The sequence below is a fragment of the Medicago sativa genome, chromosome 1 (genome assembly GCF_051527215.1).
Source record: "Medicago sativa cultivar Bolivia chromosome 1, Bolivia_mono, whole genome shotgun sequence".
Taxonomy (NCBI): domain Eukaryota; kingdom Viridiplantae; phylum Streptophyta; class Magnoliopsida; order Fabales; family Fabaceae; genus Medicago; species Medicago sativa.
Window position 1 is genome coordinate 4,076,183 of NC_140749.1, and position 122,353 is coordinate 4,198,535.

The 122,353-nt window shown below is 34.1% G+C and overlaps 14 protein-coding genes, 1 long non-coding RNA gene, 1 other non-coding gene and 4 pseudogenes across 21 annotated transcripts; 13 read left to right on the forward strand and 7 right to left on the reverse strand.

The window, feature by feature from the left end:
- The first annotated feature begins 4,321 nt into the window (after positions 1 to 4,321).
- Positions 4,322 to 8,694, forward strand: LOC146951845 (ornithine carbamoyltransferase, chloroplastic-like). Its single transcript, XM_085755551.1, has 5 exons — positions 4,322 to 4,577; positions 6,912 to 7,246; positions 7,607 to 7,738; positions 7,869 to 8,144; positions 8,235 to 8,694. The coding sequence occupies exons 1-5, from the start codon at positions 4,394 to 4,396 to the stop codon at positions 8,415 to 8,417; spliced, it is 1,110 nt and encodes a 369-aa protein (XP_085611677.1). The 5' UTR covers positions 4,322 to 4,393; the 3' UTR covers positions 8,418 to 8,694.
- On the forward strand, positions 4,976 to 5,060 carry TRNAM-CAU (transfer RNA methionine (anticodon CAU)). The gene is given in 2 exon segments: positions 4,976 to 5,013; positions 5,025 to 5,060. It is a non-coding gene; the product is annotated as a tRNA-Met (tRNA).
- Positions 8,695 to 8,975: 281 nt separating the features above from the next.
- AUL1 (auxin-like 1 protein) lies at positions 8,976 to 15,261 on the reverse strand. 2 transcript variants are annotated; one of them, XM_085755538.1, is made up of 8 exons: positions 14,810 to 15,261; positions 11,721 to 14,074; positions 10,770 to 11,636; positions 10,558 to 10,655; positions 10,405 to 10,470; positions 10,246 to 10,335; positions 9,531 to 9,707; positions 8,976 to 9,189 (listed from the first exon to the last, which is right to left on the reverse strand). In XM_085755538.1, exons 1-8 carry the CDS (start codon positions 15,142 to 15,144, stop codon positions 9,154 to 9,156), a joined length of 4,023 nt encoding a protein of 1,340 aa, XP_085611664.1. In that variant the 5' UTR covers positions 15,145 to 15,261; the 3' UTR covers positions 8,976 to 9,153. The 2 variants fall into 2 exon arrangements, with proteins under 2 accessions (XP_085611664.1, XP_085611657.1); XM_085755531.1 differs by having other exon boundaries at positions 10,770 to 14,074.
- Positions 15,262 to 17,045: 1,784 nt separating this feature from the next.
- Positions 17,046 to 20,777, forward strand: LOC146951848 (proteasome subunit alpha type-1-B-like). The gene is made up of 2 exons (XM_085755564.1): positions 17,046 to 17,445; positions 19,990 to 20,777. The coding sequence occupies exons 1-2, from the start codon at positions 17,095 to 17,097 to the stop codon at positions 20,482 to 20,484; spliced, it is 846 nt and encodes a 281-aa protein (XP_085611690.1). The 5' UTR covers positions 17,046 to 17,094; the 3' UTR covers positions 20,485 to 20,777.
- A 1,937-nt stretch (positions 20,778 to 22,714) lies between these two features.
- LOC146951849 (gamma carbonic anhydrase 1) lies at positions 22,715 to 28,007 on the reverse strand. The gene is made up of 5 exons (XM_085755575.1): positions 27,778 to 28,007; positions 26,168 to 26,311; positions 25,740 to 25,865; positions 25,504 to 25,655; positions 22,715 to 23,375 (listed from the first exon to the last, which is right to left on the reverse strand). Exons 1-5 carry the CDS (start codon positions 27,890 to 27,892, stop codon positions 23,094 to 23,096), a joined length of 819 nt encoding a protein of 272 aa, XP_085611701.1. The 5' UTR covers positions 27,893 to 28,007; the 3' UTR covers positions 22,715 to 23,093.
- A 2,314-nt stretch (positions 28,008 to 30,321) lies between these two features.
- Positions 30,322 to 33,324, forward strand: LOC146951850 (Tetratricopeptide repeat (TPR)-like superfamily protein). Its single transcript, XM_085755586.1, has 3 exons — positions 30,322 to 30,457; positions 30,544 to 30,826; positions 32,239 to 33,324. The coding sequence occupies exons 1-3, from the start codon at positions 30,417 to 30,419 to the stop codon at positions 33,130 to 33,132; spliced, it is 1,218 nt and encodes a 405-aa protein (XP_085611712.1). The 5' UTR covers positions 30,322 to 30,416; the 3' UTR covers positions 33,133 to 33,324.
- A 1,137-nt stretch (positions 33,325 to 34,461) lies between these two features.
- On the reverse strand, positions 34,462 to 36,695 carry LOC146951851 (uncharacterized). The gene is made up of 4 exons (XM_085755598.1): positions 36,540 to 36,695; positions 36,283 to 36,401; positions 34,964 to 35,082; positions 34,462 to 34,843 (listed from the first exon to the last, which is right to left on the reverse strand). Exons 1-4 carry the CDS (start codon positions 36,589 to 36,591, stop codon positions 34,708 to 34,710), a joined length of 426 nt encoding a protein of 141 aa, XP_085611724.1. The 5' UTR covers positions 36,592 to 36,695; the 3' UTR covers positions 34,462 to 34,707.
- A 4,773-nt stretch (positions 36,696 to 41,468) lies between these two features.
- LOC146951852 (glutathione S-transferase T3-like) lies at positions 41,469 to 42,459 on the forward strand (annotated as a pseudogene).
- A 3,428-nt stretch (positions 42,460 to 45,887) lies between these two features.
- LOC146951853 (large ribosomal subunit protein uL30w) lies at positions 45,888 to 49,637 on the forward strand. The gene is made up of 6 exons (XM_085755423.1): positions 45,888 to 45,938; positions 46,098 to 46,278; positions 46,907 to 47,004; positions 47,114 to 47,171; positions 48,848 to 49,030; positions 49,243 to 49,637. The coding sequence occupies exons 2-6, from the start codon at positions 46,099 to 46,101 to the stop codon at positions 49,456 to 49,458; spliced, it is 735 nt and encodes a 244-aa protein (XP_085611549.1). The 5' UTR covers positions 45,888 to 45,938; position 46,098; the 3' UTR covers positions 49,459 to 49,637.
- A 2,059-nt stretch (positions 49,638 to 51,696) lies between these two features.
- On the forward strand, positions 51,697 to 56,249 carry LOC146951854 (putative disease resistance protein RGA4; annotated as a pseudogene). Its single transcript, XR_015032452.1, has 3 exons — positions 51,697 to 54,451; positions 54,664 to 55,464; positions 56,169 to 56,249. The product of XR_015032452.1 is annotated as a putative disease resistance protein RGA4 (transcript).
- A 4,989-nt stretch (positions 56,250 to 61,238) lies between these two features.
- LOC146951855 (uncharacterized) lies at positions 61,239 to 63,241 on the forward strand. Its single transcript, XR_015032454.1, has 6 exons — positions 61,239 to 61,364; positions 61,476 to 61,571; positions 61,756 to 61,995; positions 62,296 to 62,374; positions 62,473 to 62,636; positions 62,803 to 63,241. It is a non-coding gene; the product is annotated as an uncharacterized LOC146951855 (long non-coding RNA).
- Positions 63,242 to 67,602: 4,361 nt separating this feature from the next.
- TLP6 (tubby like protein 6) lies at positions 67,603 to 70,682 on the forward strand. Of its 3 annotated transcripts, none has more exons than XM_085755459.1 (5): positions 67,603 to 68,011; positions 68,691 to 69,103; positions 69,220 to 69,307; positions 69,658 to 69,790; positions 69,875 to 70,682. In XM_085755459.1, exons 2-5 carry the CDS (start codon positions 68,726 to 68,728, stop codon positions 70,515 to 70,517), a joined length of 1,242 nt encoding a protein of 413 aa, XP_085611585.1. In that variant the 5' UTR covers positions 67,603 to 68,011; positions 68,691 to 68,725; the 3' UTR covers positions 70,518 to 70,682. The 3 variants fall into 3 exon arrangements, with proteins under 3 accessions (XP_085611585.1, XP_085611569.1, XP_085611577.1); XM_085755443.1 differs by having other exon boundaries at positions 67,650 to 68,092; XM_085755451.1 differs by having other exon boundaries at positions 67,695 to 68,525.
- Positions 70,683 to 70,735: 53 nt separating this feature from the next.
- Positions 70,736 to 73,377, reverse strand: LOC146951857 (uncharacterized). Its single transcript, XM_085755433.1, has one exon. The coding sequence runs from the start codon at positions 72,677 to 72,679 to the stop codon at positions 70,904 to 70,906; it is 1,776 nt and encodes a 591-aa protein (XP_085611559.1). The 5' UTR covers positions 72,680 to 73,377; the 3' UTR covers positions 70,736 to 70,903.
- A 440-nt stretch (positions 73,378 to 73,817) lies between these two features.
- Positions 73,818 to 79,037, reverse strand: NFD5 (pentatricopeptide (PPR) repeat-containing protein). Its single transcript, XM_085755486.1, has 2 exons — positions 77,872 to 79,037; positions 73,818 to 75,089 (listed from the first exon to the last, which is right to left on the reverse strand). The coding sequence occupies exons 1-2, from the start codon at positions 78,955 to 78,957 to the stop codon at positions 74,049 to 74,051; spliced, it is 2,127 nt and encodes a 708-aa protein (XP_085611612.1). The 5' UTR covers positions 78,958 to 79,037; the 3' UTR covers positions 73,818 to 74,048.
- On the forward strand, positions 76,588 to 77,223 carry LOC146951859 (heat shock factor-binding protein pseudogene; annotated as a pseudogene).
- A 1,578-nt stretch (positions 79,038 to 80,615) lies between the features above and the next one.
- Positions 80,616 to 82,315, reverse strand: LOC146951860 (U-box domain-containing protein 5-like; annotated as a pseudogene). The gene is made up of 4 exons (XR_015032488.1): positions 81,920 to 82,315; positions 81,637 to 81,822; positions 81,117 to 81,224; positions 80,616 to 81,032 (listed from the first exon to the last, which is right to left on the reverse strand). The product of XR_015032488.1 is annotated as a U-box domain-containing protein 5-like (transcript).
- Positions 82,316 to 83,781: 1,466 nt separating this feature from the next.
- On the reverse strand, positions 83,782 to 89,825 carry LOC146951861 (FACT complex subunit SSRP1). The gene is made up of 16 exons (XM_085755611.1): positions 89,726 to 89,825; positions 88,396 to 88,581; positions 88,085 to 88,190; positions 87,326 to 87,462; positions 87,058 to 87,141; positions 86,880 to 86,974; positions 86,646 to 86,754; positions 86,424 to 86,510; positions 86,234 to 86,326; positions 85,848 to 86,045; positions 85,587 to 85,732; positions 85,358 to 85,505; positions 84,846 to 84,944; positions 84,574 to 84,753; positions 84,411 to 84,489; positions 83,782 to 84,286 (listed from the first exon to the last, which is right to left on the reverse strand). Exons 1-16 carry the CDS (start codon positions 89,777 to 89,779, stop codon positions 84,156 to 84,158), a joined length of 1,932 nt encoding a protein of 643 aa, XP_085611737.1. The 5' UTR covers positions 89,780 to 89,825; the 3' UTR covers positions 83,782 to 84,155.
- Positions 89,826 to 97,707: 7,882 nt separating this feature from the next.
- Positions 97,708 to 99,586, forward strand: LOC146951862 (uncharacterized). Its single transcript, XM_085755631.1, has 2 exons — positions 97,708 to 98,043; positions 99,193 to 99,586. Exons 1-2 carry the CDS (start codon positions 97,811 to 97,813, stop codon positions 99,440 to 99,442), a joined length of 483 nt encoding a protein of 160 aa, XP_085611757.1. The 5' UTR covers positions 97,708 to 97,810; the 3' UTR covers positions 99,443 to 99,586.
- A 3,247-nt stretch (positions 99,587 to 102,833) lies between these two features.
- On the forward strand, positions 102,834 to 104,962 carry LOC146951863 (4-hydroxyphenylpyruvate dioxygenase-like). The gene is made up of 2 exons (XM_085755640.1): positions 102,834 to 104,073; positions 104,254 to 104,962. The coding sequence occupies exons 1-2, from the start codon at positions 102,962 to 102,964 to the stop codon at positions 104,423 to 104,425; spliced, it is 1,284 nt and encodes a 427-aa protein (XP_085611766.1). The 5' UTR covers positions 102,834 to 102,961; the 3' UTR covers positions 104,426 to 104,962.
- A 4,880-nt stretch (positions 104,963 to 109,842) lies between these two features.
- Positions 109,843 to 115,260, forward strand: LOC146951864 (uncharacterized). The gene has a single exon (XM_085755651.1). It carries the CDS (start codon positions 112,707 to 112,709, stop codon positions 114,279 to 114,281), a length of 1,575 nt encoding a protein of 524 aa, XP_085611777.1. The 5' UTR covers positions 109,843 to 112,706; the 3' UTR covers positions 114,282 to 115,260.
- Positions 115,261 to 122,353: the final 7,093 nt, after the last annotated feature.

Genomic DNA, 122,353 nt, shown 5'->3' on the forward strand with positions numbered 1-122,353 from the left:
GGTAGCCATAGAGGCATAGCTCCCACCACAATCCGTGGCGACATCGTGATGAAAAGGTTTAGATTTTGTTGGTTGAAGTGGCAGTTAAAGGGCGACAATTGTTAGGTTTGGGGAATTTGAGTTATAAATTATCTAAATTTCTCGTATATCAACCTTTTTTTTTTGTCCTCCGGTTCCTACGAGAATGGAGCTCTACTAATATGAAGTTCGATTAGAAGATAAGTAAAGTTTGGCAATAATCAACCTAATTAATACAATAAGACATACAATGAAGAAATTTCATATTTATCTCATATTGAATGTCATGTTATTAAAAGAAATGTATCTTTTGTTGAAATTTGGTCAAATTTATCCTTACAAAACCGGTTTGTAAGGTTAGAAATGTCTTCTCTTTATAAAGTCTTAAGAGTCATATTTATCCGATGTGGAGCTTGGATTTTTTTCCAATACACCTCTCACACTCAACATTATTGGACTTGATGTGTGTGTATAAATGATGGATGACCCGAATTGATAGGCTCTAATATCATGTTGAAATTGGACATAACTCATATTTGCAAAACCGACTTATAAGATGATGAATGTCCCATATTTATAAATTAGGCTTAATTGAATCTTTGGTCCCTCAACTTATTTGTCGTTTTCAATTTGGTCCCATAACTCTAAAATTTTCCTGTTTGGTCCCTCATGTACACCTTCGTTAGTAATAGTGGTCCTCGCCGTTAGTCTGTTAATGTCTAATATTCATGATGTAATTCTAACCACTTGATTGCATGTCTATTGTTTCTAATAGTGAACCATCAACACCTAAGTTTTTTACTTTTATTCATCTCCTTCAATCTTCTTATTCTTGATCTTCATCATCTTCAACATTATATTCACATAAACCCAGAATTTTTTAACAAACAAACCCATAAAATGCTAAAATTGATTGAATCCTTCACTTAAATCTTAAATTTTCATCCATAAACATCGATTTTTATCCCTAAAAAAATTAGAAATGAATTAATTTTCATCCGTAAAACAATCATAATCATCATCGCTGCAATTTCAGGACAGCAAAGATCCAACATAACAATAATTTCATCCAAAGAACAATTTCAGGAAACAAAAACCTCAAAAGAGCAGTAATTTTCCAATTCAAACCACTGCCACTAATTTTCACACCATAGCCACTAATTTTCCCCTTTCTCTCTCTTTCACCAAACCCTAACCTTAATTTCGAATCAATCATTGCCATGGCCAAGAAACGAAAGCTTCGATCTTCTAAACCTGAACCCACCGTGTCGGAGTAGGCTGTGACGACGGAAGCTAACGGTGGTGGGGAAAACAATGACAACGAAGAAGAGGAAGATGATATTTGTTTATTGTGAGCACTTCTTTCACTTTCTCTTCCTCTTGAAAGCTTGTTCCATTGTTTTGTGAAGGTTTTGGTGGTTGAATAGTTGGTACAGATTGGGTTGGGGCTTTATTACAGCTCACACGCCCAGAATAAAAATTAAGAGAAGGAACACGGATCTGGAGCAGAGTGACTCAAGTTTCACTATTTGAGATCTTTGGGTGATTTGAGAGCTTGAGAAGGATTGCAGCTTATAAGCTTTCCAATTTGAGTGTTTCATGTTTCAGCAATTTGGGAGATTTTAAGAGTTTCAAATATTAAGAAGATGGGTTTAATTAGAGAGTGAACATAATGTCAAGGTGATTGAAAAGAAAGAAGCAAAACAAATTAAGTTTTTTGTGATTCTGGAATTTTCTGTGTTTGTTTTTATGAAGATAGATGAAGATAATAAGAAGATTAAGGGGGATGTATTGGATTAAGATTCTATGGGATTTTAAAAGACTTTTTAATTATGAAAAAATCTTGTGGTATTCAATCAAGACTTTTTGCAACTTAAAAAAAGTCTTGTGGTATTCAATCAAGACTCTTTGTCATTTTAAAAAAGTCTTAAGGTATTCAATCAAGACTTTTCATCACTTAAAAAAAGTCTCATGGTATTCAAAATCATTCAAATTTCGAAGGATTGTTTAATAAATTGGATTTTGATGGATTTTGTGGGATTTTGTAGTGTAATTTTAACAAGAAAAAGTCTTTCATAAAAAGATGAGATTTCTTGGGATTGTTTTTCATTTAAAAGTTACTATCTCTTTCTTCTCCCTTCTCTCTCCCCCCTCCCCCCTCTCTCCTTTCTCTCTTCGTCTCTCTATCTCTCCATTCTCTCTCTCTCTCTCTCTCTCTCTCTCTCTCTCTCTCTCTCTCTCTCTCCCTCCTCTCTTCTGTCTCTCACACCTCTCTTAGAAAAACTCAAACGACTTCTCTAATTTCAAACACAAAATGAGTGCTGACACTATTTTTTTTTTTGAAAGATTTGTAAGGGCTGTCATAATTTTAAATATGTACAATTGAATTTTGTGGGAATAACTTTTTTAACAAATAAAAAATGTGTATGGAGAATAATGTGTTAAGAGTGTTTTTTAGGCCCTTAAAATCTTATAAAATCCATAAAATCCTTAAAATTTTAAAATCAATAGTAAAAGACTTTTTTTTTTGTTTTATTTTTCTTTATTCAAACGCTAGAATTTATTTGTTCATTATTTTTATCATTCACGCTTGTAAGTTTGTTCTTTTTTCCCCTAAAATTCATTGAATCCTTTAAACTTTTAAAATCTCATAAAATCCTTTGAAATCCTTAAAAGTCAGTGTGATAAATCCATTAAAATCTTGAGTGTATAAAGTCTTTTACATAAAAAGTCTTTTAAAATCTCACAGAATCAATACAATCTCACACAGTCTTTTAAAATCTTAAAGACTTTTTTTTATTAAAATAGTCTTTTAAAATCCTAATCCAATACACCCCCCTAAGAAGAAGATGTGGGAAGAAGAAGAAGAAGAAAACCAAAAACAATTAGTTGTAGGTGATGCACCGATAGATATAATAGACCTCTATAATCTAGCCGTCCCCTTTTTGAAAAAAAGATCAAAGGGCTGAAATTAAAAAATTAATAAGGTCTACGGTGGACCATCTACATTGTTGGTCCACCTACTACATTTGGGGTTAAAGTTAACTGATGTGGATCAAACTGACTGACGGAACAAATTTGAAGGACCAAAAAGGAAATTTTTAGAGTTATGAGACCAAAATGAAAACAACAAATAAGTTAAGGGACTAAAGATTCAATTAAGCCTATAAATTATTATCAAGAGTCATATCTATCCAATTCAAAACTTGAGTTTTTCCCAATATCTTTAAATAAGAGTGGTTTTATATATTTTCAATATGACATCAACTATTTTATTTTATGTGTTACTTTTAGTACTATTTTTTAAGCAAGTTAATTACTAATTTATTATCCATTTTTGACAAAAAACAAATAACATACGATAGTTAATAAATGTATAATTTATAAATTTTCCTAAAAAAAATTATAAGTTTGTTACACTCTTTTATTTATACACTATTTTTTTTAGTCCTCAAATTTTCTTTTAAGTTTTTAAACTTGTCAATTCCAATCATAGTGGAGCCTCGTGGGAACCAACAATTACGTAAGATACATAATTTGACAAATAAAGCGTAACAAATAGTATGAATATATGACACCATAGTCTTTTTTGCTATAAAAATTATTATAATAAATCATTAATTTAGTCTCTAAAGTATTAATACATGAACTCCAATTTAATCCTTATTTAAAAATAATAAGGTTAAATATATTTTTGTTCTCTATACAATTTTCAAATTTCAAGTTTTAGTCCCTATAAAAAATTTTGTCAAAATTTTTTCCCCTAAAATCTATCGCCACTTTTGATCTCTATTTTGAAATCAAATCATGTGTATATTTCGTATTTTAAATGAATTTTTATAGAGATGTTTATAATATTATAAAAATATTTCCTACATCCTTCAAAAAAAAATTATTTTTTAGTCATATATGAATTAATATGAATTTTTAAGCTCTAAAAAGTTAAAAATTCATATTTGATTCATTAGCTGTTAAAAAAAAAATTGAGAGATTTTTATTACGTACTAAACACAACCACAAAAAAATAATACAAAATTTCGAAGGATGGACATGATTTTACTTAATTGCAGGGACCAACAATTGTGACGAAAAATTTTTTGAAACCAAAAATTGATGAAAAAATTTATAGGATTTAAAAACATATTTAACCCAAAATAATAATGAATATGTATACATATGAAATTCCTCAATTTAATTTCTAAAACATTTCCATCAATTTTAGAGTGATAGTTTAGATACAATATTTATGTTTATGCAAATTCAAATCATTATATATACTAATAGGCACATCATCAAAGAAACTAAAGAAAGAATAAAAGGTGACGAGGAATTAAAGAAACGAGTGTTAAAGTGACTTAGAAGAAAAACATAGAAAATGGCAACACTTTCTTTCAACTTTTCAGTGCAATCAGAGAGATCAAGCTTCTTCCCAGCTGTGTTACCATCATCATCATCTTCTTCTTCTTTATCTCAAATTTTCTGCCCTAGAATTTCAACGTCCCATTTTCCCCTCAAAATATCGTGCCATGCCACGTCCATTGAATCAGCTTCTGTCGTGGGTAAATTCTTCATCTCTTTGATCACTTTATATTAAAACATTGTTTTTATCAATTGAAATTTTATTTTGAACCATAAACTCCTAAGATGCTTGTCAAAACTAACTACGTTGCAGCATTTGTGTTGTGTGTGTGTCTATATATATATATATATATATATATATATATATATATATATATATATATATATATATATATATATTGGTTTTTATTTACAAGCTTTGTTGGCTCGATGGTTTTGACTTTTGAACGTAACGGAATCAAAAGTACTACTCTCACTCTGTCTCTTGCTATAAATTATGTATATGTCTTCTTCTTTTTTTGGCAATTTTCTAATGTACAAGAAAAATATATTAAACCAATTTTAACATCTGCATTCACAACCAAAAATGACACAAGATGGGGTGGTGGCGCAGTTGGCTAGCGCGTAGGTCTCATAGCTACTGAGTGATCCTGAGGTCGAGAGTTCGAGCCTCTCTCACCCCATTAAACATTTTTGCATTTTGCATTACTCTCACCCCATTAAACATTTTTGCATTTTGCATATAATATTAACATCTTAAAATGGAGAAAATAATTAAAGAAATAGTGCATCTTAACTTAAATTTGTATTTTTTTTTTTTTTGTAATAGTTAAGAGAACAAAATTATTTCATTTTTTGTAAAAAAAAAAATTGTTAAAATTTGCTCAAGAAAAGATTAGGACTCAATGGAACGTTTGATCCGCTAAAAGATAAGGGACATTATAAATATAATTGTACTTTGTTTGATTGTAAAATTGTCCAAAAGATGTAACAAAATGAAAGGACAAGGGACAAGACAAAAACTGAAATTATTATCTCTCACTAAACTGAAACACAACTTTTTATCACAAATATAAGTTGTTTAAAATACCATATTAACCTTTTGTCAGTTGATCATTGTATAAAACAAAACAATTGTTCGACCATGAAAGTTTGTTCTGTGCTGCCCAATACTTACCTTTCAAAAGATCAACCACTCACTTAATGTCCTTCAAACAAAAACAAAAAATTTTAGAGTGTGTTTGATCTACTAAAAATTGAAGGACAAAACACGACAACTTCAGTTGTACAATGTTTGATTTGTAAAACTGTTTTAGGGACAAGATAAACTAGAGATAAGGGACATCACAAAAATCGATATTTTTGTTCCTCACTAAGCCACATCACAATTTTTTGTCCCACGTACAAGTTATCGAAAATACAAAAGTAGCTTTTTGTCCACAAAAAATCGTATAAGATCAAAAATTATTCAATATTATAAAAATTTATCATATGTTGTTTTACCTTGTGTTGTGTTATTCTGTCGAGTAAATACCGCTTAGCAAATCAAACGCACCATTATTAATTGTTTGTCGTTGATTTAATGGATAGGCATCAATTTGTTATACAAGTTCTGCCAATGTTATACAAGTCCTGTCAAAAAAAGTTCTGCCATTTTTTTCACCAAAAAATGTTACCATGAGATTTACGACACACACTATATGCATTAACCACTTAGGCTAGATTTTAGTTTTTTTTTTTACAACCAGTAAAAGCTAAACATAAGTTATATAATATACTCTCTTTTTTATTTTTGATAAGAAATATATATTCTTAATTAACTTAAACTTGCTGATCAAAAAATTAACTTCAAGGTATACTGGTATAGTGAACAAAATTTCTTAAATATATCATGTATTCTAGAACAATCAAAATTTTAGCACAATCGTAAAATATGGAAAAAACCTAAGTGGGTGGAGAAATCTTTTTTTTTTTTTATATGAGAGAATAGATAGCTGAAAGACTTCATACTTTCTCCATCTATCGATGGATTATGACATAATAAAATTAAACAAAATCACATTTAATTATTGCTTTTCAAATCCTTGTTTATTTTGAAAATTCACATAACATTTACTACTATTATCTTCATCTATAAATATGACCTCTTGTCAAAAAAATCTATAAATATATGACTTTCTTGATACTTTTTCCCGTCTCTTTGTTTAGAATCATTTTAAACTTTTAATTATATTATTTATTTTTTTACCAAAATGCCTAGTTATTTTATATTTCTTTGCTAACCCAGTGTAATTAGAGTCTTTGACCCCTAATAAAAACTCCTATTGTATATCTTCTTTTTTTATAACAAGTGTAAAATAATGTGAGGGTAAAATTAATTAATTACTCTCCTAAAGTATAAAGTTCCCCCACAAAATGCTGGTTTCAAATGGAGCGAAAGCTTTGTTTGACGATGTATGATTTTCATTGTAGGGTCATTGAAGGTGATTATGTCTTCTGACTTTAATTCTTACTCTTTCCTTGATCCTCTGCAGAGAAAACCAAGGTGAAGGATTTTATTCATATAAATGATTTTGACAAGGAGACTATTAAGAAGATCTTGGACAGGGCCATTGAGGTTAAAGAATTAATAAAATCAGGGGAAAGGACATTTCAACCATTTAAAGGGAAAACATTAGCAATGGTGTTTGCAAAGCCATCATTGAGAACACACGTCTCATTTGAAACTGGCTTTTCATTGTTGGGTGGACATGCTGTGTACTTAGCACCTGAGGATATCCAAATGGGGTCAAGAGAGGAGACTCGTGATGTTGCTCGTATCTTGTCTCGCTTTACTGACATTGTTATGGCTCGTGTTTTTACTCACAAGGTATGTTGATGAACCGTGGGTCATATAATCTTAATACATGTTTGGAGTGATTCTGAGATTGATGAAGTCATGATAAGTATTTCAATTTTGAGAAGAAAAAAACTACATTTTAGAGCTTCAACATATACACGGTGACAATGTGATTTCGACAAATACATTGTCAATCCAAATATGTACTTTGTGGGCTGTGAGACAAATTGTTTTATGTAAGAAACCAATTTTACCTACCACTAAGAAAGCAACTTTACCTTCGAGACACGTTTCGAAAAAAATCATAGATGATTCCGAAAATATATATTGATATTTTTGTCATTTGAAATTATTGTTATAATATTTGTTGCATTACCTGTTTTATTGCAGGACATACTGACTCTTTCAAAGTATGCAACTGTACCAATCATCAATGGATTGACAGATTACAATCACCCCTGCCAGATAATGGCTGATGCCATCACTCTAATTGAGCACCTTGGCCGACTTGAAGGCTCCAAGGTTAGGTTATGTTGCTTTGCTATTTTTAAATAGTTTGATCCTTCCTTCTCGTTTTTGATGCCATGCATTGCTTAAGGAAAATGTATATATGTTTGTTGTAAGAACATATTCCACAATATACATACATCAGGTTGCGTATGTTGGAGATGGAAATAATGTTGTCCATTCATGGTTGGAGCTGGCAAGTTTATTTCCGATTCACTTCACCTGTGCTACTCCAAAGGGCTTTGAACCAGATGCAAAAACAGTTGAGAAGGCACTCCAAGCTGGAATCAGCAAGATTGTGATAACTAATGATCCTAAAGAGGCAGTGAAAGGAGCTGATATTGTTTATACAGATGTTTGGGCAAGCATGGGGCAAAAGGAAGAGGCTCAAAAGCGCCGTTTGATGTTCAAAGGATTTCAGGTACACAGTCTACATAATTGATATTTCATGCAGAAAAGATGAGGTTTTCAGGGTTTATTGTTTACATGAAATAATAATTGTGTTCTGCAGGTGGACCAAAGTCTCATGGATTTAGCTGGTTCAAATGCATTATTCATGCATTGCTTGCCAGCAGAAAAAGGAGTGGAGGTGACTGAGGAAGTTATTGAAGGTCCAAAGTCAATTATCTTTGCACAAGCTGAGAATCGATTACATGCACAGAATGCCATAATGCTACATGTGCTTGGCGAGTAACTAGTTAGCATGGTGAATGATGATCATCTTGGCAGAATAAAATAAAACTCGATTAACTTCAATAATTGACACTTTGAGCCGAGTCTATATCACATCCAATGAAGAAATATCGAGTCATCTGTAATTTCAAGTGTTTGGTTTCAGTTTTCTATTATATATGTTTTCTTCGTGGGTATTATGGTCTGTCGAACATGCATTGGGATCATGTATTTGGCTTGTACTGTATCATTTGGAGTTCTGGAAAAAAATTGTGCAAGTTTGTGGGCATTGACTGAAATGTGATAGTAGAAGTTGCCTTTATAGCCAAACCATACATATATTATATCAAGTAATTCGTCTCATGAAAAAATTATCGCACCTAATTACATAAGTTGGGCATGTTCTAAATGAGTAATGATTGCTTCACATATTACTTTTTACACGGTATTCACATCTCTATCTTTTCAGCCAAAACCCGAAGTAGGTTACTTTGCAAGTTAGATATCTTCTGGGTTAATTATTCCTTGATTAATAAAGGCTTATTTTAAATAGACAACAACTTTTTTTTTGGAAAAAATGTGGAACATAACAATTGAGCTATATATTATATATATTGAATTGATTGTTTTCACCTACAGGCCTTCTAAATTTGCCTACTTCATACAAACATGAGCTTACTTTTCATTGAACGGCTCAATTGAAAGAATCGTTGCCACAGAGTGCATGACCATCAGGAAGCACAATTAACATGCACTGTTCACCTTTCTTCCATGTTGAATCTGTTCCATGCTTCCTGAAGACATCAATTAAAATAATAAGAAAGTCTGAAATATAACTTCAACAGAAATCTGAAACTTACCCTGTATTTTTCAAAAGGTCACTTTCAAACATAAGGATGCCATGTTAGTCAAATTGATCCCAATCCCGAATACAACATATATTAACCCGTTTAAGTTTAGAGAGAAAAAGTTTAAGAGAACCATTGTGATTGAGGTTGAAATTAACAAATCAATAGCATAACTCGTTAAGGAGAACATGATAAATGTTTTCCATTTTTGGAGAAAGAACGGTCAATGGGAGTAAACATCAAGAACCAATTTTCATGTTGTTTAATGATGGATGAAGACCACAAACCTTTAGAAGATCAAAAACCTTCTCACAAGTGTACTTTTGCTGAATGCTAGCCCCTCGCTGCTGCAGCTTATCGGGATGCACACAAAGAGTGGCTTTACGGTAAGCTTTCTTTACATCAGGTGTGGTTACTATTGCTGTTAAAGGAATTGGTTGCCAACCACTATCGGGCCCAAGGATCTGCGAAATTCAAGTGTTATCAAGAAATTCCCAAGTAAAATAGATCTACCAAGAAATGCTATTGACAAAACTAAAAAGGCAAGGTAGTAGTATAAAGTAAAGGTGTTTTAAAATTTTAAAGCAAACCCAGTATTTGGCGTATTTAATGAAAGTGACTTCTTCACAATACAAAGACACAATATTGATTCTTATCAATCAATTCACACGTGTTTTCTTAATATTTCAATCAAAACAAGTATTCAAATCTTTAAATGTAAAAGTAAAATGAACACTTCGTCCATATCAGCCAAGTTATAGACTCCACAGATAAGCAAGGGTACTCTTCCCCCCATTGTTCATTCGAGTCTCGAATAATAGAAAGCTTTTTAAATTTCTTGTTTTACTCCCCTGAAGTTTACAAGGAAAGCTTCATTAACAATAAAGGAAAAATCCATGGCCAGTTCATATGCAATATATCAAGAAATAACAATCTAAAAGGAGGTATATTCATCAGAGGTTATATTCTAAAAGGAGGTATATTTAGAATGTTCATTCGTACATATTGTAATGTCGAAAGCAATGCTCTCAAGTTTCCTGCCTTCCCACTTGACCACCTTTTAACATCGGCATCGAGAGCTTCAGCTACCCTCTGCAGGAACGAATATTGTGTTAGACAAAATGGAGAACATGTGAAATGCAAAATATGATAGATAATTACATGTCTCTCCTCTTGCTCTTTCTGCACGAGTCGATCACGCATACTCTTTTCGGCAAGAGCCTTTGCCTGCATAACGTAGAACAGTGATTGTTGGAACAATTTGACATATAAACCAATATGTACAAAAAACATGGGCAAAACAAGGAACCATACCACACGTTCTCCTATTCTCTGATGCCTCTCGGACCTAGCTTTACATCTCTGAGCAGAGTCAGCATTAGCTCCATCAAAGACCCCAGTAGAATCACGAACTTCAGAAAATGCAATTTGTACAGAATCAATAAATATTCAAAGAAATAAAAAAAAAAGAAAAAAAAAAGAAGGTACCGATATCAGGTAAAGTGGAACTATTTAACTTCACATACCACCATAGCTGAAAGATTTTGAATGGCCGTTTTGCTTTGTTCCATTGCTTCTGGATGCACCAACATACTTCTCTGGACCAGACTTGTCATATTTATTTTTTGCATCAGAAGCAGCCTTCTCAGACAGTGCCCTCTCCAGGGCACGTGCTCTTGCCTCTGCAGTTGCTCTCTCCACAGCAGCGCGTTCAGCTTTAAGTTTTGCTTCCATTGCAGTCTTCTCAGCCGGTGTTTTCTCATTTGCTTGACAAGTGGTTTTTAGCCTTTCTCGCCCATTCAAAATGTTCTTTTGACGTGCTTCAGCTGCAACCCTCTCCAGAGCTGCCCTCTCTCTTGCATCAGCAAATGCCCTTTCACGAGCTTCACGAATTGCTCTTTCTACAGCTAATTTCTCCTTTTCTCTTTCTCTATTCTTTACTTCATCGATTTTCTTGAGAAGTTCCCTATCCACCTCTACCTTCTGTGACTTACCATTGGCTTCCTTCACTTCCTTTGTCACGGATGTTTGATGACTCTCCTTTATTTTGCTGGGAATTGATTTCACCTCCTCTTCTTTGAAGGGTATCTGAGATGCTTCACAAGAAGAGGTAGATCTATTATCCTCGATCTCTTCATCTGACACAACTCTATCCTCCTTTGCATCCATACATATTTCTATAGACTCAGGAGTTGTTTCTTCAAGAAGCATAACTAGATCGCAGTCAGATTCTGCCTTTTCCAAACACTGATCTTGGTTTTGCCTAACCTTCATGTCAGTTTCACCAACATTTGTGGAATCATTGTCAATGGCAACTGTTTCAAATGTACTGTTCATTTGATACACTGTTTCACTGAGTACAGGGGCACCTTCATCAAAGTCAGAAGTCTGGCCTGCATGTTTCTCGCAGAAATCATTAGTAACTTGAACAGATTCTGGCTCTTCATATTTCTCTTGATGTTGTACTGAAGCATTACCTGTGACCATTATATCATCCTGCAGATCACATGAATAAAACTCTGGAGTTACTTCAAGAGTTTCATCATTTTCATTTACTGTATTAGAAACCTGTGTTTTGTTCAACTTCTCAGTTTCATCTGGTTCATAGCTAGAACTGGATTCTGAGGTGTTGCCCGGTTCTTCTTCTCTTATCTCCTCATAAATTAGATCAGTTTGAGTCTCTATAATTACTTCAAGCACCACCTTGTTGTCTTTCCTTTCACTCGCATTTTCTTCCATAGGGTGTGTGGCTCCCTCGAGGTCATTTTCACAAGCATGGGCATCTTGAAGCCTCACATTTCCATTTAAATCACTAGCCTTTGCATTTCTTTCATAAATCTCTTCATCGTGGTGAATATGGTCAACTATGTCCTCCAGTGTTTCCTTGACATTGATATTGCTAAACGTACTATCAGTGGCTTCTCTCCAATAGGAATGTTCTACCTCTTGATTTACATCCCAAGAACCAGATGCATTCCTTCTCTTTTTGTCTTCTAAACACACTGAATTATATATTTCTTTGTCCATGCTTATTAATTCTGAATGATGAGGACTGCACGGCCCCTCATTGTCTAATAGCTCCGGAGACTCTGTCAATTCACATTCTTCAAACTCACTGACCACTTCAACTTTATTCTCACTTTCTTTTTGCTCTTGAGAAATTTCTTTGTCACCATTTCCAAGTTCCTGAATAGCTCTCAATATTTTTTGGCATTCTTCCTGATCAATGGACCATTTAGTCTTTTTACCATCTTCTGGCTTATAGCCAATACTTTTTTTCTTTCCCATCATCGACGATTTCCCACCTAGGTTAATTACAGAGCCTTTTGGTTCATTAAACGGTGTAACCTTGTTCTCAACTTCTTCAACTTCTTTAACCTTCAACCTCTTGTCTGTCACTCCACTGTCAAGTGTCGCCTGAATCAGGTTTGTTTCACCAGCAACTTCTTGACACTTTTGTTTAGTTTCATGGACAAGTTCTTCACCATAACTTGCTTCATTAACTGCACGAACCTTTTCTTCACCATTCTCCTGCTCCCAATATTCCTTAACCATTTCAATTGTATGATCAGATTCTTCAGGTTTTTCAGTGGCATTCCTACCAGTGTTTTTAATATAAGGGTCTTTCTTAGCATTTCCTGCCTCTTTAAGCTCAAAATTTTTTCCTTCATGATCTGCTTCTTTCAGTTCAACCTCTTCCTTATGTTTGTCTGGAGACAATTTCAATTTGTTCGGTGCTTCTTGTACGGCTTCATTTGCAGTACACATTTCTTTATCCCCGATATCTGATCTTACTTTCTCTGTTCTCATTGGTAGCTTTCCTACATCAGAAGAAACTTGCAGCAAGGCATCCATTTCTCCAAATGTTTGCCTTGTATTAATCTCGTTAACTTTCGATGTTTTGCATGCAAGTTTAGCTTCCTTTTTTTCCCTGACTTTCAAATTGATACTAGACTTCTGTTTGACATGATCAGGAAAGCCTTCTTTCTTTCTTCTCATTGATTCTTTTGCAACCTTTATTTTCATTTGAGCCTCTTCTATTGCCTTCCTTAAAGCAGCTACAGAAGCTGCTGCCGCTGAATTTGAGTCAACCGTGTCTTCTAGGTACGTCGGTGAATCGGCACCAGCAGCACTTTCATATGTGCCACTTTGAGATGCTTGGCATTTGGTTGCCGTTGATCTCGAAGTATCAATGTCATTATTATTATCCAAATTATCTGTTACAGGCTGTGAAGGAGGAACTTTGACTTCATGAACTGCGTCACTTCCGTTGCTAGTCTCGCATGCATCATAAAACATATCAACAGAGTCGGATCTATTTATAGCTTTCCCTCCATTGTTGAAAGACTGTTTCTTGACATTATTAGGTGAAGCATGGACAGATGATTTATCACAACGTCCACCTTCTTCATCATAAAACATATCAACAGAGTCAGATCTATTTATAGCTTTCCCTCCATTGTTGGTAGACTGTTTCTTGACATTATTAGATGAAGCATCGACAGATGATTTATCACAACGTCCACCTTCTTTTATCCCCTCGTCACAATGAATACCAGAAAAAGCATCCTTTGCTGCTGGTATAGACCATTTAGCTCTGCTCGTCTTTACTGAACTGACTTCTTCAATTAAACAAGTGTAAGCAGGGACAGCATGGAGTTGAGCTATATGTTTTGTCCCATTTGTTCCATTTTCACTTCCTTGGTTAACTTTATGATATGACATATTGATCGTTTTGGCTCCATTGAATGAAGGTGATATCACCGGGATTTCCTTTGAAGAATTAACACGATCTTCTCTGCAAGATTGTTCTCCACTTTTGACTTTGCTCCTATAGAATAACACATGTCAGGAACACCATTAAGGTCACCGTCTGTATTCTAAGCATCTCACAAGTTATGGATAAAAAAAACTTTAATTTGCAGCTTATAGCATAGGTGCTTATTATGATAAGCACTTATATATAAGCTATTTCTATAACAAAAGTTAAAATAAAGTTAGACTATTTTTGTATAAGCTATAAGCTATAAGCTGTTTTCATAAGCTATCTTGGAGAACTTATGAAAATAAGTTGAAAACATCTTATTAACATGTCATAAGCGGTTTTCATAAGTCCTCTCAAACTCTTTAACAAGTGTTTATGTCAATAGATAAACTCAAATAAGTTAATCCAAACTGACCCTCAGATAATAATACTACAAAATTGGTCAGTAGAATAAAGTAACCCCCTTTTGAAGAGCTTTTGCTTAATTTGTATAGAAAAGTGTGCAATTATAGCAGTGGATTCTCATTGATTCAAGATTTACTTTTGAAACAAAAAAAAAAAAGGCGAAAGAAAAAAATATGTACATAAAATAATAAAGAAAAAAGCACTTAACTAGTTATCTTCTCATTGAAGAAAATTCACATGACCGACAAATCAGAAAAGACAACAAAATCAAAGAACAAACATTCTCAATTTCAAGCAAAACACCAACACACGTGCAAATAAACGATTCAAATTCCACAATAAAATGAACAAAACCCTAAAATACAAAGAACGATTACATTAACAAGTAAAACTCACCGTTTCGATGCTTTAGGCTTCGGAATCAGTTCCTCAAAAGGTACAGCAGTGTCTAGATTGTCGAAACCGCTGAAGACTTTCGAATAATCGAGGTTTGAACGCTGAAAATCTTCAACCATTCTCCTTTCCTTGAGCTCTGGAAGTTCGAGAATCGGAATCGAAGAAGAAGCATCTGAGCAACCGAAAACCTCGTTGTAATCGTCGAATTGAGAGAAGCTTGGAGTTCTTAGCTTGATTGGAGTAGCGAAAACGCCGTCGTAAGCAGATCTTCCGGTGACGGAGTAGCTGTTGGAGTGCTTCTTTGTTAGTGTTGAGGTGGTGGCTCTGAACTCCATGACGACGGCGACGGCGAGAATCTTCTCTTTCTTCTTCTTCGTTCGTGTTTTTTTTTACTCTGTGAAAGTACGAAATGATTTTACAGAGTGAGAAACGAAGAAGAACGAAACGTGATTGAGACACGAAACGTGATTGAGAGAAGAAAAAAGAGTGAAAGAGACTTTTCCAACGGAATGAGAGGGAAAAAAATAATAAAAATCGCGGTATTAACCGTCAGAAAAAGAAAACGCTATCAATGCATGTTGTGTGAGTTTGGAAACCGGCTATCCTGGTTATTTATTAGTAGCCGTTGGTTGCTCTTAAAAGGTGTGGTAACCGGCAGAAGTACTGATGACCGGCTGAATCGGTGATTCTCACAAAATAATAAGACAACAATTATAATCTTTATGTACATGTGTAAAGATTAATCTCTCGAGTTAGTAGAAGTTAGATGTGCGACAAATTTCTTAGTGACAACTGGTTTTGACTCTAATATCTTTGTTAAACAACAAAGACTAATATCATCAAGGTAAAGTGTAAACTAACTTAGATAAAAGCTTCATTTTGATCAGCTTAGTACATCAGAGTGTGACTCTTTCGATGTATCATGTTCATGTTCGGCTTTAAATTAGACTTCACAAATGGACAGTAGAAATTGAACTATTCAAATCAATCGATCATGAAGTTAAATAAAAACAAACTTGGATAAAAATTATATACTAAATAATAGGGATAATACTTTTTTCAACAAGATTCTCAAAAATATTTTTAAAAATAGAGAGGGGTGCTTTGTTTTCCTTTTTGCTGTCGTTTTGCTAAGGGAAAAGTACCATATTATAACGTCATTATTAGGGGGTAGTTTGGGTATGACACTTTCGGGTTGTGATTAAAAATGTTAAAGTTTGCGTGGTTTATTGTGTTGATGATGCATACAGCTGTCTAATGCCTACTGCTTTGGTCATCACCAACCAGTGCATGCATACAAACAAAACAAGGACATGTTGATACTTTTACTCGTTTCTTTTGTTGGTATCATCTTACCTGGCCCTCTTCAAATCAAATGGACTGTTGCATATTTCTTTATCCAATTTTCCAATTTAATATCTTTCAATTTCAATGTATATTACCTAGTTATGTTATGATAAACACCCTACAAAACTCTATAAAATACGTTATGGTAAGAAAATAAATTGTTCAAGGTAAAAGATCGGATCATAAAAACAAAAACAAAACAAAAAAACCAAACTATTTTTTCTCTCAGACTAGTTGCTATTCAGATTATATAATTCGAAAGTATTAAGTGTTTTCGGATTGTATGATCTAAAACCTTCTAGACTAGGTGGAATGTGGTGTTTCACCCAAAAGGTTTAAACGATTTGTGGTGTTTCATGTACTTTTGGTCGGTTGGAGCAATAAAAACGTTTTATTTGACTGTAGTTATGATCTAGGAATGTATCAAAGTTATAAATAGCATTGCATGCTTCAACAATTTCATTCATTCTTCACTTCCCATCTTTTCTTACTTTTTCTTAAACATTTTTTTTAGTTTTTTTAGGAGTGTTTATGGTGTCATGGTCAACCGTTCATAGAATCTCTGCAACTGCTTTGCAATTTATGCGGAGATTTTACGACTGTCAGCAGAGACCTTTGACATCAAATACAACATAAAAAATGTAGTTCTTGGAGTTTCGAATTTTAGAATTTGAAAATACCTAACAATCTTTTTCGTATTTTAGAATCCAGACAAATGGTATTTTCGAAAATTTTATAGGGTGCGTGAATAGTATAGGGTGGGAAAAGTAAAAAAAACCAAAGATCTGAGCCCACTAGATTAGCCAGAGCCTAAAAGCCCATAATGTCTAAAGTGTCTTGTTCATAAAGAAAAGAGTAAACAAAAGGAAAAGGAAAAGGAAGCTTGAGTAGTTTTCGTGAGTAACAAAACTTCGCCGATCACAAAATCAAAATCGGAGATGTTTAGAAATCAATACGATACCGACGTAACAACATGGTCACCGGCGGGAAGACTCTTCCAGGTGGAATACGCCATGGAAGCAGTTAAGCAAGGTTCAGCAGCAATAGGTCTCCGATCCAAAACTCACGTGGTTCTCGCGTGTGTTAACAAAGCCAATTCTGAACTATCTTCTCATCAGAAGAAGATCTTCAAGGTTGATGATCATATCGGCGTTGCCATCGCCGGTCTCACCGCCGATGGCCGTGTTCTTTCCCGTTACATGAGATCTGAATGCATTAACTATAATTACACTTATGAATCTCCGCTTCCCGTTGGTAGACTCGTCGTTCAGCTCGCCGATAAGGCTCAGGTTAGGTTACTCTCCGTTTTCCGTTTTTACCTCTGTTTGTTCGGATTATTCTAATTAGGGTTTTGAAATTGTAGCTAGGGTTTTTTAGGGTTTAACTCAGTAATTCAATTAGGTTAAATTAAGTAATTTTAATGGATTTTATTTGAACAAATCGATGATTTGATTTGTTATGCTTGTGGATGTTAATATTGTCAGCAATAGTCGAGATTATTTACTTTAGGATCTTAACTGAGTGGCTCACTTTGGAAAAGCCAAACCCTTTTTGTTAACACTGTATTTGACAGTGATTAGAATGAAATGGGACTGTAAGATTCAGTGTCCATTTGGATTGGCTTATTTTTGAACTTATTCAAATAAATAAGCTTTTAACTATTATTCATAAGCTTGTCAAGGTAGTTTATGAAAAAACAACTTATGAAGACACGATTTTTGTTTGTGAGAACTTGTGAATTAGCATAAAAGCTTATTTATTTGCATAAGCTAAAAAATAAGCCAATCCAAACGGGTCCTTAGTGTCTGTTTCAGTTTTCAACTTTTGTTGGCTGGAATGACAATCGATTATGTTTTTTCTTTTTTAATTGTGATTGAGAGAAGATGGAAGCAATCTAGAGGGAGTATATTTTCGGAAACGTTTGAAACTATGTTTAGGAATTTATCTGAATTTCCGAAATGTATTCTCTAATGTTTACTATATAGGTGAAAATAGAAATAAGAAAACCAAAAGTAGAACGTGTCATTAGTTTCCTCTCCTTTTGGTCTTTTTTGCGGGGGAGGTACAGAAGTTGTCCAACCTGGGTAGGCAAAATACTATGATGCTTCTATGGTGTTTGGATATGTTTCTTCCTGTTTGATTTTGTTATTATTTGAATGTCTTGAGAATTTGAGGTTTTTAGTTGGTTGAGTGTCTCTGTTAGTGACTGTGGTGGTGTGTTTGATGTGTTTGCTGACTCTTGTTTTCTGGAAATGACTTGTTGCTTGTGTGAAATGGCGGTAAGTTTGACAAAATCACGGGTGATACTATGATTTTGTTGAAGCTCCAAACTTAGTTTTTGCCAACCGTGATTTTGCCAAAATCATACTCTTTTTGATGTTTGGTTGTTTGGATTAGCATATGAGAGATTCTCAATTAAAATACGTTTATGACTTTCACCTGTGAAATAATTTTTGTACCTCCGTCGTGTTTGTCAAGAAGACAAGCAAGAGAATTTTCTAAAAAATTGAGATGCAGAAGCTAATTCCAACCTATACCCAGAAGTATATAAATGTGTGTGGAGAAGTCTGTTCAAACATAAAGACATCACTTTTGAGCTGTTATTTGGCATTAACTATTTTGTATACTTAATATGGAAGTAGGGAGACTGGTGTGCGGCATCTTTTCTTTCTTCACTTAGTTTCATGCTTTCTATTTTCTAAATTTTGCTCAAGTGTAAATGTTGTTTTGATAGTGGAACTGTTTGTTGATTAAGATATTTTATAATTCATATGATAGAGATTAGAGACGGAGTTAGACTACGGTGTAGTTATTCAAATTGGGACTAATTTATGCACCCTAATGAATGTCAACGGAACTGTGTACTGTTTTGTTACGATCCATTATGGATGTTCTAGGGGTAGACCTCATAGTAATGGGAAAGTGAACTTTGATATCTTACTTTCATTCTCTGTGGAGGCTTTCTAAATGAGTCCTTAAATACAAAATGACTGTCATTGAGTATATAATGTCATTCTTTGATGCATCTGGAACGTCTTCTCTTTCAAGGTTTTGAGGAGGGAAACAGTGGCATATGATTTACTTAGCATTGTAGTGGTCTATCGACTCGATAGGTATTCAATAAATTGCTGTGATTATTGTCTAAACTGTCGTGAGAGGCTATTGGTTCAATTTCTTATTGAAACTTCAACAGCTCATAAGACAATTAATGCATGCATAGAGAAATCCTGAAGGGGGCTAATACTTTTGTTCAAAACTTAATGTTATGCAACTCATTGTTGTTTTAGTTGTTATCTCAGGTAAATATACGCTGTTGTGTTGTCTTATGGTGTGAAGTGGAACACAAATTATTGTTCTTGAGTCAATATAACTTGCTTGTAGAATAACTGGCTGAACAGGTTTCAGTCAATCTTGTGATTTGAAGTAATCAAATAAACAAGAAATCTGATTTGACTTAACTCTTATTGGGTTTGATGATATTTCAGTTGATAGAGTTGCAACATAAAGTGTTAACAACACTTTTGGAAGTACCCCCTCCCCTATTTATGCTGTTTCTATATATAGTTACTATATGTGAACCTGGTCTATTTAATTCATTCAATAAACTAAAACATTTGGTTAGTTAATCAACATGGTCTGCATTAATTTTATGATATATGTTTGAAATTGTGTTTTATTAATAGAAAGTTGGACAGGGTGGGTATGGGGGGGAAGTTTGTGTTTCAATCTTGTCTTGCATATTACATGGAAAAGAATAAGGATTATCTGCAAAATTTATTAGAACTGAAATCTCTCTTGCTCACCAGTATTTATGATGTAATTTTGAGTGGCAGGTTTGCACTCAGCGATCATGGAAGCGTCCTTATGGCGTTGGACTTCTAGTAGCTGGATTAGATGAATCAGGGGCTCACCTCTATTACAACTGCCCAAGCGGAAACTATTTTGAATATCAGGCATTTGCAATCGGTTCACGCTCACAAGCTGCAAAGACATATTTGGAACGCAAATTTAACAACTTCACAGCCTCCTCCCGGGAAGATCTGATCAAAGATGCACTCATTGCAACTAGGGAGTCCTTGCAAGGTGAAAAGCTCAGGAGCTCCGTATGCACCATTGCTGTGGTTGGAGTTGGTGAGCCTTTCCACATTTTGGATCAGGAAACTGTTCAACAGTTAATTGATACTTTTGAGATTGTGAGGGAGGAAGAAGCTGCACCTGCTGAACCTGAGGCTGCAGCTGAGCAGGATGCTGCCACAGATCAGGCTTCTGGTGCAGATCAAAGTGGTGCTGGTGGGGCTGACCAAGGTGGTTCTCCAATGGAGATTTGATAATTTAAGATCCAGTACTTGAGGTGTTAAAAACTGTTATTTGAAAATGAATAGGTTTCAAGTTGAGTGTGTCATGGGAGAAGATATCTCTTTGATATATTTTCTTTGCTTAATCGTGTTTGTTTCTGAAATTCATCCATGGCTGATCACTGTGAACTTTTTAGTTGATAGACCTGAACCTACTATTTACAATTTTATCTATGATACTATTTACTGAAATTCTGGATAAAATGTTGATTGAAGGGGTTGTGCTGAAAATATTTCTTAATATCAACAATCGGGTCCCTTTGGTACATTGTTTCGATTTTTTCATATATTGTTATATTGGCACTGTTTATTTGAATTGATTTGAGGTATGGTGCACTAGCTATTCGAGGTGAGTATTTATGAAGGGGATTAGAGAACAAAACTATGGGTGTTTGAGTTGTGAATATTCAATGCATGTCTGTTAGCTTTTGTGCATGGTCTTCAAGAGCCACTAAGATTAAGTTTGTGGTTAGGAGTTTCAGCGGTCTGTATTAGGACATGTAAAATGAAACTGAAGAAAAATTAGGTCATGAAAAATCCCATGTAATTCGTATCCGTAAGTAAATCGAGTTAGCTCATGAAAAAAATTAAAACTCATGAGATGATTATATTAACAATGTTAAATTAAAACTGAACTTGTATGACAAGCTAAAGAAAATTGAAGCAGCCATGAACTTAGCGGTGTTTTACTTTTAGCAGTAATTGCAAATTCTACTGTAATCAAACTCAAATATATTGCAAATCTATGAGGTGTATTGTAAAGATCTTATGATTTAATATAATGAAGTCTTATATTCAAAAAAAAAAAAAAAACTCAAATATATTGTGTACGTAAGTTTCCATGAAAATATGTCTAAACTTCCAAGATTGGCTTGGAACAACAACCGGCATGATTTAATGGTAAAGAGATGGCTTGTAAAGGAAGAATGCAAAGGAGGAACAAATTTCCATGAAGTAGACTTATTAATTTCTACATCCACTGCCAATTATCTAATGTCACTTTACCAAGAGAACGAATAACAGACCCACCACTGCATTGCAGCATTCTTCAAGTGATAAACCTTTGACTGCTACATACAAAAATCAGTCCCCTGCTCCTGTAGCATCAATTGCCTTCGCTTCTCCTATCACCAGAACGCGTACAATCTGACATTTAAAATAAGCGTGTAAACCATTTAATCACTACAAACATGCTAGTACATTATGGACTCGGATTTGCTGCAGCCATAAGAGAATGCAATCAAAGTCAAGAAGTCTCGAACGTTCAATGAAGATCAGACAACTCATATTTTATCTTCATCAGATTAGTTTTGATATACACACAGCTCGAAATATGAGTTTTCGTCCAATTATTATACAAAAACTGAGATTTGTGGCTGTAGTGATCCAATAAACACGGATCATCAATTCATGGTAGGGCTTTATATTTGAGAAAGTTCTCTAGTATGATCAACAATCTACTCATATTAGGAGGCAAGATCTTCAAAACAAAGTCTTAGGAGCTTACTTGTCAAAAAAACAAAGTCCTATGAGCTTAAATCAAACCTATTATTTGGTCTAGTCAATCGAGGTTTCCATCTTGAACAATGATACAAAGATTAGAAACTTCAAATGGTACCACTTGGCTAATGTACGGTACACCAAACTAATTATACACCTTACAGGAAAAATTGAATATCGAGTGTGATATAATCTTTGTGATGTTGCCACATTTCTGTTGTTTACATGCACCGGTGCTAATTTTCATTGTCAATGATTCGAATATTTCAGAGTATTTAGCCAACATCAACTTCCCTGCTTTAAGTTTTTGTTACTGCAGCCTGTTGACTGTATTTGGCCAGAAAATCAGTATTCACACGTTAAAAAAAAATGTATGAATGAGAGAACATTTTTACAAAGTACACTTATCACGTGTTAGTCTATTAATCCTTACCATATAAATGCATAGTAGAAATGTTAAATTGATAATTATGCAAGTAATATTTTTTTTTGTCAAATTATGCAAGTAATATTAATTAGAGGGTAGAGTTGAAAAAAAATAATTAATGTTGTATTGAAAATTAAAAAAATCAATTATTTGGCACAACTTTTTTATTCAAATAGATCAATTATTTTGGGATAGAGTATATTATTTGATTACTTAATCCATTGTTTAAGCATATTATTTGACACATTATATATTAAAATCAATCAACACAAAATATTCTTAAACATACTGATTTATTTGTTGTGAATTGATTTGGGTCAGTTCCCACCTTTCATCTTATTATAAAGCAATCATTCAAGTAACTGATGACCAAAATAATATCTGGAACGTAAATATCATGATTAAACAAACATTCATGTGAAACTCACATGCATTGGATACATCAAAACTAAAGATCCACATACACGATCCTTCAGGGAACTTTCCTTTTCCAGAGTAGATAGCAACTACAAATATTGTGGAGCTATTGATCTGGGACATGTTTGTTATTATTGGGAAGAAAAAACAATCCCTCTTCCATGAATTTGAACAAAACAAGTATATTGCTTGATGTCATTTCAAGATTTGAATTGAAAGACGCTTTTCTTTAAAGATCTCATTGTGTGGAAACCTTTGTTTGTTTAGGTAGGACATTATCTGGAAGAATGAGCTCTGGAGGGATCTCACGAACAACGCCCAGCATTGAGTCATACTCCTCGTCTTTACGCGCAAACTTCTTTCGGAGCACCTTCTCAAACTCAATTTCATCAAAAGGCTTGGCATTTTCAGCTGCATGGACCTGTGCAAGGTTACTGTAATTGATGGCTGACTGGGAGATAAATGATATCTCTTCAGCAGTGAGCTTCCTCAAGAACTTTGCCGGATTGCCTGCCCAAACCTGCAAATATAGGCAATTTTGTGGTTACACTTACATATCATTGATGATATACATTATAAGTATAAACAGCATTCAAGAATAGTTGCATAGTTTTTGTGCAACTATCACAATACACCACGAATGGTCTACTTTTGTTGTTTCATACACCCACAAACAACAATCACATACCCTTTTCATCACCAGAGGCAGTCACCAACATGGATCGATCAACACCATAACTTCATATCATGTACTCAATGATTAGATCTATAGTTTTAATAGTCTCCCTCTGCCTTTAGCTATAGGACTATTTGTTAGGAACTATGAGAAGAATCTCATCTTATTTCAGTTCGGATAATTGAGGAATTTGACCAGTGCGAGGAATTAAAGAATAGAATACAAAAGAAACCCACCTCTTCCTAAGCTTTTCCCAAACATAATGGACTCCTTTATCTTCCCAGTTCTCACATGTTCTGTTAAGATAATAATAATCCCCATCGTTACTCCCTCAACCATCAACATTCGGTTATATTAATTTACAATACAATCATACCCTATTCTTTATTGTTCCCACTCTCTAGTTGACTTCTTCCTATTGTATACTTGGGTAACTGGTGGTCTAACATTTTCCTCCTTACGGGCGCTTCAAGACATCTTTATACATATCCAAATCGAATAAGATTCAACCATATTTTCTACAGTGATAACGACCTCAGATTTTTATCGAATTGGTGTATTTTTAAATCTAAGCCTGTTTTGTCTCGCATACAATTTTGCAAAGATGGGTTCTTGACATCAAGCATTTTTCATTGAAACAAAAACCATTCCCACTTAATAAGGATAACATCTTCAGATCATAAATTAGTTCCAGTCTTGCAAACTGCTCTAAATTTTACATCTATGGCCAGTTATATGTTTTCGATGTAATTAACCATAGTATGATAATTTCTAGATATATTCTTACAAACATAGAAGTCTTTCACAAACAGATAATCCCACTGTATTCTTGCTCGACACTGTTCCCACTCTCCCTCTCATTGCTTGTGCTCTTTTATCTCCTATTGTATACTTGGCCAACTGATGGCCCAACACTATCTTGTACTAGTGCTTCAACATGTCTTTTCCATTAAAACCAAAGTCACATAAGATGACATTCAGCCATCTTCTCTACAGTTAAAACTACCTCAATTCTCTCTCGAATGTTTATTATTCTAATCCTATTTTGTTTCACATACCATTTTTCAAAGACGGTTTTTTGACATCAAGCCTTTTCAATGAAGAACACTAATTTATGCCCGCATATTAAGGATAACATCTTAAGCCTTGCAATCCGTCCACGAAGCTCTAAATTTACAAGAGTCCATTTAAAGGTTTTCAATCTAATTTAACCATAATATGGTAATTTCCAAATATACTTAGAAACTTTAAGAATTTTAGAAGGGTAAATTAAAACTAAAAATATATATTTTATTGAGTATGAATCTTATAAGGAAACACACATATATACATACGTGATATACTTACTATGGGACAAAGTCATCGCCTGTTTATATCTTTATTGTAGATTATGAATTTGATAAATCTAACCATTGATTTGTATCATGTGATATTAACAAGATGACCATGTATGCCAAAATTCAAATAAATCGATTTCAGTTTTTGTAAAATAAATCAAAACATTCATATGAAAGTAATCTTATAAAATATAATATATTATACATCCAAAATAAAGGTTTCTAAAAGTATTAATTGGGTTTTAAATCTTATGAAATTGAATACACTTAATCTACTAAATAAACTTTATTAAACAACCGAGTATTGTTGAAATTATATTGAATAGATAAATTAAAGTAAATTTGGGAATACTTTTTTATGGAGTATTTGGATTCACACACACAAAAGCAAAATAAAATTTATCAATAAAAGAAGCCAAAATATAATACTGGAAAGATAAATATCTAGTAGAATATTCCTAACTCATATTATATTGTATGGTTATAATTCCAACAAAATTATCCTAAAGCTATGTAAATAAATCAATAAAAACCAATTATATTTCACTCCTTTACCTAGATCTTTGAAATTGTAATTTGTTAGTCCCAACCGAACACACATAATCGCATATACCTGAACATGTACACACACATACCTCTCCGGATGGAATCCGTGAATTCTGTCTCACAAGGGCACCAGCAGCAACCATGGCATGTTTCTCAACAACAACACCATCCAGTAGTGTTGCACCCATACCAACAAATGCCTCATCCTCAACAGTGCAACCATGTAAGACCGCACTGTGACCTGCCCAGTGCAAATTTTAACACCCGTTAAAGGAAAAATGTGATATCACCATGATCAATGCCAAAATATTACTCACAGACTCACCTACAGTAACATTATCCCCAATAATAGTAGGCAACACCTTCCCACTTAAATTTGACTTCGCAACGTGCACCAAGGAGTTATCCTGAATGTTCGTTCCACTTCCAACACTGATGTTGTTCACATCACCTAAGCATAAAGTGAAGTTTGAACATGATTATGATTCATATCTACAAAATAGAGACTGTGATAAAAAAAAAAAAAAAAAAAAGTCACAATTAAGTTACATGAGACGATCAGAGAAATAAACTTTGTATTGGACAGTTTTTTATTTTTTTTGAATGTTTTTGGAATCAGGGTGACCCCAGTAGTTAAAGAAAATGTCTTTAAAAAGTATTCCATGAATAAATCTGGTTACTCACTTAACTAAAGCACCAAATGATAAACCAACCAAAAGTTTAATGCCTAATTGGTAAAGTGAAAGAGCGTACCTCTCATGACACATCCATACCAAATGGATGATCCTCTGCCAATGTGAACATCACCGATGACGGAGGCACTTGGGGCAATAAATGCATCTTTATCAACAACGGGAACCTTATCAAATATGTTCATCAAAGTTCGATGCCTAGACACTAAAAACAATAACAAAGAGGATTACTTGATATGTTTTAATTTTCATGGCATAAATGAAAATCAAGTAAAGACAGCCCATTAAACCATTTTTCCACCAGTTAAATGATATAGAGTTATTAGCAAAAATACTACTTCTATGAATTATAGAAGATTTCATAACATCGACAAATGAGAAGAAACAAACAAACTATAAACACGAAGAAGTCCTAGCAAGATAATGACCAAACAATTTCATACATGACTATTGACATACCATTTCAATTCCAAATGCATCAATCAACACTACTTAAAAGTAAACCCAACAAAAACATCCTCAACAAAGAAGGAACTACTTACTGCATTGCTGAATTTAAGCACTGCAAGCCTGTGAGAAAAAAGATTGAAGAGTGTGTGTAATTCTCATACAGTTGAAACACTTGAGGATAAAAATCATGATGTTTAATGTGACTTTGACCCTTTCATTCAAACATTCAACTCCTTACTTTCTACACAAGAATAACGACACTTTCATCTTCTGTTTTCTTCCCAAGTTTCAATACCAACAAATCATTTTCTCTATTCGACCTGAAGTCCATATGAAAGCATGACTTTTTCATCTTTCAAGTTGTTAATATTGGAAGCTTTAAAAGTTCATAGCATAGCATATTTTTCTACATCCAATCAGACCTAAACCTACAAACTATTTTTAAAAGAAATATCTAAGATGTGTATAGTTAGTTTGAATTTTTAGAATTGCAATCATATTTAATGTGTATAGTTAGTTTGAATTTTTAGAATTGCAATCATATTTACTATGTTCTATGATGTATTCAAGCATGTCTATATACAATTTATCCTATGTTTTTGAAGAAAAGCCATTTCATATCACAATTGTATCTTATACTCACATCGTATCTCTACATCATTACTCCACTCTCCAACCATAAATCTTTTTGTCAAACATGGTTCACCAATACCAAGCTCAACAACACAGTTTTTCTACCATAAAGAGAATGGAAACTCAACATTACCCCCAAAAAAAATAAAAAATGATTTAACATTATACAAAACAGGGCCTGCAGTAATTTTCCCTAGGAGTTTCAACTATACCACGATCTTACATAAATTCTCCAGAATCTTAATATGTTGTTTCACATGTAATCCACTATATGCTTCTACTAATTCCCATTTATTTCAATCATTTTCCCACTACACTGCAATCATAAACTATGAAACACGACACGCTTTGAATCAGAAGTGCTACAAAGATCAAAAATTTACTATTTTTCTTAGTGCCCATTATTTCGCTGAGCTTCCAATACATAAAACACAAGTACTAATTCATAAAAATCTAAAATTTATAGAAGAAACCAACATTTTAATATGATTATCATAAATAAAAACAGATTAGAGGATTGATCTTAAGACATAGAGAAACGGTAATTACGGAAAATAGATCTAAGAAGAGAATAGAAAAGTGACTAACGCTGTTCTTGGAAGTAGTAGTTTCCTTGAAGGCGAGAACCGAGGCGATCAATGGCTTGTCCAGTTTCTCGAATCCAAAATCCAACGCTGTATATTGCTCTTCCTAGGGTTCCCATTTTCGATGGAGAATTCGAATTTGGATTTCTTTAAGCGATTCAGAAGAATTTCTCTGTGGTGTGATGGAATAGGTGAAGAAGGAAAATGGTGGTGAGTGGAAGAAGGTAACACTGTAAGCTTCTGTGTTGCTGTAGTAGCCTAGTACTTTCCGCTTATTCATTCGGGAGGTCAATTTCGGGATTTGCTATTTAATGAAGATTTAATTTAAGTCAATGGTCGAGATTAATTAATATCTGTAAATCTATCATTTTAGAAAGAGAGCGTTAGATTACTCAAAAAAAAAAAAAAAAGTGTGTTAGAGATTAGAGTCTATTTGTATTGACATATTTTTTGAACTTACAAAAAAAAAAAAAACTTATAGAGACAAATAAATTTTTAGGTTTTTTTTTAAGTTATACTTGTGTTTGTCGTGTGATTTGAATTGATTTTGAGATAAAATGTCATCCGATTAAAAATAAAAATCACATGCGGTTGAAATGATAATATCCACCACTTGCTCGACAATATAAAGATGCAGTCTTTTGGCTGGTTGAAAGCAAAGTACAACAATCTTGCTTTTGATTACTACATGCGGTGGTTAAATCTGTTTAATTTCATGTAAATATTCGGTTTGATGTACCGTAGTTGTTTTTTATATAAGTTTACTTTTCTCTGACACTTCTTGTGCGGATAAAGTAAAGAAGGTTGTTTAATATAATTTCATTTTAGCTTTTTAAAAAAAATCATATGCGGTTCTTTTCGATTTGGATAACTATTCAAACAAAAATCCAAACCGATATGATTCAAACATACGCCGTTTAATTTTTGGATATCCAAAGTATATATTTATTTATTCAACTTTTTGTTGAAGAATATAAATTTTTTATTAATATTACACAAACACGGTAAAATAATAGGTTTGATGCAAAATATATTAAAAAATTAAAATTACAGTATAAAAAATATTAATTATTTTTTAAACATATGAAATAATAAGAATAATATAGATTAAATTAGTGTAATATATAAAATTAAAAACTAGCAAAAACAAAATAATGGAACATGTAATACAATATATAAAATTAAAAACTAGCAAAAACAAAATAATGGAACATGCAATACTAATGAAAAAATAAATAAGTATTAGTATTTACTTTTGCAGTTCGGTTCAGTTTGGTCCGATTTTGAAAATGTGATTTGAAATTAAATCCTAACGGTTTTTACAAAATATATATTTTTTTTTTGTGGTAACCAGACTTTAAATCATATACTACAAAATTATTCGGGTATTTTGAGGTTTCCTGTTTTAGTAGATCAATTTACTATTTTATTTTAAATTGATTTGTGGTTTTATCTTAATGAGTTGTTTTTCATAATCAATTTTGAAGTTCATGAATAATACCTTTATTTGGTGGCTTTTAAGGTACACAAATTGTTAAATTTGTGCACCCATACACAAGTCATTTGCAACCATTGATATGTGAATTTAAAATTTAATGGATAGAATTTTGTAAGGACAACATAGGATATGATACATTTTTGTTGGTTATGAAATATCAATTTACACTATGTGCAATTATAAATAACTAAACTATAAAAAAGTGATAGTGACTTTTTTTTACACTATGATACATTTTTTTTTTCTTTTTTTTTTTTTTTTTGCTCAAAAAAAAGTGATAGTGACTTTTTCATGCAAATAAAATTAAATAATAATTTTAAAGAATTAGTGATTTATTTTACTGTAATAATTGAAGTTTTTATTATGAAGATGCTGTTAATAACTTTCATATGATTTTTTTTTATAAAGGATGTCTTTTTAAGGCTTTTTTTTGTATCATTGGCTAAATAAAAATTACAATACCCGTGTGTTTTTTTTAAAAAGAAATGAAAAACTTTTTTTTTGAAAAAAAATATATTATATCCTTAACTATATTTTATTATTACATATTTTTTTGACAAAAAATAAATTTATTATTATACATATTCGTTTATAAAAAATTTATTAGTACTTTTTTTTTTAGGGAAAATTTATTAGTACTTTGACGTCATACATATATAAACAGCATTGTAATACCAAAATTATATAAAAAAGAAGAAGACGAAAGTTATAAGTTTTTTCTTAAAGGAGGAAAGATATAAGTTATTAACGTCGTCTTCAGTATTGAACTTTTTTCTATGTAAAGAATTCTTGGTTAAAATAAAATAAAAACGTTTTATTCTGATTTATTTATAATTTTAGGTACATAGTGTAAATCGATATTCCATAACCAGCAAATCTACACTATATCCTATGTTGTTCTAGTAAAATCCTGTCCATTAAATTTTTTAACTCATAAATCTATGGTTGATGATGAACTTGTGTATGGGTACACAAATTTAACAATTTGTGTACCTTAAAAGCCACCTTATTTCATAAACTTAAATACTATGCCAAATTCGTAAGTTAAGGGTTTTTTCTTTTCTTGTAAAAAAACTTCCTCGTTCAGTGTCTCTGGAACAAAACATCTCCGAATCACTGTGTCCAGTGAAACGCCATCAATCTCAATGTCGTACCGCTCTCTATTTCTCTCTCTCATCAAACGAAGGTAACACAATTTTTCAAGTTCCCAATTTTCTCAACACCCAATCAGATTCAAATTATTGGGTATTTATAAATTCTTCCATTTTGCAGAAACACCAGTTTTATCAGCAATGATTATTATCACCACCATCATCGTTCAGCAAGATTTTTCTCTTCAGATGCTGTGACCAGTGATTACGTGGAAGAGACTCCGAACTCTTCGGAGGGTGATGATGATCTAAGGAGTAGAATCTTGAGGCTCAGACTCCCCAAAAGAAGTGCTACTAATGTTCTTCAAAAATGGGTTCTTCAAGGGAATTCTATTCCTGTTTCTGAGCTTCGTGATATTTCTAAAGAGCTTAGAAGTTCTCTGCGTTATAAACACGCTTTAGAGGTTTTTTACTTGTCTTTTCTTTGTTTGGATCGACTTATTTGAATTTATCTATTGATATTAGCTAGCACTTGTAAGAATGTTTGAGAGAGCTTGTAGAAAACACTTGTGACATGTCCATTACTCATTAGCTTATTTATTTCAGTTAGCTCTCTAGGATACCTTATGCAAACAGCTTATAATTTATATGAAAATAGTTAGATTAGACTTTATTTGACTTTTGTTATATAAGCATTTATATCATAAGCACTTATGCTCGTTTGGATAAAAAGCTTATAGCATAAACACTGATCATATATAAGCTCTATAACACCGACACATCTAATCGAAGGCGTGCCCAGTGTCTGGCATCGTCACGAAACCGACATATTTGATAATTTTGATTGAATTATGTCATTTTCTTAAATATTATCGTTGTTAACATGCCAACGTTCGTGTCGTGTGTCCAATGTTTGTGTCTGACTGTCTGTGCTTCATAGTATATAAGCGCTGGTTATAAGCTATTTCTATAACAAAAGATAAAATAAAGTCGATTTGTTTTCATATAATCTATAAGTTGTTTTCATATCCTAGAGGGCATATGAAACTAAGCTGAAAATGGCTTAGGAACACGTCATAAGCTGTTTTCATAAGTTCCTGCAAACAGTCTCACTAAACTTATGCCGTAGTTAAGCTCAAATAAGCCAATACAGACATGTCCATATTCCATAAGTGCTTAATTGAGCTGTTTATTATTCAAACATGGTCTTTTCATTAGTTCTCTGATTATAAACGAGTTCTGAAGTTTATTTTTGGGGTGTTATAGTTCTCTGATTGTGAATTAGGGATAATTTCTGGAAATGGTTAAAATAAAGTAAAAAAAGAATATCCTTAGAAGACATGAATTAGTAGCAGATCATTTAAGTTCTTGAATCTTTTTTGCTTTTAAGATGATGTTCTTATCCTTGTATTAGTAATCAAGACAATTACTAAATCTTCATCAATGATTATTAATAGCTAATGAGGCACGGACACAGACACCAGACACGACACTGAAACGTTGACACCAAATATTATTTGAGAAAATGACATAATTGAATGTAATGTCATGAATCGTTGTCTTGTCAGTGTTGGACACTGCAACAGAGATTAATAGTTCTGTAAGGTTCACAAATGAATAGTTTACTTAGTTTTGTAATACTTGTAACTGTTGCAATAAAAGGTCCTCTGGTGTTGTTCAGTGCTAACTAAGGGTCTATGTTAAATCTGAGCGCATGTTAGGCCATTGCAACGCCAAAGAAGTTTCCAGAAGTGAATATTATTTTGAATTAATATTGTTCGGCTATTCATGAGTGTTATTCTGATTCATTGTAGTTTCATGTATTAGTTTTGCTCTATAAAACGGCGTCACAACTTTTTACTGTTGATGATTTCAGATATCAGAATGGATGGTTAGTCATGAAGAATATGAGTTATCGGACTCTGATTATGCAGACCGCATAGATTTGATGAACAAGGTTTTTGGCATTGATGCTGCAGAGCGCTACTTTGAAGCGTTACCACCTTCTGCAAAGACTTGCGAGACTTACACGGCCCTCCTCCATTCTTATGCAGGAGCAAAAATGACCGAAAAGGCCGAGGAACTATATGAAAGGATAAAAGATTCAAACCTCCCCTTTGATGCCGTTACGTACAATGAAATGATGACTCTTTACATGTCAGTTGGGCAGGTAGAAAAGATCCCATCGGTTGTTGAAGACCTCAAACAACAAAAGGTTGTCCCTGATATCTTTACTTTTAATCTATGGATAAGTTCATGTGCTGCTTCTCTTAATATTGATGAAGTTAGAAGGATTCTTGAAGAAATGCGTAATGGTGCTGGTTCTGATGAAAGTTGGATTAGATATTTGAACCTGGCCAACGTATATTTCACTGCGGGCCATCTTGATAGTGCAAGTTCCAACTCACTCGTCGAGACTGAGAAAGGGATCACACAAAGTCAATGGATAACATATGACTTACTGGTCATTCTTTATGCTGGGTTGGGAAATAAGGATAAACTTGATCAAATATGGAATTCATTGAGAATGACTAAACAGAAAATGATTAGCAGGAATTATATCTGCATTATTTCTGCATATCTGATTCTTGATCATGCAAAAGAAGCAGGTGAAGTTATTGATCAGTGGAAGCAATCGACTACCACAGATTTTGATGTGCTCGATTGTAAAAGGATTATGGATGCTTTTACGGAAATTGGATTGGATGAAGTAGCCAACAACTTGAATATGATTCTCATTGAGAAGAACCTCAATCCGGAAAATAACTAACTAGGAGTTGTTTGGGCGTAAATCTGATTTAGAGTATACAGATTTGAAGTCAACATTGCAACCTTCAGCAGGAAATCATGTATATTTCATTTTCAATTTGATAATACATCCCGAATGAATAACCTGCAATGTAAGATGCTATTGCTTTTTTGGATGTGCTCTTCATTGCTTATAACTTTGTTTTATGTTTCACTTGGCTAGCATCTTTGCTTATTGCCCATTATTCATAACTTCTGCTTCAATTTTAGAACTATAGCATTCCTAAGTCACCAAAGCATCATCTTTTTACTTTTGCAGTTTTTTTGCTTGGTGGTAACTGAGACAACTTCTGCTTCCATGGCTTTAAAGTTTAGGTTACTTGACTGTGGTGTTTCGTGCTTCTGTTCATCTGTTGAAATTTAAGTGTTTTTTGGTTTCCTTCACCATCTTCTTTCTATGCACAGTTCAAAATTGGTCTTGAACCTTTTAACAGTCAAATGTTAGTAAGATTGTGATTATGTTATATTTTAGGCTTCAAATTTTGGACATTCTGCATAAACTTATTCAGCCTTCTTTAGCTCAGCGACCGAGCTACCTAAGTGGGACGTAGCTTTTGTTTCTTATTATTTTTTTAAAAGAAATATTGTTTCTCATTACATCTTTGACACTGTTAGCCCATCATCAAAGAACAAAAACTCTGAATATTGTGATATTTTCCTCATAAAGAATTGTTTAACAATAAAATGGAGTGAAAATGTAATCAATGGGGAAGTGGTAAGGCGAAGTAGATAAGGGAAGAGGAGATGTCTTGTTTTGATATACTATGCTATGCAGTTTCCATATCATGTCGCGATGAATACTGTTGACTTCGGAGATTGGGTGGAAGAGAGGAAACCATTATCACATAATGGTTTAGAACCGGTTCTCTTATTCTTCTTCTCCGACAACTCTTATTATTCCTCTTTCAATCCCTCATCCTCTTCCCATATCAGTTTAAATCAATTTACAAGTTCATCTCTATTTACAAAAACACAAACCACAACCTCACTTCCTGCGACGACAATGATGGCAACAAAATATTCAGTCGCGGAGGAAAATTTTGCGATATTTTTATGGCCTAAAGCCTTAAATTTCTTCTCTCAATGCTTAGATTCTCTGTTCCATGTTTTTTTTTTGGGATCAATGAATGACCATGCTTCTTGTTGTGCTGCTCAACGCAGATATGCAAATCTTAATTTTTTTTATAGCGAAGTATTATGGTATTGAGTTCCTATTGATAATAAAAACAAAATATTCTACATGTAGTTGACAAGGAACCGTTAATTGTAACGATGTAAAAGCTCTATCAAATTCTTCAACAAACAAAAAAAAAAAAACTCTATTAAATTATTGATTCATTACATTACACACTCTTCAAACAAATTAACCAAGAAACACACGTTGATTTGCATACATCAAACTTCATAAATAGCAACATGAGTGAGTGAGACTCCAAAAACGAACAACGCTATTGGTTCAACACTAGTCATACTACATTATATTGATGTGACATAAATATATACATACAAGGTTTAGTGCTTAGTTAGATTTATATGATCAATCACTAACTTCATCTACGGGGTTCAATTTTGTCGATCCCAAACTGGCAACGTGAAACTGTGCTGCATACTTGTTGGATGCAGCTTCCATCATTGGTGGCTCATTCAGAAATGCCCAGTTACTCTTAGTCCACCTGCACTCAAATTAAATTAATATATGATCCATATGCATAATTCATATATAGGAGTACTTTCTCTAGCAAAAATAGCAATAAAAGTATAACTATAATAATTGGAAGAGTAGGTTAATTTACCAGCCATTTTTGTTGATAAGTTGCTCCAAATTTGTGTCAAGTACGTTCATATTAAAGGGGTCCCTTACGTGGGCCACGGGCATGGTCATTGACTTCTGAAACTTCTTTTCAGGATCAGGCTGCATCATCATCCTAAACATTAATTTCAAACTTGGAATTGTCTGTTACTCCATCATGAAATAAAAACATTAAAATTGGTTTTTTTTCACACACAATATTAAAATTGGAAATTAATGAGTTAAATATATTTTTTATCTTTATAAATATATTGAATTTGTTTTTTAGTCTTGTACTCCCTCCGTCCCGGTTTAATTGACCTACTTTGGTTTTTCACACAGATTAAGAAAAGTGTATAAATAAAGGGGAAAGTGGAATATATTGTATTGGGAATGATAAAAGTAGTATTATTTAGTGTTATATTGTATTGGGAATGATGAAAGTTGTATTGAAAATTGAAATGAGTCAGTTATTTTGGGACACTTTTTTTTAGAAAATAGGTCAGTTGTTCCGGGACGGAGGGAGTATTCATCTTTTAATTACTAGAAATTACAAAATCATATATATTTTCGGATTTCACTTAGGTGGCATAACTATATTTTATAGTCACTTAGTTTTCTAATATGCAAGAAGGACTAAAAGGTTGATATAGAAATTAATAGAGATTGAATCTAGTAAAAGAAGTTGTAATTTCACAATCAATCAAACCAATAATTAATGTTTGTCGCGTCTCAAATAGGATTACTCTAGTAGAAGAATACTGGAAAAATGAAGAAAAAAATTGATACAAAGACTTATAATAAAAAAAAATAGAGATTAAAAATTCACAATCACGATCCAAATTGTAGTGCTCTTAGTCATATTATAGTATTATATATAGTGTTGGTGGGGTGTGCTACTATTTTCTTTTTCTTTTGGTCTTATCCCTTGTTGATTTTTTCAAGTGTAAAAAAATCTTTAATTCATTTCTATAATTTAGTAGTGACCATTACTCAAACACACAAGAAAAATGGTAAAAGAAGAAGCAGACAGAGTTGGTGGGGTGTCCAATGAAATTAAAGATGTATTTATTTCACTTAAAATAACAATTTTTATAGTTTTTTTTTTTTAGTTTTATTAGCTCAAATGCATTTGAACCCTAATAATTGTTAATTGGAGCAAAATGATTTGCCAACTTTCTCTAACATTTCATTTTTATAGAAATCCTTCGTATGTATTTTATTTATTTTTTTGGAAAAATTTGGTGTGGCGGTAGCCACACCAAACCATAAGTTGGATCTGCCCATGCCGGAAGGTGGCAAGTAGAGGTTTGAATATCAAACCTGAATAGTCTCTGACAAATTGGAAATTGCTGTAAGGTGTTCTTCCTCTATCTTCTTCTTTGATTTCCAATAAGCATCAATTTCATCTTTTGTAAGTGACTGGTTCCTTTTAAGTATGGCTGAAACAGTGAAAAAAGTTCCCTCATAAATATAAGTACCGTCTAAGTTCTAATATGATTAATTGCTCCGCAACATAAAATACTAAGCACAAAGCATATATGTGTATAATATAAGTATCGTTATTAATCATATGGTACCTGATTTAGGATCAATTGAAGAAGAGCCCCATCCTGCCATAAGAGAACCCATTTTTTCTGTATAGAATCAAATTAACTATCGAAACCACAATGCAATTTCTAAATGGATAGATCACAACTACGACCCAATTTGTAGTACTCTTAGTCTTATTATATAATATATAGCGCTCTCATTATGTTTTATATAGTGTTGGTGGGGTGTGCTACTATTTTCTTTTTTTGGTCTTATCCCTCGTTGATTTTTTCATGCGTAATATTTGGCAGGGCCGGCCTTATAAAATTGGAGGCTCGGCTCTCATAGTAAAAATAGGCCCCTAATAAAAAAACCTACAATTTTTTTAAAAGATTAATCTTCTATTTAAATTGAAAATAACAATCGTATAATGATTATTAGCCACAAAAATCAAACTTAGCAATTATTTTTACTAAAGACGTGTTTTTTTAACTTAGAAATAGAAACATGGAACATGATTTTTTACTTCGAAATTGAAACATGTTCATTTTTCTTTTTTGAGTGGGGGTGGGGATATTGAGCAATAATTTTTTTTCTTGAAGCCCATCACTTTGGGAGGCCCAGCTCGATTGAGCTCTTTGCACTCCCAAAAAAACGGCCCTGATGAATGGAATATGTCCCACTTTTAAATAATGACATTGATCCTCTTACTCCGATGAAGTATAAGTATATATTATAATTGTTGTGTGCAAATGTAAGTTAGAAGTACTCTTAGATAAAGTCGTTAAAATTTCATTTCTTTAGTATATGTTTGATTACAAATTGAATCGTCTCTATCGACATGAAACCCTTAAAGAATCTTATCTTCAAGAAAATATCTCCACCTAATATAACTTTTGTCATATCACTACGAGCAATTACCTTTTCTATTTTGTTGCTATTATGTAAGTAATGACTTTGTACGTCCCTAATTAATAGATTTTCTATCATGCGTAAAATTTTATATGCTAAAGTAGTATTTTTTTTATTTTTTGTAAAGAAGAGGACAGGTCCTAAGAAAACAAAACTAGATTAAATAGAAATTCTTAGACATACAAGTCCCAGAAGCATCATCGAATAAGAGTTTTTGAAGCTCACTATGAGGAGTTTCCAAAACAAGCAAATCAAATGATCCTTACTAATATCAATATTTGCAAGTCAATTAACACTTGTATTTACTTCACGTCAAATATGGTTGATTTGCACACGTCATTTCATCTTCAGAAGTTTCTCGATACGCTGGACTAAATAGAGATATTTATGTTGAAATGAAAAATTGTCAGAAATCATGTCAATAAAATCTTTAAGTCTTTCTCCACTATTAGATTGGAAAAATACTCTCTCCAATTCATGTCCAATTTCAAATACAACCCCAGTCTCAGCATATAGGACATAATTATGTAATAAATAATGCCGCTTTCGATAAAAAAATTTACCATGTTTAATTGTCTTAACCTATTCAATATTTCAACTCCAAAGGCTTGGTCTAGTGGTAAATGAACGGTAAACTCTCCTTAAGAATTTTAGCATTGCGGCATATTTAAAGTTGAATTCGAACCCAAGACTAGAAAAGACTTGTGTCATCTCATCTAAATACTCTCGTATATATTTGAGTTTCTATAGCAACGTGAAAAGAAGCTTGAAAAAAAATGGAATTGAGGAGGATCATTTGTAAATTCTAAAACATATGTTTATTTTAGAGAAAAAACGTATAATTAGTTACGTATCGTTTTCATCGATGATTTTTTTTTTTTGTCACGTATATCTAGTGGTCAGTGGCGACTTGAGCATGTTAAGGGGCATAAAAAATGATACATAGAAGCATGGGGTTCAAACTAGTAAAAAGATACTCCATGTTTAAGTACTTGAAGAAAATTGTAGAGAATTTGAATATTTACTAGTAAAAACTGGCAATGCATGCGTAATTCATAGCATAATATTAACCAAAGATGTTGTAGCCCCACATGTGATGCATTGTTGGCTTGGTTGCTTGTTATCCAAAAAAGTCTTGACTGTTGTCATAACAAAGGCTTCATCAATACTATTTGTTGGAGTGATTGTTTGTAATCGGTTGAGCTGTTTCTTGATGGTCTTATCAGCATACTTGTGCTACATACTAGAGATGCTTAACATAAAAATGGTAACACTACATAAGTGCATGTTCTTAGAAAATAAAATATGTGCGCGAATTTTACGACTAAGCATACGTTGTATTCAAGGTGTTCCGTTCATTGAAATTGTCTTCGTCTGACATGAAATCTCTCATATAGAGAGAGATAAGTTTCGAACTTAAATTCTTCTTTACTTTTTCCTTTTTGTTTTGTTTCGTTACTTTATAACACCACAAATAAAAACTAATCGTGCATTTCTTTTAGTAAAAAAAAATGATATCTCTCTTGAAAATAGTTTTTATAAATTGAAATTGTTAATTTGTACGTATCTACAATTTACTATGTCACGAGATAACCTAAATTGATTATAATTATAAATGTTTAAAGAATCTTGATCGTGGACATATTAACGATAATAATATTTAAATAATCAAAGACTTCATTTTTAAAGTTCCCACAGTGGCATAACCTTGCTAGTGGCCATTTTGAAATTAGATTGATAAACAATATAAAGGGGTTGCAGCTTGCTTATCTCTATGACTTGATAAATCCACGATTCAAAAAAATGATTAATAATATATGTGGGCAAATTTTTTTATTAAAGTCGTCACAAATATACTCAATAGTAAATGCATTTTTATATTTGTAGATGGACTATAGTTATCTTTCAATGCAAGAATAATAATTTATTATGTTTACGTGTTAGCAATAAAAATCGACACACTGTATTTTTCTTATGCAGAAATGAAAAAGGAGAAACACTTGTGTGGACCAGGACCAAGAATTTTGGTTTTGGTCACACACACAAGTTTTTTCCTTCTCTCTCTTCTCTTCTCTCTTCTCCATTTTCTCTCTCTTCTCTTTTCTCCCTCTTCTCTTTTTTCTCTTTGTGTGACCAAAGACCACTTGTGTGGACCAGGACCACACAAGATTTTCTCATGAAAAAGCTCGCATGATGAGAAAAGGAAAATAAGATGAATATTGGTAATCATTCACTTAACATGGCAGTGGTTATAGTTGTGCATGCAATCATGCATGGCGGTGGTTCGGCTGCCCAATCATGCCAAATATGTTAGCCAGTGAAATTCATATGACATTTAAGTTATATCAACATTCAATTCACTGGATGGGCACAAGATACTTCATTGTTTCAACATGCAATATCCTTTTTAAGGATTTGAAAACTTGCTTCTTGCTTTTCAATGAAAAATAAGGTGCTTGGCACATACACCCCTTCTCTCCTTCTCAGCCGCATAGTCTCTCATAACCATAGTCGTGTCTCCCTCTTCCTCCTTCCCTCTCTCATAATCTTTTTATTTATTTTTAAAAAAAAATCTCATTTATCTCCCCTCTCAAACTAACTACCCAATTTTCTTTAATTTTTTTTAGTTTGATCCTCCCTCTCCAACAAAAAAAGTTAGTGAAATGAGAAAGAGAAGATGGAGAAGTTAGGAGGTGGTTTATAGAAACAAAGAGAGAAAATAAGTAAGAGAGAGAGATAAAATGGGATGTTGTAGAGAAATGTATAAATTTTTTGCGAGAGCATCAAAATATTTTTTCTGTAAATGATGATTGAATCCTTAACTTAAGGGGTTGTGTTTCAAAAACTTAAGGAGTAGTTTATATTTTTATAATTACGCCCTTCAGTCATGGGAATATGGGATCCAATTGAAGACCATTTTTTTTTTACCCCAATGTCATTAGAGCAACTCCAATTGCTTTTTTCATAGCATTGTGTCAGCTGTTGTCGCCAAAGAATGGAATTTGGCTTGAATTTTGGCTGGAGTAGCATGTCATTACTGTCACTCGACGAAGTAACGGTTATTTGATTAAAAATGCTTAAACATGTTACATATAATTTTTTTTATGCAATCACAAGAGAACTCAATGCATTTACAATCACAAAAGAACATTCTTTATTTACAACATATCAGTATTTACAACAGATCAATATTTTTAGTAAGAAGCATTTACAATCACAGAGAACTCTATGCATTTACAATCAAAGGTTGTTTAAGATGTCTATAATCATTGCAACGTTACCCATCATATATGATTCATGTGGCCGTTCACCTGATCAACAAAGTTGAAGTACTCATCCTCATTTTGGGTAAATGTAAGCAACTGATTGATATCCACATTATAAGGGCTATGTAAAACCCCCCGTTAGATAGCGCTTATTTGTGAAAGCGCTATATAAGGCCACCTTTAGATAGCGCTTTTTGCTTATTTTAAAGCGCCATTTAACCTTTACCAGCGCCAGATTACGTAGCGCTTCAAAAGCGCTGGCTAAAGCCCAAAAAAAGCGCTATATAAGCCCTTTTTTTGTAGTAGTGATTCTGCCCCTGCACTCCATGAACAACATGGAGGCCACCCAACCCATTCTCTTGATTATATCTCTTGTAAAATTGACTCCAAAGATTTTCCCTATCACGGCGTAAGCCCGCACGTCTTTCAAACCTAAGAAATGAGCAAGATTGAAAGAATCTGAATGAGATTGTAAATTGTAAATTGTTATTGTGTTCATTCATAAATACTTCACTCAACTTTTTTCTCTCACAATTTTATCTCTTTGCTCTTATTTTTACACACAAATTCACCCTCATAATTTTAACTTCATAATTTCATCTATTTGGTCTTCATTATTCATTGTTTATATCCTCCAATGGATCCCAATCAATACAATTATCAACAATCTTTGTTGTCTTTAATGCAAAATTACCAACACTGAAGTTCTCAAAATTCTAAATTTTCGTCATCGCCGACAAACCCAACCATTTTCCCGTTGCCACCAACTAACCCCCAACATATTTTTATATACCTCAAATGGATACACAAAGTGGAGAGTTTACTCGTTATGATCCCACTAATTGGTTCTATGGCTGAATGTCATATTTCACAATTTTCAACTCAAGTTGGTCTTGAAAATATTACGCTTGAGGAGAAAAAAAATGTTTTGCTCCCAAAAAGACTCGTGAACTATTCACAAGGGATGAAGATATACTTCTTATTCAAACATGGCTCAATATTTCAAAGGATCCTACTGTGGATGATCAAAAAGAAGACAACTTTTGGTCACGAATCGCTACAAATTATAATTAGTATTGTGGGCAGTTGCGAGAGAAGGAGCCTAGTCAATTAAAATCTCGATGGAGTCGAATAAGTGGTCCCGTTCAAAAATTTGTAAGGTCTTACACTTCGGCTGTTGATGGAATGAAAAGTGGAACCTCATTGAATGACATCATGGATAATGCACTTTTTTTTTCTCTCAAGATGATGGTGCACCATTCACTATTGAGTATGCATGGTGATTGTTAAAAGATGAACCTAAATGGGTGGGAGCATCAACTGCAACTTCTCCAAAAAAGAACAAAGACTTCTACTAGTGGGGCATACTCATCATCGCTGAATCTAGAAACAACTTCAAGTTATGAATTTAATTCAACATCTCCAATGGAATGTCCAATGGGGCAAAAGGCGGCAAAAAGGAAGGCAAAGGTGAGTGTATAATGCAACTGAAACGTCTTCTAAGGTCGTCCATGACACAATGGCTAAAAGAGTAGCAGCAATGGATAAACTCACACAACTTAAGGAGGAAGAAAACATCTTAACGAAGGATGAGATGGAGTTTAAGGCAATGCATGTCATCATGTCAGACAAATCCTCGATGAATGAGAGTCACGTCCTCAATGAATGAGAGTCGACGTCAAGTTCGTGAAAAATATTGTAATAAGCTCAAAGAAAAGTATGGATTTTAGTTAAGATCAAATGTTGTAGTACTATTAAAATTTAATCTTATGTAGTATGAATTTTAGTCAAACTAACCGTTATTCAAATTAACCGTTAGTAGCATCACACTATTTTTAATCGTTTTTTTGTATGTCATGAATTTAATATTAATTATCAATTATTATTATAAAAATTGACGTTCAACTTTATTTTATTTTTCATTTTAATATTAATTTAAAATAATTAAATAAAATTAATATTTTCAGTTGTAATAAAATTAAATATGAATATAATATATTAACGTGTAAGGTAAAGTTGTGGGGTCCAATATGAATTCTTTAAAATTCACCATTGAAGTTAAAAATGAGTGAGTTCCTTCAAGATGTCGTGTCACAATCGAGTCCACAAAATAACCAAAGAAAAAGATCGCCATTGGAGTTGCTCTTGTGTCATCATTTTTTGTAGGTCTAGATAAGGGAGCTTCAATCCCTCCAATTTTTTTCTTAATTATTTTTTTAAATTTATTTGGAATGACTTTTTATCAATAAAATTGGTATTTTATTTTTTTAATAACTCTTAATTGGAAAAAAAATTGTTTAAGAAATTTTTTCTAGACAAAACCTACAGGATTTAGGCATACAACGATGGAATCAATTGTTGATGACTGGAAAATGCAATTGAAATGTTTAAATACGGTGGATTCTTGTCATAAGTATCATACGCTAGTTTATAATTGGCTAAAACTTAATATCATCTCCTTCCCTCCTCTTTTTTTTTCATCATCTTCATAAACTTTATCATCTTAATCAAACAAACCCATAAAAAATTTAAAAATTAATCACTCAACTCAATGTTCATTCATCTCTAATCTAAAAATCCAGAATTTCATCGACCCAACAAGAACACATAATCTCATCATTACACCATCACCAACAATTCTAATTCCTCCCTAATATTACCTCTTTCGTTAACTTCATCCAAGCTTTTGTTTAGTTAAAATATCTAGAACAATGCTTCATCTTTCTCTCATCGTCATTAGCCGTCGCCCTTCTTACTCCATGGGCCGCCCACCGCCACATTTTAGCTATGGGAAATTTTTTAGCACGAACAACATCATGTTACATTCATTCCAAAGCAATGAATTTCTTTTAGCAGACTAGACAAACTATAAATTTTTTTGGAGATTTTTTCCACGAAGACATCTGAGTATAATGTATTAACAATTGGAATTGTAATGTAAATTGATATATTAGTCATATACGTAAACCACTATGCTTTTCATTCAAACTCATTATTGCGGTGGAAGCAATCATTTTAGTTGTAAATAGATGAACTAATTAAACTATTACCTTCAGGAATTTTCATTTTAGTTGTAAGTAGATCAATTAATTAAACTACTACTTTGAGTAATTTTCAGAATTCATATTTTACCGACACAACAACACAGTTCTCTTGAATTTATACTTGATTCTAAGATATTTCTATATGTTTGAGGAAGTATTCAATTCCTAAAGCCAATGAAATAATTTGTTAAGATAGTTATTAATCATCCTTAAAATAAATATAGTTATTAATCAATTAAAAACATTTCAATAAAACCATATTTTCCAATTTTTATAATAATATTAATGAAATTTACATCTACATTTTGACATGTTGTGGGATTTTGGGAAAATCCCTTGTAAATTCAAATCCATTGCTAAGTTCTATTCATGAACTTGAGCCATAGTAATCCAGAGTTCGATTATGACGTAAGGATAACTTAACTACCAATTGTTCTATCCAAGAATGAAATTTAGGAAAACTTAAAAGATTTGTCCTTAGTAAAGTTCATTAACCATTTAATTTCAATTACATGGCATGATAATTTTTTATTTCGAACATCTAAATTGTAAAGGTAATGAGTTATTTAATTAATGTAACTTAAAATTTTCCTTTTAACATCAATAAACACTCAAACAAACCACTATAACATATGCAAGTATAGTAGTAGTATACAGATTATAGAAATCATTACCACGTCATTTCATCAAAATCCTCCTTCTATTTGAAAATATAAATTCCTTTCCGAAAACCCCCAAAGTTTAATTTTCTCAACATCAAAGGAAGTACGCGGGAAGAAAAATAAAATGCAAGTGAAGAAATTAAAGACACTCACCTTAAGGTGGTGAAACGCTAAAGGAAAATAAGAAGACAAGGTCTTATACTTTTACTCTCTCTTCTTGATCATATCTTAAACTTATGGCTTGTTCTCCTAACTCTTATTCTTCGTCTTTACATTAGGACAAACCAAGTTTCACTCTTCTCCTCTCCAAACACGTTCCCTCCCTCCCTCCCTTTAACATATGATGATGATGATATGATTTTTTTAGAGTTAAGTGGTATTTTGTCCCCCATCAAGTTTTAGTTTATCCACCTGAATCTCCTCTGACCATGCCAACAAGCTTACGTGCACCCTATGTGTATATCACCTTATTTTTTAACTTTTTTTTTTTTGTTACACATGTGTAATTACATTAGATTAGATGTCATTCTTTTTTAAAAGAAAAAAACTTTTGCTTTCCCTCATCGTCTCTAAAGTTTATGAGTTTAAACACACTATATATAGAATCTCGTACAAGCCACTAGACATTTGCAAGATGAAATCCGAACACATTCTAAGCCTCCATATAATTATCAAATGGGAGTAATGATTAGATCAAACTTTACACACAAAAATAACTGATCGAAAATTACAACTCAATCATAAACGAAATTGAGGTGCCTATTGACCAACCATCCAAAGGTCCACCAATGAGATTAGGACGTTGGAGGTTAGTAATTCTTTGCTAACAAAATCAACATTCATTGGATAAGTACGAATTAGATGGTAAAATATTAAAAAAAACATTTGATACATGTTAATTTTCTATTAAACTTTTTATATTAACTTATTTAAGTTGAACAACAACAAAAGGTCATACATGTTTTATTGTTTGAACCGTGAATTTGTGCCCCCACCCCCAATTGTTCTCTAGCCCCTAACATACATGTTTTGTCCATGAACATTATGTTGGGTTTTAGGAGTTACTGTCTGAATCGTCCCTGATGCATATACGATATGCCTATACTAACTCTATTTTGAGAGCTTGAGAATGCAACAACATCTACATTACATTTGCAACACCTTGCGTTTGGTTTCCTCCAACTTGTGTTGTCAATTTGCTTCTGGTGTACAACCATTCTACTCCGGGTTTCTTGTGCATTTTGCCAACTCGATAGAAGGAACCATTCGGGAGATAACTCATGAAATCCAAGAAACGGGAGATAACTCCCGAACTGTTCGGTTTCTATCTCCCAAACGTTATGTTTAGGGGCAAAAACGGTATTTTGGGGGCCTGGGAGCAAACAGGGGAGTCAGAATAGCAACATTTATATTATTTTGGTGCTTAGCCCAGCCCATAACATGTCAGTCCATAAAGCCCATTGATATTTCAAGGGCAGAGAAATACGAAGAAAGCATAAAATCAGAAGCTCAGTCCCAAACCCTAGTTTCATTTTCTCTCCATCTCCATCTACTGCGGCAAGGTAAAATTTTCAATCTTCTTCTTCTCCTCCATTCATACATCTGTTACTTTTCACACTATATTCCTTAATTATTCATTATTATTATTCTTCATCCCCAACGTGATTTAGGGTTTTGTGTTTTTGTGCTCTGATTCGATTTAATTTCTTCATTGTTTGAAGGATGTCGAAAGAGGAAGTGAAAACGGTGGTTCCTGAATCCGTTTTGAAGAAGCAGAAAAGGAACGAAGAATGGGCATTGGTGAAGAAGCAGGAACAGGAATCAGCTAAGAAGAAGAGAGCTGAAACAAGGAAACTCATTTGGAGTAGAGCCAAACAATACGCCAAGGAATATGATGATCAGGTATTGTTAATAATAATTTTGATTATGTAATTTTAGGCCTTGTTTGGATTAACAGCTTATAGCATAATAGCTTATCATAATAATCACTTATGAACTATTTCTATAGCTAAATATAAAATAAAATTAAACTGTTTTAGTACAAGCTAGCTATATTGGAGAACTTTGTAAATGGCGTTTTGTGGATAAACAAGTTAATTGCAACTTATAGCACAAGCCACAAGTGCTTATCTTGATGTGTATAAGCTTACATAAGCTATTTTTACAGCAATAGATAAAATAAAATTATTTTTGTATATGCTATAAACTGTTTTCATTAACTATCTTGTAGAACTTATGACAATAAGCTGAAAAAGCGTATGAAAAATGTCATTAGTTGTATTGATAAGTTCTCCCAAATAGCATCACAAAACTTGTGTCAGTAGATAAGCTCAATTAGGCCAATCAAATCAGGCCCTACTTAAGCTGAAAACAACTTATGAACAATGGCATAAGCTTTTTTAATTAGTTCTCTCAAATAGTCTCACAACTTATTCCTGTAGATAAGCTCAAATAAGCCAATCCAAACAATTCCTTAATCCATATACCTTTTTAATTTATACAATTATTTATTGATTTAATTTGTGTGCAGCAAAAGGAGTTGATCAGGTTGAAGCGTGAAGCTAAACTCAAGGGTGGATTTTATGTTGACCCTGAAGCTAAGCTCCTGTTCATTATTAGGATCAGAGGGTAATTTTTCCTACAGTATTGATTTATTATTTTATAGTATAATAGTTATTTCCAGGTGGTTTTCTTGTTATTGTTGTTTTAATTAATGGGAATTTTATTATAATTTTAGTATCAACGCTATGGACCCAAAATCAAGGAAGATTTTGCAGCTTTTGCGTTTGAGACAGGTAACATTCAGATTGTTTTTTTTTTTTTTTGTCACTCGATTAAAATTGCTTTGCTGTTTAATTGTTTTGTTCTTGTTGCTGTCTGCGTAACTTTTTAGTGTATAATTGGTTATCTGTTTCGAGTAAAATATATGTATTTATTGTGACTGTGAAGTATATAAATGAGTGCTAGAACTCGCCTCATTGTGATACACTTGTGTTTTTTGGATGCGCTACTTCAGATATCATGCAATGCACCTCTGATTAAAGGTTTGTTCAGTGAGTTATTCTAGGAATATTATAAGAATTTATTATTAAATTTATGTATGTTGAGCTTGTTGAACTGATCTTTCATCCCACTGTTAAGTGTACCTATGACAATGTATAGTTATTTCCTTGAGATATAGTTACACCTGAAGCACTTTGATGTGATTTCTGTGTGTACAGTCTTTCTATGTTTAATACAGGGGAGTTAAGTTAATATTTTTTTGACGAAAAAAAACTTAACTCCCTTGTATTAAGCATAGAAAGACTATTCCAAGGGATTGTATTAAGCATAGAAAGACTATTCCAAGGGAGGTTGTTTTGCTAGTTTGTGTTATATATATTGAATTATTGAATTGAATGAATATTAATTTAATACAATGTGTAAGATATGAAGTATTGATTTATGATCTCTTGTTTTTGCATCTATACTCTCTACTTGTTACTAGTTAGGATTTCCATGTTTGATAACATCACAACTTACAACTAAAACTCTTAGGGTGTGTTTGGTTGTGAGAAGAAAATGAGAAGAGAGAAATAGGTGAGAGAGAGTAAGAGAAGAGAGAAAGATGTGAGAAATAGAGTAGATTTGAGGTATTGTTTGGTATAAGAGAAAGAAAGAAGAAATAGAAATGAAAGAAGTGTGTAATTATTTATGAAAAGACAATAGTATCCTTCAATTGAAAAACGACCAATGCATAATATTTTGTTATTCCTCTTCTAAATAAAATTATTTGAAAAATGCAATGTAATTAATTAAATGTATTATTCTGTATACTTATTAATAATTTAACTTATTTTATACTTAAAAAAAAACTTATTTTATGTTACATACGGTTGAATTCACTATCACTATACTTTTGTATTTTTTACGACAAAATAATTTTGTATTGTGTACAATAATAACTCACTTTTTTATCAATAAAAAATGTTACGTTTGTCAAAAAAACTCATTTTTTTTATCAATAAAAATGGTATGTTTCGTTGAATTTATGTGCTGCTGATACTTCTTTTTATTTTCTTACGGCAATCATGTGTGTTGGCATAATCAGTTTCAAGAAAAAAAAACAAAAACTAAACAAGTATGAAAGAGGAAAAAGAAAAGGGTAATTGTGGAATATGACAACATAAGTCAGTCTTTCTTCCCCTTTTCTCTCCAGATTTGCGAAGACTCCAAAAAGCAGTAGGTCCCACGTCTGTCTGTCTCTTTTCCCTAATTCTCTGCTGAACCAAACTGAAGAAATGTTACATTTCTCTTGTATCTCTCTCTCAGCTATTTCTCTCTCTCATAAATCACCTCTACCAAACACAGTGTTAGAGTCCATCCTTGATAGACCCATTATAGCAGAGGTTTTGATCTCCTCTAATACTGTGTTGAAGAATCCATGCAATATTACAATGTAGCCTTATTCTTCCATTTCTTTTGACTGCAGATCTTTAATGGTGTCTTTCTCAAAGTTAACAAAGCTACCGTGAACATGCTCCACAGGGTTGAGCCTTATGTTACATACGGGTACCCTAATCTGAAGAGCGTCAGGGAATTGATCTACAAGAGGGGCTACGGCAAAGTTGACAGGCAGAGAATTGCTTTGACAGACAACTCAATCATTGAACAGGTTTGTCTGATTTGGATACCCTGCAATCACTAAATGTTGTAGTCGGCAATCTTTACTGTCAGACCTAGATGGAATGGATCTTCATTCCGACTTTGTTGTATGGTTCCTATTTGCTCAAGCTAGAACAGTCCAGATTCTGTGTATGGTGTTGTTGAACATTTACGCTGTGTTTATTTTATTATATTCTTCGACTGACATTATCCAATGGGCAGGTTCTTGGGAAGCACGGTATCATCTGTATTGAAGATCTGATTCACGAGATACTAACAGTTGGTCCTCACTTCAGAGAGGCAAACAACTTCCTGTGGCCTTTCAAGCTCAAAGCTCCCCTAGGTGGTATGAAGAAGAAAAGAAATCATTATGTGGAAGGTGGTGATGCTGGAAACAGGGAAGACTACATCAACGAACTCATCAGAAGGATGAATTAGTTTTTGGCATATCATGTTGTGTGAGATTAATTATCAAGGTTGAGATATTGTTTTCCTTAATCCCAGTTTTGCTTTAAAATATTATCATCTCTTATTTTAACATATGCGAACGGATCTTTAATATTTAGTTCATGGCCTTGCCTGGAATGCAGTGAAAAATTCTACCTTTTACTTATTCATCCTTGACTTTGCCAATTCAGTTTTAAAGCTTACTGATTAATCATGCGAGGTTCTTAGATCTATACTCGTATTATCTTTATAGAGGGGAAGAATTTATGGTGGAATATATGGTGTCCCTCTGAAACCTCCATTCATCATTATGATAAATTAGATTAGATATAGTGCAGTAATCCATCGGTTTTTGTATGCTTAGTTATAATTTTGTTAAGGTTATGGTTAGGACTTTTTGTTTTAGTCTCTCTAAAATTTTCCTTCAATTTTTAGTCTCTATAAAATTTTTAATCTTCACTTTTGGTCCCTTTTTAAAGTAAACTCATATGTAGAATTCATATTATTTAATGAAATTTTTCAGAAAAATTTAAAATATTATAAAAATCACATAAAAAAAATTCAGAATTTTTTTAACAAAACATGAATTTAATATGAATTTTTATATTTTTTATGGTTAAAAATTCATATTTAATTTGTGTTTTGTTAAAAAATTCTAATTTTTTTTAGGAATTTTTTTAAGAATATGCAAAAATTAAATTAAAAATAGGGACCAAAAGTAGTGATTGAAAATTTCATAGGGACTAAAAGTTGAAGAAAAATTTTAGAGGGACTAAAACGAATAGTTGACATATTTATAGGGACCAAAAACATATTTAAAAGAGCGTTAGGGAAATTCTTTGTGGCTACTTCAACAACACAATTGCCAATTGCCAATGCCTCCTCTTCCAGCAAACAACCGCCCTTTCATCCCTTTTTGCAGAAGTCCTGCATAATACGATATTCATCCGAGTCAAATAGCAAAATTGTATTAAGAATTGAGAAATGCTAACCGGTGCCCCCGAATGCTAACCGGTGCCTCCGGAGCACTGGTTAAGGATATGAAAAAGGAAATATATAGCAGTTAATGCATTGAAATTGTGTAATTAATTTATAATAAAGTCAAAAGCAGTTTTCTTTTATGATAATAATTCCCTTTTATGGTATGCTTAACTAGTGCCCCGGGGTACCGGTTAGCAGGACCCGAAAGAATTTATGGCCGAATTACATTGCCATCAATAATGGATGATTTATTGATGATATCGCTAGGGAAGAGTTTCTTTGAATTCCATTTTGTGTTAGTCGATGGTCTTCAGAGAATATGGTCTGTAGGAGCTTGAAATATCAAGTTTGTCTCCATAGACAACATATTTTGATCCCAACAACCAAAGGCAAACACATGTGCAAATATCAATAACAGAAATTCAGAAGGATGGAGAAGAAGTCCCAAACTAGGAAAAAAAATGATGCATTACGTGTTAATAATGCAGAACAAACCGCTTGTGAATATCAAATTACAATATTAGAAAGTGTTCATTGTCAATTCTCCTCATCAAAATGATAGTGGAATGATATATAGTGCAAAATACTTCAGAAACATTCTGAGCTTCACAACGACAATGGAGATAAGAATCACAACAAGTACATTGATATTATTAAGAATGATCTATGCATTTTGAGCAAGCATTGAGGTGATGAAATTGAGGGCGATACACATAGTCAATCTAGTGGGAAATGGTTAAACAATAAAAAACTCTAATAAAAAATTATAGTGTAGTTAACGTGCGATTTTATACGTAAATTATTCTTTGTTTATATGTACATAATTTGACTCTTAATATTTTAAGATAAGTTAATAGTATTAATCAAATGTATTTTTAGAAAAATAGTAAATACATCTAATAATTTGTATAAGGGTTATATTTAGATATATAACTATTTTTAAAGGGTAATTATAATTAGGGATAGATAGGGTAATTTTGCGGGTGAGGTCTAAGTTACCCTTCGATGAATTGGGGGTAGTAGTATGATTCAATTCTGGACCGAAGGAAATGTAGATCACATGTCGAATGAAAAAGATTAAGAAGTTTGATGTTCTTGAGATTAAAATTGTAATTGATTGTAAGAAAAACATATCGGTGAGACCTACATCATGAATTGGGGATAACTTACCTCTAATGACAAGTATGATTCGAGTCTAAAACGAAAGAGATGAAGATTACATGTTGAATGAAGGAGATGAAGAAATTTGATGTTCTTGATAAGAAAATCATAATTGATTGTAAGAATAAAGATGAAGAAATATATATTTTCCTATGATAGTGCCCCCAATTCATGAAGAATATAACGTAGAAAATACAATAATTTTGAGCTAGAATAGTAAACTTCCCATGTGACATGTCCCACCGGAAATTTATTAAAACTACTGGTACATCTATCTAACGGTGAATAACAGTGGTGCAAGACCTACCACAAATTTGCTGCACATTGACCAACTACTTTGCCAACTTTCTAGCATTACATTTCACTCATATTTCATCCTCAACCTGTAGACCACGTATCACCTACATACTTCCACATTGACCAACAGCCACTTGCTTGCGCAATTCATATTTCGTCCTCAACTCATAATCTTATCACCTACATACTTTCCCAATTCCCATTCACAAACAGCTACTTGCTTGCTCTTCAATTTCCATTCTGAAAAAATGACTGACGCCTTACTTGGTGTTGTGTTTGAGAACCTGACATCTCTTCTTAAAAACGAATTTGCAACTCTATCTGGAATCAAGTCAAAGGCTGAAAAACTATCAACTACCTTAGAACTTATTAAGGCTGTTCTTGAAGACGCTGAAAAGAAGCAATTAACAGACCGCTCTATTCAAATATGGCTGCAGCAACTCAAAGATGCTATGTATGTCCTTGATGATATCCTTGATGAATGTTCAATCAATCAAATCCAAACGACTTAAGGGCTTATCCTCTTTCAAACCAAAGAATGTCATGTTTCGCCATGACATAGGCAGTAGGTTGAATGGAATTACTAGCAGACTCAGTCATATTACTGAAGGTAAGAAGAATTTTATGCTACAAGAAGGTGTTACTGTTACGCAACAACCAACTGAAGTGGCTGAATGGCGCCAAACCAGCTCCTTTATTGCCAAACCAAAACTGTTTGGACGAGAAGATGATAAAGAGAAGATTGTTGAGTTTCTTCTCACCTAAGCGAAGGACTCTGACTTCCTATCCGTCTATCCCATTGTCGGTTTAGGTGGTGTTGGAAAAACAACTCTTTCTCAATTGGTTTACAATGATGATAGGGTGAGTGACAATTTCAAAACAAAAATTTGTGTTTGTGTTTCAGAGGTTTTCTCAGTCAAGAGGATTTTGTGTTCCATTATAGAATCCATGACAAAAGAGAAGTGTGATTCAATGGAGTTAGATGTAATACAAAGAAAAGTGCAAGAAATGATGCAAGGTAAAAGATGTTTGTTGGTTATGGATGATGTGTGGAACAAAAACAAAGAATTTGAATTCGGACTAAACCAAGAGAAATGGAATAAGTTGAAATCGGTGTTGTCCCTGTGGATCCAAAGGTACTTCCGTTTTAGTGTCTACTCGGGACATGGATGTTGCTTCAATCATGGGAACATGCCCAACCCGTCCTTTGTCGGTTCTCTCTGATCATGCGTGTTGGTTGTTGTTCAAACAATCTGCATTTGGACATGATAGAGAAGTGCCTGTTGAGCTTGTGGAAATAGGCAAGGAGATAGTAAAAAAGTGTGGAGGATTGCCTCTTGCAGCACAAGCATTAGGGTGTCTAATGCATTCAAGAAGTGAAGAAAAGGAATGGTTAGAAATTAAAGAGAGCGAGATCTGGGCTTTACCGCACGAGAATTCTATTTTGCCAGCTTTGAGGTTGAGCTACTTCCATTTATCGCCAACCTTAAAACAATGTTTCTCTTTTTGTGCTATATTTCGCAAAGATACAGAAATCGTGAAGGAAGAATTGATTCATCTTTGGATGGCTAATGAATTTATTTCATCTAGAAAAAATTTGGAGGTTGAAGATGTTGGCAACATGATTTGGAATGAATTGTACCAAAAATCTTTCTTTCAAGACATCCAAATGGATGAATATTCAAGAGTGAATTCTTTCAAAATGCATGATCTCGTCCATGATCTTGCTCAATCAGTAGGGGGCAAGAATGTATGGTTTTAGATAATGCATATGTGACTAACTTGTCAAAAAGCACACATCATATTAGTTTCAACTATCCGCGTCCGGTATTATCAAAAGAGGATTCCTTCACAAAAGCAGAATCATTGCGAACATTGTATCAACTAGATTATTTTCAATTTCGCTCTGGAAGTTTCATACCAATAAATCACACTCTTCGGGTTTTAGGAACAAACACTTTTGAGTTATCATTACTTGGTAGTCTAATTCATCTGAGGTATTTAGAGCTTCACAAATCTAACATAAAAACCTTCCCCGGCTCAATTTATAGCTTACAAAAATTGGAAATCTTGAAATTGAAAGATTTATCCAACCTGAGTTGTCTTCCGGAACGCTTGTCTTGCTTACAAAATCTTAGACATTTAGTCATTGAAGATTATGATTCATTGTCTCGCATGTGTCCTCACATTGGAAAATTATCTTGCTTAAGAACCTTAAGTGTTTATATTGTTAATTCAGAGAATGGACATAGGTTATCAGAGTTACGTGATCTAAACTTAGGAGGAAAGCTGGATATCAGAGGCTTACGACATGTCATGTCGGTAGTTTATCTGAAGTTCAAGAAGCCAATTTAATGGGTAAAAAAGACCTCGATGAATTATGCTTGTCATGGAAGGGTGGTGGTGATACACCTGTCAAGACCCCTGTTATCAGTGATGATCAAGTAATTGAAGTGCTTCGACCTCACACAAATCTCAAGAGCTTGAAAATAGATTTTTACAAAGGATTATGCTTCCCAAGTTGGATCAGAACTCTTAGTAATATAGGAGGGGAAGGGAGGGGAGGACTTACATTTCTTTTTTAATTTAAAGACATTATAAAATGATTTAAAAAAAATTGAATTAACAACATGATAAATGATCATATAATACTTCAAAAACACTTAATTTATCTTAAAAAGACATTTTACATTGTTCGTAATTTAAAAAATAAAAGTGAGCCCTCCCCTCCCCTCCCTTCCTAAACCCTCTTCCCAAACACACCCTTAAAGTTAGTTGTTGCAAGCAGCATTGTGTACGGTTTTCATCACTTGGTAAACTACCATCTCTAAAAGAACTCACATTATTCAGTTTGTCTGTGAAATACTTGGATGATGATGAATTTCACAATGGTATGGAGATGAGGATTTTCCCATCTCTAGAGACAATCTTGTTACGTAGGATGCCAAACTTAGAGGGACTGTTGAAAGTGGAAAGAGATGGGATGTTTCCTTGTCTTTCTAATTTGAAAATCAAAAGTTGCCCTAAACTTGAACTTCAGTGTCTTCCATCTGTTAGACACCTCTAGAATGTAATAATCAGATACTGAAGTCAATCTCTAGCTTTTATGGTCTTACCAAACTTACCCTTAATGGAGGTGAAGGAATAACATCCTTCCCAAAGGAGATGTTTGGAAGCCTTACTTGTCTTCAAACTCTACAAGTATGGTATTTCCGCAATTTGAAGGAGTTACCAAATGAATATGATTCGAATCCTTCAACCTGGCTTTGGAGCATCTGGATATACGTTATTGCAATGAGCTTGAGTATTTACCAAAGAAAATATGAGGATGTCTGCAATCACTTCAATCTATGGATATTAATGGATGTGAAAGATTAAAATGCTTGCCAGAAGGTATTAGACACCTCACTGCACTTGATTCGTTGACTATTCGTAGATGCCCAACATTGACAGAGCGATGCAAGGAGGGAACAGGGGAAGACTGGGACAAGATAGCTCATATTCCAAAACTAAAGTTTGATTGACTAATGGTTTTTTGTCACATTTCCACCTAAACAGGTAGGCTCTTTATTCTCCATCCATTTCATTGTGTTTATTTTAGGGTCTATTTGCTAAGACACGTATTTGAGTTATGGTTTATAGTTTATAGCTTATAAGCTTGTATCATTATAAAATATTCATTTGGTAACTATCATTTTCTCACAAGTGAGTTCTTTATCTTTTTCAGGGATTTTGTTTCTTATTTTGAATTAATTGACTCACACGGTACTGTTGAAAATGGTTTTAATCGTCTAGATTTTAGTTTATTTTGAATGTTTTTCAATTCGGAAAGACATATTTTGATTCTGAAATAATAAATGAAGGTCTTAGTTTTGAGTGATATGGATATACATGGTTGATCCAAGGTTTCAAATACTGGTAGCAATCATTTATATTGTGGAGAACTGCTGTCAAATGTGGCTGATGTGACCGTATTACGGTTGCAGAAACTCAGAAAACTTGATGCTGCAGCCAAGATTCAATTACCGAAATTTTAAAAAAAAATCTTGTTTGCTTGTGAATGCTTAGTAGAACTAGTAAAAAAATTATTGATTTAGTAGAACAACAAAATTTTCAAAACAAAGTAGAGAGATAGCTTTTCACAACCACTAGGAGTTGTTGGGTCACGAGGGGAGCCCGAGAATGATTGTGTTAGATTAAGCCTGATTTTTCTTACAGTTCTTCTCAAATGTTGACTTACAGTTTTCAACATTTACTGATAGTGTAAGGGGGAGTTCAAGGTGCAGCGGAATATTTACATCGTGCTACTCAATATTATTCTAATGATGGTGAAACCTTGTATTACACCATGAGCAAAAGCTATCAAAAGAGAGTGAAACATAGAGTTACTTGGAGTACAAGTAACTAGCTTTAGTACAAGTAGCTTGAGTGTAGTACAATTAGCTTAAGTGTAGTACAGTTTCTAGCTTGTATAAATACTCTTGTACTTACTTCATTCTCAAGTAATAAGAATCATTTTCCATTTTCTTCAGTTTCATAATATGGTATCAAGAGCTCTCTTTAAAGAGAGTTTATTACGATCCATAACTACCTTTTCCGCTGCATTTTCGCGCGTTTTTCTTGAGTTTTTCACGCATTTTTCTTCTCTTTCTTGTTGAATTCGTTGTGAATTCATAGTTTCTTCGTTGAATTCATTGTGAATTCATCATCTTTTCTTTGAATTCGTTGTGAATTCATTGATTTTCGTTCAGTTTTGGTGCAATTTTCTGGAATTTTTCCAGATTCTTCAACATCTCTGTTTTTCTCGTTCTTCCTTGATTCATCATGGTTCGTCAACAACAAGCTGATGCCGAATCAATTTTCTACGTTCATCCTAGTGAAGGTCCTAATACAGTAACAGTTACGCCTCTTCTCACCGGTTCCAATTATCTTGCTTGGAGCAGATCCATGCAACGAGCACTTGGCGCCAAAAACAAGCTTGCTTTCATTAATGGATCCACTCCTGAACCTGATGCAGATGATTTGAATAGGAATGCGTGGGAAAGGTGTAATCATTTGATCCACTCTTGGATCCTTAATTCGGTTTCTCCACAAATTGCTCAAACTATTATTTTTCATGTGCGTGCAATTGATGTTTGGGACGAACTCAAGGATAGATTCTCCAAAGCTGATAGAATTCGTGTTTCTATGTTGCGTTCTTCTATCAACAATCTCAAACAAGGTTCCAGATCAGTTCTTGATTACTTTACAGAGATGAAAACTCTATGGGAAGAGCTTAATTCGCATAGGCCTATGCCTCAATGTACTTGCATTCATCAATGCATATGTGAAGCTATGCGTTCTGCACGTAATTTTCGTTTGGAGGATCAAATCATTCAGTTTTTAACTGGATTGAATGAACAATTTGCAGTGGTTAAAACTCAAGTGTTATTGCTGGATCCTCTTCCTTCTATCAATAAAGTCTACTCTCTAGTAGTTCAGGAAGAAAGTAACAATACTCAGGTTACTTCTCTTGCTTCTGTTGATGAATCCAATATCTTGGTGAATGCTACTGATACTTCCAGAAGCTATGGGTGTGGCAAGAATAATTTTGGTGGCAAAGGTTCAAGGTATTGCACTTTCTGCAACCGTACCAATCACACTGTAGAGACTTGTTACCAAAAACATGGATTTCCTCCATTTAACAAGCCCAAGCCTTCTGCAAATGCTTCCATTCATGAAGCTTCTGATGTTAAGCCTGTGAACAATGGTGCTGAGGCTTCTTCATCTTCTCCAAGTGCTGGTATAACTCAAGAGCAATATACTCATCTTGTGTCCCTGCTTCAGCAATCAAGTTTAACTGCCTCAGCATCCCCTCCTGTTAGTTCCAATCATGTTACCTCTCAACCTTCCACTTCAGCAGGTATAAACACTATCTCTTCCAATTCTTTACAAGTCATTAACCCTATTTGGCTTATTGATTCTGGTGCCAATGAACATATTTGTTCATCTCTTCACTTTTTCAGTACCATTCATGATATTACACCTATGTATGTTAATCTTCCTAATGGTCAAACTGTTAGTGTCAATAAAGCTGGTTCTGTTCATTTTTCTTCTGATTTTCACATTTCAAATGTATTGTTTTCTTCTCAATTCAAAGTTAACCTCATTTCTGTTTCTAAACTTCTCAAAACCTTAACTTGCATTGTTCAATTTCACAATAATGGATGTGTTATACATGATTTGACATCCAAGAAGATGATTGGTTTGGGTGAACCTCATGATGGCCTTTACAAGTTGAAGCTACCATCTATCTTTCCTCCTTCTGCTTCTTTAGTTTCTAAGTCTATCCATTGTAACAAATTCATCAATAAAGTTTCTGTTTCTAGCCTAGAATCTACTACTTCTATTCCTTTGTCTGCTTTATGGCATTTCAAACTTGGCCATTTATCTCATCAGAGATTGTATCATATGCACAAGTTGTATCCAGATATTGTTGTTGATAATAAAGCTGCATGTGACATTTGTCACTTTGCAAAACATAAGAAATTACCCTTTTCTAATAGTTCATTTCATGCTTCTTCTAAGTTTGAACTGTTACATCTTGATATATGAGGGCCACTTTCAATTCAATCCCTTCATGGCCACAAGTATTTTTTAACCATTGTTGATGACTATAGTAGATTTGTTTGGATTGTTTTACTCAAATCTAAATCTGAAGTATCCTTACATGTCCAAAACTTTATCATTCTCATTGAAAATCAACATCACATCACCCCTAAGATCATTAGATCTGACAATGGTCCTAAATTTAATCTCCCAGCCTTTTATGCCTCTAAAGGTATCCTCCACCAGAAATCTTGTGTTGAGACTCCACAGCAAAATGCTAGAGTTGAAAGAAAGCACCAACACATTCTTAATGTAGGGAGAGCATTACTTTTTCAATCCAAATTACCCAAAACATATTGGTCATATGCTGTCCTTCATGCAGTTTTCCTTATCAACAGAGTTACCACACCCCTTTTACACAACAAATCTCCTTTTCAAATGTTATATGATACTATACCTGAACCTAATGTCTTCAAAGTTTTTGGAAGTTTATGTTATGCTTCCACCTTCAATCTAACAGAACAAAATTGCAATCTAAAGCCAGGAAATCTGTTTTCTTGGGTTACAAGTCAGGTTACAAAGGCTATGTTTTACTTGATTTACATGATCATTCCATTTTTATTTCCAGAAATGTCATCTTTCATGAACAAATCCTACCTTACACCACTACTACTCCCTCTCCTCAAACCTCAAGGAACTATTTTCCATCTGTTTCCACACCTGTTATATCCTCTTTTGATGACCCTCCCATTTTAACTTCACCTGACACAAATGAATCCATTTCTCCAACTACCAGTCCCAATATTCCTCCACCTCCTCCTCCACCTATTATCCCTATCAGGACTTCATCCAGAACTAAACATACTCCTTCATATCTTAAGGATTTTGTTTGTTCATCTCTCCCTCCTGATCAAACTATTACACCATCTACTAACTACTCTATCTCTAATTACCTGTCTTATGCTAATTTGTCTCATTCTCACTCTGCTTTTGCTTTGTCTCTTTTGCATCATGTTGAACCAAAAACCTATGCTGAGGTAAGTAAACTTGATTGTTGGAAGGAGGCTATGCAAAATGAGTTAAATGCTCTTGAAAAGACTGGCACTTGGGAGATTGTAGATCTTCCAGATAACATCAAACCTATTGGTTGTAGATGGATCTACAAAATCAAACATCATGCTGATGGTTCAATTGAGAGATACAAAGCTAGATTGGTGGCTAAAGGCTATACACAGATTGAAGGATTAGATTACTTTGACACCTATTCTCCAGTAGCAAAACTCACCACAGTCAGAGTTGTTATTGCTTTGGCATCAATCAACAACTGGCATTTACATCAACTTGATGTAAATAATGCTTTTCTGCATGGAGAACTTCAGGAGGATGTTTATATGATCATTCCACCAGGTGTTCCTCAATCAAAACCTAATCAGGTCTGTAAACTTCATAAATCTCTCTATGGACTCAAGCAAGCTAGCAGGAAATGGTATGAGAAGCTCACCTCAGTTTTGCTTCAGCTAGATTATACTCAAGCTTCATCTGACCATTCTTTATTCATCAAACAAAAAGATACCAGTTTCACTATCATTCTTGTCTATGTTGATGATGTTATCCTTGCTGGTAATTCAATTTCTGAATTCACTACTATCAAGTCCATTTTGCATGATTTATTCAAAATTAAAGATTTGGGCCAGCTTAAATACTTCCTTGGACTTGAAGTTGCTCATTCTTCTAAGGGTATCTCTTTATGTCAGAGAAACTACTGCCTTGACCTTATTGATGATTCAGGCTTACTTAGTGCTAAACCTGTTTCTACTCCATCTGATGCCAATGTCAAATTACACCATGATTCTAGTCCTCCTTACACTGACATTCCATCATATAGGAGACTCATAGGCAGACTATTATACTTGAATACAACTAGACCTGACATAACCTTTATCACACAGCAACTCTCTCAATTTCTCACCAATCCATCACAAACTCATTACAATGCTGGCATGAGAGTTCTCAAATATCTCAAGGGTCGTCCAGGTTCTGGTATATTCTTCCCCAGAGACTCAGATTTACACATCCAGGGGTTTTCAGATGCTGATTGGGCAGGATGCAAGGAGACCAGAAGATCCATATCTGGTCAGTGTTTCTTCATAGGCACGTCTCTTGTCTCATGGAGAACCAAGAAGCAGCTTACAGTGTCAAAATCTTCCTCAGAGGCTGAGTATAGAGCCCTAGCTTCAGCATCATGTGAAATGCAATGGCTTCTATATTTGATGAAGGATTTGAAGATTCAATGCACAAAGAAACCAGTTATATACTGTGACAATCTCAGTGCAATTCACATAGCTGCCAACCCTGTGTTTCATGAACGCACCAAACACTTAGAGATTGATTGCCATATTGTTAGAGAGAAAGTCCAAGCAGGCATTCTGAAATTGTTGCCAGTTCCTTCAAAGGACCAAGTGGCAGATTTCTTCACTAAGTCTCTACTTCCTCAACCATTCAACAATCTTCTATCCAAGTTGGGGATGGTCAACATATACCAACCTCCAACTTGTGGGGGGCTATTACACCATGAGCAAAAGCTATCAAAAGAGAGTGAAACATAGAGTTACTTGGAGTACAAGTAACTAGCTTTAGTACAAGTAGCTTGAGTGTAGTACAATTAGCTTAAGTGTAGTACAGTTTCTAGCTTGTATAAATACTCTTGTACTTACTTCATTCTCAAGTAATAAGAATCATTTTCCATTTTCTTCAGTTTCATAATACCTTGTTTTGACTCACTATGTGAAGCCCGAGTGGGAGAACCATCACGACTGAGATAGAGCATCAGTCAATTTTGAACGCGCAGCTCAAGCTACGCCCCAAGACAGGTAACAACGCATCCATGCTATATAGACAAACTGGAGTGCTCTTTAAATTTGCAAAATGTTGAGTTTTCCATGAATAAAAGATAACAGTAAACATGTAACATTCTTTTTCAGCGATGTTCTTGCAGCATATGCTTGTTCGATGATGAATGCCATAAGGATTTCAGTAATTATTCCAGTTGAACCTTTATTTGAAGAATGTGAAAAGAGGTATGATAGTTTCTAATCACCAAATTAGTTTCTAATTTAAATTTCTATCTGCATGAATCACTTGCTTAATGTTACCAACAAAATTCTTTGTTCAAGCTACAAGCTAAGTGTGAATACATCTATTCTTTAGGATTAGGAATGTGCCTATGTATTACATAATGCTGTTTCATTATGCTTGTGTCAGATATGTTGTGGAATGAATGGATGTTTCTGACCTCTGCGAGAAGGTCCCACATTCGGATTATGAGTTCAAGTTAAGTCGACTGTTTTGCCAGAAAGCAAAAGCCCTATGAAAGTTTTTATGATTGCTGATTGAGCCCTATGCAAAGTTTTTATGAATGGAAGTTGCTGATTCTGCTAGTTGAAACTTCAATCTGCCATGTTTGGTGAAGGTCCTCTTGACTCCATGTCTCCAAATATTCAGGTGTCATTTGTGGTTGATATTTGTAATTTTTTTCATCTATTTAAAAACAAAAACTATTGAACATTGGCATATCATAATTAAGAAATATTTAAATTTAAACGGTTTATCATTTGCCATTAACAATAGTGCATTAATGTCATTGGATTATAATATAGCCAATCTAACTTATTGTAAAAAAGGCCTTTGTTGTTTTGTAAACTTATAATAGCTTCAAGACACACACAAGCACACAATATCATTGAACATGCTTGTAACTTGGTTTTCTTTTCTTTTCATAATGTTATTTGTGACAATGATTAGGAGGGAACTTATCCCTTGGAGAACAAGTTTGCAGTCAGGAAGAACAAAAGTTAGCTGATAAATCTTTGCTGGTTTGAAGGTAAGCAAAGTTCAAATCTCAGTTATTTTATCTATCAAGTGCTTAAGCATTTGAATATTTTAACCATTAATAGGCTTTCTTTGTGTTGCTTGCTTTAGTAAAGTAATCCTCTTTCCATGAACAATGAATCTCCAAAGAAGGAAGTGAAATAAAGGAAAGGAATTGCTTATGTTACATACGGGTACCCTAATCTGAAGAGCGTCAGGGAATTGATCTACAAGAGGGGATACGGCAAAGTTGACAAGCAGATTTCATCGAACAGGTTTGTCTGATTTGGATTCCCTACAATCACTAAATGTTGTAGTCGGTGATCTTTCTATTTGCTCAAGTTGGAACAAGGGTTGTTTGATCTTGATTCGACAGTCCAGATTGCGTGTACGCTGACTGTTTATTTATTCTATTCTTGCACTGACATTATTCAATGACAGGTTCTTGGGAAGCACGGTATCATTTGCATTGAAGATCTGATTCACGAGATACTAACAGTTGGTCCTCACTTCAGAGAGGCAAACAACTTCCTATAGCCTTTCAAGCTCAAAGCTCCCCTAGGTGGTATGCAGAAGAAAAGAAATCATTATGTTGAAGGCGGTGATGCGGGCAACAGGGAAGATTACATCAATGAACTCATTAGAAGGATGAATTAGTTTTTGGCATATCATGTTGTGTAAGATTAATTATCAAGGTTGAGATATTGTTTTCCTTAAGCAATAAGCATTGTGTTCTTATGTTTTACAACAACACAAATAAAGTAGTTTTCTTTCCCCCTCCTCATCCCCAAAACCTTACCTTCCCTATTCCTCCTAATTTCCAAACAGAACCCAAGAAAATGAAGGGTGTCTGATTTCTTTCTTGCGGTTTACGCAAATATATCACCTATATTGTGTTTAATAATGCTAACCTTTTTTTGGATGGAATACCAACTTTTGGTTTTTGACTAAAGAACAATACCAACGTTAACTTTATTTAAGATATTGTATTCAAGTTTTATATCTTTTTTAAATTTCATGGGACAATAATTTCTTTGTGGCTACTTCAACAAAACCATTGCTCTTCCAGCAAACAACTTCTCTTATATCGCGTTTTGCAGAAGTCGCGCCTAATACGATATACATCTAAGTCAAATGTCAAAAATATGTTGTATTAAGAATTCATGGCCAGAGTTACATTGCCATCAACAATGAATGATGATATCGCTAGGGAGGAGTTTCTTTGAAATTTGAATTCAATTGTGTTAGTTGATGGTTGTCGGAGAATATGGTCCGGTGGAGCTTGAAATATCAAACGTGGTATTCTACGTCTATCAAGAAGTAGTAAAAATTGAAACATCTCAAGCTACTCCTCAGCGTCATGTAGACAATAACAAAGAAACTCAGGAGGATGAAGATTGAAGAAGAATCACATGTGTCCTCACATTGGAAAAAAAATGATGCATCAAGTTTAAATAATGTAGAACAAAGAGCTTGTGAATATCAAATTGGCAATGTTAGAAAATGTTCATTGTCAATCTCCCCCTGCTTCAACGTAGTGGTTGACCAGTTTTCTTCTATAGCTGAATTCCTACATTTTAATTCTCCTCATCTAAATGATAGTTCAAGAAAGTCCAAAATCATAGATAAATTTTGAGCTTCAGAGCATATGTTTGTTTTAGCAGTACAATTGCACGAGACACACGTTTGGACAAACTTTACAATTAGCAACTTCTCAAAAACAACGACAAATGTACATAGGGACATGATATTTCCCTTGTTGCTGCTAAACCAAACACGCTCAGAATGACAATGGCGATAAAAACACAACAAGCACATTGATATTGTTAAAAATGATCTATGCATTTTGAGCAAGCATTGAGGTGATGAAATTGAGGGTAATTCGGTTGTTAAATTGTTGAAGACTTTCCTATCACACCACTAGGTAATGACACCAATTTTAAAATAAACGGTGATAATAAATTCACACCAATAAGATTTAAAACTCCAAAATATCGCTCGAAGTTACATAAAAAATGTAAGACTTTATATATGTTTTACTTTTGCATGAGTTTTGTTTCTTGTCCACCAAAATTTTGTATTCTTTTACAATAATTCAATTTTAGGTTAAATAAAAAATATAGTACTCCAAGCAATTAAATTAATCTAACAATCAAAGATTTGATGAGTAATCCATAGATGATCCAAACACATAGCTGCCTTGCCTCAAGGGAAAAAGAAAACTAGAAGGCCATTTTGCGTGATTGGTTGCAGAGGCTTAGAGATGGTTCACCATTTGTCTCTCTCATGTCCTTGTTTCGTCCCCCTTTGGAGATTAGTTAGGTCTTGGACGAGCATCTCATCAGCCGATCCAGCCTCTCTTCAGGATCATATTGTTCAGTTTGTTAACTCCTCTAGTGCCTCGCGAACATGTCGTTTTTTCATGCAGATTATTTGGTTATGTTGTGTTTGGATTTTGTGGAATGAGCGAAATAATAGAGTTTTCAAGAATAAGGAAAATACAATTCATCAGCCGCTAGAAAAGTCAAGTTACATTATTTTTGGTGGCTGAAAGCTTATAATGTCAATCTTGGTTCAAACTTTCATATGTGATGGTCGAACCCTTTTGTTTGTATGAACATCGACTAACTTATTTATGTTTCCTTTGGTTACTATTGTTTAGTTGTAACCTTTTGAGGTTTTTATTGGCATACCTTATGCTACTATTACTACGAACTCTCTGTTGTTGTTAATATAATCCCTTTTTGCTTGTTAGAAAAAAAACTTGAAGGCCATAATTGATTGCACTTCCTATCTGTTTAAGAAACAAGGTACAATATTCACAAAATATAGACATCAAATAAATGACAATGAATGAATAACATGTTTGTGCTGGGCCATAGTGATACTTGTGATCGTGAATGAATATGAGTTGTATAATTGTAGTGAATAAGTTGGAGAGTGGACCATGCGGTACATTTACGTTATCTCATCTATATGTCTGCTACCCGTGCAAATTTTTCGATAAAATAGTTTTGGCCATTACACAAATTTGAAATATAATATTTGTTCATTTTGAAGTGTCCATTGCAATGCATTGAGTTTCCACCAAATCCCAACCTAGAAAATAACAATAATGAAGTGGTGGGGATAGAGATAAGGCATGGCACGTGTGCTAGGGTTGTTAATTGCTTCAAACATTATATTAGGAATCATGACTTTGACACACAACTATCACATTATCTTCTAAATTAAGCTAAACATATTTGGCTTATGAATCCCCTAAAAAAATTATTTGCCTCATGAACGAAATCAAAACACATACCATTACTTTATATTTTACTTTATCCCGAATTCAAGTGTATGTCTAGATTAATTAAGAGTTTGATGAAATCATTCTCGGCCACCGTAATTAAAACAAAAGTTACACTTTAAAGTTACAACAAAATCAGTGTCATAACGGTTTCGTGAATCTCACCGTTATTACAAACATACATTAATATACCTTAGAATAGTTAAATCGGATGAGATAAATTTTACTTGAATAAAAGATAAGTAAACACACCATATTAAAGCACTATTATATGTTTAGTTTTTCAAATAAAAAACGATACATAAACTAATAAATCACTTTTTTCTTCACGAGAGACGTACATAATTGTGTCCCCTCCATACAGTAGTGGAATCATGTATTCATAGCACTTGGGTGACATAATGTCACAGTGACATTAAATCTGGGCCACACAACACACATTGCCACATAACATCTGGGCCACACAACACATACAACACATCTGGGCCACACAACACAACACCTTTGTGTGGCCCAGATTTAATGTCACGGTGACATTATGTCACCCAAGTATTTTCCAAATAATTTCCTGTATATTATATCCTACCATCCTTTTCAACACCTAACTTTTTCATATCCAAACATTTTAGTAGTCAAATCTTTACTTTTGACAATATAAAAGGAAGGAGGGTGGGGGGGAGGGTGGGGGTGTTGTAAGCTTATATGATATTCCATTCGGAAAATAACAACATGAAACAATATTAATGATATGACTTGAAGGCCTAAAAGTAAAATACATTTGAATTGAGTAGTTTTTTTTATTAGGATAAAGTACTACATTGAATTGAAAGGTTGAGTTTGTCACTTGGTTTATTTTGATAGAACAATATACTACTTTCACATAAAGTCTCTATTATGGTGAATGAATGCCAATCAATCTAACCTTCAAAATTGGTGTCACTTTAGGACACTAGTGCATAGATTAACTAACCACTTTTTTTTCCCCTATGCTATGGGAAAAATGCTTGTTTAAATTGAATATTTCCGTATATAACAAATGTCTAATTCTCATTGATTACTGATCATACTTTTTCATATGAATTCTCAGATTCACCAAAAAACAATATTCACAAAAAAAAAACATACTTTTTCATTTGACCTAACCATTTCATCTAGCACTCAATATTGAAAAAAATTTAAAATTAAATGCAGTTTTAACGTCCATATTTTGTCTCGTTCATAATTTTAGTCTATATTTCTAAATCTATGGTTTTGATCCCTACGTTTCCAAATATCTAACTCTAGCTCCACCTATGTATTTGAGGTTGATTTTTTTATGATTTGGCAGCTGAGATATTTTTGTGAGAACTAAGTTGATGAAATGGAAATTAGCCGTTAAGTTATAATGTAGATCTATAGTGTTCTATATTAAATTTAGTTGCTTTGTGATATTAATTTATGTATATTTTGGTGAAATAAAAATTAGTTGTTCGGTAAAAACTCACTCATAGTGTCATATTATCAAGTGAGTTGTCACATAAATCTCTCATTTTTCACATCATCAAAATTCTATCTCAAAGAGTATAGATATAGAAAATGTTAATCGATTTATGTGACAACGAAGTTGATGAAATGAAAATGAATCAAGTTATAATAATACATTTATAATTTTTTATATTAAATTTAGTTGCTTTTGTGATATTAATTTATGTATATTCGATCAAATAAAAATTACTTAGATAAAAATTCACCTAAACAGTGTCACATCATCAACTGAGTTGTCACGTAAACATCTTACATCATCAAAATTCAACCTCAAAATTAACAAAAAAAAAGTCAAACTCAAAAAACAGAGATGGGAAAAAAGTTAATCAATTTAAAAGTTGGAGGACTAAAACCGTGGAACTAAAATCCAAGGGATATGAAATGCATTTTATATTAAAAATTTAAAACCAATAACACAAGATCATGAAGATCTTTCTATATGGGTCTGATGACCATTGACCCCGTTAAAGTGGACCACACTTAAATACCATGCAAGATATTGTGTTGGATTATAGCTTAAGGCAAGTGATAAAAGTGCAAGGAGTGAGTGATGCAGATGAAAACTAAACTGCTAGCATATACAATTTGAGTTGTGTTCATGCAAAGACCAAATTAAGTTTTGTTCTGTCCATGTGGTTTGGTTGTAAAGAAGGGATGCTTTACTTGATGCTTTGAAAAACAAAAAACAAAAGTGCATGAGTATGTGATGCTCCACAAGCTTTGTTTTGAAAGTTTAAAACTTTGTTGTAGTAACCTATAATCTTCACAAACCTCAACCTCCATCCACTCTCACCTTTTTGTTTTGTCCAAGACATTGCCTTTGGAGTATTTGAGGTACTTTCCACAGTCCCTCCCCTCTTTGTGCTTTCCAAGTTCTCTCCAAGATTTCCTCATTTTCTAGACTCTTGTCTCACGGTACATGCATCTTCCTCTCAATTTTTGAGCTTTTCTTTCACTTCTTTTTTTGGTTTCTCAATATGTAAATTCATATTAGATTAAGGACTTAAATTAGTTTAAACTTCCATCACAATATTTATTACAAAAGGGATATATCAGTAAAAAAATAAGGAAAATGTTAACGAGTGCCTCCGGGGCACTGGTTAAGGAAGCTAAAAGAAGACAGTGAAAGTCAAAAAAGACACTTTTTAATCTTTTAATGCATTGATTACACAGCTTTCAAGGTAAATATTACTATATTTGCTTCTTAACTAGTGCCCCGGGGCACTGGTTAACAAGACCCAAAAAATAATTAAGGCAGTTTTTTTTTTTTGAGGGAAATAATTAAGGCAGTTGAAAATTTTGAAAGAGGTCCTATAAAAAGGAACAAGAAAAATCTCAAGAGAAGCAGGTAGAGTTATTTTTCTATAGTTTTCTCTGCAATATATGTTCTCATTCTATCATTGTTAATACACTAACTACATTGAACTTAGGCAAAAATGTTATATTGTTTTGTATGCTTTTATAAAAAATATGAAGCCTAATTTCTCTCTTTCAAACACAATGGCTATGCTAGATTTCTAGTCCTACAAATATACACAACTTATCATTATGCCTTTCAAGAGTATTGTGAGAGAGATGAAGGAGATGAAAGAGGGAATTGGCAACATGTATAGAAGAGGTGTAGAAACTAAGCATATGCATAGACATGGAAAATCTCACATAGCACCAGAATGTTCCTCACCAATATCACTATCAGCACCAACAACACCATCATCATCATCATCAGAGAGTCAATGGGCTAATTTACCTCCTGAGTTACTATTAGACATAATTCAAAGGGTGGAAGCTAGTGAAACCACTTGGCCATCTCGCCGAGCACTTGTAGCTTGTGCCTCAGTTTGTAGATTATGGAGAGACATAACAAAGGGTGTTGTTAAGACACTTGAACAGTGTGGCTGGATCACTTTCCCTATATCACTGAAGCAGGTAATTTTTTTCACTTTCTTTATGTATTTGATTTGATGTAATTTTTGTTTTAAGCTTGGAAGAACATGGTGTATAGTACTAAATGTGTGATTACTGTCTTTTATTTTGTTTTTCAGCCTGCTCCAAGAGACAATCCAATTCAGTGTTTTATTAAGAGAGAAAGGGATACTTCCACATATAGTTTATATCTTGGTCTAAGCCCTGGTAAGATTGTTGTGCTCACATGAAATTATTCTCTATTTGGTAACAAAATTTTGTTTGGATTTTTGTAAAATAATACTAAGACTTCTCTTTGAATCAAAAGAAGTATGTAGTTGTTAAAACTTGAATTACCTTCTTTTAGGCTTTTTTTTTTTTTTTGTAGTATTCTTTTTCATCTTCTGTTTTCCAGAGTAAACTTACAAATCAATCGCTAAACTATCACATTCTTTTTCATCCTTCTTTTTTTAGTCTTTGAACTATGGAAATGTAATAAATAGTCCGTTAACTATTCTTGATTTGTGAAGGTAGTCTCTAAATTACCATATTTGTGAATTGTGTTATTGTATTTGCAGCTCTTTCTGGTGATATGAGCAAACTTCTCTTGGCAGCAAAGAAGATTAGAAGAGCAACATGCACAGAATTTTTAATATCATTGGTTTCTGATGATTTCTCTAGAGCTAACAATACTTACATTGGAAAGTTAAGGTTAGTGTCCTCAATCAATCCACATCTTTTCATGGTTAATGCATTATAATCTACTGCTTAGTTAATCATTAAGCAAAATAACAGGTCTAATTTTCTCGGCACCAAGTTCACGATCTTAGATGGTCATCCTCCACATGTTTCTTCGCTTCCATCAAGTTGCAAGTTGCAGCAAAAGGTCCATATGAAGCAAGTACTTCCAAGGGCTGCTCCTGCTAACTATAAAGTAGCAACTGTATCTTACGAACTCAATGTTCTTCGTACGAGAGGTCCAAGGCGAATGCGGAGTACAATGCACTTAATCCCCATATCTTCAGTCCAAGAAGGAGGAACTGCTCCTACTCCTATGGAATTTACCAATTGCCACAATGAGCATGAATCTGCAAAAGAAAAGAAGCCAGAAGTTGTTGAATTTGGCTCAACTTGCACTGATTTTGCAAGAGAGCCTCTGATTTTGAAAAACAAAGCACCAAGATGGCATGAACAACTGCAATGTTGGTGTTTGAATTTCAAGGGACGGGTTACAGTGGCTTCGGTGAAGAATTTTCAGCTTGTAGCAGTTGCAGAACCTAGCCAAAATGTTTCAGCTGCAGAACAAGAAAAAGTTATACTACAATTTGGAAAAATCGGGAAGGACATATTCACCATGGATTATCGATATCCTCTCTCTGCTTTTCAAGCCTTTGCAATCTGTTTGAGCAGCTTTGACACAAAACCAGCTTGTGAATGATAACTCCTTTGAAATCTTCTTTGATATCAAAATGTAAATATTTCATTAAGAAAATGTTGCACAAAATAACTCTCATTTTTCACCCTGCAGGCCCAAGTTTGTGTAATGCTAGCTGTTTAGGATTAATGTTTAATGTGTAATGAAGTTTGTTAATTTCCTCAAGCATATATTTTCTTGTAATGTAAATGAACAATTAAAAATAAAAATGACATTGCACATAATAAAAAGGAAAAAATTTATATTATATATTGTTGATGTTGTCAACACTTTCTTGGTGGAAAGTGGCTAAATACTATAAATCTTATTTTCTTTAAATTAAAAGTTGCAATATTTCTGTACAAGGTGTATTTTTATGGTGTACAAGGGAAGCTATGTTTGTTTTTCTTTCACATTATCTCAATGTCTTCATTTCCACAACTGAACTTGCGACCATAACGGCGAACTGTTGGCTGGAACGTTGACTTCTGAGACCGACTAATGTTAAACTCAGTCCTGCGATTGTGAGTGTCTTTATCGTCGTGGTTGATGGTTTCTACAGGCTTTTGTGGAAGTGTAACTTGAACTCCAGGGTCTCTTTCATTGATTGAACCATGAAACATGAGTGAATTATTGATACTTTGTATGTTGCTGTTAACATAAGCCTGCCCGACCTCACCATGTTCCATTGAGTCTTCTTCCTCATTGTTAGTGTTTCCTTCTCCATCTGTTGTCACATCAATGCTCTCTTCGGACTCAGTCTTGTAGGCCCTATGAATGTGGATTGACCCTTCTTTCTTATCTGATTCAGAACCAACATGCATTGTTGCTCCTCTATTGTCACCAGTCAGTGTTATGACACTGAATTTTTTGTCCTCCATAGGTTGTGTTGGTTGCACTGAGGCTGATATTTTATGAACAAACTTTGTAATATCATCTTTGATACCTTTTTGCATTGGTGCCTTTCCCTTTTCATTTTCCTTTTCCCTTTCCTCGCTCGATGGGACAATTCTTTCGTGTGATATGTCTTTCCCACTAGAGTTTGATGTGGAAAACATTATCTTTCTCTCTACAGTTTCTCTTACACCATGATGCTTCTTATCCTTTGTGCCTGAAGAAGATGCTTTGGCATGTTGATTCGGTTGGCTAGTACTTTTATCTTTGTCTTTTGTGTTTCTTACTTTTTTGGTTTCATGCATAGCTTTCTCTTTCTCTTTAGTTTGAAGGAACTTCCTTTGAGTTTCCAAAGGGGACTTTGGTGTTATTTTTGAGATTGATAATTCCTCATCTAATTTTGTTTTTGTGTGCTTAGAAAGATTCTCTGGTTGTGACACGGGGATGATTTTCAATGGGGACTTCATCTTTGGTTCTGCTTCACTTGGAACCGGATCAGACATTGACATCTTCCCTTTTTCTTCTTGCGAGGTAGATGATGTATGCCGAGTGTTTTCTTCATGGTTAGCCTTTAACACCTCATTTTTTTGCTCCGGGGTCCAGGTCCAAGGAGATGGTGGACGATGCTCATTTTTTCGCTCTAGGGCCGAAGGATATGGTGGATGATGCTCATTTTTTCGCTCTAGGGCCGAAGGAGATGGTGGATAATGCTCATTTTTTCGCTCTATATCCAAAGGAGATGGTAGATGATGCTCATTTTTTTGCTCTGGGGCCAAAGTCGACGGTGGATGATGCTGAGAAGCTGGCTCAATTTTAGAAACTCGGGGTGATGTAGGATGAGTGCTTTCTTCAGCAGAAGAATTTGGCTTTGGCACCTTCATGGTGTCATGATGAGAGGGAGACTGAGGTTGAGTTGAGACAACAGGAACCTGAGATGCTGCATGAGATGATGGTGGTGGAGAGTTGACATGGTTTGGCGATGTTGATGGAGAAGGTGGTTTTGAGTGAGTGGTTTCAACAAACACTGACGATGATAATGGTGTTGGCTTAGTTGGGTGAGGCGGTGAATGGTTTTGAGGTTCAATTGTAGCGGCTTCTTGAGTTTTGGTAGGACTAGGAGAAAATTCTGCAGGGGTTATGAGAGAGGGCCTAGATGGTCTTTGAATGGGAACATTTGTGTCTGAACGTGTAATTGGTTTTGATGCGTCTTTCGGACGACGAGACATTGATTCAGGTGTTCCTGATAGCCAAGAAGGGATTTTAAAACGAAATGATGGCTTTCTTTGTGCCATGGATGGTTTGGTTGATATTTGAATACACAAGAGGATGTTGTTTTTCTTTTTTCCTGATGTTCTTATTTTCCTACTAATCAAATTTCTTTTCCTAGTTTTCTGTTTAAATGTAATGTTGCATAATGTGATTCTTTTTATATATACATAATTGAAATTTTATGCCTTGCATGCATGATGAGGCTTTCATTATATATGTTTTACTTTGAGCTCACAATTTCTTATTGCTTCCTTTGGAACATTTCACACTGATTCCCTTAAAGTTTTCTTTTAGGTTCTTTTCTTACTTATATTAATTAATATTCTAATAATCAAACGTTTGCCACCTATTATTGTTTCTTGACTCTTAGGAAAGGATATGCCTTACCCTTACCTCGTTATTATTTCTTTCTTTTAGTTATTCATCCATTTATTGAAACCTAATTTCAGTTTGGAAAGTGTATGACATTTTCATTTTTTGCTTGGTAAGTTTTGCAAATGGGTATGACCCAGCAGGTTCAGAAATTCCATGTAAAACCAATCAATGAGTACCTTTCTTCATATACTCCTTTCAAGAAAAGAACTCAGATGATAAACAGTCACAATTAAATGGTGAGGTGGACACATATTGGCTTGCCAATATATTGAGAAAAATTTACGCAGCTTTAGACACGGTAAAATCTCAAATAACATGAAACTAAGAACTGTTGCAAAAAAAAAAAAAAAACTGAGAAAGTTAAGGCAGGTAAGTCATTAAAATAATAAGGGGAGTTTATAATCTTAGAGTTTGATCAGTCTGCACTCTGCAGGGAAAGTTTTAACATAATTAGCCAGACCTTAATCAAAACAATGACGTTAACAGAGAAATTAGAAAATGGAAGAAAAAGAAATAATGACATCAGATATGGGGAGTTTGTGGTTATCACAGCTTATTATAAGTAGAATATCAATAAGAAGTTTAGAAAATAGCATCGACATGAATAACACATCCAAAGTCTCTACATGCAATGCAACCACATCCGAATTCCTAGATAGCTCAAGGTAAAATCAGAATAAAGCGCATCAGTGCAAAACATGTCAAAAAAAGATATCGTATATACGGATAAGAAAATGTGTAATCAAATTAATCTAATATATACAAAATACTAAGTTCAAAAGAATATTAAGAGAAATAAATAAGTGTAATCCGAACACTTGCAAACATGTAACCATGGCAAAATTCATAAACATGATACAATTGAGAAACCAACAACTTATCGAGCATAAACTAAAAATACTTTATTGGTTACATGTTATGGTTAATCTATCAGACCGTGTCTCCCTTAATAAAGCAGTACATTTGTTGGTCACTTGACAAAGAAAGAATAACACAGCACTACTCATGACCTTTAAACTACCTCATACTTAATGGTAAGCGGCCAGATTTAAGGGCTAAATTAAGCTGTTGAGATGGTTTGAAACCCTGTGCCTCCATAATCCCATGCATTCTTTGTGCATCCCGCAAAAACCCACCACCGATAAGGCCAGATATAATCCTCTCAAACTCATTTGGTCGTAATTCTTCCTTCCTAGCTATCAGAATGCCTAGTGTTTGAAGGGCCTTTTTCTCCATTTTAGTCCTTGCATACATATCACAAAGACTAACTTGAACCTTAAAAGGAGGAGTCTCGCCCAGTAGAGCAATTTTGTTTAAAATTTGTTCAGCCTCATCGACAAGCTGCATTTTAGCCATCCAGTCCAGAAGAACAGAATAAGTCACAATCCCAGGCTCAAACCCATCCTTCTCTAACGTCATAAGAAGATCCAATGCCTTGTCCAATAAATTTGTTTTCTCATAAGCGCGAATCATGGCAGCAGTGCATCTATCATCAGGCTTATGCCCAAGTTTTACCATATGGTCAAAATTGAAGATTACCTTATCTAGGTCACCTGCAACTGCTGCTGCTTCAATAAGCAGGGTGCATGTTTCCTTAGTCTGCGGGTGTCCTGCAAACTGCAAAGATGATGCAGTTCGTGAGGCACGATCAATGTCGCCACGTTGAGAATAATATCGGAGCAATGACATGTATATTTCCTTTGTAGGCTTAATATCTCTCATCTCCATCTGCCTCATCAGTGTTTCACCCTTTGTAGGTTCACCAGCATTGATATAGGCCATGATCATTGAGTTGTAGACTCTCGTGTCTGGTTGGAAACCCAGGCTACTCAAGATTTTAAATGCTTCTTCTGCACGTTCAAGATTACCTATCTTGCTGTACATGTGGACCATCACATTGGCTATCGAAGCATCTGGTTGTAAACCATTTTCATTCATCTTCTTAAGCATCCTCTCAGTATCATCAATGCGGTTCTCTTTAGCATACATATCAATAAGCCTAGAGTAGTCAGATATATTTGCTTGGAAAGAATCTTCAGTTAATACCATTTCTGCCACCTACAAAAGTACAGGAATTGAAAAAAATTAAATACAAAATCCAAACAGCCCTTTGTTAGGATCCTTTTTTTGAGCAAGAAAGAATTCCTGGAATAGTGGTATAAAAACATATTCAAATGTTTTTAGATGTTCAGATACATTTCATGGATGTGAAACCTTCTTCCACCTTGTTCTCAAATAAAAAGAAAGTGTTCTCTTCTAATATCTTCCATAATAACAGATTAAAAAAAATGTCAAGTGAGACATCCCGTTTCAAAGAAACATCAAGAGCAACCAAAAGACTAAACTTCAACCAAACAATTCATGTTCAATCAAGCCAACAAGGAAAGAAGAAACACAAATATAGATTCTATTTAGCAACAAAACTAAGAAAATTAGAGAGAACATTTCAGTGTGTTTGATATTCTATTGATTTACTGAAAACTGAGTGTACAAGTTGTATCTATGGTGTGAGATGATAGTCATCATAGGTCTGTTACAGATACAACACTAAGTCATTTGCATAACTTGCATAGCTTATCTAACAACAAATAACATAATGCAGTTAGAAGGTAACTACTGCCAGCTGTGCTAACAGCTTGAGACTATCTAGGCTATTACAGTTACAATACCGCTGTGCACTAATTCAAGCAAAATATGAGTAATGCTCGTGGTAGCGATAATAATACATTAAATAGCACTAATCTTTTTGTATCCAGTTAACATGAATTGTCGCTTCAAAATAAAAAACAAATCATAACGGAGAAATAGTTACAGCTAGTTTCAAATTCAATAGATGATATTACAACAAACAACAACAACCAAGCCTTATCCCACTAAGTAGGGTCAGCTACATGAATCAAACGATGACATAGTGTTCTATCATAAACCATGTCTTTCTCCAACTCATTAATCTCTAGATCCTTCTTAATAGTTAGTTTCTCTTATAGTTTTTCTAGGTCTAGCCCCTACCTCTAGTGATGATATTATTGAAGGAAAATAAACCTTAACTATTGTGTTGTTGTACTTGCTATGTTTCTTATCTGTTTAACGAAGATACATATTGAAAACAAATGAAGATACCAAAGGTATAAGCAAGGCTACCCCAAAAGAGCACTCTCCTTTCACACAATCACACTAGATAATTCTCTAGTCACAAAATTTAATTATTCAAAGCTATCTTTCGCCTCTACGGCTCTACCAATTGAGGGCAATCTAAAGACTACGAATAACAAAAAAAAAAAAAAACAGCTCTTAACAATCACCAAAGACCAAACTAACTTATCAACTTGCTAAATTCTACTAACCTTTTAACCACTCTAATTATCCTGTATTCTATATCCTAACACCTTGATCCCATTTTGGATCACAGGAATTCACTTAAAATATATGTATCACAACAACCACAAACCAGCCATAAAGGTTTTTACAATTTTCAACATGCAGCATATGGAATGGCCGCCTTAGAATCATCTGTGCTCTCGACTAAGCGATCCATATAAGCCCAAAACCATAAAATATGTGGCAAAATAATTGGATCATATAAGCCCACAACAATTGCCACCTAAATATTGTGTATGACAAGGTAACGATTTTTCATGGAAACTTGTTGAAGGAGTTCATTCCAGGTGAAGAAGCGTTGTTCAAATCATGGATGGACACGACTCAGAAGACCGAAAGCAAAGCACTTCTGTTATGAATGTTTTGGTGCAAAACCTTCAGAAAATGCAAACTAGGTTCCAGACAATGCCTGACTCCATCATTTCAAAGATAGATGAAATGGGAAGCCGTATAAATGAGTTGGAGCAAAGCATCAATGATCTAAGAGAAGAGATGGGAGTGGAGAGCTCTAAATCACCTGCGGCCCCTGCTAAGACAAGGGAAGAAGAGTCGAAAAAAGAAGGTTCGGTGTAAGTAACATCGTTCAACTGCCTTATTTGTTGTGTCATGATACATCAGGATTTTGTGAGTATAGAAATGATTCAGAACTCAGATGTCTGTCATGGAACATATGAGTGCACTCTCTCTTTTCTAGCTAAAGTTTGCCTTTCTGTTAAAAATAAAACTGCTCTGAATCATTTTTTTCCGCACACGGTATCTTTTACCATTGTTTTTTTGAATTGAGTGTTTCACTTTCATCATTGTTTTTTTTCCAGTATCTCTTTTTCTTAGTTTTAACAATCCAACTCTCAATAAATATTCTCTCTAAAGAGAAATGGTCATGAACTTGGCTTTTGTATAACCACCACATCAAATAAATAGCGTAACTAACAAGATGAGAAGAACCAAATATAAGGTTAAAAATAATAAATTATTGCGTAAAGATTATCCACTTGAGAGTAGAAATGTGTGTAATTGCAGAATGGGTGAAGTGCAGGATGATTCTGGAAAACTAAAAGAGTGATTAAGTGTGAAAAAAAAGAAGGAACATTGGATCAACTGTTTTCTGCTATTATACTTGGTAAGGATGATATTTTTGCTGCAGCGCTTGCTGTAGATATGTTGGCTTCCAAGGATCTGTATCCAACTAACTCTTAACTACTAACATAATCTATATTCTATATCCTAACCTATACAATCTCCATTATACATATATATGCCCAGGGGAAGTATTTAGATCTAAACATTGCATTTCCTAATAATATTGCAACATCATCATCAACAACAACAAAAGCTTATCACATTAGATAACATTTCCTAATAACAGTAATCTGCTAAAGTATCAAAACAAATTCACATACACAAGTAATCTATATGGAAATCCCATTGCTCAAAAAAACTAAAAAGGCAATGCAACAGTTACCTTGAAGTATAAAGGATAATTCTGATTTTTCAACCTTTCAAGCAAATTGATCCAATCCACCCTAGTAGGCTGTAGAAGCTCTACCCATTCAGCTACCAGGGTCAACAAACTATCATCTCCATCCTTCTCCTTCAACGACAGAATTTTCTCGGTAACTTGTTTGCATTTCCCGGTTATCGGCTTCGCCTCCTTCGGCCAAATAACTTCTCCCGCCTCATGAATCTTATCAGCCACTTGTTCCCATTTAGGATCCGATAGATCAAGCCCATAAATCTTGAACTTAATTTTCCCTTTCCTCTTAGGAAGACCAACAACCTTCTTCTCCTCAACATTACCATCAACACGAACACCAGCATCAACAACGACATTTTCTTCGGTTTCATTTTTTATTTCTTCATCAACAATCTGAGTCTCTTTCCTCATTTTCTCCAAATCCTCATAAAACTCATGTTCCTCCATTTTCTCACGTGCCCATTTAAACCTAAGCTCTCTAAGCAAATCGCCTCGAATCCCAACTTCACCAGCAAATCTACACATCTCTTTCACTTCATCACACTGCAAAAACCCTTTCATTTTCTCCTTCTTCCTCTCTTTATTCATATCAACCAAAACCTTATTACTAACCTCCCACACAGTCCTCCATAAATCCTCACTAAAATCCACCGAATCAAATCGCGAAGATGTAACCTTTTCATCACCACCCCCACTACCACTACCCTTTTCCATTTCTGAAACAACCCTTTCAACAATAACAAGCAGCATTGCATCTACGGTACTTTTATCACATTCGGGGTAAACTTCTTTAACTTTTTTTCGCATTATCCAAGCGAATCGAGAGAGAAACTCGTTGGTGATTTCTTCATCGTCGTTTTGGTTGATTGTGGTGTCGTTTAAGTGGGTTTTGAGTGATGGATCGATCAGTGAAGTGTTGGATTCATGGGAATGGAAATGGAGATTACGGTGAGAGACGAGTGATGATGAAATGGGTAAATGTTTGAAAAGGGTTTTGGAAAATTGGGAATTTGAGACTGATTTGAGTTTGGTTAGGGTTTGTTTTGAAGAAGAAAGAAAAACTCTCCAACTCATTGTAATTGAATTTGAAATTGATGAGATTGAAGCATGAAATGGTAATTAGGGTTTTAGGGTTTATACAATGAATTCGATTTGATGGCTACCTCATTGTTCGAACGAAGATGATGACAGAAGCAGTACGAAACGAAGGTTAATGGGCCTATAGACTACTTAGTTAAGCCCAATATTATATGAGTAGATTTTGTTTAGTGTTATCCGTTTCGATGTAAAGAGAGTGACTTTGACTGTAAAGAGAGTGACTCTGACAATTCGAAATTTGATCGTGAATGAAGTATAATTTAATGTAGAATTGTTCATGTAAAACTCGTTTAGATGGTCACGTGATAAAAAAAAAAGATAGTTAGTAAAATGAGTAGATTAAGAGTGATCGTGAACATAATTCAGTGAATAGAACGTTGCAGTAAACAATACTTAACATTCAAATATGAGAATCTCAACTTATTTATTTTAAGATATAAAATTCTTACCACTAAATATTTGAAGAAAAAAAAAAGAGTAAATTAAGAGTTGATAATATGACAATTCATGATTATTACTTTTTTGGTAGTAATTCATGATTTATCATTTATGTGCATGTTATATCAATGATTTATTTATCGGGTAGCACTTGGGTGACATTGTGGTTGGTGACATTGTGACATTGATCAACCACAATGTCACAAGTGTCACTCTTCTTTCTCTTTCATAATATTTTTTTGTTTCTTTATACACATGTGACATTGTGGTTGGCCAATGTCACAAATATCACCAACCACAATGTCACCCAAGTATTATCAATGGTTGAAATGTTCACTTTACACACCACCCAAAAAACGTCCACGTTACAAAAGTTTTGCAGTTATAAAAAGATATTTATTTGTGATCTAAATGAAAATAATAGAATTTGTACTTGCAAATGTAATAAAATATTTAATAACCTCTTTGTCATCCTTAAAAGGAGAAAGTCTAACATGGTCACAAACACAAGTAAAAATGACTTAGACACACACATAGATAAGAAAAATTTAAAAATAAAAGTAAAAAATGATGCGACTAATTTATTTTTCTTTTATTTCTCTCCATTTATGAATATGTGCCTAAATATTTTTTATTTGGGTTTGTGTCTAGGTAAAAATTGCTCCTTAAAATCATCTAATTAGTATTTAGTAGAACTCAAAACAACCATTATAAAAATATATTTTGCGTAATTGTACTTTTGATCCTTCAAATACAATGATGTGCAATTTCACTCTCCTCTCTTCTTCTTTTTTTCATCGCAATTCTTCCAAAACTTACGTTGATGTGACTTCATTAATTAATGTGATACCCAATTCTCACTTTTCTTTAAATTAAAATAAGAAATACCAAAAATCCAAAGCCAATGAAATATCAGTTAAGTTTTTAAACTTTTTGGCGTTTTTAATTTTTTATTTGGAGTGAGGAGTATTGGCAAGTATTCATAAAAAATTTACACAAGAGAAAGGAAAAAAAAAATAGAACACTTTTAGGAGATGTGTTTGGAGGTATACAAGAAGTATCCATGTATGACACTGTTTATAGATACCTTTTTTTGGAGTATGCACACTTCATAATCAATACCAGACAAATGCTTTTAATCCAAAACCTATAAAACTCTAATAATCTATGGACAATAATATTAAATAAAATAATAATTGATCAAAAAAATAATATTGAATAAATAAATAAATAATCATACATTTCCAACTTTTGGGTTGATAGAGTCATTGACTTGATTCACAAGCATTGGTTCCATTTTGAAATTTAAAAATAAATTTACCATATTTAATCAACAAATATAAGAGGTATCCTAGAAGTTCCTTCTCCTTTTGGTTTGTCTTATTGACTTTTTCAAGCTGCCTTTTAAGACTTTCTTTCTCTACTAGAATTGAGGATGAAGATTTCATATCCAACCTCAAAGCTACAATTTTAACAGCTTCAAGTTCTGCATTCTCCATAGAAACTGAATCAGGAAATTCCTTCTCAAGTAGTGAAAGTAAAATTTTCCTAGCCTCATCTTCAAATTCTGAGGAAAATTCTGCATCCCTTAGATCCTTTAATATTGAACATATCTGTATATAGGCCAGTTTCCATTCTCAATAATCAAGAAACAAAAAAAATTATGTGTAATAGGCTAATTAGTAAGATTAACTAACCTCAGCAGCTAATGGAATTGGAACAGTATTTTGAATTTGAGTCAAGTACAACTCAAAAGAGTTTCTTATTTTTTCACATCTTGAAAGTATCTTGTGTGATGTTATTGCCTAACCAATATGCAAATAAGAAGGTTAGTGTTATAGGATCTAAAGAGAGCTCATTACAGAAGACTAGTTCATTATGTATTAACCATTGAATCTTCAAGACCAAAAACTGAGCCGAAAAGAACCAAAATCTGGCGGATGGTTCACAAACTGAACTGAAACGGACTGGTTTAGTTCAATTTGATTTTAATTTTCACTAAACAGTCCGAACTTTAACGACGTGTGTCAATGCCAGACAACAGTCAACAAAAGTCCTAAATTTAACCATGTGTGTCGGTGCCAGACATGATATGCGTCTTCGATATGAGTCTCACTTATTAGGTAAGAAAACTCCTAAATATTGTGTCTCATAAGAGTTGGTTACAAATTAGTATTTGAAAGTATCAAAAGAAGAAACAACTATAAGTTAAATTACCAAGTAGAGTTTACTGGAGTCAGAACAGTGTTTGATAACTGACTTGGCTTTATCCAAAGTGAAATGCAAAGAGCACAATGCTTGAATTGCTAAGGAACAATTTGGTCTAGAAGATTCAATGGCTAATAAAATCTGCAAAATTCTATCAATGAATCCGTTAAGCTCTATGCATATTGAACGGTGCACCTGCATATGTGAAAAAAATGAATCAATATGCATATCTTACATTAATTTCTCATCTTATGAATGGTTTCATTGTAACAAAACATAAAAATGAGGGTACCTTGACTTCACAACAGCTTGTAATTGCAGCACTGTTATTGGTCAACATATATGACTAGAGATTGAAACTAAGCTAGGAGAAGTGGAGAAGGAGAAAGGTAATGATGAGTAAGGTGCCCCGTGGCAATATATTTGATGAGATACCAGACACATACACAGACGTTAAAGAGAAACAAAATACAACAGAACATAAACAGTGTGAGGAGGTGTCTTTGCTTCTTCTTGTGTCTGTTTTCAGCTTTTCCTTAATATGTGACTGTTTCTAATTGTAAAAGCATATACAAATATAATAATGTTATACTACAATTGAGATGATGTTTCTAGTTTTGACCTTCACTAGTGTAATTTACTCATTTTAGTATGCTCTCCCACCATTATTATACTTTAATACCTTAATACTTATTGGGTATGAGACAGAATAATACTTATTGGGTGTGCATTTCTCATGTTTGGCTCATGGGGTCATCTCTAGTCTTCATTGACTCTTGACTTGTGGGCAAGATAATGCAAGGCGGCTCCAAAGTTCGAGAAGAAAAGCTTTTAATTTTTCTTTTATAAGTACCTTTTGACCTTTTCTCAAATGAAATCGATAGGCTTTGGATGAAAAAAATAGCAAATATGATTGGTTGAATTAATGACAATGACCACTCACAATAAAAAGTGCCTTCACACAAACAACAACATTGCATAAAGGTATGACAACAAATGTCAGGTTTCCCTTAGATGTCATTGATGTTTTGATTCCTTTGTTTTTATCTTCTCTTAATTAATTGGTCTTTCTCATCTAAATAATTTACTTTAATCATTCTCTCTAATCTACAATACATTAAAGACATCAATGTCACTTCATACATCAATGACACTTCATTCAGAGACCGAAAAGATATAATTGCCATACGCAGTCCCAGGGCCCTATGTTTTGTGTGGTTGGACATATCCACCCAAAGAGGTTAGGAAAATGATACTCCCTCCGTCCCGGATTAACTGAGCCATTTCCTAAAAAAAAGTGTTCCAAAATAACTGAGTCATTTCAATTTTCAATACTACTTTCATCATTCCCAATTCAATATATTCCATTTTTTCCCCTTTATAACTCTAATTAATATTACTTTCATCATTCCCAATTCAATATATTCCATTTTCCCTTTTATTTATACATTTTTCTTAATAAGTATGAAATGAGCCAAGGGCTCAATTAATTCGGGACGGAGGGAGTATATTTTTTCGATAAATGATATATGGCAAGATAATATGCGAAGATTGATGATTGGTTAACCTTTCAACCCCTTTTCTTTGTTTTGTATGAGCTAAAACAAAAGCAACTAAAACGTAGAAAGTATAGAAAAATTAGTATAAAGAAATCAAGAGATGAATAAGAATCACAAGAATTAACAATTTTCAATGTAACTTCCATTTCACCATGTAACTATTATAATTCAACGACATCGATACTAATATGTCCACACTAATTTCCTCTTCGAGGTCCATTAAAGATATGTACTTTAAAACATAGTGAAGAAAAAAAAATTACATCATCCTTTGTGCAAGATGTGTCTTTTTAAAAACTTTATTATAAAAATTCAATAGAAGAAAACTATAGTGAAGAAAAATAGTGAGCAAAACATGTTTATTTTTTCTTTTTTACTACATGCACGCGATCATCTCTAAGACTTGATATAAAAAAATGGAGTAAAAAGACTTTTAAGAAGGGGAAAAAAGATTTGGTAAGGACACTTGATAAAGGGGCAACATGGTGCACTAAAGCTCCCGGATGAGCAGGGTCTAGAAAGAGGTCCCACAATTTTGGTGTATTGCATGCAGCCATACCTTGATAAGGGATACTTGATATAATTTAAAATTCAATTAGCGAAAAATCTACTACTACTATTATGTAAGCCGATCAGATACTTGATAAGAACCACTAGCAGGTAACCAGTATGTTATTACTGAATTACACATATAGATAATAAACTAATATTTAGCACATAAACCTCATCCTTCTCCAGCCTTCCTCAAGCCATTCAAACAAGCAGCCCGTTATAACCCCGGGGACATAGAACACTCAAACAGCGTCATTCACAACAGATCTACCATAAAACTCTGTCGATTTACCGTTACAATAGGAGATACCACCACATTTAAGAAATATCAAAACACATGACTTATATTAGTTGTCATGACAGTAACTATAAAACTGCAGCCAAGCAATCGGGAATACCATTAATATTAAGGCAACCTTAGGCACTGTCAGATTCATTTCCTGAATCAATATTCATGGGTTGAGGATTCTTGTTGTAACCACTCATCTCATCCTTGTAACGCTTTTTATCTTCTTGGGCTTTGGCCTCATAAGGTTCCTTCTCCTCCGCTGTGTATTGAACATGCAAAGAAACAGAAAACTTGGTCACAAACACAAAAATATAATAGGCTAAGATTATGGTCACAAATGACACTAGATGGAACTGCAATGAAATAATGGCAACCAGCCATACCCGACAGATTTTTCCATTTTTCTCCAAGTACTCTTCCCACGTCCGTAAATGAAATTCCAGGATTAGTTTTCTTTAGATTCTGTCATTAAAAAAAAAAATAGTTACTGTACTTGCTTAAATTCAAAACCACATCACTAATATGTATGTACAGCATAAAACAAACCTCTCTTTCCATCTGAGAAAAGAACATGAAACCAGACAGTGCCCTCTTAGGTGCATTTGGATCCTTTTTCTTCTTCTGTTTCTTCTTCACTCCTCCTTCGTCATCAGCATCTTTTGATTTCTTCTTAGAAGTAGATGCCTTAGAAGGCAAATCCTTCTTTGGTTCCTTCTTGGCAGGTTTCTGGAAGTTGGTCATCATTAAGGTGTTACGGACACCAAAGATTTAAAGAGTAGAGGTGAGGTATCTCAAGATGATAAAAGCAAATCACTTACCTCTGTCTCACCACCACTTTGGCTAGCATCAGAGTCATCTGCACCAGAATCATCAGTAGGAGAACCTCCATCATCCTTGTCGAGAACAAAATCTGAATCCTGTAGACATTTTACACCAATTTAATATATACAAAAGCAAACTAATTCTAGAGAGAAATCCTGCCACATGCAGCCTCCCACAAGACATACGCATATGACATGCACAGAACCACAACAGTAAGCAATACAGAGAGCATGACAAACTGAAAGGGATAGATGGACAAACAGGAGAAAGTTCGACTACAATAACAACAGATGTGCAAGTTTAAGAATGCCAAAACTGAAATGTAAGTAGACTTCAAAGCTCGCTCGTGTATTTTCATGTTCATGCTTCGATATATTCAAATGAGGTTGGATATAAATAACTATTGTTACCTCAATCACTTAAATTAGAACACAAATATACCAAAAGCTACTCATGAATAAAGAAGAGGATAGAAACAATATCAAGTAGTCAAGTACAGATTAGGCACCTCCTCGTCACTTTCATCTCCACCAGCTTCATTTCTGATGCGCTCGAGATGTGGATCGACGGCATCATCATCATCATTCTCAAGCACCTTGGCCACACCAACAGTTGGTTGGGCATCAGCTAAATTCATAATTTTCAAGCCCTTAGAACTGCATGGGCAGGACAAAAGTGAATTGCTTGTGTAACAAACAAATATGTGTGATAAATTTTGGCAGTGAGTTAATATTTACCTGATAAAACCATACAAATTGTGGTATTCATTTCTCTGAATATTTCGGAAGAGATGCTCTTGCTCAGATTTGAGTCTGATAAGAAGGTCAAAGTAATGCATGTTTGAACCACCAGCAGCATGTCGCTCAAATTCCACATAGTCAATCTAGTAGGAAATGGTGAAACCATAAAAAAAACTCTAATATTTAAGTATCATATGCACATCAACCAGAAACTAACATTTGGTATTTTGGTTATCAGCAAAAGCAACTGGATTTTACCTCTTCATGAAGAATAAGAGTGGGAGGTTTAGGCAGAAAGAAGAAGCTCTTCTCAAGGGGATACAGAATTCCATCTTCAGCTTTCAAAGATGACTTCACTGCATAACCATCTTGACAACTCCTAAATTTTCCAGGCTTGGTAACTTTGCCTCCGGACAAACCACGCAATATTGTGGTAAACACTTCATGGATAAGCCCCTGATTATTGAATAGTGAATTAACTATATCAACTATTGTATCACGTGATTGCATGACCCACGAGTTACCAAATTCTCACACCAACCAATCAACTAAAATATGCCCTTTTTCATTTCCAAAGCAGCTCTTGAGGAGCAGTATCTCAGGTTATATATCAATAACCCAATTATCAACAGTTTAGTCAATACCTTGTAAGACAGCTCCAACTTGTCTTTGTACTTTGAGTTATAAAGATCTTCACTCATTGCCAATTCACTTTCAACCACATAATCAGTTTCAAACTACACAGAAAGGAGCACAACATTGTTAGGTTCAGAAGCAAGCAAAATGTATATCGACTAAATTAGTAAACAAGAAACCAACGAAGTAAAACATTACCTGCATCACGATATGAGGGTACAAAGTCTGCCCTTTCCGAATAGGAGGATCAAGACTAATAATGACGAAGGTATGCGGCTGATTAGACTACGAATACATACAGCCAACAGACATGATAAGCTGTCAGTATACTTAAACAAGTCCAGAGAAAAGAATCAATTTACATGTGTGGCTGATAACACTGTTATATTAAAAACAAAAAGCAAGGATTAGGAGATAAACCTTAGGAAGTAAAAATAGGCGAACCACACTGCTGTACTGGATTTTGAAATCGTTAGCCTGTCCCTGAAGCCGCAAAAATGACAAGTGTAATTCAACACTGTATCGTCCTCTGCACAATAAAGCAAATTTCTACAGATCAATCTTTTTCTTGAAAGGACACAATCGAACAGAAGCATGGAAGATAGTGATAACAAGCTTAAATAGTTGAATGTTGCATGTTGTACAATACATTACCTTGGTGTAAGGATTGCAATACCCTCAAATGTAACAACAGCATCTTCTCCTCCAGCACCAACATCAGCCATAGACATTATTTTATCACGGAAAACCTAATACCAAAATGATTTTACAAATGTTAGTTACCTATAATTTGCTGTAACAAGATATTAATTAAAGTCACAGACAAACTCACCTGAGCAGGAGGGCGATCTTCATCACCAACAAACTGGGTATTGGAACTTGGTACATGGAAACTCATCTCCATCAAAGAATCTTTCTGAGATCGTAAAATAAACAATATTAGACCATAAAAAACGCAATTCCAAAATGAGCCTATTAACTGCAGCCTACAATACTATTCAAGCCCAAGTTTGGATGAGGAAGGTTTTCTTCTAACCAGCTGCAAGTTGTTCCAAACTGTATCAATTCATTAGAACTTCCAAAACTATATATATATATACCTCATTTGCTCCAGTTGTGTCATCCACGTGAAACTCCAACATCACATCATTTTTCCCTTGAAGGTTTGTTTGGGAGACATCTGCTAAAGACACCTCAAAAGCTTGCTTTGAACCAACCATGAAAGCCAGCATATTTCCTGAAATGAAAATAGAAACATAAGGACATCCACTGGTAGTATAGCCGTATAAAAGCAGTCAAGTCAGTTCCATCAAAAAGATCCACCATAAAGGGAAAGACTGCATTTGATAAGCCAGAGAAGAAAGCATGAATGAGATAAAGTTCCTGTTTGAGAAGCAAACCCCATCCCCACCCTGAAAAAAAGAACCCACATTTCCATCTTAACAACTTCTCACTTTAAATTGCACTTTGATGTAACAACCAGATTGAAGGTAGTGGTGCTTACTTAGATTCATTTTAGATGTGCACCCAAAAAAAATAGAACCAACTTAAAAATGGGTACAAAAAAACGGCAGATAACTGCCCGGTGTTTCTTTTTATAAGGAAATTACCCTGAATTTTACAAAGGCGGTGCACTCAAAATACAAACTGAATGGTTTCAACTAAATATCTTTGAAAATAGTAGGGCAGTGCTCATGTTTAAAATATTACTTACCATGTCTTCATGATGCTGCCATTATAAACGATGTCAAACATTATTTCCATCAAACACATAAATTTACTCGGAGTATAGTAGGTAAATAAATTATGAGAAATATCACAATTAAAATATAAAAAACAGTCATGTAAAGATCACCAACCGTTTAGATCAACTTCTCCCCAATTGCGCCCAGTAACAGAAAGTTGCTTCTCCCCAACAGTTACTCCGAAGGTGTTTTGGAAGAAACTTGTCAAGCTTACAACATCCTGCAAAATAAGTATAAAACGTCAACACAGGTAACAGTATATGATAGCGATGCTTATCCAAATCCAAATCATCAACGTTTAGATTGGTCAAAGTGTTAATCAAAGGAACAAAATTAAGAAACCAAACCAAGCCAAACCAAACAATTGAATTCCTTTTTCAACATCAAAAACATGTAAATACATATTCAGGGGGACGGAGAACTACCTGATCACGGAAACCAGTGAATTTGTAGAACAACCCATCTTTGATCTGAACACCAAGTTGATTCGTCTTTGGAACCTTCATCCATGTTACGCCCGTTATGTCCGCCTTATCAACATCAATTGATTTGCCACCTCCCTGTCTCTTCCATAAAATTCCTCCAGAATATATTTTTATCTGCCCCGGATTCTGCAGCACCAATAATACAAATATAAGTGTAATACATGACAATTACTATTTCAGTCTCGCTCACAAATTTACTAGAAAATCTCATTTTCCTCATCTTTTCATTATTATTTTTTAATTAAAAAATATCGTAGAAATTGATAAAACCTTGACACATAACAGCTAATGAAACACTCAGAGCTTGTTTGGATTGGCATAGTTGAGCTTATCTACTAACATAAGTTTTGTAAGACTATTTGGAAGAACTTATGAAAACAGCTTATGCCATTGTTCATAAGTTGTTTTCAAATTATTTTCACTAGTTCTCCAAGATAGCTAATGAAAACACTTAGAGCATTTTTTGATAGACTTATTTGAGCTTATCAACTAACGTAAGTTTTGTGGGACGAACTTATGACGTTGTTCATAAGTTGTTTTCAATTCATTTTCATAAGTTCTCCAATATAGCATACATAAACAGCTTATAGCTTATACGAAAACAATTCAGCGTTTTGTGGGACGAACTTATGACATTGTTCATAAGTTGTTTTCAATTCATTTTCATAAGTTCTCCAATATAGCATACATAAACAGCTTATAGCTTATACGAAAACAATTCAGCTTTTTTTCATCTTTTGCTATAGTAATAGCTTATACTTAAGCGCATATCATGATAAATGGATGTGCTATAAGCTGAAGATAAGCTGATTATCCAAACAGGGGCTAATACTAGATGGATATTTAAACAAATTGCACACAATAACTAGGTTTGAAGCTGGAAAATATAAAATTTTGAACAAAATCACACTTTACACATTTTTGGTGATTATAGTATACTCAGTTATGTTAATTTTGATTTCATCAGTTTATATATTTTTTATTTGCCCATTTTTTTTCAATAAATCTACTAATAGCAAAATTATCAAAATACTTACAAAATGAAGAAAGATGATTTTCTACAATAAAATAACAATTAATTACAATAATAAAAATTAGGGATTAACAAAAATGGAGAGAAAAATAAAATAGAGAAAACCCTAGTATTAGGGTTTATGATTTTGAAAAAGGAATTACAAAAGTTAGGGTTATTCAAAAAGAGGAAATGGTGAAGGTTTGAGGAAAGAAGATCGAAAATGGAAGATTGTAGAGAGAGAGAGAGAGAGCTTACGGTGCCGCCACGGCCGCCGAGGGTAATGTTGTTGAAGAGATGACCGTCCGTCATGGTGGCGAGAAAGAGAGAACGATGCTACGAAACACACTTTGTCTTTGTCTCTGCACACTGAGAGAGGGTATATATACAAAGTAGTGAAAATGAATAAATTGTCAGAAAAAAAATATGGCGCCATAAAACCACCCAACTAAACATTCATTACAGCCAAAAATATCAAGATTGTGTTAGAAACAAATTAACATAATTAAGATAATTTACTGATCTAAATCTTTTCTGTTTTTTTTTTTATTTGTATTAATCTTATTTATAAAAGGTCTTAAGTCTTTTGGACAACTTTTTGGAGCCAAAAATATTGTTGCACTTTTCCTTCCTAATTTTTTGTTGTTTGTTTATATTTTTAGAAAATGATCGCCTATCTTACGTATTTATCTTATTTATCAAGGTTCTTAAGTCTGTTAGACAACTTTTTGGAGCCAAAAAAATTGTTGCACATTTCCTTCCTAATTTTTTGTTGTTTCTCTATTTTTTTAGAAAATGATTGCCTATCTTTCTTATTTATCTTATTTATAAAGGTTTTTAAGTCTCTTAGACAACTTTTTGGAGCCAAAAAAGGTGTTGTACATTTCCTTTCTAATTTTTTGGCGTCTCTCTATTTTTTTAGAAAATGATCGCGTATCTTACTTATTTATAAGAGTTCTTAATCTCTTAGACAACTTTTTGGAGCCAATCAAATTGTTGCACATTTCCTTCCTGTTTTTTTTTTTTGTGTTTATTTCTTTTTTTTAGAAAATGATCGCGAATCTTATTTATATTATTTATAAAAGTTCGTAACTACAACTTTTTGGAAATAAAAAAGTTGTTGCACATTTCCTTTCGAATTTTTTGGTGTTTCTCTATTTTTTTTTAGAAAATGATTGTGTATCTTATCTTATCTTATTTATAAAAGGTCTTAAGTCTTTTGGACAACTTTTTGGAGCCAAAAATATTGTTGCACTTTTCCTTCCTAATTTTTTGTTGTTTGTTTATATTTTTAGAAAATGATCGCCTATCTTACGTATTTATCTTATTTATCAAGGTTCTTAAGTCTGTTAGACAACTTTTTGGAGCCAAAAAAATTGTTGCACATTTCCTTCCTAATTTTTTGTTGTTTCTCTATTTTTTTAGAAAATGATTGCCTATCTTTCTTATTTATCTTATTTATAAAGGTTTTTAAGTCTCTTAGACAACTTTTTGGAGCCAAAAAAGGTGTTGTACATTTCCTTTCTAATTTTTTGGCGTCTCTCTATTTTTTTAGAAAATGATCGCGTATCTTACTTATTTATAAGAGTTCTTAATCTCTTAGACAACTTTTTGGAGCCAATCAAATTGTTGCACATTTTCTTCCTGTTTTTTTTTGTGTTTATTTCTTTTTTTTAGAAAATGATCGCGAATCTTATTTATATTATTTATAAAAGTTCGTAACTACAACTTTTTGGAAACAAAAAAGTTGTTGCACATTTCCTTTCGAATTTTTTGGTGTTTCTCTATTTTTTTTTAGAAAATGATTGTGTATCTTATCTTATTTATAAAAGGTCTTAAGTCTTTTGGACAACTTTTTGGAGCCAAAAATATTGTTGCACTTTTCCTTCCTAATTTTTTGTTGTTTGTTTATATTGTTAGAAAATGATCGCCTATCTTACGTATTTATCTTATTTATCTAGGTTCTTAAGTCTGTTAGACAACTTTTTGGAGCCAAAAAAGTTGTTGCACATTTCCTTCCTAATTTTTTGTTGTTTCTCTATTTTTTTAGAAAATGATCGCCTATCTTACTTATTTATCTTATTTATAAAGGTTCTTAAGTCTGTTAGACAATTTTTTGGAGCCAAAAAAGGTGTTGTACATTTCCTTTCTAATTTTTTGGCGTCTCTCTATTTTTTTTAGAAAATGATCGCGTATCTTACTTATTTATAAAAGGTCTTAAGTCTTTTGGACAACTTTTTGGAGCCAAAAATATTGTTGCACTTTTCCTTCCTAATTTTTTGTTGTTTGTTTATATTTTTAGAAAATGATCGCCTATCTTACGTATTTATCTTATTTATCTAGGTTCTTAAGTCTGTTAGAGATCTTTTTGGAGCCAAAAAAGTTGTTGCACATTTCCTTCCTAATTTTTTGTTGTTTCTCTATTTTTTTAGAAAATGATCGCCTATCTTACTTATTTATCTTATTTATAAAGGTTCTTAAGTCTGTTAGACAATTTTTTGGAGCCAAAAAAGGTGTTGTACATTTCCTTTCTAATTTTTTGGCGTCTCTCTATTTTTTTTAGAAAATGATCGCGTATCTTACTTATTTATCTTATTTATAAAAGGTCTTAAGTCTTTTGGACAACTTTTTGGAGCCAAAAATATTGTTGCACTTTTCCTTCCTAATTTTTTGTTGTTTGTTTATATTTTTAGAAAATGATCGCCTATCTTACGTATTTATCTTATTTATCAAGGTTCTTAAGTCTGTTAGACAACTTTTTGGAGCCAAAAAAGTTGTTGCACATTTCCTTCCTAATTTTTTGTTGTTTCTCTATTTTTTTAGAAAATGATCGCCTATCTTACTTATTTATCTTATTTATAAAGGTTATTAAGTCTGTTAGACAATTTTTTGGAGCCAAAAAAGGTGTTGTACATTTCCTTTCTAATTTTTTGGCGTCTCTCTATTTTTTTTAGAAAATGATCGCGTATCTTACTTATTTATCTTATTTATAAAAGGTCTTAAGTCTTTTGGACAACTTTTTGAAGCCAAAAATATTGTTGCACTTTTCCTTCCTAATTTTTTGTTGTTTGTTTATATTTTTAGAAAATGATCGCCTATCTTACGTATTTATCTTATTTATCAAGGTTCTTAAGTCTGTTAGACAACTCTTTGGAGCCAAAAAAGTTGTTGTACATTTCCTTTCTAATTTTTTGGTGTCTCTCTATTTTTTTAGAAAATGATTGCGTATCTTACTTATTTTTAAAAGTTCTTAATCTCTTAGACAACTTTTTGGAGCCAATCAAATTGTTGCACATTTCCTTCTTGTTTTTTTTGGTGTTTATTTCTTTTTTTTTAGAAAATGATCGCGAATCTTATTTATATTATTTATAAAAGTTCGTAACTACAACTTTTTGGAAACAAAAAAGTTGTTGCACATTTCCTTCCGAATTTTTCGGTGTTTCTCTATTTTTTTAGAAAATGATTGTGTATCTTACTTATTTATAGAAGTTCTTAAGTCTCTTAAACAACTTTCTGAGCCAAAAATGTTGTTGAAGTCTAAATTACTTCGGGGTTTTTTTATTTTTCTTTTGGAAGCATTATCAATGACTTTTATATAACAAGGATTGGACCAAGGGTCAACCCTAATCCATATCATTGTATTTTTCATAACAAGGATTGGACCAAGGATAAACCCTAATCCCTTATCTTTTTACATTAGTTTTGGATGTAGTTAAAAAAATACATCCAATAGCTAGCACCAAGATGTATGGGTTTTGTAGATGAAATAGTCTTATTTGGAGAGTCAAGGGAAGAATCTTATTTATAAAGGTTCTTAAGTCTGTTAGACAACTTTTTGGAGCCAAAAAAGTTGTTGTACGTTTCCTTTCTGATTTTTTGGGGTCTCTCTATTTTTTTAGAAAATGATCGCGTATCTTACTTATTTATAAAAGTTCTTAATCTCTTAGACAACTTTTTGGAGCCAATCAAATTGTTGCACATATCCTACCTATTTTTTTTGGTGTTTATTTCTCTTTTTTAGAAAATGATCGCGAATCTTATTTATATTATTTATAAAAGTTCGTAACTACAACTTTTTGGAAACAAAAAAGTTGTTGCATATTTCCTTCCGAATTTTTTGGTGTTTCTCTATTTTTTTAGAAAATGATTGTGTATCTTACTTATTTATAGAAGTTCTTAAGTCTCTTAAACAACTTTCTGAGCCAAAAATGTTGTTGAAGTCTAAATTACTTCGGGGTTTTTTTTATTTTTCTTTTGGAAGCATTATCAATGACTTTTATATAACAAGGATTGGACCAAGGGTCAACCCTAATCCCTATCATTGTATTTTTCATAACAAGGATTGGACCAAGGGTAAACCCTAATCCCTTATCTTTTTACATTAGTTTTAGATGTAGTTAAAAAAATACATCCAATAGCTAGCACCAAGATGTATGTGTTTTGTAGATGAAATAGACTTATTTGGAGAGTCAAGGGAAGAATCTTATTTATAAAGGTTCTTAAGTCTGTTAGACAACTTTTTGGAGCCAAAAAAGTTGTTGTACATTTCCTTTCTGATTTTTTGGGGTCTCTCTATTTTTTTAGAAAATGATCGCGTATCTTACTTATTTATAAAAGTTCTTAATCTCTTAGACAACTTTTTGGAGCCAATCAAATTGTTGCACATATCCTACCTATTTTTTTTGGTGTTTATTTCTCTTTTTTAGAAAATGATCGCGAATCTTATTTATATTATTTATAAAAGTTCGTAACTACAACTTTTTGGAAACAAAAAAGTTGTTGCATATTTCCTTCCGAATTTTTTGGTGTTTCTCTATTTTTTTAGAAAATGATTGTGTATCTTACTTATTTATAGAAGTTCTTAAGTCTCTTAAACAACTTTCTGAGCCAAAAATGTTGTTGAAGTCTAAATTACTTCGGGGTTTTTTTTATTTTTCTTTTGGAAGCATTATCAATGACTTTTATATAACAAGGATTGGACCAAGGGTCAACCCTAATCCCTATCATTGTATTTTTCATAACAAGGATTGGACCAAGGGTAAACCCTAATCCCTTATCTTTTTACATTAGTTTTAGATGTAGTTAAAAAAATACATCCAATAGCTAGCACCAAGATGTATGTGTTTTGTAGATGAAATAGACTTATTTGGAGAGTCAAGGGAAGAATTGAATGGGATGTTGGAAACTTGGAGCCAAGTCTTAGAAACGTAAGACCTTCGTTCCAGTAGAAACAAGATATAGTATATGTAATGTAATTTCAGCAAAAGATGAAGTAGAGGTGAAAGTTGGAGATCATTTCATACAAGTTACACAGTTTAAATATCTTAATTTCATTCTTTCAACAAAAAAATCTTGGGTTCATATTGTATTCAAGTTGGATGGTTGAAACGGAGAAAAGCCTCATGTGTTTTTTGTGATACAAATGTGTCATTTAAGTTGAAGTGACAAAATACCAAACAGCAGTCAGAACAACAATGTTTTATGGAACAAAGTATTAGCGGTTAAGAACCAACACGAGAATAAAGTAAGTGTGCGGAGATGAGAATATTGCGTTAGATGTGTGGTAAGATTAGATGAGATAAGATTAGAAATGACAACGTTGTAGAGATAGTTGGAGTAGCACCTATAGTATAAATGTTGACGAAAATAGGTTTAGGTGGTTTGGACATGTATAGAGAAAATATGTAGGTTCTATCGTAAGAAGGGTAGATTAAATTGAGGATGGTCATATTACAAGAGGTATAGGAAGACTTAAAAGAACTATAAGAGAAACTATCACGAAAGATTTATAGATTAATGAGTTGGATCTAAATATGGTTTATGATAGAACAATATGACATATTTTGATCCATGTAGTCAAGGCCACTTAGTGGGATAATGTTTGGTTGTTATTGTTGTTGTTGTCGTCTTTTCGAAGCATTAACTCATGCTAAACAACAACTATTATTTCATTTCATGATCAACTACCATATTTATTAGGAGCAATGCTATATCTCTAGAAAAATAACATCAAGAATTCTTCAAGAATAAAGAATAGCCAATCACAATGCACTATTTGCCACAATTCAAGGAGGTGTGGCTGAAAAATAGGAAGTGGACAAATAAATTATCCAATTAAAATTTGCCAACTGTGTCTTGAAAAATTCTTGAAGCTATTTTTATTGAGAAGTAGCATTTTCCATTTTATATAGCCATCACAAGCGATGCTACACCATCATTATAAATCTTTTGTACGATTAAATTTCTTTTTTATTGGAAAGATAACAATAGCAAAAACAATAAAAAAGCTATTTGACACTTCAAAATTCGTTTTTGTCATACTTACATTGTAGTCTACAGAATTTCGATTGTGCGATTTGGTCCCATTTTTTTTAACAATTTTGTTGCATCTTCCCCTTTGTAGCTTGATATTCCTCACAATTTTCTCCAAACTTTGCTATGAGTCGATAATTTTTTTTTTAAAGAGTATAATGTCTAAAAATTCATCGGTAAAAAAGTGGAGAATCTATGTTCGAACTCCAGCCTTTGCATATCACAATATTCCTACTAACTAAACTATGTTCATTGTGACATGAGTCGATATTGGCATGACATCCTACTCCCACAATCAACATGTATTACCTACCGTCCTCATGAACCAACACGACCAACATCGTATTATCGGCCGACCCCGCACAAATCAACATGAGTCTTTTCAACATGTTTTGTCACCACTCGCACACTTCCTGAAAAACTTGCCAGAAGGTCACATATCCAAATATTACTCCAAGCAAAACACACTTAACTATGAAGTTCTCATATGTTGGGTTATTGAAAAAAATATGCATCTTGTTGGTATAGATAGTATCAATTAATCTTTATAAACACTCCTTTGATCATATAGTCTCATACCTATACATCCTTATGATTTCTCTCATTCCGTTGTGATTTAGTTCATTCATATGTCACATGCCTAAAATCATACCAAAAGCGGCTCATTGCACGTACCATGTTCACCGACAATCACATGTGTGATAGTGAATAAAATTCCTAATTAAGATATCAAACTTTTTTGTTAACTTCTAGACATGACTATGAGAGTTTAATAACACGTCACTGAAATGACATGTCACTGTAAATTTAAGAGAAATTGAAAGAAAACTAACTCTATTTTTTTTTTTTTACACTTTGGCCCTTTTTGTATTAAAAATTAAAAAATACTAGACTTTTGACCCGTGCGTCGCACGGGTTTTCTCGACTATAATAGAGACCAATAAATAATCTTTAACCTGTAAGATCATTGATATGGTAGAAAATATTTTCTTCAAAAAAAAAGGCAATCGGATAGGAATGAAATTGGTGTGCAATGCATTTTTTTAGATGGAATTTGTTAGGTTAAATAATTGCAAACCTAATAAAGCAAATGAGCGGAAAAAAATTAGGTTAAGTTGCTGCAGACGTAACAAAATTAATAAATAAGGATGTCAAAAAAAAAGGCGAAAATATTTTCTTAAAAAAAAAAAGGCAATCGGATAGGAATGAAATTGGTGTGCAATGCATTTTTTTAGATGGAATTTGTTAGGTTAAATAATTGCAAACCTAACAAAGCAAATGAGCGGAACAAAATTAGGTTAAGTTGCTGCAGACGTAACAAAATTAATAAATAAGGATAAGGATGTAAAAAAAAGGCGAAAATATTTTCTTAAAAAAAAAGGCAAGCGGATAGGAATGAAATTGGTGTGCAATGCATTTTTTTTAGATGAAATTTGTTAGGTTAAATAATTGCAAACCTAATAAAGCAAATGAGCGGGAAAAAATTAGGTTAATTTCCTGTAGACGTAACAAAATTAATAAATAAGGACTAGTATTTGGACCCGTGCGATGCACGGGAAGTTGATTATCTCATTGACTAATAAATGGAAAATGCTACTTCTCAAGAAAAATAGCTTCAAGAATTTTTCAAGACACAGTTGGCAAATTTTAATTGGATAATTTATTTGTCCACTTCCTATTTTCAGCAAAGCCGTAAATGAAGGCTTAACATTGCATAATATGAGTTCACAATGTAAGATGGTATAGATGGTAACCAATCGAGAATTCTATCGATAGGCAATAAAATGCATAAAATTGTCCAAATATGACAAACTTGGATTTGATAGTGAAATACTTGACACTTGTGTGAACCTCATTTCAAATTTGAGCATGAAAGCCAAATATAACACTTCATATTATATAATTATAACAGAGAATTTCAACCAGACAAAGTTTCACTTCATATTATTGCAAACATATTAGAATACAATTTGTTAAGGGTGTTTCTTCAACCAAACAGGTTCAATTAATTATAACGAATAAAGAAGAAAAATGGTTGCAAGGATATCAATTTATTTGGTATTATCATTGGTGGTGGTGTTGCCATACCATTCAGTTTTGTGTCAAGATGCATTGCAAAGTCTAATAGATGGAGCAAAACAATCTGGTATCTCTCAAGACACACTTGATGATGCTCAGAGTGCTTTAGGAGATGCTTCTGTCCAACAGGCTGCTGAGGGTGCCTTGGCTGACGAATCCTTGGCTGATTGGGTTCAACAAGCAGAGTAAGACCATGTGTGCCATTTTTTCCATATAGTTTTGAGACATTCTTGAATAGGAAAGTTGTACAGTGATCCGTCCTGTGGATCGGATCCTGAAAATTGTCCAAAATAACAATGTCGTCATGCTACAGAAGTAGAAATTCGCGGTCCTCTTGATCTCACGAATGAGACAGTGGCAGGGCCGATCCAATAATTTTTAAAAGTAAGTGGGGCCTAAAGCAAGATTGAATATACGAGGCCTTTTTTATTAGAATACGAGGCTTTTTTGCTTAAAAAATCTAATGAAAAATATTTTTTTATTGGGAGCCTAAAGCAAAGGTTTTAGTGGCCTTACCCTCGGGCGGGCCCTAGACGATGATCTGTCAGTTTGATAAAAATAAAGGAGAACAAATGAGTTGAGTTTTGAGGAACATTTTTTTTTCCTTCATGTTTTTGTCAAATTGGCATTAATCATACCAATGTATGAGATATTACAAACAAATAGGATTGCGAACTTCTACTTGAGACATTCTTGAATAGGAAAGTTGTATAGTGGTCCATCGTGGATCGGTACGTAAATATTGTCCAAAAGAACAACGTCGAATACTTCAGAAGTAAAAGTTCACGGTCCTCTCGTCCTCACGACTAAGGTAGTGACATTATCCGTATCGGTTTGATAAAAATAAAGAAAAATAAATGTGTTGAGTTTTGAAGGACATATATTTTTTTTCTTCATGTTTTTGTCAAACTGACATATCATCATCTAAGATATTACAAACAAAAAGGATTGTGAACTTCTACTTTTAGAAGTCAACATTAGTCATCATTAAAGTTTCAAACAATTTTCAAATAATAGTTTACGGTTGACCATCTATCATATGTCACTCATCATTAAAGTTTCAAACAATTTTCAAATATTAGTTTACGGTAGACCATCTATGGTGTCATCCACTTTAATAAATCTCATGATTCTTAAACAAAAATTTAATGGGTCAATTTATTTTAACACATTTTAAAAAGTTGTGGTGGAACAATTATTTTGTGAATGTTAGTATATATCCACCTGCATAATCCGTACGTAATAAAAAAGACTAAAAGTGAAGTTGGTATATATAAGAATAAACTTTTCAATTAATCAGAAATTAAATGTGATTGTTTATTGTCAAAAATCAGTGAGCTAACAAGCAAAGGAAGTACACCACCAGCAAATTTACCTGCTGATGAAGAGGAAGACATTGCAGAATCACCAAAGAAATCACCAACAAAAGCACCAAAGTTGCCACCAAATTCAGCTCCAGTTAAAGCACCAAAGTTGGCACCAAATTCAGCTCCAGCTAAAGCACCTGAACTTCCACGAAAATATAAGGCACCATCACCTGCACCTCAAGCACATTCTCCCAATGCAGCATCTCCCCAAGCATGAAATGTGTTGATTAATTAGTTTAACTATAGATGTATTTTGTGTAGACTTAATGTGTATTTTATTGTAAATTACTAACTCCAATCTTGTCTCATAGACAGTCATTTTATAGTTTTATAATTAAAAAAATTATGTGTTCATTGATCACTTGCTTAATTTAAATAGTAATTGTAAACAGAGTCCATACAAAAATTTTCCAAGGACAAGCACATATATGGGACATCATAGGATGAAAAACCTATAGTTGTAGTATCATGTATCAACGCAGAAAGGTTTGCATTTTAATTGGGAGATTGTTGGATTAATTATTTTATTTAATCAATTATGGATTGCTATAATCAATTATTAAAAAAATTATTAAATAATATAAATTATGATCAATTGTTACTGGGTGTTGTATATGCCTTAAAATCTTAAGTCTGGGCTCTGCCTATCTTGAGATGTGGGAAGAAGGCTCACGGTGTGGGAGCTAAAAGGATTACAGAGAAGTCTATCCACGTCTTCTCTTGTGACGCGGGGCGAGAGCGCGATTTTTTGTTTTCTTGGCAATTTGTTTAGGGAAAAACTACAATCTAGAAAGGAAAAAAAAAAGAAGTTATCTGGACTTTAAAAAAAAACAATCCGATAAGTATCAACTCCAAAAAAATAATATTTAAAACCTCAATTAAACTATCATAAGAGCAATACCTTAGGAGTATGATCACAACCATAATCAAAGAAAAGCCTTTATGATCTCTAATTCATCATAGACCCTCTTCACCTTAAAGGATTGATCCAAAGATGAAGATGAGGAATCACTCTTTTCAACCTTGAAGAGAAATTTCTTACCAACCAAAAGTTCAAGTTCAAGTTCAAGAGGATAAGAAACACCGTTTTCAGTCTAAGTTGAAATAAATTCAATATATAAGTTATTCAATATTCTAAATGTAAAAAATCATCCCTAATTAAAAATTAGTACATGAACCTTAGATTCATCAACAATCTAAGCACATGTCTTCCCAATAAGAAAGTGAACGTCATAGTCAAAGAGAACAAAAACAACATCTTCAGCACCATCACTAACATTAACTTTCATCTTAAACCTAGAACACAAATATTGTCTATAATTTCCCAATTCAAAATAATTACCCAATGACACAAGTTAACAGAATGACCAATTTGCTCGACGTAATTCAAAATACAAGACTATTTTGTTTATTCGCAATTTTTGGGATAAATTGACTAACCCCTACAATTTTAGGAGGCAAATTAGGGATTTAATTGAAAAAATTTCTCAAGTTTCGTTTCATTGAACTTGTGCTTCCAAAATCCAAACCATATTAGGGAGCTTTGGTATTTTAGATGTTTTATTCAAAAAGAATTTGAATCTTACGTGTTCACCAATCTTGTCTTGACCTTCTTAAAAAAGAAAACAAATCTTATCTTCACTCGTATTGAAAAGAAAAACAATTTTATCTTGATGGACATTTTTTAATATTGCTCATTTAAAGTCATGGTTGAATTTTATTATAACTAGTTTAGAGACCCGGCGTTTGCCCGGGTTAGATATTAAATAAGTTTTATAATTAAGTTTGTGTGAACGAATACACATGTCAGTATATTAGATTGAATTTATTTAAATTTACAATTATAATAATATCATAAAAATAAATATAAATGATGAGATGAATGTCCAATGCAAGAAGAAAAAATGTAATAAAATTAATAATGAATTAGTCCAAATTGTAAGAGTTTTGGGTCCCTTTAAACATGTGGTCATGGGTTTGTTTCATGGCTCATGAGTACGAGAGAGAAAAATCGATTGAAAGGGAATAAAGTGGTTGAAATATATATATATATATATATATATATATATATATATATATATATATATATATATATATATATGAGAAATAATAAATTGGTGTTTGGCAAACCTGAAGAAGAAAAAATGTTAGATGAAAAGAAGGTTTGAGGTTTCTGCTTGTGCTCAAAATATGTAGATATGTGATTAACAAAAATTTATTTATTTATAGTTAACATTTGCATTAGAATATGCTGCTAAAAGATAACTTAATAACTAATCGAACCTTTAGTAATAACTAATTGAAGCTTCTTTTGCTAAAAACAAATAAACAAATTGGATTCTTTTAATCATAAAATAAGATCGTATATGTAAACTTTGTTGAAAGTATTATGAGTAGTTTGTTGAGATATTTCTACTACATAAAATATTAGAAATTCAATAAAAATTTAAAGAAAATATTGAGTGGATAAAATCAAAATGTTGTTGAGATATTTATGTTAAATAAAATATTGGTTTTTAAAAATAGAAAAAATAATAAAAATATTGAGAATGAATGTGGAAGTGACACGTATATATACTACTGATTGATTGATTGATGTGTAGTTTGTTGAGATATTTCTGCTACATAAAATATTAGAAATTCAATAAAAATAAAAATAAAAATAAAAATAATAAGTGCATAAGATCAAAAGTTTGTTGAGATATTTATGTTAAATAAAATATTGATTTTTAAAAATAGAAAAAATAATAAAAATATTGAGAATGAATGTGGAAATGACACGTGCATAAAAAACCTTACTTTATATATATACTATTGATGAACCCACAAATTTTCTTTTATTAAAAAATAATTTTATTTTTCACACAATTTTATCTTGACGGTGTTTTTTAATCATGAACATATATTATTTTTTTGTCTTATATGAAGTGGTAATCCACTGAAATTAAACTCACACACAACTGTGAGGTCCCGGGTTCGAACCCGGATCACGACATCCGACCTTGCAATTTCGGCATTTGCTAGTTGAGCTAAGACTTCTAGACTGCACATATATTTTTTAATCATGCACATATAAAATCATGGTTGTAACATTTTTAATATATAATCAACCCACTAATTTTCAACAACTCATACATTGTGATATTACAACAATGTCTTCATTATAGATTTTTTTTTTAAGGAATATTCATTTATAGATGTCCGATATATTTTTAACAAGAAAAATATTATGCGGACAACTTTTTCGGTATCTACAACTGTATGTTTGTGCACACACAATAGAGATGCCATTTTTTTTTCTCTTTTGTTAAGTCAGACAAATAATCTTAAATAATATGTATTTTTATATGGTATCTATATTGTATGTACACAAACATGCATTGTATTTTTATAGATACAATGTATGTATATAGATTTCTTATTTTTTGAAAAAGGATTTTTTTTGCTCTTTTGTTAATAAGTTGAACAAATATTTATAAATAATATGTATTTTTATATGGTATCTATATTGTGTGTACACAAACATGCATTGTATTTTTATAGATACAATGTATGTATATAGATTTCTTCTTTTTTGAAAGAGAACAACATCACACTATGTCCCATATAAATAGGCAGCAATGCTCCTCCATAGACACACCAAGCTTACCACAGTAACAACACCCTAAGGCCTAAACAACAAATTTCTTATCATTTCCTTCAAAAAAGAAGAAAACCCTTCTTGCCATTTATATCAATGGGCAACGAAGCACAAACCGAAACCGGGTTCAAGTTAGTTGGGTTCAAAAAATTCATCCGAACCAACCCAAAAACAGACCGTTTCAAAGTAAAACGCTTCCACCACGTGGAATTCTGGTGCACCGATGCAACCAACACCACACTTCGTTTCTCTCAAGGACTTGGTATGCCAATCGTCGCTAAATCCGACCTCTCCACTGGAAACCTAATTCACGCTTCCTATCTCCTCCGCTCTGGCGACCTCAATTTCCTCTTCTCCGCCCCATATTCCCCTTCCATTTCTCTCTCCTCGCCTTCCTCAACCGCCTCCATTCCCACCTTCTCTGCCTCCACTTGCTTCTCCTTCTGTGCTTCACACGGCCTTGCCGTTCGCGCCATCGCAGTTGAAGTCGACGATGCAGAACTCGCCTTCACCGTCAGCGTAAACCACGGTGCACTTCCATCATCTCCTCCCATCGTTCTCGAAAACGGCGTCAAACTTGCTGAAGTTCGTCTCTTCGGCGACGTCGTTCTACGCTACGTCAGTTACAACAATCCAAACCTGCTGTTCCTCCCTGGTTTCGAATCCCTTTTAGATGAATCTTGTAACTCATCACTAGATTTTGGAATCCGGAGACTAGACCATGCCAACGCAAACGTTCCAGAGCTTGCATCGGCGGTGAAGTACATCAAACAATTCACCGGTTTTCACGAGTTTGCTGAGTTTACAACAGAAGACGTTGGAACGAGTGAGAGTGGTTTGAACAATATAGTACTAGCAAGCAACGATGAAACTGTGTTGCTTCCGATATGCGAACCGATTTACGGAACAAAGCGCAGGAGTCCGATAGAAACATATTTGGAACACAATGAAGGTGCCGGGTTTCAGCATTTGGCTTTGGCGTCTGAAGATATATTCAGGACTTTGAGAGAAATGAGGAAGAGAAGTGGTGTTGGTGGTTTTGAGTTTATGGCTCCTCCTCCGGTGACTTATTATCGAAATTTGAAGAATCGTGTCGGTGATGTTTTGAGTGATGAACAGATTAAGGAGTGTGAAGAGCTTGGAATTTTGGTTGATAGAGATGATCAGGGTACTATTCTTCAGATTTTCACTAAGCCTGTTGGAGATAGGTATGTATGAAATGCCCTTTTTGATTTCATTAACAATTTGTTTTATAGTGTATATTGGGCTTGGAATTCTTATTTTTGCACCCTATTTGTTTCTTAAATTATCAATTTGATAGTGTGTTGTGTGTTTAGTACAATTTTGCCCTGTAAACTTGGGGATTATAACTTTTGTAAAATATGCAGGCCAACTGTATTGATAGAGATAATTCAGCGAGTTGGATGCATGCTCAAGGACGAGGAAGAGAAGGAGTACCAAAAGGGAGGGTGTGGGGGCTTTGGGAAAGGCAATTTCTCAGAGCTTTTCAAATCCATTGAAGAATATGAGAAGACTTTAGAAACTAGAACAACTGCATAATTCATGTTGTGATCTTTTGTGGTGCTCCTGCTTTTCCAACAAATCATTTGGTGCTTGCAATGTTCATCTTCATTGCTCTTTTCATCCTTTCTAGAATAATAATAATAATAATAATAATAATAATAATAATAATAATAATAATAATAAATGTTTTAAATAACATCTCCTAATGTTGTTTTCATTTTTTTTCCGTATCACCTGATTGGGTTGACATACACTTTGTGTGAATTTACTGGGTTATGTCTATGTCCCCCTAGTTTTTGTTTTTGTATTTCTTTTTTACTTTTTTAATAATATATATGAGCACCTTACAAGGATTGAAATCGACATGATATCCCAACTTAGTTGAAATGTCTTATATTTTTTTTTTGTCATTGTGCTCTTGATTTATCAAAAAAATTGTAAAAACAATACTAATTACAAACAAATTTATTACTACTGTCAATTTTCTTAATTCCCGTTTTTTTTCTTCCAAAAAAATCTATAATTAGGGATGGATGTAGTACTATGAATCAAATAATTCCATGACATTTTACATATTTGGCATGACCAACTCGAATGTGTAAAATGCATTTTCAATTTTTTTTGCACATATGGATTAGCAAACCAGGTGTAAAATTTTCACCTTGATATTTTTTCTGAACTTTTTACACCTTCAAATTGACCAAAATGTATGAAATGCAATTTTCAAACTTTTTTACACCTCACAATTGGTCAATTAAGAGTTGTAAAAAAATCTCAAGATGATGTTTTTTCTATTTGTTTTTGTAAAATGCATCCCAGAGATGTTTTGTTGCGAGCGAATCCACTGAGCTACATTATTAACACATGTTGATAAAATCATGAAGCATGAAACTGTTAGAGCAGGTATATGAGGTTCTAGGTTTTTTTCATCTTGAAAAACGGCATGAGAGATCGAGTAGACCAAATACATTAGTTATCAAATGAATATAAAAAGTGAATTTTTGCTTATAATTGAGATCGGAGGGAGTATGTCTTAGATATGGTTAATTAACTATGTACTTGGTTGATTGAACTATTATGTGAAAACCTTAGTTGGCAACAAAAAGTTGTGTGATAATAAGATATGGTTTAAAATACTTCAGTGGATTAGTAACAAAACAGTTCAGTCGGATGCATATATTTGAAAAAGAAAAACAAAGTTACATACATATCATTATGGGATTTTTTACACTTTCGAATCGACATATTTGGACGAGTAAGAAAATCCTGAAAATGAATATTACACCTTCATATGGGCAAATCCAAAAGTGTAAACGTTTATGAAGAAATTGAAGTGAACATTTTACACTTGATAATGTCATAATGACTCATCCGAGGGTGTAAAAGTCATGAAAATTATAAATTATACATATGGATCGACTAATGTGTGTAAAGTGTTCCGAAACGTTTTGATGTCTAATATTTGATGTTAGATTTAGGATAGTCGTCCCCATGTGGATTTTGTAATTCCAAAAGTGGTAAAATTGAGAATTTGGATGATTTTTGAGAATGTAGAGGGCGGACGGAGAAATTTCCATAAAAATAAGATGTTGTAGTGAAATATAGTGTGTAGGAGATAATCCAAATTTATGAAGTTCGAGTTAAATCATAACCTCTTAATACTTTTGTACCAAAACCACCACGCCTTCTTCCAGCACGCACAAACCCTACAACCTCACCTCCAACACCACCACCAACACTACCCTCTCTTGCACACGTTTTGAAACCCTCCTTATTCTATCGCAATATTCCAACTCCCTTTTTCTCAGCTTCACACAACAACCACGGTTCCTTCCGGCACGCCTTATTTATCGCAAAAACCCTACAACCTCACCACCACCACCACCACCACCACCAACACTACCCTCTCTTGCACACGTTTTGAAACCCTCCTTATTCTATCGCAATATTCCAACTCCCTTTTTCTCAGCTTCACCACAACAACCACAGTTCCTTCCGGTACACCTTATTTATCGCAAAAACCCTATTTTCAAATTCAGCAGCACAACCTCTCCATCACCACCAACCACCACCACGCTTTCTTCTTCTTCTTCTTCTAATTTCCCGACCGGTGACTTCAATTTTGAGACCCTCACCGGCTACAACAAATTTCTCGTCAATCTCAAGACGATGTTAGCTTTACCTTCCGAGCGTATTCAACACGGAAGTGTGCTTAAGATCATTCTGGAAGAGGATATCTGTATTTGGGAAGTATCTGAGAGCCTCTTAAAAGCAGCATACGATCCGCGTATTCTTGCTGTCTATCTCTATATTGATCAATGTAACAACCCGATTTTTCGCTAGATTTATTTTATTATTTATTTAATTCTCATATGTGTGTTAATATGTGCTCTTATGTGATTAATTGCCTATGTGTGTATTTTTGGTTGGGAATTGTAGAATTCGATGTTAGAAGGGTATTTCGGTCATTTTGGACTCAGGGGTATTTTGGTCATTTTATGAGTAGGGGTGATTTAGTAATTTCGATGAGGATTATTTTTAGTGCTTAGTGAGAGTGGTTATTTTACTAAGTGCTAGGGAGTTGTAGTGAATTGTTTTATTACCGGTAAGTGACCGTTAGTATTACATTTTTCCGTTAAGTGGGTAGTAACATTTTGGGTTAGATTAGTAATGGGTTAGGCCCATTAAGGCATTGTGAGTTGAGCCCAATTATGTAGAGCCTATATAAACACTATTCTTTGAGAAAATAGGGTTTACACCAACATTTTCATTTGGGAGAAGAGGTAGAAAGAGAAAGAGCAAGAGAAGAGAAAGGGTTTAAAGAAGGAGAGCTAGAGATTCAAGTTGTGGGAGCTAAAGTGAAGCCATAGTTTGAATTTGTGAAGAATTAAGGTAAGGGGGTTAGTCTTTGATCATAATCACTTAGTTGTAGCTTCTACCTTAATTCTTTACTTAAGTGCTTATTTGAATAATTGATTATTGTGGAATTAATTGGTAAATTCGTGCTTATGTTGTGATGAAATTGCAAGCTTAAATCATGTACATATGTATGCTTTGTGTTTTGCCCAAAAATTGATGATATGAGATGTTGTTGTTGATGAATTGTGATGAATTCATGATTGATTGTTGTTGTTGATGTTGTGAGGTGTTGTTGTTGATGTTAGAAACCTTGGGTAATCATAATCTTTGATGTTGTTATGAATTTGTGTTGTTCTTGAGGTTTTCATAAAAATGGGTCAAATGATGAATTTTGTTAAGAGGATGTTGTGGAGCAAGTTTTACATGATTTTGAGTGTCTTTTCATGTTTAGAAATGTTTAAACAAACTTTGGGATCAAATTTGAGCTTGGGGAAGTCAAAATTGGGGTTTTGGGGTAAAAAAATGGGTTTTTCCCGTAACAGGACTGTCCCAACTCGCCACAGCGAGCTGGAGGCGAGTTGGAGGTGCTCCCTGTGAGCTTACTCGCCTCGCGAGTAGATTTACTCGCTGGGGCGAGCTGCACAGTGGCAGCATCCCCTGTTTTGCGCTCCTGCGTCTTTTTCGCACGTTTCTGTTTTGAATTGGCCTTCGGTGTAAACATGAAAGTTGTAGATAATTTTGTTAGCTTTCCAGTGGCTTTAGTTTGACTTGAAAATGAGTTTTGGTTTTTGAGTTATGATGAAAATACTCCAAAAAGGTCTTAGTGAATTTTTACGAAAATCCCGCATAACTATTTCTAAGTAAACCCAAACCTTATAGATTGCTTCCAAGCTTCGAAACTTGAGTTTTATGAGTCCAATTAAGGTGTTTAATGGTATTTAAACTATGATGTGATGGATCTAACTTGCTTTGATTTGAAAATGGAAATTTTCTCGAAAAGTGATAAAGTGAGACGAACTTTGTGATTTTTATGATTTCGTCGTGTTTGGCCGGTGAAACGCCCAAGTATACTCTACTGCACTTATATGTGGCCTAGAGATATACTTAGTTGAGGCATTAGATCTTATTTGCTTGGTTTTGAATTATTTGTCTCAAATATTTTTATGTTGTACATGAGAGACGAACTTGTCGAAAATGGTTCTTTAAATCCAATTACTTTATAAATCTTTCGTGAATGGTTTCATATGGTTAATTGAGGATATGTGGATGATTGTTAGGTGTTGAATATGATGTTTATCATAATGTGTTGTATTTTCTCCATTAATTGAATTGTGAAAAATGGTAAGGAGTTGTTGAACTATATGATATAGTTGATGTATGTTGATAATTATGATGATGATGATGTTGTTGGTTGTTGATGAATATGATGATGATTATGTTGATGATAATGTGGTGATGACTCTTAGTTGAAGTATGTGTTGAATGTGTGGACATGAATACTTGATAATGTAAAAGTTGTTGAGCTAGTCAATGTAATTGGAGGTGTACTTTTACATTGTCGTTGATAGTTGTTGTGTTGAAGTTGTACATTATCGGGTTGTTGTTGTATGTCCATGCATCATGATCATATTGAGTCATATGTTGAAATGTAAAAGGAGATGGACTTTTACATAGGTGGGAGATGGAATCTTACATATGATGTTTTTGTTGCATCATGGGTGACGACCTTGAGGAGATTTGGTACCACATGCATATATGTGTCGAGTGTAGGCGCATTGCATATTGAAATGTTATCTTGTTGTTGCATGTGAATGGTGATTGTTGATGATAAGTATGGTTGATGAATACATACTTGTGACATTTGGAATTAATGGTTGATGAGTTGTGACATAATTGAATATGTGACTTGATGAATTTGTGTATTGGTGAAATTTGGTGAATGTTGTAATTGTGTGGATTGGTGTATGTGTACATTGGTGGATTTTGTTGATGGTTGTGAATAATTGAACTATGTTCTAATTGCATGTCTGACTTGCTTGTACTTATACACTTGGTGAGTCTATTTGTTGATAATTAATTTAATAATAATGATGAGGTGAGAATTGTATATGTATATACATATGATGTGGTGATTTATTTGATAATGATGATTGCTTGCTTATAACTTTGAAATGATGATTTGTACTTGTTGTGTTAAGCATGCTAGATGAGCAATGAGGTGAGTAATATTTTAATTGGTTGATGTTGATAATGATTGTCATACCCCAATTTTTGACCTAAGGATCCTACATTCATACACCGACACGTGTCATTTAACTCTGACTAAGTCTCTGACTTTTCAGTGAAAAATTCGGCAGAGAGGTATTTTAAAATACCTCATTTTTTGATTCGAGTCGGACCCTCTTCTCTTTTTATTTTTAATTTTAATTTCCATTTTTTTTTAATCAATCAATTTTTAATTAGTTTTTTTAAATTTTTAGTCATTTTCTTTTTTAATTAATTACTTCTTTTATTTTTCAAGATAAGTCAAAAATCCCAAAAATATGCATAGTTATCTTTTTTTTCTTTTATTTATTATTATTATTATTAGTTATTTTTATTATGTGTTAAGTCCAAAACATCAAAAGTGGTCCAAGTTCAAACCGGCAAGCTGTCACGCCTCATCTCATTCCCATCCTCACCCTGCAGAGACACAAATCCAGGAACAGAAATGCATTCCAATCACATATTTTCTGCACTTTACAACAAACCCTAAACCAAAAATCCCAGCACTATAAAAATCAGCACCGTACAACACAGAGAGGGGCCAATTTGAACGCACAAATTCGGAGCCGAAATTCACAAGCCAAAACATTCATCTGCAAAAAACAATCAGCTGATACCACAAGAACAACCTGCAAACCAAACAACCATTTTTTTCCTTTCTCGATCAATTCATCACAACTAGAATCAATTACAACAATTATCACAACACACAAACCATTCAAAACCTAATCGCACGTTGTCATCAGTCCTCAACATCGCAGCTATCCAACACAACTGTACCAACCCTCATAAAATTCAAACAACAATCGGACCACACAGCCTAAACCGATACAGCCACAGAGACTCAAGAACCAGACTCGACACCTAACAGCGACGGCGCCGCACACGTACAAAGGCTGACTCATACGAGAATCGGATTCGAACGCTGGTCCCGAACTCGGATCCAAACAAGGTCGAATCCCACGGATTCAGTTTTAAAGGTAGTATCTCTGAAAACCTTCCATCTAGGGCCTCAATTTCTTTTTATATTTTGAATAAAGAAAAGTAAGAAAAATAGGAGTAGGAAAAGAGAACAGAACCGAAAAAAACTAAAAAAAAAAAAGATTAAAGTTAGGGTTCCGGCACGGTGGTGCCGCCGCACCGGCAGGCCAACCGTTGCCGGAACCGCTCCTTACCGTCACCGGAATCTGGAAACATATGAAAAACACATTAGGTGTTCTTGGTGGGATGAAAAGAGGAACATAGGAAGAGAGAGGGTAGAGCTCTCGTGAAAGAAAGAAAAGTAGAGAGAGAAAGTCATGTGGAAAATGACTAGAGAAGGGTCTCACCCCCCTTTATACTACTGGGTCGACCCGACCCTCTTGGTGAACCGACCCGGTTCGTTTAACCTAAGCCCGTTTCCATTTTCTTTAATCTCTACGCCCCCTGCTTGCTTGCCTGCACCCCCCTTTTACGTTATTGTTTTTTTTTACGACTCATGCATTTTTAAACTCTCTTGCATTTTTTTATCTTATTATTATGTCTCTTGCACTTTATTATTTCCATGTTTATTAGATTAAGTTGCATATGCATTATCTACTTATTTATCTATTTGTTGCACATTAGGTTTAGACACAAATAATTCATGCATTTCTTAGTTTAGCATTGCATATTTTAATTTAGTTTTTTAATTTATTGTATATAACTTAAAATGTAATTAGGCTTTAATGTAATTTATTTATTTTTTGCACAACTTATTATGTAAATATAGGCTTAATGTAATTTATTTATTTTCTCGCAGACCATAGAATGTATTAATAGGTTTTTGTAATAGCTTAGATGCATGTGTGCGTGAGTGGGTGTATGTTTACTCTTATGCTTGATAGTTTAGGTAAAGGCCCTCGTGGTGGTCCAACGCCACCATGGGGTCCCAACGCTTTTATTTCTTTATGCTCCGTTAGTTTCAATTCTAGTTTAATCATTATTCAAAAACAACAAAAAAAATGCATATAACAAAAACACAAAAATATTTTCTTAAATAAACCTTGATCCTAAATCAAGTGACGTCTTTTTTTATTTTCTTTTCTTAATCAAATATCAATCAATCTAATTTATTTTGAGTCCATTTTCTTTCAAATTAAAAAATACAAACAAATTCATTTTGCCACTTGGCTTTTATTTTAAAACCTTTTTTCAAAATTAATAAAAAACACCAAAACAAATCAAACGTCATTTTCTTAACCACGAACTACGTGATTTTGATCCCTCACGGGTACGTAGGCAGAGGACTTTGTTCTTCCAAATCAATAAAATGTAGATAATTAGGTCTTTCTATTTAATCATTTAAATTCCATTTTTTTTAAAAAAAAGTAAGCAAGTTATAGCACACTAATTAAATAAAACCAAGAGGTTCCCGTAGAGTACTACGGACATAAAGGGTGCTAATACCTTCCCTTTATGTAACTAACCCCGAACCCTAAATCTTTTCAAAACATGGGGTGTTTGAACTTTTTTCCCCTTTTCTTAAAAAAATTAAATGTTCGGTCGTGAAATAATCAAGTGAGTCAATAAGCTAATCAAATAGCCTTGATCTCCGAAAAATGACGCGACAGAAATGGCGACTTCACTAGGGAAAGTCCTAAGAGGGTTGAGCCTAACTTGGTCTTATTTAATTTTTGTGCTATAACTTGCTTAAAAAAAATCAAAAAAATAAAAGATGGAAATACCTGTATATATGTTTTCTTCCTTCTTCTTTCTTCTTTCTTTTAACGTGAGTGGTGAGATAAGTCCTAACCCGGACTTGAGAGAAATATAAGATAGGACGGGGTATAATCATAGTGTCATACCAAGAGCATTCTTGGACCATGTGCACATGTGATAACCCTACTCGGTGGAGGCCTCGCGGAAGGTAGTACTCTTGTTGTCATGAGCATTCATGTCGACGTTATTACTTTCAATGTGAGTGTCCGTCGAAGCCGTGGACCTTAGTAACCCTTAACCCATCTTGGCCTTTTTAGGACGTAGTGCGGTGGCTAAACCAAGAGCATTCTTGACTTTAGTTGTCACGCGATACTACACTCAAACTAGACTTCCTTGTGGATTATATTGGACTAGGAGCATTCCTATACACCGATATATTCATAAGGGTAGTTGTAATTTGGGAACTTGGTAGAACCTTTGTTACAAGTGCAAATGAAACCATAGTCCTTACCAAATGGCGTTGTTACCCTTGACTCCAACATGTGGACTTAACCTCACCATATTATCACTGTTTGGGTCAGCACAATCATGCATACATGCATTCATTCATGAAAACTTTTTCTCATTAAAAGATATCGAAGGACTTAAACAAGTTTTTGTTGTAAACATTGTAGATATGACTACTAGGAGTATTAAGAAGTATAGCTTCCAAAGCCAAGATCTGGAAAGCTTGAGGAGTTTAGGAGATGTCATCACCAATCCAGCAGGTTTTCAGTCTCACCATGGGAAGTTGCTCAAGATTCTCAACACAAAGTTCGACGAAGGGATCCTCAAGACTTTTGTCCAATTCTATGATCCTCTCCTCCACTGCTTCACCTTCCCGGACTACCAGCTTGTCCCCACCCTTGAAGAGTATTCCTACTTGGTCGGCTTACCAATACTTGACAAAATACCTTTCAGTGGTCTCGAGGGGCCCCCTAAGGCATCGGATATTGCTAAAGCCCTTCACCTCAAGATATCCGACATAAATGATAACCTCACTACCAAAGGGAAAGAGAAAATCCAGGGGCTAACTTCCAAATTCCTAATCAGTAAAGCCAACATTTTTGCTGCATCAAAGAATACCGTTGCTTTCGAGTCCATCCTGGCCTTGCTCATATATGGCCTTGTGCTTTTCCCCAACGTTAATGGTTTTGTCGATGCTAATGCCATCCAAATTTTCCTCACCAAAAACCCTGTCCCTACTCTCCTTGCTGATACTTACCACTCCATCCACCATAGAACCGACAAGGAGGGCGGAACCATTCTTTGCTGTGCACCTTTACTCTATAGGTGGTACATCTCACACCTGCCTCAATTCTACCTCTCCAAAGACAAAGTTATATACTCCGAAAAAATCATGTCCCTTGCTCCAGCCGATGTAGTTTGGTACAACCCAGCTTACGATACCGGAACCATCATTGACTCATGTGGAGACTTCGGTAATGTGCCTCTCCTCGGTATTCATGGGGGAATCAGCTACAACCCTATCCTAGCTAGACGACAGTTCGGGTATCCTATGAAAGAAAAGCCTTGCAACATTGCACTAGAGGGCACATTCTATCTTAACCTCACCGATAGCAAAGGTATGAGAGACCAGTTCGTGAAAGCTTGGCGTACCATCCGCAGGAAAAACAGCAATCAATTAGGAGACAAGTCAGACCTCACTTATGAAACCTATACCCAATGGGTAATCGATAGAGCTGCTGAATATATGATGCCTTACTCTATACCGAGGTACTTGTCCTCAACCACTCCAACAATACCTTTACCCCTACCCCTTAGTACCCAAGAAAAGTACCAAGAGAAAATGGCTGACTTAAACCGTGTGTGTACCACTTGGAAAAGGAAGTACGAGGAAGCTATGTCTGAAGTAGGGGATAAAGATGTGGAAATACTGCAACTCAAGCATGAGCTCCTTAACAAAGAGCGACAATTGATCGAGAAAAACGCTCAGATCCAAGCTCAAAGTGCGAGGCTTGCACAACTTATCAGCAAGAAGGAGTGCATGGATTTCTTCGCAGGGACGCACCCAGATTTCGAGGAATAGTCTACTACAAGAACTCAAGAGTTTCCCAGATGTTTCACCACTTTATGTTATTTTCTAGCTTTTGTGATAAACTTTGGAGTCTATCCCTTGGCTCAGTTTTGTTAGAAGGGAATTATCTTATAATACTTTAATTAGTCAATGAATTTTTCAATTATGATGTTTACAAATTTGCTTTTATAAGTCCTTCGATAAAATAAAAAAGGGGTGTCTATTTTTGCATAAGCATCATGCATCATTTTGCATTTCATAGTCTCAATTCTGAGTCTCACAAAATTTCTTTTCCATAGAGGTCAATCTGTTTCAAAAGTGGTCCGACTGTCCTCGCCCAAGGCCAACTCGCACCTACGACACTCGTGCAAACAAAAAGAGTGAACATATCAGTTTGAACAAGAGATCACAACACTCCAGGCCGATTCAGAGAGACTGAGCACGCTGGTGGTTTCACTGGTAGCTTCGCAAAATCAGCCGCAGTTCCAGCAAGGGCCTGAACGCCAACATCAACAACAGCCTCGACAACAGGCTCCAAGGATGCAATTTGATCCGATCCCAATGGCATATGCGGAGCTGCTTCCCATCTTGCTCATGAAGAACCTTGTCAAAACTAGAAAGCCTCCTCGAGTGCCTGACGAGTTGCCGGTTGGGTATCAACCTGACCTCTCATGTGCCTTTCATCAAGGAGCAGCCGGCCATGACATTGAGCACTGTTTATCTTTGAAGATTGAAGTCCAGAAGCTGATTGAAGCCAATATATTGCTCTTCGAAGATTGAATTCGGACTTGCAAGCCACATTTGGGTCGTTTTTGATGTTCCTTCTACTACTTATCTGTTCAAATAATGCGTTGGTTTGTTGTTTGCTGCTTTTCAAAAAAAAAAAAAAACCCTTTCGTTCTGCCCGAGACGAAAGTGAACTGGTGTAGGGCGTTTTGCTTTAAGCATTTTCATCATTAATAAAAAGGTCGTTTTGATCCCGACTTTGTTTTTTATTTTGTGCTTTGTTCTGGAAAAATGGTAATACAAAAAACCAAAAAAATATAATCCTTCTCAAATATCTGCATAATCATAACTTACACTTGTCAGAATCAATAATCAAATCATGCATTAATAAACCCGTTGAACACGTTAACCATGTACTCTCTTCCAACTTTGAGTTCCCTGTGTCCGATGCTGAAGAAGGAAATGAAGGGATTCCCGACGAGATCTCTCACATATTGGGGCATCTTAGCCATCGAAGCTGCAAACAAAAATCAAGAACATTGTTCAGAAGATGGCAGTCACTCACAAAGACTGGCATGAGATGTTACCGTCGCCTCGCATGGATATCGTGCTTCAGTACACATTTCAACAGGGGCAACCCCCCCTCCTTCCCCAATATGCAACATGGAGGTCGTGCTTCCCGTGGAGGTCGAAGTCCCGTCAATAGGAGTTCTGCTAAAGTCCAAGCCTAATCGAATTTAAATGCATGACGACCTTTGTACAAATATATCAAAAGAGGTTTGAAACAAGCTTCCAACAAGAAGGCTCGTCCCCGTGAATTCAAGAAAGAGACTTTGTGCCCAACTTTGTACTACTTTCCAACCAGACTCCAGGGGCAAGCGGACGCCTAATTATGAAGACTTGTGAGCAATGACTCTTACAATCATGGATGGTGACAAACTCACATGTTCTAAGAATGTCGGTGCAGTCAAGAAATACTCTGTCAAAAAATGAAAGCTCGATGAGTCGCAAACATGAAAAGGCGACTTAGGCAAAAATGAGCGTCTCGGTGGACTGAAAACCCGAAAGGGCGGTCCAGGCAAAAGTTAGAGACATGAACAAAAATGATTATCCTGATAGATTGAAACCCAAAAGGGCGATCTATGCAAAAATTAAGGATCATGACAAGTAACTGCATCCGGTCAGGCACAATCCACTTGGGGCATCTTGACTATCAAAAGACCTCCGATTCGAAGCATCTGCAGATCAAAGACTCGGGACTGGGGCATTCAAAGTTGTTAGGGAGTATAACAGTTATTGTGTTCAATGTACCTTCCATTATATTTACCATTTTCCAAATTTTTCAAAGATCCGTGGGGCCACACCATTGGTAGGCCACCACTCAATTCATCAAATTTGAGCCTGTGCCATTTATTTGGAATTCTCATTCATTCTACTTACAAAATTTCTTCTATTTTTGATGGCAACACTTAAAGCAAAAAAATTTCAAAATACAAAGCCTTTTTTTCTATATCTTTTGAAAAGTGTGGACAACAAACACACTCTCTTTGAACTCATGAGTAGTTGAAGCGTACATCAACATCACCCTCGAAAACGGTCACATTCCGAAAGAGAAACATGGCTAAGCACAATGAAGAGGACCTCTGCTTCGAGCAAGATGCTTTCACAGTCAAAAAAAATACAAAAAATATACAAAAAATAAAAGCTCGCTAAGTTGAAAACCCGAAAGGGCGGCTTAGGCAATAGAGAGCGTCCCGGTGGACTGAAAACCCGAAAGGGCGGTCCAGGCAAAAATTAGGGGCACAGAAAAGGAATATACTCCCGGTGGACTGAAAACCCGAAAGGGCGGTCCAGGCAAAAGTTAGGGGTTTTCAAAAAATACAAAAATGACTGTCGAAGCATGACAAAGGAAAAGCATTCCGTGCTGATTTACAAATGGCGACTTCTTCCAGGCTTTTGGTTAAACAATGGGCTCTCTCCCCAAGAGGCGTCAGTTGCTACCTTGTGCCAGGTTTTACACCATCAATGGCTCAATTTGTTCACAATAATATCATCTCCAAGGAAGTTTGCCGAGTGTTTGTACTGCGATGTCAGTCTGCCTCCCACCTTACCATTCCTGTCTCGTTTCATCGAGTCGTCTGTCATATACAGTTCATAAAATCATACAAGTTACATTCATACATTCATCCATTCATACAATCATACATTAATACTTTCACTTATTCATATGTTCACATATACATAACATATACATAATATCAATTCATACATGATTGCATTGGTCACCAAAATCTTGTTTCGGTCATGTCTTTTCAATTTGGTCTCTACTCATCCTTGTGTCAAGCCGCAAGTTTCTACACATGAACATCTGACATTTACCTTCTCATCATCAAAAGTGCCATCCCCAGTGTGTCTGGTCAAGAGATGTCACCCATCAGTGTCAAGTGGCAAGTCCTAAACAACGGACAGCTTGAGTCTACCTCTATCTTTTTTCAAGTGGCAAGTCCTAAACAACGGACAGCTTGAGTCTACATTTTATCTCATTTCAAGTGGCAAGTCCTAAACAACGGACAGCTTGAGTCTATCCTTTATCTTGTTTCAAGTGGCAAGTCTTAAACAACGGACAGCTTGAGTGTACATTTTATCTCATTTCAAGTGGCAAGTCCTAAACAACGGACAGCTTGAGTCTATCCTTTATCTTGTTTCAAGTGGCAAGTCCTAAACAACGGACAGCTTGAGCCTATCTTTTATCTTGTTTCAAGTGGCAAGTCCTGAACAACGGACAGCTTGAGTTTACCCTTATCTTGTTTCAAGTGGCAAGTCCTAAACAACGGACAGCTTGAGTCTATCCTTTATCTTGTTTCAAGTGGCGAGTCCTAAACAACGGACAGCTTGAGTCTATCTTTATCTCCTTTCAAGTGGCGAGTCCTAAACAACGGACAGCTTGAGTCTACATTTATCTTGTTTCAAGTGGCAAGTCCTAAACAATGGACAGCTTGAGTCTACCTTTTATCTTGTTTCAAGTGGCGAGTCCTAAACAACGGACAGTGTAACATCCCAGACTGCTTTCAGGATTGCCGACTAACCCCACAAACCAACACGGGTCTTTTCAGCATGCTTTGTCCTCACTCACATGCTTACCGGGAAACTTCCCGGTAGGTCACCCATCCTAGTACTACTCCAAGCCAAGCACGCTTAACTGTGGAGTTCTTATGGAATGGGCTACCGAAAAGAAGATGCATCTTGTTGATATGGGTAGTACCTAACAATTCTTATAAGCCTTCCTTCAACCATGTAGTCCCATACCTACACGGCCTCCGGATCCCTCTCATTTCGATGTGATTCGGTTCCTCTTATTAACGTGGGGTCATCCTTACGGATAGTGCCCGTTCCAACTGGCGGGAACCTTTCGTATCCAACTGGAGGGATATCGAAAGCCACGTTGTGGGTGTTACATGCCCACCAGCTTCCGCTTGGTTCGTCCCCGAACCACACCGTACTGGGAGAGGTCTGCTCTGATACCATTTGTAACATCCCAGACTGCTTTCAGGATTGCCGACTAACCCCACAAACCAACACGGGTCTTTTCAGCATGCTTTGTCCTCACTCACATGCTTACCGGGAAACTTCCCGGTAGGTCACCCATCCTAGTACTACTCCAAGCCAAGCACGCTTAACTGTGGAGTTCTTATGGAATGGGCTACCGAAAAGAAGATGCATCTTGTTGATATGGGTAGTACCTAACAATTCTTATAAGCCTTCCTTCAACCATGTAGTCCCATACCTACACGGCCTCCGGATCCCTCTCATTTCGATGTGATTCGGTTCCTCTTATTAACGTGGGGTCATCCTTACGGATAGTGCCCGTTCCAACTGGCGGGAACCTTTCGTATCCAACTGGAGGGATATCGAAAGCCACGTTGTGGGTGTTACAGACAGCTTGAGTCTACATTTATCTTATTTCAAGTGGCGAGTCCTAAACAATGGACAGCTTGAGTCTACCTTTTATCTTGTTTCAAGTGGCGAGTCCTAAACAACGGACAGCTTGAGTCTACATTTATCTTATTTCAAGTGGCGAGTCCTAAACAACGGACAACTTGAGTTCACCTTCATCTTGTTTCAAGTGGAAAGTCCTAAACAACGGACAGCTTGAGTCTACCTTTCGTCATGTTTCAGTTTGAAATCATATTTTATTTTCTTCAGCGTCATCCCCAGTTTAGTTGTTCAAGAGATGTCGCTAACGGTGTTGTCTTCATTAAGCTATCATCCCAAACCAATACGGTAGTAGACAATCTTTTCCCCAGTGAAACTACATTCCCCAGCGGTGTTGGATCCCATTCTTCAACGAATTTGGGCATCCCGTCGTTATTTCTCGTCTCAGTCAAGTCATATTTGTCGTCCTGCATTCATACTTGCATCACGAGCATTCATAGCATCTTAGGTCCAAAATTGGTGTACTTTGTATTTAAGTCTCTTCGCTCCGATCGAATTAAAGATTCCATCTTCAAATCTCCGGACGAAGAAACTTAAATAGGGGCATCTGTCATACCCCAATTTTTGACCTAAGGATCCTACATTCATACACCGACACGTGTCATTTAACTCTGACTAAGTCTCTGACTTTTCAGTGAAAAATTCGGCAGAGAGGTATTTTAAAATACCTCATTTTTTGATTCGAGTCGGACCCTCTTCTCTTTTTATTTTTAATTTTAATTTCCATTTTTTTTTAATCAATCAATTTTTAATTAGTTTTTTTAAATTTTTAGTCATTTTCTTTTTTAATTAATTACTTCTTTTATTTTTCAAGATAAGTCAAAAATCCCAAAAATATGCATAGTTATCTTTTTTTTCTTTTATTTATTATTATTATTATTATTAGTTATTTTTATTATGTGTTAAGTCCAAAACATCAAAAGTGGTCCAAGTTCAAACCGGCAAGCTGTCACGCCTCATCTCATTCCCATCCTCACCCTGCAGAGACACAAATCCAGGAACAGAAATGCATTCCAATCACATATTTTCTGCACTTTACAACAAACCCTAAACCAAAAATCCCAGCACTATAAAAACCAGCACCGTACAACACAGAGAGGGGCCAATTTGAACGCACAAATTCGGAGCCGAAATTCACAAGCCAAAACATTCATCTGCAAAAAACAATCAGCTGATACCACAAGAACAACCTGCAAACCAAACAACCATTTTTTTCCTTTCTCGATCAATTCATCACAACTAGAATCAATTACAACAATTATCACAACACACAAACCATTCAAAACCTAATCGCACGTTGTCATCAGTCCTCAACATCGCAGCTATCCAACACAACTGTACCAACCCTCATAAAATTCAAACAACAATCGGACCACACAGCCTAAACCGATACAGCCACAGAGACTCAAGAACCAGACTCGACACCTAACAGCGACGGCGCCGCACACGTACAAAGGCTGACTCATACGAGAATCGGATTCGAACGCTGGTCCCGAACTCGGATCCAAACAAGGTCGAATCCCACGGATTCAGTTTTAAAGGTAGTATCTCTGAAAACCTTCCATCTAGGGCCTCAATTTCTTTTTATATTTTGAATAAAGAAAAGTAAGAAAAATAGGAGTAGGAAAAGAGAACAGAACCGAAAAAAACTAAAAAAAAAAAAGATTAAAGTTAGGGTTCCGGCACGGTGGTGCCGCCGCACCGGCAGGCCAACCGTTGCCGGAACCGCTCCTTACCGTCACCGGAATCTGGAAACATATGAAAAACACATTAGGTGTTCTTGGTGGGATGAAAAGAGGAACATAGGAAGAGAGAGGGTAGAGCTCTCGTGAAAGAAAGAAAAGTAGAGAGAGAAAGTCATGTGGAAAATGACTAGAGAAGGGTCTCACCCCCCTTTATACTACTGGGTCGACCCGACCCTCTTGGTGAACCGACCCGGTTCGTTTAACCTAAGCCCGTTTCCATTTTCTTTAATCTCTACGCCCCCTGCTTGCTTGCCTGCACCCCCCTTTTACGTTATTGTTTTTTTTTACGACTCATGCATTTTTAAACTCTCTTGCATTTTTTTATCTTATTATTATGTCTCTTGCACTTTATTATTTCCATGTTTATTAGATTAAGTTGCATATGCATTATCTACTTATTTATCTATTTGTTGCACATTAGGTTTAGACACAAATAATTCATGCATTTCTTAGTTTAGCATTGCATATTTTAATTTAGTTTTTTAATTTATTGTATATAACTTAAAATGTAATTAGGCTTTAATGTAATTTATTTATTTTTTGCACAACTTATTATGTAAATATAGGCTTAATGTAATTTATTTATTTTCTCGCAGACCATAGAATGTATTAATAGGTTTTTGTAATAGCTTAGATGCATGTGTGCGTGAGTGGGTGTATGTTTACTCTTATGCTTGATAGTTTAGGTAAAGGCCCTCGTGGTGGTCCAACGCCACCATGGGGTCCCAACGCTTTTATTTCTTTATGCTCCGTTAGTTTCAATTCTAGTTTAATCATTATTCAAAAACAACAAAAAAAATGCATATAACAAAAACACAAAAATATTTTCTTAAATAAACCTTGATCCTAAATCAAGTGACGTCTTTTTTTATTTTCTTTTCTTAATCAAATATCAATCAATCTAATTTATTTTGAGTCCATTTTCTTTCAAATTAAAAAATACAAACAAATTCATTTTGCCACTTGGCTTTTATTTTAAAACCTTTTTTCAAAATTAATAAAAAACACCAAAACAAATCAAACGTCATTTTCTTAACCACGAACTACGTGATTTTGATCCCTCACGGGTACGTAGGCAGAGGACTTTGTTCTTCCAAATCAATAAAATGTAGATAATTAGGTCTTTCTATTTAATCATTTAAATTCCATTTTTTTTTCAAAAAAAGTAAGCAAGTTATAGCACACTAATTAAATAAAACCAAGAGGTTCCCGTAGAGTACTACGGACATAAAGGGTGCTAATACCTTCCCTTTATGTAACTAACCCCGAACCCTAAATCTTTTCAAAACATGGGGTGTTTGAACTTTTTTCCCCTTTTCTTAAAAAATTAAATGTTCGGTCGTGAAATAATCAAGTGAGTCAATAAGCTAATCAAATAGCCTTGATCTCCGAAAAATGACGCGACAATGATGAATTCTTGTCGATGACTTGATTAGAGATTAAATATGCTTGCTATGCTATATTAGTAATGTGATAGTTGAGATGTAAGGAATGGGGGATAATAATCATGTGATGCTAGTATTCTAAGAGGGATGGTTATGTGATATGTATGAATCCTTAAATGCTTGTGTTTTCATATGTTGATTATGATTAATGTGAAGCTTACCCCAAGTGGTTTGA

What these genes read in the sequence shown, in the direction of transcription:
- NFD5 (XM_085755486.1), bottom strand. Translation starts at nt 78,957, where the DNA reads ATGAGTTGGAGAGTTTTTCTTTCTTCTTCAAAACAAACCCTAACCAAA. An exon ending in ATTATCCTTTATACTTCAAG is followed by an intron (nt 75,090 to 77,871) that starts GTAACTGTTGCA and finishes GTACTTTTGTAG; the next exon opens with GTGGCAGAAATGGTATTAAC.
- AUL1 (XM_085755531.1), bottom strand. Translation starts at nt 15,144, where the DNA reads ATGGAGTTCAGAGCCACCACCTCAACACTAACAAAGAAGCACTCCAAC. An exon ending in AAAATCTTTCAGCTATGGTG is followed by an intron (nt 10,656 to 10,769) that starts GTATGTGAAGTT and finishes CATTTTCTGAAG; the next exon opens with TTCGTGATTCTACTGGGGTC. An exon ending in AAGAGCAAGAGGAGAGACAT is followed by an intron (nt 10,336 to 10,404) that starts GTAATTATCTAT and finishes TCGTTCCTGCAG; the next exon opens with AGGGTAGCTGAAGCTCTCGA.
- TLP6 (XM_085755459.1), top strand. Translation starts at nt 68,726, where the DNA reads ATGCCTTTCAAGAGTATTGTGAGAGAGATGAAGGAGATGAAAGAGGGA. An exon ending in TCCCTATATCACTGAAGCAG is followed by an intron (nt 69,104 to 69,219) that starts GTAATTTTTTTC and finishes TTTGTTTTTCAG; the next exon opens with CCTGCTCCAAGAGACAATCC. An exon ending in ACTTACATTGGAAAGTTAAG is followed by an intron (nt 69,791 to 69,874) that starts GTTAGTGTCCTC and finishes GCAAAATAACAG; the next exon opens with GTCTAATTTTCTCGGCACCA.
- LOC146951851 (XM_085755598.1), bottom strand. Translation starts at nt 36,591, where the DNA reads ATGGGTTCTCTTATGGCAGGATGGGGCTCTTCTTCAATTGATCCTAAA. An exon ending in ATTTGTCAGAGACTATTCAG is followed by an intron (nt 35,083 to 36,282) that starts GTTTGATATTCA and finishes ATGATGATGCAG; the next exon opens with CCTGATCCTGAAAAGAAGTT. An exon ending in CTTATCAACAAAAATGGCTG is followed by an intron (nt 34,844 to 34,963) that starts GTAAATTAACCT and finishes ATTTGAGTGCAG; the next exon opens with GTGGACTAAGAGTAACTGGG.
- LOC146951849 (XM_085755575.1), bottom strand. Translation starts at nt 27,892, where the DNA reads ATGGGAACCCTAGGAAGAGCAATATACAGCGTTGGATTTTGGATTCGA. An exon ending in GTATGGATGTGTCATGAGAG is followed by an intron (nt 25,866 to 26,167) that starts GTACGCTCTTTC and finishes CTTTATGCTTAG; the next exon opens with GTGATGTGAACAACATCAGT. An exon ending in TGGGGATAATGTTACTGTAG is followed by an intron (nt 25,656 to 25,739) that starts GTGAGTCTGTGA and finishes TGCACTGGGCAG; the next exon opens with GTCACAGTGCGGTCTTACAT.
- LOC146951853 (XM_085755423.1), top strand. Translation starts at nt 46,099, where the DNA reads ATGTCGAAAGAGGAAGTGAAAACGGTGGTTCCTGAATCCGTTTTGAAG. An exon ending in AGCTTTTGCGTTTGAGACAG is followed by an intron (nt 47,172 to 48,847) that starts GTAACATTCAGA and finishes TTTTGACTGCAG; the next exon opens with ATCTTTAATGGTGTCTTTCT. An exon ending in ACAACTCAATCATTGAACAG is followed by an intron (nt 49,031 to 49,242) that starts GTTTGTCTGATT and finishes TCCAATGGGCAG; the next exon opens with GTTCTTGGGAAGCACGGTAT.
- LOC146951863 (XM_085755640.1), top strand. Translation starts at nt 102,962, where the DNA reads ATGGGCAACGAAGCACAAACCGAAACCGGGTTCAAGTTAGTTGGGTTC. An exon ending in ACTAAGCCTGTTGGAGATAG is followed by an intron (nt 104,074 to 104,253) that starts GTATGTATGAAA and finishes TAAAATATGCAG; the next exon opens with GCCAACTGTATTGATAGAGA.
- LOC146951850 (XM_085755586.1), top strand. Translation starts at nt 30,417, where the DNA reads ATGTCGTACCGCTCTCTATTTCTCTCTCTCATCAAACGAAG. An exon ending in CTCTCTCTCATCAAACGAAG is followed by an intron (nt 30,458 to 30,543) that starts GTAACACAATTT and finishes TCCATTTTGCAG; the next exon opens with AAACACCAGTTTTATCAGCA. An exon ending in GTTATAAACACGCTTTAGAG is followed by an intron (nt 30,827 to 32,238) that starts GTTTTTTACTTG and finishes TGATGATTTCAG; the next exon opens with ATATCAGAATGGATGGTTAG.
- LOC146951845 (XM_085755551.1), top strand. Translation starts at nt 4,394, where the DNA reads ATGGCAACACTTTCTTTCAACTTTTCAGTGCAATCAGAGAGATCAAGC. An exon ending in CTCGTGTTTTTACTCACAAG is followed by an intron (nt 7,247 to 7,606) that starts GTATGTTGATGA and finishes GTTTTATTGCAG; the next exon opens with GACATACTGACTCTTTCAAA. An exon ending in GCCGACTTGAAGGCTCCAAG is followed by an intron (nt 7,739 to 7,868) that starts GTTAGGTTATGT and finishes TACATACATCAG; the next exon opens with GTTGCGTATGTTGGAGATGG.
- LOC146951862 (XM_085755631.1), top strand. Translation starts at nt 97,811, where the DNA reads ATGGTTGCAAGGATATCAATTTATTTGGTATTATCATTGGTGGTGGTG. An exon ending in GATTGGGTTCAACAAGCAGA is followed by an intron (nt 98,044 to 99,192) that starts GTAAGACCATGT and finishes GTCAAAAATCAG; the next exon opens with TGAGCTAACAAGCAAAGGAA.
- LOC146951861 (XM_085755611.1), bottom strand. Translation starts at nt 89,779, where the DNA reads ATGACGGACGGTCATCTCTTCAACAACATTACCCTCGGCGGCCGTGGC. An exon ending in AAGATCGCCCTCCTGCTCAG is followed by an intron (nt 86,975 to 87,057) that starts GTGAGTTTGTCT and finishes TTTTGGTATTAG; the next exon opens with GTTTTCCGTGATAAAATAAT. An exon ending in GAGATGAAAGTGACGAGGAG is followed by an intron (nt 84,945 to 85,357) that starts GTGCCTAATCTG and finishes AAATGTCTACAG; the next exon opens with GATTCAGATTTTGTTCTCGA.
- LOC146951857 (XM_085755433.1), bottom strand. Translation starts at nt 72,679, where the DNA reads ATGGCACAAAGAAAGCCATCATTTCGTTTTAAAATCCCTTCTTGGCTA.
- LOC146951864 (XM_085755651.1), top strand. Translation starts at nt 112,707, where the DNA reads ATGGCGTTGTTACCCTTGACTCCAACATGTGGACTTAACCTCACCATA.
- LOC146951848 (XM_085755564.1), top strand. Translation starts at nt 17,095, where the DNA reads ATGTTTAGAAATCAATACGATACCGACGTAACAACATGGTCACCGGCG. An exon ending in AGCTCGCCGATAAGGCTCAG is followed by an intron (nt 17,446 to 19,989) that starts GTTAGGTTACTC and finishes TTTGAGTGGCAG; the next exon opens with GTTTGCACTCAGCGATCATG.